Raw genomic sequence first — 144179 nt, 5'->3', positions numbered from 1 at the left:
AGAATATATAACTGACATCTATTCTGGACTTATTTCAAACAAAGATGTTTTGTGTGGATGGTTGGATCTAAAAACAGCCCTCAGGGGCGGCTTGCATGCGAACTTTGGCCCCAATGGTTGTAAACGTATAATATAAAGGCAGGGCTCCCATAGCCTGCACTATCATGCCCACTTCTGCAGCATAATTGCTACTTGTTCTCCATGGTGAGATAGGTCAGCACAGAGTCAGAGCTGAGGCTCTCCCATGGTAGATATTTCATGCCTGTCGATGGATGTCTCTTTATCTCTCTGCTTCCTCTATTAAAAAGACAAGCTTTGCCTCATTCCAGAGACGTCTTCTTCCCAGCTTCTGAGCAGGGCTTAAAGCTGTGTAAAGGGTACAAGGGCCAAGGGTATCAAGGGCCAAGTTCATCCCTGTCGCACTACAGTGTGCACCCAGTGAATGCTTCTTTTTTCCCCTGAACTCATTGCAGATCCACTCTTCTTCATGGCTTCCAAACATCAACATCTCTTTTCTGTTTTCCACACCATCAAAGAGGATGGATAGGAGGAAAATCAAGAAAGCATATGCTTCTCACCACAAGATCCTCCAGCTTAAGCCCTGCGTCACCAAATGCTCGAAAGAAGCGAAGCAACTCTTTTCAGCCACACATTCATCATGACATTTTATGGTCAGGATGTGCTGGTGGCCTTTTGCCTGCGCCCGCCTGCTCCTACGCTTTCGCACTTTCAGTCTGCCATCCAAACCCAACCCTATGCTCAAAACGCTCTTTAATTGCACAAAACTGCTTATTTGGCTAGTGCCGCCCGGCCTCTCCACAGAATGTTCCACCGCTTCTCGGCCACAGCAAAGCCTGGGAGGATACAGCGGGCTGGGGGTACAAGGACGAGGGGCGTGGCTGACTTCACCAGAAGAAAAAAAAAACATGGCCTCTAAAACCAGAGGGTCATATATGAAGCATGCCAGATGAGTTTTTACAGCAGATAGCATTGAACAGCTGAGCTTATTCAATCTTAGGGACTCTAAGAATACCAAAATGTTTTTTTGCCAAACTTAATAACAGCTTGAAATCAAAGCAGCTATCATACACGCAGCTTATTTGTTGTCTCTCACTCCGTTTGTTCAGCAGGAGAATCTCCAAATATTGGCGCAATGTTATTATAGTTGAAGAGTTATTGCAAAGAGTTAATGCAATTGCAAGTAAATAGCTAATGTAATACTATAAATTAACTACATGAGGGGCACATGACTTCCAACAACATCCCTAATCTGAAAGGAGAGATGAACAGCGTTTGAGTTTTATTTTGTCACTTGTAAGCAGCCACTGGTTTTATGATAAATAGAAGCCTCTGACATGAACATCATTTTAAGCCTCTAGCCACAAACCGGTAAAAAAAAGAAAAGAAGTTAAATGACAAGGAAACCGTAAAGTGGTAAAATGCTAACACAAGGCTGTAAACAAACTACATCACTAACGCATGGCTGTGCATCGGCAGTGCTAAGCTAAAGGCGGCTAATGTCTGGCATGATGATGTTTAGTAGTCTGATTTTGTCACTTCTTATCAACTTCCTTTTGTAAGGGCATTCACGAGGTGGGCATTTAGTGATGTTTTATGTTGTGGGCAAACTTGATAAAGTCCAAAGCTTCCATTAACCATAGACCTTATTTTGAGCTCATACCCCTAAACTCACTAAAAAAAACATTGACTTTGAGACATGAAACCTGAATGACCTAAAATACTAACTCCTTTCTGGGTTTAGGACAAAACAACTCAGAAAATTCAAACAAACACTGCACTCAATATGTGTTGAGTATTAAGCAATTGTCTACAGGTAAAGGCAGAATTTTGAGTCGTTTTAAATAATGGGTTTGGACTTAAGAGCCAGATGGAAGTTTGCCAAACTGAAAATCCAGATAGTACAAAATTAATCTCAATTGCTTTTCTGGGATAGTCTAAAGCTTCTTTTCTCTGTATCTGTTTCAGGAAGTCTCCACCCGTCTGTCTCCATTTAATTCGTAGTTACTATTGACCCTTGTCTGGGCCTCATTCCTCACTTACTGGACCATTTACATGTTATATTGACTGAAATTCAACAAGTATTTGAGCAACAGTTTCAGTTTCATTGTACTGTTCAGTGAATCTAAATCCCTTCACTCTACAAAATAGAAACTACAGCAGACAAGGTGTCATCTTAACGCATCCCTCAACAAGTAAGGAATTTTTTGGACAAGTCCACCGTTAAAACAGCTACATACGTTTTACGCATGGCTAAGCAGGACATTTATTCCTCTTACTCCATAACTGCCATGAGGCAATAAAGATGTCAGTTCCCTAGGTTTTTTGGATGTGGCAGAAGAGGGCCTGAATGGGCGCTTTCTTTTTTTTTACGACCAGTAAATGATCACACTTTCTCTGCACTCGCTGACATATCTAACCAAATGGTTACTCACAGACAAGCTCACATTACATATTTTGTAATACTCTACACAGGAAAATGTGTCCTATTTCAGTCCTGCACTCTGTAAGCAAAATCATTAATGAATGCAGAATGTGCCTGAACAGATGGGCGCTGGGTGCGGAGGTCTTTGGACCAACATCATCACCTGATGGTGTCCTGCATGGACATCTGCTGCCCTTGAAGGGCAAACTGTGAAATTTAGGAAAATACATTAAAATGTAGCAACATAATAAGGTTTGATAACAAGGTATAATCAGATAATGCCTTCATTTAAGGTACATTATTGTACACTAATTATAAATGCTTCTTGCTTACAAAAATGCCTTACTATGACTAGATATAGATACTGCATAGATTCCAAGAGAAAAAGTAGAGGAGACAGGTGCGACTGTCACAAGGGATAGCTGTAACAGCTCAAATGACATAAATAGAAAAAATAGGTCAGAAGTATGAAACTAATCTCAAACATTCTCAGTGATGATCCCTCCTTGCCTGCCAAAATAAAAACACATCTCATTCTTGAAGTTTTGTTGTAAAGACATTTTAAAAAGGTAAGTTATTCATGGCTCATGAATAGTAAACAGTTTTATCTATTTTCTGGCAAGTACCACTTGGTATTTTTATAAAAAGGTATAACATGTGTTGTACAATAGTCCCCATTTGTTCCAATAACCCTTGCACATTTACACATATGGGATGGAATATCTATCCATATTGACACACCATTTCATTTTTGTCTATTACTGCTAAACGGATCATCTTGTTAGAGTTAGCAGGAGTTTAGCTAGTTTTATCTCCATCATTATTGGATGTAACTTTCGCCTCATTCAGTGATGTTGAAAGCAAACTATATAACAAAAGTGTTGTTTATCAAAAATGGCCATTAGACAACAACTAGGGAAACTATAGTCAGGAAAACCAAAAGGTTTGACTGCTAGTGCTAGTCATGGAAACCACACCAACTAGCTAACACTAAATATGTTAGCTTTCTCCATTAAGATTTGTGGTCTTTTAGCTAACCTGAGGTTTGTATTAGTTTCGCACTCAAATAAAATTGAATATGCTGTATAAAAGTAAATTACATTAACATTGCTTAGAAATACATATTTTTGTTAAAGGCAACATTTCAGATATTTTGATTTGGACAAATGTAGGCCTATATAACAATAGTATTTGGCTTTGTAAGGCAGTATGTTCCTATGGAGAGCAGGTTACCCCGGTTAAAGTCAAATGACCCTAAAGGATTTCTCATGTTCACACCATACTGTACTCTCCAGGAGGTCTTGGAACAAGATGGATGTAACTTGAAGCGTATTGCCGTAGCCCTCTAACCCCAGGGACGTCTCACCTGTGCTCCGCTGCTTTCTAGTCTGCCTGGCCCTGTTTTGTCACTCTTTCCCTGATTTCCTGGGTTTATTGAGTCATGATTGAACACCCAAGCCCGGTGACAGAGGATGTCAGTTTTCTGTCAGGCATTCAGGAGGCTCCAGCTGAATCAACAGCCGATGCACAGAAAACGTCTCATTCAGACACATGCACAGCATCGCTGGGTCTTTTGTATACATAGAAGAGAAAAGCCATACCAAAATATGGTTACAAAAATAGACAAGGACATATTTACTACCTCTTAGGACATCATGGAAACATAACCTGAGGCAAAGTGTATGTTGTGAAAGACTTCAGATGATGAGAGATCCAGGCTGAGGATACTCCTCTTACTGTCCTCTCTTGTGCTCAGCAGACGGAGCCAATACATCTCAGTGACGCACTGCAGGAGTTAAAAATATTAGCTCTTTTCCTGTTCTCTTTTTCTCCTCATTCCATTCCCTTCCCTTTCACTCCCTCCAGTTCATGACACTGGAAGTGGGCCAAGAACAATGTTGATCCTGATTCCCTGGCGTGAAGTCGGTTCTGCGGGGCCTGGTTTGTAGCCATATGCAGCAGCAAATTCCGATAAGCTGTTTTGAGCCAACAGGTAGCATTCCTACCTTATAGAATTTGCCCATGCATTAGAACAGTTTGCTAGTAGAAAAATAAACGGAAGTCTGAGAACCCATTTTCTTGATTTTACTTTTTGAAAGAGCTTATGCAGTGTCTGTCCCCAAGTCTCCAAGGAGACGGCCCAACAGGATTTATCTTCAAAAAGGCTTGACATGTCTTGTGTGCCTTCTGGTCGGTCACCAAGAGGTCAAGCAATTCTCAGAACCTCCAGCGGAAAAAAAGATCAGAAAAAGCAGAAACATTTTACATAGAAAATTAGCACTTGACCTCTATTCATTCAACAAAATTGACATGAATAACATTCATTAGATGTCAAAAATAAACAGATCCTTTTTTTCAGTCAGAGAAGTACCCAGAGAATCTAAATATGGATTGAAATGAACCATCTGACCCGTTTAATTTCTCTCCGCTGGTTTTGTCAACGGAAGTCTTTACAGAGTCTTCATTTGTGGGTAAAATGGTCACCATTGCACACCAGAAGCCAGCAGGCCTCAGCCCAAGCTGCCTGCAGCCAGGATAGTGGTACGGTGTGAAATCATATCCTGTCATTGTTTTGAGAAAGCAGAGCTGAAGGTGAGCCATTGACATCCAAATCAGGACTCTGACCACCTTAAGCCCCACAAGAAAAACACAGTTTACAATTAGAGGAAACTTAGAAGAAAAACAACAGAATCTAGTCCAGACCTATGAGTCACACGAGATAATAGCGTAGCACCAACCAGTTGGTTTAACAAGATACTTTCAGAAAGTACACTTGGTTTATAGGGACTAGATGTTTGCTTGTCCTGCTACTTACAGTTTTATTTAAATATATACCATAGAATAATTGGTACACTTCCAGACATATGAGTCACAAGGGATTTATCAACAGCCAGTTGCTTCTGTCTGGTGAACACTGAGGAACAGTTTAGAAACTCAACACAACTACATTCAAATACAGCAACTTATTCAGTGGCCCCATATATATGTACTTTCAAAATAAATGTCTTTAACTTGATTAAGTTTAGGCATAAAAAAACGACTTGGTGAATATTACCATTTTCAGAGGTAATATTTGTATTTAGTGTCTCTCCTGTGACATGTCTCCCTGCTTTAATGTTCAAAAAGCTCTTTATTTTTCTCATACTGCCTGTGCTGCAGCACCTCTTTTCTCCCTCTGTCTGAAACCAGAGCCCAGTCTGCTCTGATTGGAAAGCTGGCCGGTTCTGTTGTGATTGGTCAACCGTTTAGCCGATCAGGCACATTGTGGAGCGCTAGACAATCAAAGCACAAGTGTTACCAAGTGATGTCATTATGTTTAGGAAGAAAACAAAGGAGTCAAATGGAAGCGTATTGGGTTTGGCAGCATCACGTGTGACCGTTGGGCTGGTGTGTCTCTTCATAAGACGGGCGACAAGTGTTTTTGGAAGTATTAGGGAATGAGCCTGGTCTTCAACGCTACTCTGCACACAGGAAGTGTTTGAACGCAAATGCAGCACACAGGAGCCCAGGAACAGTTCATAGTGATGTCAAATCTCAGCAGGTAGTGGGCAGGGCAGGCAATAAACACAGGTGATTTGTCCAAGCAGATAAAGCAGCAGGCAGAAGATAGTTCAGTTGATACGGGGATCTAGTAGGTAGGTTAAGAACTTTGTCATATAGGAAAAGCCCAAGCAGCCACAGGCAGACAGGAATCAAGAAGCAGATCTTAAGGAAGGGTAGAAGGCTGCTGAATTACCGGGAATCAGACAAGAAAGGCAGGATCGGCAACAGGAAATCAATCCAGAACAAAGTGCTGGAGAGTCTTGCATTAGTGGTGAAGAACAGTCTGTGTGAGAGCTTGAGAGGCTTTAATACTGGCTTAATTGGAGATGACATGTAGCCGGGAGCCCAGGTGAGCTGATGAGGTGGGAGTGGCTGGCTGGTGAGGTGAGGTGGAGGTGGGGTTGTGCCAATTAGTGGGGTGCATCAGGTAAGGACAAAAGCAGGCTGTGATAAATGGATCTGGCCTTTTCTACAATCAGTAGATGGTCAAACCATTCACTCAAGCACAGCACTGCGCTCTGCATCAGCCAATCGCCTCGCTGCTCCTTCACTGCGAGTTGGACCCAGGTTCCCTCAACTAAGACATGCGTGTTTGCAATCCTGGCTCCAAAATGATGAAACAAATTCCTCATTGATTTCAGGAGAGCGGTCTACACATCTTGCATGGCAGACAGAAAACCCATCTGTTTCTCCTGCGCCTTGGCCATTTAACTGAAATAAAATATAGAATTTCGCACCTACCAGGTTTAGCCCATTTGAAGCCAATTGAAGCCAGCTTAGAATGGATTTGGCTTGCATGAAGCATAAGGACTTGCATGCTATGTTGCTGTCCTTGTATTTTCATGATTTATTGCACAGTTTGCAAAGCTTCAGCAATATGAAACGTAACATAATGTTGCCTGTTTTATTTATTTTTTATTCTTATATCAAGCAGGTTAACCCTGGTTAAAGTCAAAGGATTCATTGTGATTGCACACAGATGCTACAGTGTGGATACGGCAATGAAATATATATATAGGACATAAAACAAATGAAACCAATACAAATAGTGCAATAAATAACAGAATAGAGCAAATAAAAAAAATAGTGCAAGAAGAAGTCTATATACATGTATATGGAATATGATATATATACAATAACAGAATGTAACATTAAATAGTGTACAGTAAAATGAAATGAAATACTGTTATTACAGTTATAAATATTTAAATAAATAATTGGCCGGTGCAGACAATTGTTCTTAGAATGTAACAGAAAACAAATCAACATTGGATTTCAGTTTGACAAAGGACAAGAAGGGGAGACATTTATACAGTATGTGTTTATATTCATATATATACATATATGTATATACATATATATATATATATATATGTGTGTTTTCAGTTGTTCAGTTGTATATTATGCACACGATGGTATCCATTTGTGGACAATTTTTTATATTTTTCTTTCTCGTGAAAAACTGCATAGTTTCACACAGCCAGGCACCTAAAAGAAAACCTCTGTTTAGTTTGGCTTAAGACTTGGATGTTTATAAAGCCATTTATTCTTGCGGCTTCTCATCACAGGTTACATAATGCATAATTATGTTTAGGCTTTCTTAAACACTCCAGAAGCCTATTTTCTGACTCATTTGGATGCACACATTTGTGCTCTAACTCAAAGATGTTGCTTACTTAAATGTGTAAAACAACGTCCTTCTGCACATCTGAATCAACACTGATCTGTAATGTTTGAAAAACTGAGATATACCCTCATTTACTAAATGCATCTGATCTATATGTCACACTCATTCTTAGCTGTATTTGCCACCACTCCTTGTTGTGAATATTATTTATTCTGCTTAAATATTGTTCTGACTTTTGTCAATGGATAGTAGCAGCCGCCAACTACTTACACCCATCCTCACAATCTTGTGAAGGCCAAAGATGTGTGTGTTACACTTCATCTGTCAACTGAAAGTAGGCCAGAGTCTCACTTTATTCTATTTTTATTTTGTTTCATTCATTCCTCACCTGTAACACAACACCTCTACATCTGATGGGATGTCAAATTGAGCTTGACCTTTACTCAGGCTGTCTCTCATTGAAATGTTAATACTATGTCTCAGCCATGCAAGTGCTTTTAGACACCTGTCACATTCAAGCAGATACAGATGACAGTTTTCCAAGTCAGTGGTTGTTGAGGTACTTTATCGCCCATCACGCTCTCTTGTCTCTGGAGGCTATGAGATACTTCACTTCTGAATGTAGCACTCCATCGTGCCTTATAGCAGTGATTTCAAACAGGGGTGCTTCAGTTTTGACAGAGGGAGTGTAGAAAGATTGTGGAGGGTATCAACTATTTGGAAAAAAATGTCAGTTTGATTTAAAAAATATATTTGCATATTGAGTCAGCTATAAAAAAAAAAGCACAATTAAGAATACATTTAAACTATAAAACATGTGTAAGTCTAAATAGTAAGTTTCACGTATTATGGATACATTTGATATCAGTTATCAAGCTTACAAGAGCTAACAGTAAGACATTCATAGCTAAATAAATGTAAAAGCTTACACACCAGTACTACAAATACAAACTCCACCAGTCTTAACTTTCACAATGTCATTGTATGGAACAGATATTTTAACAATATCCACGTTTTAATAGCTTAAACTAAATCTATTAGATAGCGGATCTTCTGGAAGATGTATTGATGTGATTTAATGGCAATAAACAAATTAAAAGGATGCCCAAATAACAATGTAACCTGAATTGATGCTGTGGCAGGTGGGGCCGTTTTAAATTGTCTTTTTTTTCTGAATAGAGATTGAATCCATCAGGCAAGCCTAAGGCATCTGTGTTGTTGTTTGAAAATGTTTATAATTTATTATAGAAATGAAGATTATCTCATGCTGCGTTGGAAACATAGCTCTTTCTGAATGATGAGTTTGAATGGTGCTTGATTTCTCCGCGCCGGGCGGGGATAGCAGCCATGTGTGCCCATCCCCGTTTGACATCCCTGAGTCCAGAGAGGCAGATAAGAGCTCAGTTAATAACAAGTAGCCCCCCCCCCCCTCCCCCGCCCTTCCTTCCCTGCCTAAGGACTGTGGCCCTCTACTTCAGTGACAAGTTAATCTAGAGAGTAAGGACTTATTCCTTCATGTGTGTGTGTGTGTGTGTGTGTGTGTGTGTGTGTGTGTGTGTGTGTGTGTGTGTGTGTGTGTGTGTGTGTGTGTGTGTGTGTGTGTGTGTGTGTGTGTGCGCCGCAGTGGAGACATGTCAGCATCCAGGTGTCTGTGCAGCACACACACTTCACTCTGAAAATAAAATCATAGCCCTCTCTCCCATCCTCACTTGTAAATATTACTGCTTTTACATCCCCCCAGATGCTGCCAATCCATGTATAAATGAAGGAGGAAGTGGGGAGTTTAAATGATTTACACTTTACTGATCAAAACCTTCATATTTCATGTGTGTGAGGATAAAGAGTACCAGGGGAAGCATCTTAACAGGTTCCTGTTGATGTTTACAGACTAAGACTCACTGAGTGTAATTCCTATCTGATATAATGTAATGGAGTGTGTGTATTTTGAATGTGTGTGCATTCTAATAGCAAAACTATCCTACAATTTCGGATTTTCCACTAAAATTAAATCAGTTTTCCACCATGTTTTTTGTTTACACGCAGGAAATCGTGACGATCTCGTGACACGGAGGCTGGCCAACAGAAATTAATTTGGAGAAAGATGTAGCCATCTCACAATGTCATGGGCTGTGCGCATAGCAACCTCTACAGTTACCATGACATTTTAGTATTTACACATTTTCCTGGCAAGACCTGAAATAATCTTTCGTAATATCTATCAAACTATAGATCCTACACATCCACTGGACATTGATCGTGAAATTAAAATATACAGTAAGCAAAAAATGTAGTTTACGCTTTTTCACGCCGGGAAAGTTGACGATCACGTGACATGGACAATGCTCATTAGAAATGAAAAGAAAAATAACGTAGCCATGTCAAAATTTGAGAGGCGTTTTCTTGTGGACCAACGTAGCTACTACACATTTCTTTGTGGGACTGGGTTTTCTGCATCCTCCTGTGTGTGTATGTGAGTCACGTCATATAATGTATGTGTTTTCTAGCCTGTGCTGTGTGAGCTTGTGTTTATATCTACTTGCTCTTAATTAGGGGAAGCAGTGAGCATTGCAGTTCTGGGGGGATTTTACGGCTGTGTAATCATCATACATCATGATTCAGCGAGGTGAGGCAAACGCAGCCCAGCGGCTGCCAAATCTCACTCAGTTTACTGTCTACAGGCAGCCGGAGTGGGAGTGATGAGTGATTTGTTTTCTCCTGGGTCAGAACACATGAGGGTGGATGAGATTTAAACGTGAACATGATACTTGTCTCTATATATCGCACGTCAGAAATGTCACACATGCTTAAAATGTAAGGACATTATTTTATAACATGTGAGTCGTCTGTGTTTCCAACAGCAGGAAAAGATGAGTGTCAAGTTATTGCCAACATTTCAAGTCTCCTGCCTGTATCAGAGAAAATTACAACTGATCAATGCACCATTGTCAAAAGTTATGATGCTTTTATTTAGTAAGTATGATTTTGTCTTGATTTTAAATGTGACACAGTATTTTGGGGAAAAAGAGAATATTTCTGAAGTATTGAACAGAGGAAAAGTAACCTTTTTTAGCAGCATGTGTTGTTGTTATTCAAATGTTTTATTATACATTTGTTATGTTCTATTCAGTATGTTATTATTTTCATTTGTATTATTATCATACCTGGTATATGTATGTATTTGTATTACCTGTCATTTATTTCAATTAAGTGCTTTCAAGTCAGTTGATGTGTTTTGTGTTTCATTATTGAGTTTAGCAACGTTATGTCATTAAGTTGTTTTCTTCTTGTTGTTTCTGTTGCCTGTCAGTGTGGAAAATGAAGAAAGAAATAGTTTTGTTTTTTTAATAAGTATTAAAACTGTGTTCCAGGCAAAGAATGAATGCAGGTACAATCAGGAGTGGTCATTTATTTTGTCATGTATTTTATTATATAAATATTTTTGATTTGATTTTACATATATACTACGAAGCACTGCTACTCCTCCACAAACGCCTAATTATAATCTGTACTGCTCACAGATTATTGACCATAAATTGAATGGGTGTTTTTGCCTGTTTGAATCTGAAAATGGTGTGGATCAGGTTATGTCTGCAGCATACAGTAAGTTGTCATGATGATCTAGCCAGGTTAAAAGGAAGCCACCTTCATGGGATAAAAAACTCTTGCTTTAAGATCACCAAACCTCGCCAACCCACCAAACTAGCTTCATTGTACAGCACACTGTTCTAGCTGAAACCCAAGGAAAATCTAAAAATAGGAAATAATATCCCCTTTACTTACTTTACTCACAGAAAGTAGAATATGTCGATGCCATAGCCTCTATTTTACCCATCATCCCTCTGTTTATATCTTGCCCGAAGAAGATGAAATGTTTTCCCATCAGCATTTCAGTCCTTTCACTATCTGTCAGCGGCACAGTCTCTGAAAGCTTTAGTCGAGTTTCTGTTAGATTATTTTCTACTGTGTTGGCAATCCAACAAATGTGCCACTAAATCTAGCTCTGTGCTGCCAAAAGCCCTGCTGCTTCTCTTGTGGATGTTGTAACAAGCTTTAATGCCACCTGTATTTATAGAAGCAGAAATCAATTCAGTTTACGGTGTACAGTAAAGCTCCCATTTGTTTCCACCAATCCTACAATCTCCACCAGGCAATTGATCAGAGAGACATTTAACCCACTGCAACACATGACGGATGTGTTGTGCATTATCAGGTATTTGTTATATATCAGATTTTTATCTGACTTTACTTTCACACTTTGCCATAAAGGATGACAATCATGTCAAGGGGAAAGTTTGTACTGTATCTCAAAATGCAAAAATACAGAAAAGGTGAAGATTGCGTCATTTTTCAGCCTGCTTTTTCAGAGCAAATAGCTTTTAGAAGTTGGTGAAGTTATCAGTCATTGCGATAAACAACCACTAGTAATGGAAAATGACCCTGAGGGAGCGGTATGCAGCTGCCTCAGAACACTAGGCATCATTAAATGATTGTGTTTTATTTCCAGCAGGATCCCTAATGTGTTTCTATGTTCCTATGTGCTCTGATCAATGTAATCCATGAGACAATTTTGTCGGCATTTTTGTGCATGTAAATGGTCTGCAAAGGCCAAAATAGCCTATTACCCTCCAGAGAGAGTTTCTCTCCCACACACACCAATCCCCCTGCCTTAAACGTGTTAATCGGACTATTTTCAGAACATAATGACATCACTATGCAACACTTTCGCTTCTATTGGCTAGCCCTCCAACACACATTGTATACACTTTGCAAAGGGGAGGACAATTCCCACACGGTTGACCAATCAGAGCAGACTGGGCTCTGGTTTCAGACAGAGGGTGAAAAGAGGTGCTCAGCACAGGCAGTATGAGAACAATAAAGAGCTTTCTGAACATTAAAGCATAGAGACATGTCCCAGGAGAGACACTAAATACAAATTTGAAAATAAACAAATTAGCTTAACAAGATGGTTTGGTTTGTTTGTTAGTCAGCATGAAGACTAACTACTGACTACTGATATTTAAACACTTGGTGTAAAGTTGTAGCATAGACCAAGATATAATCTTCATTTTGGTCTACATCCAAATCTCATGGTGGAGCCAAAAATGATTTTGCACTTTTGGTAAAATTTTAAGTGAGGCGTTTGTGCTTCATTCATATGGTGTCGAAACATTCAATTCACACCCTCAGTCCTGCAAATAAGTAAAGTGAAAACACCTGTGTAATGTAGATGGGCCACAGGTGTGTGTTGTAGTACTTGATGCACACACAATTACATTCATGTTGTTACCATAAACAACCCTAAAAAAAGGGATTTTCCCAAAGATACACATATTGTTTCTAAAAATGCTCATTGGATGAGCTTGTATGTGTCTGCTAAGAATTATAACATTTTTCATTTATATATTATCCAACACAGACAACAGAACACGGTACGCACAAACAGGAAAAATGGGAGTGTCCAAAACATTCATATACTTTTATTATTATTTTGGCTTACTCATGGATTTGCTTTTCCAAGAATTACAAGTGATTTGAACATAGGAATCAACTCCTAAAAAAAGCGCTGCGTAAGCAAAATGCTGCAAGAAGCTCAAAACACTACAGAAACTGGGACACTAAGTGATTCACCCAGCAGGGACAAGAGCCCCCTTTGACATTCAGGGATTATAAAGTTGTGTCCCTGGAAACTCACCTAAAATGTAAGTTTCATCAGGTTATTCTAACAATGTGATTCCATAATTCCTTCTGATATAGCTAGTTGCAGATACGTGGTAAACTAGCTAGCTAATCTAGCTAACCTAGTCATTTCCAATATACTGACACATTATGAAACAGGCTTACTCTGTGATAGTTGGCCAACTTTATAATCCATGGATGTCAACAAGCGCTTCGGACCAGTGTGCATCTCTTTTTAGTGTGCCTGTTTCTGTTGTGTTTCGAGATTCTTACAGTGTTTTTTTATTTGCAGCTTTTTGTTTATGCTGCGCTTTTAAATGTTGCGCATGTTTCCTCAAGTTGGTGAAGATGTTTCGTCCTTTGAATTTGCTTTGGATATTGTTGTATGATGATTACAGACTGTTTTTATATTTGCGAGGTTTAGGCAATTCCACCTGTCGGCCACCGTATAATTCAAACGTTTTTTTTAGGAAATATATAAAAAAAGAATAAAACACCCAAGGTCTGCAAAGAAATGACATGAAAAATTGACACGGACCTAATTCATTTGAACTGAGGAAGTGTTTTCATAATCTGGTGTTGTTATCATGCCCCCTTCAGTTATTCAGTTCGACACAATTAACCAAGACAGTTTTATCAGATGGGGTTCTTTAGCACAAAAATGTGTTCCCCTGCTCATTGTCATGTGCAGCCTCCGAACATGGACATACTCACTGCCTCTTCCACCTACACACACACACACACACACACACCTGCCTCTATCTGCCCCCCACTTTGCCCATCTGCGAGATCACAGCAGAATGGCAGTGTTTAGCCTGTATTGAGAGCCCATGTGCTGGGCGTGTTGGAGTGATCCCTAATCTGCCCTGAGATCTGTGTTTCTCCCGATGGGCTGTGAGCACCGTGTAATTGGGCTCGAATTGGAACCAGGATCTGAGCTTGTTTATGTAACCAGCATTTTGTGTGATAGCGCCACTGTGCTGTCTGTCGCTTTGTATGTCTCTTTTCTCTGCTGACTTGCATCCAAAGCTCCCTGCAGGCTCTGAGGCAGCGGGAGGGGACACATTTTGCACTAACAAACAGTGGCAAGCATAAGTGTGTATGGTCTGGTAGCTTGACCTTGTACTACCCACAATGGACCCTGATAGACCACCCTTGTGCAATATTGGGTGGTGGAAAGTAACTAAAGCACTACATTAAGGGCAATTTTGAGGAATATTTACTTTACCTGATTATTTTAATTTCATGCTACTTTATAATTCAACTACACTACATTTTGGAAGCCAGCATTGAACTTTTTTTTCCACAACAGGTTTTTGAAAACTCAATAATGATTGGTCAATTTGGATATTTCCGAGGTTGTTAAACCTTGCTAACAAACCACTACTCAGCTTAACATGACCGTTGCTAAGGAGGATCAAGGGACTATGTGCTGTCAAATAAATTTGCAAAAATAAGTATGTTCGATATAACGTCAGCAGTTGACCACACATATTAGTTTTCTCCATCAGAAAACACCATGAAGTACTTTTAGAATGTTGTGAATAGCACAAAGTGTTGGATTCATGACGTGTTCAGTAAAGAAAAGAAACACAAGTAGTGGAACAATTTTGTGACAGTTATTTTGACGAAAGAATGATGATGATTTTCAATAATTAAAAAAGCATTACAATTATTTGTAATCAGTATTGTGAGTCAAGTCATCGGTTTACTTAGTATGTGGTCGTCTTACAAGCGGGAAAATGTGCAGCGAGGCGGCGCATCCCTTCAGGGTGTTCTTTGTTCATTAATGACTGCCTCCATGCACCTTACGTAACTAACCTTAAATACATATCATTTTTGGCAAAGGTTATTCCTTGGGGCTACTTTATTTGCACTTCTGAATCCCTTGTTGTAAAATATCTTTGCGCAATCAATACTTTTTACGATTCTTATTACTGACTGCTACTTTGTTATAAGATCACTTTCTTAATACAGCTTCTTATCTTTTCTACCTTGGATTTTTAGTTTATCATACCATTTTATAATCAAAGGATTTTAAATACTCATTTCTGATTCTGATTTGTTGTGTTTCTCCCTTTGTGTCATCTTTCTCTCAAGCAGGTATTTTTTTCTCAGAGGTTATTTGAGTGGAGTGGCTGCAACCTGGCAGCGGATTGCAGTCCCATGTTCTTGCGCTTGTTAAGCCTATTCCTCTCGGTATGTCTCTCTGCTGCTCTGTCTGCCTGTATTCTTTTGTGTCTGACCTCTGAGATTTCACTGAGAGCCCATGATGAGTCATAGCTCGGTCTAGAGCCTCTGCATCGCAGTGGAGGATTCAGGAATACAGAGCTGTTGTAGCGTTTCGCCAACACACCACACACACACACACACACACACACACACACACACGAGCAGAGAGACTGACTGGAGGACAGATACACAAGTAACATGACCATGCATTTGTCTTATTATGCAACAAAACATGGGATTTCTTTGTCTGGGTGTGTGTGTGTTAGTCGTTTTGCATCCTCCTGGGAACTGCAAAAAAGGGCTGCCCACAATTGCAGTATGATTGTTTTCAAAGGTGAACACATGGCATATGTTAAGTGTGTGTGTGTGTGTGTGTGTGTGTGTGTGTGTGTGTGTGTGTGTGTGTGTGTGTGTGTGTGTGTGTGTGTGTGTGTGTGTGTGTGTGTGTGTGTGTGTGTGTGTGTTTTGCATTCACCTGACAACCCCCAAAAAAGGGTTCCCCGCAACAAACTTTAGGGTCATGGTCCACACAATGGTAGCAAAACTATGCGTATTAATTCCATAATGCGTTAAAGACACATTGCGGTACAGACAGTGATTGCAAGGGTGAACACTTGACAGGGTGTTTATGCTGCTTATGAGCAGCACCTAACAAATTATAGAAATGTATATATTCATGGACAGACACACAAACACTCACAGTCATTGTTATTCATAATAATGCCTCATCCCCGGCAGCAGATTATCTTATTGTCTAACCCTGATCCTGTAATATGCAGCACTGTGACGTTCCTGTGATCTTATTCACTTTTGCTGGAATCGTCAAGAGCCCTCCACGTCCCTGATTAATTTCACTTGGCGCTGTGATTGAAATTCACGCTACCACCTAACACGCTGCTGCATTAAGGCAGTTTCCGCTGTTGTATCCCTGCCATCTCTCGCAGTGCACTCTTTGAGTTTCATCTCTCTGTGACTAAAGAGCGTGTTTTTTCCATTCTCCCACCCCTGCACCTCCTGAGACTGCAGTGAGATCTCCAAAGAGAACAGCATGCTGTGATGTATATTTCAGCTACTTCTTTCAGAAAACCCTATCTTAAAAACGCTATTTTTCTTCTCCCACTCTTTCTATTCTCTCACTTTCCTCTTTTGCTGCATGTAGTCGTGAGATCGACCCTAGAAACTGTTAAGTTCAGGAGCTTTTGCTTTGGTGAAGCTCTTTTTTCATCTTAAACAAGGTTTGGCTGCTCCCATGATCAATGACTTAGGTTGAGCTATGTGATACAATGCATCAGAAGTGAATAAAGGGTTGAGAACTTTCTCAAATTTACCCAGGTGAGCCTCACCGGGAGCTTGAATGGATGTGGCCTCCAGCGAATGAAAGTATAACGATGAGTCATCATTCAAACACTTTCTGGCTCAAGGAAATATGTCATATGTCGTTCAGCAAGCCAATACACCCCATGAAAAATGCTAGTGGTCTACTCACAGTCGCATTTGCAGAAAAATAAAAAAGGTGGTGTTTTTGAACATGCTGCACCTGGGTCAGTGTTTCAGAACAGACATTTCCTAGTGAACCCACAGTAACACTGCAAGGAAGTCAAAAAGCATACGCTTAAACCTCCTTGGATTTCAGACTGTAAATGTCTTAGCACCTTAACACGCACGCACGCACGCACGCACGCACGCACGCACGCACGCACGCACGCACGCACGCACACACACACACACACACACACACACACACACACATTCACACCTGCACAGCAAGTTTTAAGTAGCTTATATAGTAATTTTGTATTATACTTGTATGAGGCTAACTAGCAAGGACCACCTCACAACAATGTGTTGGTTCAAGATTTGATTACTGGAGGTATTGGATGTTAGCACAGATAAATGCTGGGGGAAGGAAGGTCTGGAGCATGAATTTAAGTCCACGCTGAGGGGAGCTCAGGGTGGGGGGTCTATCTCAGGTAGGTTGCCCGATCTGAATACAAGCAGTACCTAGAATGACACAAAAAGTATGCATTAGATTAAACAGAAAGAGATAGGAGAAGATAGGAAGAGAGGTTGAAATGATATAGGGATAGACAGATGGAGGGATGCAGGAAGGAGGGGTTGAAGTGATGGAGGGATAAATAGATCTAGGGATGTAGGTGTGGAGAGATGAAGAGTCAAAGGGTGAAGGCCACGATGGATAAATGAGTAAGGGATAAAAGGTTGTAGGTAGGGATGAAGTGATGGAGGAATGAACGGATGAAGGGAACTAGGGAAGGAGGAATGAAGGGTGTAGGTTGGGATGGAAGGGCGGAAGGGATAAAAAAGTTATAGGAAGGGATGTTTGGAGATAGGGAGGAAGTGATTGAGGAATAAAAGGATGAACGGAAGTGGGCAAGATGAAGGGTTGAAGGGATGTAGGGAAGATCCGAGGGATGTAGGGAGGAAGGGATGATGTAATGAAGGGATAAATGGATGAAGAGAAATAGGTAATGATGAAGTGTTTTGGTGGATTGAAGGGATGTAGGGGGGGAGGGATGAAGGGGTGAAGGGATGTGGGTAAGGATGGGGTAGGAAGGGAAGCGGATGAATGGAAGGAAGAAAAATGGAGGTTTGGTTTTTAAATTTGTACTACCAGGTGATTGGGGTGTGAAGCGTTGTCCAGCTCCTAAACATAAGTCCCATTAAGTTCCCAACTGAAATGAGATTGGATCATACTTTTCCCATGATGCAACTCTTGTGTGTTACTGCACAATGTAACGCCCGGGCTCAAAAAGTCAGGCATTAAATTCTGATATATGTTTTTTCATTGAATTAAAAATAAACTAAAGCATTTAATTCAGACTTGAAACGTTTGCTTTGTATGTCGCCACTTTAATCAAACATATAGAGTATGACATGTTGTTATCTGATATTTGGTGACTAGAAAGTACAAGTACTGCTAACTGAATAGGTAACACACTGTATTCAGACCAGCCTGTCTGGCAACAACAACCATGCCATGTTCAAAGTCACTTAAATCACCTTTCTTCCCCGTTCTTCTGCTGTTTGAACTTCACCATGTGTACATGCCTAAATGTTGCTGCCTTGTGATTGGCTAATAGGATATGTGTGTTAACAAGCAGCTGGACACGTGAATGGCCTATGAAGTGGCCAGTGAGTATATGTCTTTACTTATATGTTGTATTCGGGGTGAGACAGTGCATTTTGTAATTTGATAGACATTATCTTTCGATAACTTGGCTCTGACCATTTTACTTCTCACCTCTTTAATCTGCTCCAAAAAGTTGTATTTAAGTCTCATTTAGTGTGGGAAAAAACGTGTCTTTTCTTAATTATTACCTCAGTTAGTCTTTTTCAACACTTTAGTGGTACTGCCCAACTAGGCAGAAGCACTAGTCAGCTGCCAAACTGGCTGTTTTCAATAAAAGGCTCTGCACTCTAACTATGGACATGCAAAAGCATGTAACATGTGAAGGCAGCTTCAGAGTATTGATGATGTTTCAGTGCCTTCTGGGTGTTGTTGTGTATGATTTATAACATCATTTATTTCAATATGTGTGTTTGCAACGGGAAACCTAATTGAAACGTTTTGATCGCCTTAAAATGTTCATTGTTTGATTTACTTTCAACACTCTCCTCTCTTTTCTGTTTCCAAGAAAACCACGATGACGACAGCTAAAAACCACAATGGCGTGACATGCTGTCAACATGGCGTCACTGTGACAACACATCAACACATCCATTATCTAAATACAATGTGCGGTAATTCATGTTGGCTGCACAAAAGAAAAACACCCTGGTTAAGACTTCACAGAGGTCACTTGATATTACCATTTTGGGTCCAGGTGGACTTTAAGTTAGCTTTAAGCATCATTTTTCCACCAATTAGGGTTACATGATTTGCTATTTATCCAAGCATACATTTTCTGCAAAAGCTAATCCACTCTATACAGTCTCCTTAAAGATTGTTCAGGGAAAAAGAAGGCGTTATCATAAATCATTATTAGACGCATACCAGAGCATAGTGAATTGATCAAAAAAATCTTTGAAGAAAATGATAATTGAACTATAACACAATGAGAGATTACAGCACTAGTGCAATTGATCTTTTTTGATCTGGCACGCACACACTTCCAATGAAACATGCAGACATTGGCTTATACTTCCTGCCTCTAAGTGGTATTCCACTTTAGTGATTTATAAGAGGCAATCTGAGTAACAAAAACCTTCTAGAGTCAAACTCCTCCAAACGCAACTGCCTTCAGTCTGAGCAGTGCTGTGGTGACTTCCTGTTGAGTGTTTACCATACATATACTCCTTTGTTGGAACCTCCAGCATAATCAAACGCTTGAAGATGTTTAACTAAGAAGATTATTTTAGATACTTGAGGGAAAATGCTTACAACTCATTGTTGGATTGCTTTGGATCCACCTATTTCTCTAATATTGCACTTTTCCTGCTTTCATTTCATTATCTATAAAAGGTTTCTGAATGAAATAAAAACTGTTGCAGTGAGCCCCGCTGTCATGATGAGAATCAAGATAATGCCTTTAAATTAGTGTTTTTGTTCAATTTTAATCTTGAAAATTCAAACAGTGAGCAGCAGTATCTTTGACGATTACGTAATTTCCTACAAAAAAGAAGAAAATGGCTTCTTTCTGATGAGACACAGGAGATGTGAAATTTCAAGAGACTAAACAAAGAAAAACCCCAACAACACAGAAAGCAATTCCACAACTGTAGAATTGATATACCATCTTTGTCTCTCCACAGATGCTGTGGAAATCAGTCAGTGAACGCAGCACACAAGGGGGTAAGGGCAAAGAGTGGCAGCAGAAGAAAAGAAATCTGTGTTCTTGAAATCCTTCATATCACATTTCATTCGTAGTGTGCTCCATGTGTTGAGCTGGAGAAAATGGAGAAAGTGGGTTTGTATTGCATTCCCCTGTAGAGTAATCAGAAGAAGCGGCTAAGCAGAAGTGACAGCAGCGGTTCGGGATTAGGGTCAGTCACTGCAAACAGCTACTGCTGAGAGAAAGAGGAGGGAGGGGAGGGTGCGCCAGTGTGCAGGGGCCAGCTGGCGGAGGGACAGCCTCGGGGCCTGGGTTGTATCACAAAGTTTCATCCCCCTACCTATCAATAACACATCTGCAGCTAAGGCTGATTAACCACCTACCTGTGTGTGGAGAAGGAGGTGCCGTGGTTTGAGTCTTGTGAGCAGGGCAGCGTTAATAGGCATCTGTCAGAGGAGTTTTTATAAACTGAAGATTATGGCAGGACCCTATCTCACTATGGACTCTGTGTGACTCTTCAGTGGGGGACGCGATCAAATGTTACTGCTCCTCTGGGGTTTTGGATAATGTCATGTGGCCATAAACGCTAATATTTGGCTTTCAGTGACACTTCTGATGGGTTTAAATCCTGCTGCAAATCAGTTTATTTTGGGACGGCATGCAAATGTAATAGAGTAGAAAAACTGAGATTAGAAACCCCACTACTATTATTGCTATAGATGGTTCGACCTCCCTCGACTTCCTCCAAAAGTCTTTATTTTTGTCATGTATTTTTTATTAAATCAGGTTAGAGCACATGGAGTTCCAAAACAAGAAGAATAAACCCTTGCCGTGCAGTGTAATAGACATGATTAGAAATAATGAGGCAGACAAAGAAGGAAACGTATATTACACACTCAGAGGGAACAAAATAAAAACCGTAATACTCTCCGTACAGTCACCCTGTATAACCTCTAACAGGTAGACTAAATTAAGTAAGAGCAGTCTGTTTTGTGACACAGGGGAAGCACATTTTGCTGTGAAAAATAACAGCTGTCATGTATTCAGTCTGGAAAAGACTGTGTGGTGTGATGTGTGCTTTTTCATCAAGAAATCATTAGCATATTAAGAGAACAGAGACATGGTGCAGGGAAACCTTATCCCCGCATGTCTTTTACAGAAGAAGCAATGATTATCCACATGGTGACTTAATTTGCAAACATTAAATCAGCCACTGCCTGAAGACTTTGTGTGTGTGTGTGTGTGTGTGTGTGTGTGTGTGTGTGTGTGTGTGTGTGTGTGTGTGTGTGTGTGTGTGTGTGTGTGTGTGTGTGTGTGTGTGTGTGTTGCATCCTTACGACATTGTTGTATTCATAAACTTCAGGAAGTTACAAAGTAGATGTGTTGCATATTGACATTGATTGCCGTTTGTGAATTGCTTCACTATGGTGAACCTGTGGTGGCCAAACACTTCCATTAGGAAAAACGTGCTGCACTTTCAAAATGATGCAAATATAAAAACACAAATGTGACCCAACACATAAAGAATCATCTTCACAATGTATGAACATTTAGAGAAGTTTCATGGACCTGACGAAACGTGCACAGCGCTCTAAAAGCACTACATAAACAGAATGCTGCAAATAAAAAACACTGCAAGAAGCTCAAAAGACAACGGGAAGCTGGAACCGGAGCGCTTGTTCACGTTCGGTATTAGGAAGTTGGCCAACTGTCACTGTTGTTGGAAAGTCAAATGTAAGTATTATTGGTTTATTTTATGTGAAGATTCCTTCTGATTATATTGCAGATCTGCTTTAAAGTAGCTAGCTAACTAACGTAGCTAACCTATTCACTTCAAATAAACTGGCCGGCTAACTGCAACCGTAACCGTGTGATGATAGTTGGACATATAATCCCAGAACGTCACCAAGCGCTCCGGTCCCAGCTGTGTGAGTCACTTTTTAGTGTCCCCAGAGGTCTGTTTGTTCGACGAAGCAGGATTTGAGGTTAGAGAGGTAATTTGGGTTTTCGGTCCTACGAGGCAGTTTAAAGGGCCGTATGCAGCACAGACGGCCGGCAAAAATCATATCACATCATAATATATATTCCCTTACATCAGCTCCTCGAGCCGCATCAGGTGCAACACTTACAGTGCCGCATACTGTATGCACAGCAACACATTAAATTGCCGAAACACCTCAAGTGTAATTAAAGTCGGATCCATCCGTGTCTTAGAGCGGGCAGTGATATTATAAACCTGTTAGTTTACGCATTCAAATAGTTGGTCGTTTTTGTTTTACCAGCAGTTCTTGCACGTTGCAGAGCTACTACTGGCTTTCATGTTGGATTAAGTGTTTAATTCGTGGATGTTTAAAGTTTAACTCTAATTTGTCTGACATGACAGTTTACTTTTCATACATGAAGTATGACGCTGTGCTGTCAGTGCGCTTCTCCAGGTCTCCATGCGGGATTGTGCGGGAAAGAAAGGATGTGAGAAAACCTCTAACCAACATCCTGATGATTTAATATCCAACTTTGTATGGAGATTTTGAAAGAACCTTGGGTATCCCAAGGACATCCTCACACTGTCGTGCAGGTAATTCTATTTTGAAAGTGGGGAGTCTAACACAGTGAGCTGAACGCCGAGTGATTAAAAAGGTGTTATTGAAATTCAATTTGCAGGGTAATGGTCCCAATGGTCCAAATGTGCAAATTACAAAAAATCTGATTGACACAGAATAGGCCATAACAGTGTGTAATGTTATTTTTAGCTGCAGCTGAAAGTCTGCAGGCACTTGTACTTGAACAGTTTCATAATTGACTTCTTCACAGTTTTATGTTTTAATCTCTATACGAGTCATTTTGGAAAGTTGTATTAATGGGAAGTGGAAAATGTCAGCGTTCTCTCGTACAGCTAGTTCTTGAACCTATATGCCAGTTCATTATTCAAACTATTTGGTCTTATACTGTCAATAAATACATTCAAAATACATTTTTAATTGGATGTTATGCTAAATGTAAAAATGTGAATTTAAGCATATGGGTAAAAAAAATCACAATCACGCTTTAAAACAGCAAGCATTTAAATATTTGTTGAAGGATTTCTGACACAAAATAAGTGTGGATTTGTAAAGCAGTGATGGTGATAAGAATGATTTTGTACATACTTGAGAATTCATTAAATTTAATGTAGTGGCTGAATTGTAATGTGTCTCCACAGACAGCATTTCAGACGCATTCATGTGTCTATTTTAACCAATCCAGCTCTCTGCGCCAACCACATTCCAGCTCATATTTACTTTATTTAGAGTATTATATTTTGTTTCCAGTGTTTGTTCTTGGGTCTCTCTGCGTGCTGCCACAAGACACCCTTTTCATGTGTCCATTATTTTCATTGGCAGCAATAAACCTTTGAAACAATTGAACATAGAGGATATTTCATATATATATATATATATATATATATATATATAGTTCAAGCATACCTTTTTAAATATGCAAATGTATGCATTAAAAGCATGCAGGAACCAGACTAAATATACATGCATTTCTATGTGATCAGTATTCATATTAAAAGAGGATTTAGGTGTAAGAAATACAGCTGGAGTTCAATTTAGATTTTCTACCTTTTGCATTAGAAATGTATATTTTCTGTGAACAATCCCATCACTCATGCTGAACCTCTTTTAAATTAACTTAATTCTGCTTCCTGAGACTGCAGCTCCCTTAAGAGAAAAGTAAACATCAGCTAAACTAGCACATATGTAATCCAATTAAAAACAATAAGCATCCATAGTTCTGATTACAGCTCATGCCGCCTCAGTGCATCAACATGTTTGTAAATCTGTTCCCTCCCATGCGTTGCTGCTCAGTGCAGCTCCTTTGACTGCATTGGATTTAAAGGTGAACTGTGATTCCACAGCGCCATCTTCTGTTCAGTCAGAGCAGTACAGCATGTTCTGGAATTACAGGGTTAAATGGTTTGCTGATTTAAATGTGCAGTGTGATTTATTACATGCTATATGAACACTTCACACCTTTTACTCTGTAATATTACAAGCAGCTGAGTTGAGATAAATATTGGATTTATAATATGCGAAGCTGTAGAAACAAACCAAACAAGTGTGTAGTATGGCAAGAGAAAGTGATGGAAAAAATGCAGGGTATTTCTTTACTATATGTTTTATCAAATATGATGACTGTATTATTTTGTATGTGTTTCTTCAAGTTATATATTTATATTTTATAATTTATATTTATGTACTTCTTTTAAATAATTCTTGTAAGAAATTAAAAATGTTATGTTGAAATATTAAATGTAGAGTAGTTAAATCCCCATTCACTAATAGTGCCTTTCATAAAGCATCTTCAAGCAGCAGCCTATACACCAACACTGAAACACATGAGCACATACTACAGTTTAAAAAAGCAGAAATAAAATCTGAGCTGAGAGAAAATGCTCCATTTTAGTTTAAACACACAGTTAAGCTACACTATTTAATTAGCATATAGGTTCACCTGCTGAATCCAAAAATTAACAAATGAACCAAAGAAAGTAAAAAACCATAAAGCAGATTCGACCCTGTAAAAGCATTTTTGATCAGGTTTCACTTGCTGCTTTTAATGTCAGTAATGCATAAGCATGGACTTTGTTATAAATTGTACTTAGAAAATAATACTGCAAGAACTGAAAGTCTCATCAATACATTTTCAATAATTTCAATACTTAAAGTCATTCATCGTTTTAGTAACATTTTAGTCACACAATGCTACTGTTCCTTTGACAGTTCATATTGCACACGGACTGTGAGGAACAATGATTGCACACTTCACATTTCTACATCTTTCTCACTCATGCCGAGTCTGCAACCCAAAGATCTGTTTTGATGCTGGGACAACTCTCTGTGTCGTGCCGCATCAAACCACATAAGGACTCACAGTCCTGCAGGGGGTAGTAAGGCACTGCCACAATATGACTGTCTGATCAGTTTCTACAGTGATCTAACTGATATTCAAGAGAGCCATGATTCAGACACACTGTGGACGTAAAAGAGCTTCTAATTGTTAGGTCATTCCAGGAAATAGAGTGGTGCAGTGATGACATATTTCTGTATGCCAACCTGGACAAAAAGCAGTAGGAATTTTCCTTTGGATTTCGGTATATTGAAGACATTCTCAAACCAGTGGGAATTTGAACGTCAAACACTTTATTTCCTGTCCCCTAAGATTGTTTACTTATGAACGATATGTGTGTATATTGTGTTTTCCCCCCGTTTTCCATGACTGGCAATCCTATAACTAAAATCATAATCTTATTTCTTACCTGCTTTTCTGCCTCTCTCTGCCTCAATGAGTTTAGTATAGCTGCTGCTAGATTACCTAGCTAGCAAGCATAAAGCAAAATGATCTCAAGATCAGTACGCTAACGAGCATTATTTCAAGATAATAAACCAACTAGCATTATCTCAAGATTAGTAAATTAATTAGCATTATCTCAAGATAGCAAGCAAACTAGCATTATATCAAGATGGAAAGCTAACTAGCATTATATCAAGATGGAAAGCTAACTAGCATTATATCAAGATAGTAAGCTAATTAGCATTATATCAAGATAGTAAGCTAACTAGCATTATATCAAGATAGTAAGCTAACTAGCATTATATCAAGATGGAAAGCTAATTAGCATTATATCAAGATAGTAAGCTAATTAGCATTATATCAAGATAGTAAGCTAACTAGCATTATATCAAGATGGAAAGCTAACTAGCATTATATCAAGATGGAAAGCTAACTAGCATTATATCAAGATGGAAAGCTAACTAGCATTATATCAAGATGGAAAGCTAACTAGCATTATATCAAGATGGAAAGCTAACTAGCATTATATCAAGATGGAAAGCTAACTAGCATTATATCAAGATGGAAAGCTAATTAGCATTATATCAAGATAGTAAGCTAACTAGCATTATATCAAGATAGTAAGCTAACTAGCATTATATCAAGGTTCTCATACGGAGAAGATTTCATTGTTCAGCATTTTACATATAAAAGTATGCGGTATGTATGAAACAAATCTTTGCTCTAATTAAGCATACACTAGCCTACTACAATAAGCTTACTTTTAATACTAAGTTACTATTTTCCTATTTTTATTGGTTGCTGTGTTCAGACATACATAGTTAAATGCATTTCATGAGCTATGTCCAAAGAATCTTTGCTTCCAGAGCTGGAGCCAGCTGCATTTCTTTCATCGTTTTAATAAGAATACATTTAGTTAGTTAAAAGACATACTTCAGCAACTTATAGCCTACTAATGGAATGGAAGCAGGAGTCCTCTCCCCCAAGGTCCTATTGGCTACACAACTCATGAGATTTCTACACATGGAGAACATAAAGTGTACTTAATGTTCCCCGACTACAGTATATAATACATGGCAACCATTTATAACATATATGGAAAGGATACAATGGTGTACTCTTTCGTAACTTGTATATTTCAAATTAAAACATAGATTTGCTTTAGATAATTATGACCTATATGTACCTTTACATGACTGTATGTGCATTTAGTGAAAGATCTATTTTGTTAATTATTGTTTGAAAATATATATTTGAATGGTTTTGTATTGTTTTTAAGCATTTCGTCGGTACTGTTATGTATTACTTACATACATATATATTCATACATATAATTTATTTTAGTTAAATATTATGATATGATATTGTTACTCCTTATTGTATTGATTATTTTCTTAGTTATATTTGTCCTATTACTGTTTTCTACAACAGGTGTTTCTTTTTCAGTAGGGGCAAGGTGGGTTAAATAAAATTGGACTAATGCACACTTCTGTATTATGCAGTAAATGGATTTCAAAGTTGCTAAGGTGTTGATGAAAAAGAAAAAAAGACATACTTTAAGTTAAATGAAAAAATTCAGCCATCTTTGCTCCCTCATCGAACTTCTATAGAGCAAAGTGATAATGTGATATTTGCCCAGGGGGCCAGTAGTCCCTTCTGACATGTTTTAACTTAAAAGTAACATTACACTGTTAAATATCAATTTTCATTGTCCTAATTATCTTTATTTTTCAAATGGCAATGTAACCAAGTGTAAGCCACTTAGGCAGGCATGACCAACTCTAAAAACACCATTCTGCCTTATACTCACATCTGGAAAGCCAGATAACATAGATACCAAGACAAAAATACAGCGTCTTCAAAAGAAAAGGCAAACACAAATACCATTGGTTTAAATTGCCGTCATTAACCTAACATGCCTGAACAGATGCATCAATAAAGTATATCTTTACCAAAAGTTATAATATGTGGGTATATGCACTGCATGATCATCATCCTCTCACTCTGATTCTGCTGACTCAGAGCTAATGGAGCTGCAGGAAATGAATCCTAACATTCTCCAACACTCCCGCTGGGAGATGGCTGCCCTACCATCTGTAACCCACAAATATACATTTGCCTTTCTGTAGGCTAGCTAGTGACCCACTGCACTTCTAATTTAGATGATGTATATTTTGAAAGAGCTCTGTTAAATTATGAGGCCTTCTTTTTGAACAAAAGCAACCAAGTGTTAAACCTCTTTGCTGTCATCCATTTTCATACAACAGCTTAACATGAAAAAAGGGACTGGCCATTTCTCTGTTGCAAAAAATCCCATATTTATATATATATATATCATCAATTATTAATGTTCAATTGAATGTTTTGAGTGATCAATACAGATGATATTATACTGTATAGAGAATATGCAGACCGGGAAAAATTAAGAGACCACTTCAGCATTATTATTTTTTTGAGTTAAATTACTTTTTTTATTATTATTATTGTATTCTATAAACTCCTGACAACATTTATCTGTGTTGGAATTCAACGGACACTGGGATGGCTGCCATACATGTAGAGATAAAGATTTAAGAAAAATATGGAGTGGTCTCTTGATTTTTTTCAGGAGCTGTATATCTTTATTGTTTTTTATTCCAGGTTCAAGATGCAATGAGGCTCAACCAAAACAACATGTCGGCTGCTGCAATGCAGTCACTGCTGTGGCCACCAAGACCTGCACGTTTTGCCAAACACTTCAGGCACGAAAGGAAAGGATGGCAACCCAACAAATCCCCCCTGAAGCAATACAACGTGTCACATTATCATGAAGCCTCTGTTTGGGTATGTGTTTAACATCTCTATTTGTAGTTTTAAAAAGTTTGAAAAATGTCAGGAACATGGTTTTTATTTCAAAACAAGGAAAACAACTGAACTCCTGGAACACTCAGATGTTGCATTTCAAATGGTAGCGGTCGGACCAGGCTGCAAAATGCTTTGACAGATTGAAGGAATTATAGTTTATGTGCTATTAATCAAAGGTAAGTTTGCAACTATATCTGAGGTAATTTCAAATGTAGCTCAGTCCATTATAAAGACTCATCAACAAGTTGTGAAAGAAAGAAAACATAATCATTGAACAATAAAAAAAATTCCCACACAGTTTGCAGCCTCTGCTGTGTACAGTTCTACTTCCTGGATACAGCTTGGATAAATATGTTCATTAAAACACCAGACACCAAACTCATCACTGCTCTTTGGTGATCTAGTTGTACCTGTTACTTATCATTCTTAGTACAGATACACTGCCCGGCCAAAGAAAAGGTCACAAGCCTGGGGGGGCAGTACTATGATCTGGGGTTGCTGCAGTTGGTCTGGTCTAGGTTCAGCAACGTGCCCAAAGAATGAGGTCAGCTGACTCCCTGAATATACTGAAGGACCAGGTTATTCCATCAATGGATCTTTTCTTCCCTGATGGCACGGCATGTTCCAAGATGACAATGCCAGGATCCATCGGGCTCAAATTGTGAAAGAGTGCTTCAGGGAGCATGAGACATCATTTTCACACATGGATTGGCCCCCACAGAGTCCAGACCTGAACCCAATTGAGAATCTTTGGGATGTGCTGGAGAAGACTTTGCGCAGTGGTCCGAATCTCCCGTCATCAAAACAAGATCAAAACCAAATTAATGCAAGACAGAAATAAATGTTGTGACGTTGCAGAAGCTTGTGGAAACGATCAAAGTTAAAGGCGGTCCAACGAATATTTGAGTGTGTGACCTTTTTTTTGGCCAGGGAGTGTGGTTCGGCCCCATCATCAAATTGTCTGTACTCACTAATCAGTGATGAGAAACAGCTGTGCAGAGACTTTCATTTGTACAGTAACCACAGCTGTCAGATAAGTGCAGCACAGTAAAAAGTACAACATGTACCTCCGAGATGAGTACAAGTATCACTTAGCACAACATGGAAGTACTCATAGTTGAGTAAATGTATGAAGTGTTCGACACGTTGGATACAGAGATGTTGATGCTGTCAGTGATGAGGAGCTTCATCTGTTCTCAGCTGTTTCAGAGTCCAGCAGGGAGCGGCTGAGGGTTAATCTTTAACATATGCAATGCTGTCATATGCAGTTTGAACTGAGTGCTGCAGCTTCACAATGCTTTATCAGAGTGTTTTAGACAGAGGACTGATGAAGAAGCAGAGGATTTACTCCTGATTGAGCACAGGGTCAGATAAGCAAGAAACTCTTCTTCTACACAGACCTAGTCCTCACAGCTGATAGAGTTCATGAGAAGAAACTGACTAAGTGGGACTCTGATTCATTCCAGTCTCTAATTTTTCTAACAGCTGTTCTTTGTTGGTTTATGTGTTCACCTCCTGTCTTTATAATGACAGCACAAGCTGTCTTTAAAGTCTACGTGTAGAAACATATTTTATTTCCTGATTACGAACAAATAAAATGACATTAAAGTAATGATGAAGCCATGTGTCTGTATCCATCAGGTGGCTGCGGGTTATTACCAACATGAAAAGGTATCACGCTCAACACTTCACATTACGTTTGATACTGTGTCACCCTTCAACATGTTCACTCTAACTGTTTACTGTCTCTGCTCTGTCTCCTGAATATTGACTCATAATGAACCTGTAAATCTATAAAACACACTCAGATTGAATCCTGATTCTTGACTGCAGTTTGGACTTTGATACTTCTTGGAAATCTTCTTAGGAAGGTTCATATTGTTCACAAATTATTTAGCCCATTAAACAGAGCATGAGTTTAATTTATAGCTATTCTCCTAATTTCAGAATTTACTGCCAGATAGATAGACAATTGCCAGAAAGTTGGATGAGCCTTCACTGCACCTATCAGCAGTTGATAGCCTTAAGGGCCTACACAGTTGTTATGCAATACCACATCGCCCTTCACTGGTTGTATTATCAGCTGCATTAAACTACATTTAAGCATTTAAATCCATACTTATGCAGTTATTTTTGTGAGAGTAACTCAAAAGCAGTGTCATCCATTACAGTTCAAAGACATTAATAATGTAATGTAAGCAATTACTTTAAACAAGTCTTTGGGAGTAGTTGTAGAGCACTCGAGACTACTTGCAGAGAGTTGTTCCCCTGCTGTTTCACTTGAACATTGACTCATTAATAAATAAACCTGTAAATCTATAAAACAGACTCAGGCATATCAGATTGAATCCTGATTCTGGACTGCAGTTTGGACTTTTATGCGTAAATTATCTTATGAAGACTCATATTTCCGATTTATTGAGTCATCTGCGGGTCAAAGGGCTCTCAAAGATAGAATTATAATTCCTGATGTTAATTAATAACTTAAAAAGACGGGAAGTTTTTAGTTTTCTATGACTAAATAAAGTTATTCGGCTAAATAATCTTTGTAGTTATTGTTGATGTAGCTGTATTCATGTGATACGGTTTGATTTTGAAGTCTAAATGTTTGGTGAATGTTGAGATTAATCCAACAGAACTAATCAAGGGTTTTATCTCAGAATAATGTGAGCCGTGTTTAGAGGTTATCATTATATATATTTGTCTTGTATATACTCTGCACATGACATGCTGTGTCTCTGTTCTACTGTCTGAGGCAGCAGACTGAACACATGTGTCTCTTCCAGGCGTTATCTTCCTTGATGCTGTATGCACCTGGCTGATAAAACATTTTTAAAATCTCAGTTCAAGAAAATGTGTTGAGTTATCCTTAGATGATGCATAGCACCAGCTTGTTAAGCCATCATCCTCAACTGTCACGCGCTCGCATACATTCTCTTCTGAAGAAGTCATTCTATTTAAACATGTTGTGCCGGTTTTCTGTGTGTTAGGAAACATCAGAGACCAGACTCCCATGGACCTGGTCCAAAATCTGGGCCACAACCTGGACCTGGACCCAGCAGTGTGTCCCGCAAGGCTGACAAGTCACATACACCTGACTTTGGTTTCAAAAGAAAATACAAATCTGCTGAAAGGTAAGTACATAGCAGGCCACCCCTCCCTATATGCAGAAAACACGCAGTGTGTAGGGCCTCATATTGTGCAGGGGCCTCATCTTCAGCTCAAATGCACCGCAATTATGCGTGCCACTATTTCCGACGTTGAAGGCCCCTGGGGAGGGGGGCCTCATGACAACATTTCGCTGAGAGCCCCAAGTGGGCCAGGGGCAGCCCTGGTACATAATAGATTAAACCTGAATCTGACAGCTTCTCATTATAACCAGTATGATGCTGTTGATATTCAACTTCTTTAGAAAAGAAAAGTGGATAATGGAGGCAGCTGTTATTTTGTCCTGCTTACAACAGGATAAAAATACATGTAAACACACACTTCCCGGATAAAGGTGACTTTGTTAAAGAGTTTAGGCGATAATAAAGAGACAGATGGCATTACAATCCATAGTGCCATCAACAATCAAAGATCTTCAGCTATATTTCATTGATAAACAAAAGTGTGTCCCTAAAATAACCAGCAGGAAGTGTGTTGGAGAGCTAAAGTGGGTCCAAAGCTCGAGGAGGGGTGTAGGGTTGGACCATGGCTTGTGCAGTAGGTCCTCTAGGTATGAAGGACCAGCTCTCTTCTCCTCCAGTAGACCATTACCTAAAGTCTGTGCCGAAACCATAAGGAGACAAGCAAAGAGTGTCCAATCAAACCGGAGACATGAATCGTGTATCCTCAGTAATTGTCTGTCTTTCTCTCAGTTCCCAGCAGAGGAGAAAAAAGTCTCCTGCACCCAGCTGTGTGTCCATGAAGAGTGATGGGTCTATGGGGATTCTAGTTGGGTTCAAAGATGGACACCCTACTAATGACCCAGTGTAAGTATTCAAAACTGCTTGTTCAATAAACTAACTGATCAGATGCTTTAATTATGACCAATCATGACAGAAAGACACATCTTTAACTGTCTGTCTGTCTGTCTGTCAGTGTTTTACATACATTACATAACTACACTGTAATTGTAATAAGCCTTTGAATCTTGGTGATACACTTCTCTGTGTGCTTTGTAAAATAAGGAGCATTGAGCGTTGATAAGTTCGTAACATGTTTTAAAGATCCTCTATGAAAGTGTTCTTTTAATAAAGAAATGAGTCATGTTTAGCTTCAGTGTTACTCACCTTAACTCATGTTTATATCCTTTAATCGGAAAAAAATGTTGAATGTACTCTCAGCAAACAGTTGTAAAGCATAGGGAGGGACACCAGGATTGTCTGGACGTCTACTCCAGATTATGATGATCTCTGCGTTTGCGCCATTGTTCTTCTTCAGTTCAAAGTCAATGTTTCCGTGTGTTTACAGTGGATTTTGCTCATGGTTTCTAAAATGATATTAGTCTTCCCAGGTGCCCTATTAAACTCAACTGTTGAACTGATGAAATGTAATTAGTAAACCTCAAACAAAGATGTCCGTCACAGATTCTTAGCATTTGATAAGTGGAGTTCTGGTGGTATTCATTTAGTTGTTTGTGACAGTCAAGGTTGAGTCTGATTACTATCCTTTAACTTTTGTACTAATTCATGTGTTTATAACTCATCATTTTGGACTGGGCTGAAGGCAAAGCCAACCAGGACATCCAGTTCACCTTTCCATTCACCTTCAGATAGCTGAATATGCTGAGAGAGAAAAAGTACAGCTTGGTGGAACTTGTTCATCACTTCTTCAGTGAAACCAGAGAGGCAGGAATCTGCAGCTTTGATCAGTTCCCGGTTGTGTTCATCTTTGACGGTCTGGATGAGTGTCGACTTTCTCTGGACTTCCACAACAATGAGATCCTGACTGATGTCACAGAGTCCACCTCAGTGGATGTGCTGCTGACAAACCTCATCAGGGGGAAGCTGCTTCCCTCTGCTCTCCTCTGGATAACCACACGACCTGCAGCAGCCAATCGGATCCCTCCTGATTGTGTGGACATGGTGACAGAGGTTCGAGGGTTCACTGACCCACAGAAGGAGGAGTACTTCAGGAAGAGATTCAGAGGTCAGGAGCAGGCCACCACAATCATCTCCCACATCAAGAGATCGAGAAGCCTCTACATCATGTGCCACATCCCAGTCTTCTGCTGGATCTCTGCTACAGTTCTGGAGGAGGTGTTGAAAACCCGAGTGGGAGGAGAGCTGCCCAAGACCCTGACTGAGATGTACATCCACTTCCTGGTGGTTCAGTCCAAAGTGAAGAACGTTAAGTATGATGGAGGAGCTGAGAAAGATCCACACTGGAGTCCAGAGAGCTGGAAGATGATCGAGTCTCTGGGAAGACTAGCTTTTGAGCAGCTACAGAAAGGCAACCTGATCTTCTATGAATCCGACCTGACAGAGTGTGGCCTCAATATCATAGGAACCTCAGTGTACTCAGGAGTGTTCACACAGGTCTTTAGAGAGGAGGGAGGACTGTACCAGAACAAGGTGTTCTGCTTCGTCCATCTGAGCGTTCAGGAGTTTTTGGCTGCTCTTCATGTCCATCTGAACTTTATCAACTCTGGGGTCAACCTGCTGTCAGAATATCAATTAACCTCCTGGCTGCCGAAAGTCTTCAGAGACAAAACTAACCCAACACATCTCCACCACAGAGCTGTGGACCAGGCCTTACAGAGTCCAAACGGACACCTGGACTTGTTCCTCTGCTTCCTCCTGGGTTTTTCACTGCAGACCAATCAGAAACTCCTACGAGGCCTGCTGACACAGACAGGAAGTAGCCCAGAGACTAACCATGAAACAGTCCAGTACATCAAGAAGAAGATAGAAGAGGATCTGTCTGCAGAGAGAAGCATCAACCTGTTCCACTGTCTTAATGAACTGAATGATCGTTCTCTAGTGGAGCAGATCCAACATTCCCTGAGTTCAGGAAGTCTCTCCACAGATAATCTGTCTCCTGCTCAGTGGTCAGCTCTGGTCTTCATCTTACTGTCATCAGAAGAAGACCTTGAGGTGTTTGATCTGAAGAAATACTTTGCTTCAGAGGAGGCTCTTCTGAGGCTGCTGCCAGTGGTCAAAGCCTCCAGGAAGGCTCTGTAAGTACAGCAACATTCATTTATCATGATTTAAATATTCTGGTCAATAATTTTTTATAATATAATTTGACATATTGCTTATCTTTTCTTTATCAGTCTGAGTGGTTGTAACCTCTCAGAGAGAAGCTGTGAAGCTCTGTCCTCAGTACTCAGCTCCCAGTCCTCTAGTCTGAGAGAACTGGACCTGAGGAGCAACGGCCTGCAGGATTTAGGAGTGAAGCTGCTGTCTGCTGGACTGGAGAGTCCCCACTGTACCCTGGAGACTCTCAGGTCAGGATACATCACATGTGGAGCTTCCATTTGTGAAAATATTTATCTTAGTAATTAAACTATTTTTTAAACCAGTTAAATTATTCTCTGCTGTTGTGTTCAGGTGCACATCAACACACCTTTCTCCCTTTCTACTTTTGACACATTTTTTACACTGGCTTTCAATCCCCCACTTATGCAAAATGTGTGCTGTCAGCTCAAATAATGTAGGTTTCCTCGTATTTATGGTTTCATGGTCTTAATGTGTTGTTTTTAAATTTATAAAAAAGAGGAGATGCTGATATGTTCATTTGTATTTGTGTCCCATCAGATTGAGTGGCTGTAAGCTGTCAGAGGGAAGCTGTGAAGCTCTTTCCTCAGTGCTCAGCTCCCATTCCTCTAGTCTGAGAGAGTTGGACCTGGGGAGCAACAACTTGCAGGATTCAGGGGTGAAGCTGCTGTCTGCTGGACTGAAGAGTCCACACTGTACTCTGGAGACTCTCAGGTCAGGATTGATCAACATGTTTAACAGATGGTCTTTGGAATTGTTATTCATACCAATGAATTAATTCCTAATTTTCTCTAAAATAGTTATGTTTAGTCACCTTTTAGATACAGTGAATGACATATTTTACACTAACTTTACTTACAGAATTGAGTTTCCACCTTTAGTTTTTGCCACATTTGCCAAGTGGTCAACACAAAATTGGATCAGATAAGTATCTCATAATTGCGACGGACCTTGGTTCACCCTGTTCAGTCCCATATTTATAGGTTTGTGACTCTGATTTTTGGAACGATAAGTGAAGATTTCTTCTTGTTGATTGTTTCTTCAGACTGAGTGGCTGTAACCTGTTGGAGGGAAGCTGTGAAGCTCTGTCCTCAGTCCTCAGCTCCCAGTCCTCTAGTCTGAGAGAGCTAGACCTGGGGAGCAATGATTTGGAGGATTCACGAGTGAAGCTGCTGTCTGCTGGACTGAAGAGTCCACACTGTACTCTGGAGACTCTCAGGTCAGGATTGATCGACATGTTCAACTGATTGTCACTTAAATTGTGACTTACATTAATGGATGGATTTGTAACTTCAAAAAAGAGATGCCTATATACATTTAAACCAGTAAAGTTTATCTAGCGCTAATATCATTTCTTAAACATATTTGTTTTACTCAATTTTGACAAGTCTTGAGATATCAGAGAAATTTCAGAAAGCTTCAAATAACGTTGACGGATCATTGACAGACATTAGTGATTGGCTTGTTTGGACTGGAGAAAGTAATGATGATAATAATAATAATAATAATAATAATAATAATAATAATAATAATAATAATAATAATAATAATGTAACACTACATTAACCAACAGTATCGCAGTAAAATCGGAGGTCAAACTTAAATCTAAAGTAACAGCTGAAGGCTTGTAGGTATCATTGGATCTGGTTGACTTTTTAGTACATGAGTATATCATACAGAAAACACAGTACAGCCATGGGGTCCAGAATAAGAGGAAGCCACTGTTCTCCAAAATAACACCAATGTGCACCTGGGGTTTGGCAAACAACACTTTAATAATGCACAACGCTATAGTCTAGTCTAGTTGCCAGCTCATAGAGTCCTTTATAAATAAATGTAACATAAATCCACAGATATATTTATTAAAAGTCTTAAATGTTTACCTTCAAAAATGTTGTTACATTTATATGAAAAAAGGGTGTGAATCTCTTGGCATTTGTGTGTGCATTTTTGAGACTCCTCTGACGCCGCTAGAATCACAAATGCATTTTTTAAAGAGGGGAGTGTCTATAGCCAACCAGATGTCTGCTTCATTTTGAGCCAATCACGTGGGTGCATTCCCACAAGGGTTTTGCGTTTGCAATGTAGTGTCAGGTATGCATTTCCAACCCTGTTAAGATTGAACTACGCCCACTTCCGCATAAACTCTGCTGACTGCATCATGTCTGTGCATCAAAGATAACTTTAAATAAACTTCATTTCTTCTCCTCTTCAGATTCCAGGTAAGAAATAAATGCACTGACTGCTAGGAGATGTTGAGGAAACATCGACTAACTGAACTGATACATTCTAACATCTTATTTTCTGATAAATAATATTTGAAAATAATGAGCTTTATTTATCGGTTAATAATACGATGTTCGACTGACCTAAAAGAATATCAGTCGATTAATAACAGGTGCTCTATGTGGACATGTAGGTTCATTTGTGGAGAATAAAAAGCTCTGTGTTTGAGAGTGATGTAATGTCCATGTTTCCATGCTGCTCTAACCCCCTCCCCCACCCCTTTCAGGATGGAGCCTGGTGGAGTCCGTTGGTTGAGACCTGGTCTGAGGAAGTGTGAGTGTGGTTTAATTTGATTAATGAAAACAAAGCAGCCACCATCTTCAAATGTAACCTCCATCATCAAAGTGTCAATAAACGAACAGATGATAGAATAATAATACGCTGTTTCTCTCATCAGATTCCTGTGGACTCACACCTGACACAAACACAGTCAACCGAAACCTCAGACTGTCTGACAACAACAGGACGGTGACATATGTGAGAGAGGAGATACAGCCATATCCTGATCATCCAGACAGATTTGACTCCTACTATCCACAGCTGATGTATGGAGATGCTCTGACTGGTCGCTGTTACTGGGAGGTTGAGTGGAGAGGAAGGGTTTATTTATCAGTGACTTACAGAGGAATCAGCAGGAGAGGAGACAGTGACGACTGTCTGTTTGGATGGAATGATCAATCCTGGAGTCTGAGATGCTCTGAGGTTGGCTTTGATGTCAGGCATAATAAGACAGTAATACACACCTCCTCCTCCTCCTCTGGTAGAGTAGCAGTGTATGTGGATTGTCCTGCTGGCTCTCTGTCCTTCTTCATAGTCTCCTCTGACACACTGATCCCCCTCCACACCTTCAGAACCACATTTACTGACCCTCTTTATGCTGGGTTTGGAGTTTGTCCTGGATCAATGTCTCTGTGTACTCTGTAGGAGGAAGAGTCTCCTCCTTTTCCAGAAACTTCCTCCCAGAGTTATTTCTGGATTGAAATAAGTGTTTTGATGTTTTCCACTCAGGCTTTCGACTGCTCTAGTTAAGATCTTTAACGATATCTACTTTAACTCAGACAGTGGCAAAATCTCAGTGTTAGTATTGTTAGATCTGAGCGCTGCTTTTGACACTGTTGACCACAACATATTACATTACAGACAGATTGGAAAGCTGGTTGGGACTTTCGGCAACAGTTCTAAATTGGTTTGAATCTTACTTAAAGTACAGGAAAAATGTTGTTTCTATAGGCAGCTTCAAATCAGAGTTGACATGTGGTGTTCCTAAAGGCTCCATCCTGGGGCTTTCATGGAGAAGCAGCGTTCAGTTATTATGATCCAAATATCTGGGACAAACAACCAGAAACCTGCAGGTCCGCTGCAACTCTTACTACTTTTAAATCCAGGCTGAAAACTTTTATTTTTGCCGCTGCTTTTATGTGAACTCTTCATATCTTACACTGCACTGTAACCTTTATCATGGACCTGTGTTATTCATGTTTTATGTACACATGTTTTGTTTGTTTTTTCCCTTCTCTCCTTCCTTCATGAAACACACAGTAACACCTGCAACCCCAACAGTCCCCTGTCCTGTTCTGCATTGGGATATGAAGTGGCACGGGCCCCAACCCAGACCATTATTAGGAGCTCCCATGGTGTTTGTTTGTCTGGTGTGGTGAAGAGTTCCATTTGTACCTTCCAAACCCACAACAATTGATTTATGAAATGAAACGTATACATAACAGTTTTTTCTGGCTTTTTTTTTTTTTGTCTACTTGTATCTTGTCATTTGACTTTAATTGTAAATGCACCTTACTGTCTTCTGTGTTTCTGTCACACTGTACTTGTATGCACTTGTCTTGTAACACCTATATCACTAAATAAAAGAATTCACCAACATCACGAGACACTCCTACACCAGAGAAACAATTGTGCGGGTAGAGTAGTAACTCAGTACGCTTATCTACTATTGGTTAAGACGGCTATAGAACAGATTCCACTTTTGTGTGACAGATGTTCTCACATTATTTTCAGTGTATTAGAGTCAAAGATAAAAACATAATAGTCAGTGAAACCTGTGTTCGACAGCAGAGGAATTGTCTTCATCAAGAAATAGTACTTGCATTTTAAAGAAGCATCTGGACCGGCGCCACGCTAACGCTAAGTTAGTCGAGAGAGCTGCAGGCTCGGAGAAAAGAGAACATACAGAAGACACGAGTGCAGGCGAACGAAAACAACAGAAGGTAACTTTCTCTCGGTCTGCTATGCTGCTTGAACACCGAGTGTTGAAGATCTGCAGCCTCTGTCCTCTGTGGAATCGACGGCTTTTAAAAAGCTTGTCAGCCAAATCCCCGTTAACACACCAATGACAAGGTGAGCTAACGTTGCAATATTGTGAATTTTGCTTATTAAAACATAAATGACAGAACAGGTAGAAAATACTATATGCTGACAAAATGAGTTCATTTAGCTTTCCAGCCGCTGAATTAAATACTTTTAGAAAAACTAATATTTTTGTTTTGTGGTTTATAGGGACTTGATGTATCTGTTACGCTAGTAGTCTGCTTTTCCATCTTGGAGAGTCTTCCATGAGGGGTGAAATATAATTTGGCATTGAGTGAGTGAGCAGGAGAGGTTTAAATACTGACTTGATTGGAGATGAGATGCAGCTGGGAGCCCAGGTGAGCTGATGAGGCTGTGGGACGTGGAGGAATAGTACACACTTTTGTGCTCTAACTCAAAGATGTTGCCTACTTAAATGTTTTAGTCAAACAGTTTCCTTCTGCACATCTGAATCATCAATGACCGGAAATAATGTAATTCATAACATGAATCTGATCTATATATCACACTTATTATTAGCTGTATTCACCATCACTCTTTGTTGTAAATATTGTTCTGACTCCAGTCAATGGATGGTAGCAGCAGTCAACTACTAACACATCGATTTTTCTAGATTATTTTATTTTCTCCCAAAATGTTTTCAGTTTCCACGGCTGATGAAGAACGTTATTATATTAGCATGGTATGTTAAAATACTTACATAAGTAAGTACATAAGTAAGGATTCTTAATGGGTGTTGGAACAAGCAGCGATGAAACACACTGAACATTTATTTATGTTGCTATAATTCAAATCTGAATATAAGCACTCAATAAATACTACACAGGAAACGGGAACATGGACAAAGGTGCGGGTCGGCAAAGCTACCACGCACATTAGACCCCTCATCATGACATGAAATCTTGAATTTGTTGTGTTCTGAGGTCAGAATTATTATAAACTATAGGTCTATATTGTTGATACTATGCTACTCTGCTGCCTGAAGAGTCTCAAGTCTGAGAACACACGTTGTCGGGATAATTAAGCTCTGTGTTTTGTTATGAACCGGCATTCAGGAAGCTGCGCTCATTCGCGTCATTCTCTTCGGCTACGCATTTTGCATCTAGCTTTGTTTCATTGACTTGACGTATAATCACACTGCGTGAAACGTAAAACGCACCATTAAAATGAAACAACATTTAAACTATATACATTTCTGCTGAGCAGAGAATCCCAGGGCTGCCACAGTTAGGACCCTGGTGTCCTCTGATGGTGGGCGGGTCATCATTTTGGGTGGTGTTGGCAGGGCTGACGCTAACGACAGCTGCCATGTCACTGAGATGTTTTCAGAAGCAGAGGAAAACAAAGATGTATATAAATATTGCAAAAAGTTATTTTATCTCAACAATTCTATCACATCTCTACAATTGTTTTACATACCTTTTATAAATAATGATGGTCACCAGGAACCTCCTCCAGGGCAGACACCTCCGCAGCCAGTTATTCCCACCAAGGGGCATCAGTAAAGGCCGATATATGGTTCAACGTCGAGGCAACGCAAGGTACCTTACGTACCCGTTGCGTCGTTGCGAGCCCTCCTTGCGTCGTTGCGTGCACCTCCCAAAAATTGTAACCTTGCGTCGAGGCGACACAGCCGTAAGGGCTGTGATTGGTCCGCTAAAACAACAAACGTCATTTCCGTCATTTCGCTTTTCCCCGGTTTTCAATTCCTACAATCCACAAAGACCGGCATTTAAAAAAAAAGCTACAATGGACCAAGCAGAAAAACGTCTGGTGAACCTCTGTTAAACAAATCCAACGAGTGACGACGATAGATGTCAGAGGAATCTTGGTCAGTCTTTAGAAAACACATTGCGCCCCTACCGTTGTGGCGATGAATTGCATCATAAATGTTCACGGCTGCGTCCACGTGTCTGCGAGGTCGTTGCGTTACGTTGACGTTGAACCATAAAGTCGGCCTTAAATCCTCCACGATGCTCTCTTCTGGGGCTATGATGTGGCCGGCCCCAATGCAAAAATTGTGCATGCTGGCACATGCTGTTATGACCTGACATGTTTAAATTGGCAGAAATATATAAGTATATATAAACTTAACACAAAAATTAAGGACATTTGTGGGAGGAGCAGCAGAGCTGAGTATGTGGGTCGCCCATGAAAAATGTGACAAATCCCCTCTGCCAATGCCAAACAGCTTTTTTTGCTGTTGACTCTTGTATGGTTAGGTTTGGTGGATTAGATAATTGAAGTCTGATGAAACAAGACATATTGGCAACAATTTATTTATTATCAATTTATTCATTTGACAAGCAGCCTCAGTAGTGTGTGGAAGAACCATACGCAGTCTCAACAGCCTGGCATCTCCTCCTCATGCTGGTCACCAGCCTGGTCACACACTGCTTTGGGATGGCATCCCATTCTTCAAACAGCATTTGTCAGCCAACGTGGTTGTGTTGGTCACTCTGGCATGGATAGTACACCCAAGCTGATCCCACAAGTGTTCAATGGGGTTGAGGACAGCAGGCCATTCCATCAACTCCACTCCCAAATTCTGGAGGAAGTCACTGATAATCCTGGTGCTGTGGGGGTGAGTGTTGTCATCTTGGAGGATGGAGTTTGGTCCCAAGCTGTTGAGATATGGGATTGCCACTGGTTTCAGAATTTCATCTCGATATCTCTCCGCGTTGAAATGGCCTCAATGACGAGAAGCCTGGCAGTTCCAGTGAGGGAGAGATGGCCCACATCATCACACTGCCTCCGCCAAAACATGTGACTATCGGTGCAGCAATCAGCAGAACGTTCTCCGCTCCTTCTTGACACCGTGACCCGACGATCCAAGTGCCGTAGGCAGAATCTGATCTGATCTCTTAACATAATGCATCTTCACATTTTGAGGTTCCAGTGCAAGTGTGGCCAAAACCAGTGCAAATGGGCCTGACAGTGAAGGGCAGTCATGGCAGGCCTCATGGCAGCCGTACGAGACCGGAGATAGGCTGCTGTTTGGCATTGGCAGAGAAGATTTGTTTGCATTTTTCATGGACGAGACCAACATACTCAGCTCTGCTGCTCCTTTCACAAATGCATGTTCCTCACAAATGTTGCATCATTTGAAAGGGAAAGAAATAGGCTTTCCGACGGTATATGATGTATTGCCAAAAAGCATTGTTAATACAAAGAAATAATCTACCAAACTCACATTTCCTTACCTTTTTGTGTTAAGTTTATATGCTATACTGTCTAAAAAATGACTCATGTTAGATCAACTCTTATTCAGTATTATACAAAATCCTGTTGAGTGATTATTTACTTGAGGAACAAGGATGTGAGAAAAACTCTAACCAACATCTGATGATTTAATCTCTAACTTTGTATGGAGCTTTTGAAAGACCCATGGGTATCCCAAGGACATCCTCGTACAGGTAATTCTCTTTTGAAAGTGGGGAGTCTAACACAGTGAGCTGAACCCCGAGTGATTCAAAAGGTGTTATTGAAACTGAATTTGCAGGGTAATGGTCCCAATGGTCCAAATGTGCAAATTACGAAGAAATCTGATTGACACAGAATAGGCCATAAAAGTGTGTAATGTTATTTTAGCTGCAGCTGAGAGTCTGCAGGCACTTGTACTTGAACAGTTTCATAATTGACTTCTTCTTTCACAGTTTAATCTTTATAGGAGTTGTTGCGGCTTCCAAACACAAACCTTTTAGCCGCTGAGAGTCTATGAGGTTTGGGTCCTCAGGTACGTAGATTTATGACGCGCCACAGTAGACCATGACAAAGACACGCTGAGATCCAAATATGCTTAGGTGCATTTATTGAAAGCACAGAGCTATCACAGCGCAGCAAGGATGGATAAATGAATGAATGAGTAGCGGTAGCGGTCAACAAAAATTACGGCTACTCCCAACCCTGACTCTCTCTCTCTCTCTCTCTCTCATCTGCGTCACCGGTGAGTGCCCACCTTTACGCACACACACTTCCGCACGCACACACGCCCACTCCCAGGTGAACCACCCCCTCTGCAACACACACACACTAACACACCGTGCTGCTCATCTTCAGCCTATATGTCTCTTACACACCAGCCCCTAATTATTAGGTCTCACATAATAATTCACATTTCAAAACACAATAGGAGACATAATAAATCATCATATCAATTTCAACGATAATGCAAAAATCTCTAATAAATTGCTCAAGTCCATGAAAAGTCATTACAACGAATATTCCTTCTTCTGGTCGTCATGACCGATTAGTGCAAAGTCCATCTGACGTCCGAAAACACAAAGTCCATATAGAGGTCAGCAACGTCCTCATGCTGCCTCCTCCTTCTCCAGCAACAAACACACCTTGGATATGGGTCTGTCCAAGCAACTGGTTCTTGTCTTAATCCGAATTTGACGCACAAATCCCTTGCGATCTGGAAAAGTTTGCAAGACACGTCCCATAATCCAAGAATTACGAGGTGCAGTACTGTCCATTAGCAAAACTAGATCTCCTGCGACAAGGTTTCTCTGGACTCCAGTCCATCTCTGTCGTTCCTGTAACAGAGGCAGGTACTCCTTTGTCCAGCGCTTCCAGAACAGATCAGATATGTACTGGACTTGTCTCCATCTTCTCTGTGCGTACAGGTCTGCTGCTTGGAACTCTCCAGGTGGTAATGAAGGCTGGGTTTTAAGCAGTAACAGATGGTTCGGCGTCAGTGCTTCCAGGTCGTTAGGATCTGTGGAGGCCTTGGTGATGGGCCTGCTGTTAATAATGGCTTCCACTTCGCAAAGAACTGTGTGGAGTCCCTCCTCATCCAAGCGTTGTACTTTGATCAGATCAGCATCATCTGGGGGCACTTGCACCTGGTGAAACATAGCTTCTATGTCAGCCATGATGACCACAGGTTCCCTCCTGAACCTGGTCACAACTCCAATCAGTGAGCTGGTTAGATCGGGCCCTTGCAACAGCTCTTCATTCAGAGATTGTCCTTTGTAACTGGCACCACAATCAAAAACAACTCTGAGCTTTCCCTTTGTCGGGTGGTAGACACCATGGTGCGGTATGTACCAGACCCTGCCATCACTTCTTTCCAGCTCTGCATCAGGAACCTTTTCAGCATAACCTTTACCAAGTAGATCGTTAATAAAGGTGTTATACTCCCTGTAAAACACTGGATCCCTCTGGAGCCTCCTCTTCAGATGGTTTTGACGCTGTTCCACCACTTTCCTGTTATTTGGCATGCTGACGTTTGGATTTTTCAAAGGCAGGGCGACCTGGTAGTGACCATTGACATGTTTGGCTGACTTTGTGACCATGTCCATGAACCTCAGGTCTTCCCTGGACAGACCCACTTGTTCCTCCACAGCAGATTCTGGAAAGTCCATCTTAAATTGCTGTTGCCACAGTTCATCCAGATTTACAATGGACACACGGTTCACAGTTACTGGCTGCTCACAGTAATTGGCCTCTCCACCGTTTCCTGTCAGTGGTCCATTTACCGTCCAGCCCAGTGCCGTCCTTATAGCGTAGGGTCCATTGTGCTCACTGCGGATAACTTCCAGCGGTTCCATGGCTCGTGGAACATTCGTTCCAATCAGCAACTCAATTCCAGCCTCAATCTGTGGTAAGGAGATGTGTTTTAAATATGGCCACCTTGTCAGATCCTTATTTGTGGGTATGTTTGCTTTGTGGACTGGCATTGACAACTGAGTATACGCTTTTGGCAACTCAATGAAGCTGTCATCTTCAAGTGCTGCCACCTCCAGCTCTGGCACAATGTAGCTACTGACCACCTTCTCCTGCCCCATGGTCCTGAGAAGAATGTTGGCTCTCTTCCCAGACAAATTGAGCTTCTGCTTCAGACTCTCAGTACAGAACACCGCAGTACTTCCCTGGTCCAAAAAGGCGTATGTGAGAATGATTTTATTGCCCTTCTTCGCCTTCACTTGAATCGGCACGATAGGAAGCTTGCAATCCATCTCACCAGCCCCTGTAAGCCCACTGGAAACCAAGGTGTCGTCCACTGTAACCTGGATGCTTCTCTCAGCTGGTTCTGCCGTTGCCACACTATCCTTATGGAGCACAGTTGGATGTCTTAGGCCACACTTCGAGCAGGAAATCTTCCTTTGGCAATTTTTGCTTATGTGTCCTATACACAGGCAGCGAAAACAAGCACCATTTTCCTTCAGGAAGTCAATTTTCTCTTTGTGTGCCATTTTTTCCAACCGCGCACACACATCCAATGTGTGTCCTCCGGTGCAGCAGGGACAGATCTTCTTGGCTGGTGGTTTTATGTATGTAGCTTTCACAGGTTGAGCTGTTCTCTCCACACGATTCACTGTGGTAGCGAAGCTGGTTCCTCTGATGCTGGAGCGAGGGGGAGGTTTGTGATTCATTTGTTTAGTTGTTATAACAGTGTCCCGAATGTTTCCAAACACAGGGTCTGTCAAGATTTTTACCTGTTTTTCAACAAAGTTGGCAATATCCACAAACCTTGCTCTCCTATTGTACCTTTCCTGCAGGTCACATGCGTCGCACCTCCAGCGGTCTCGGAGTTTGTACGGCAGTTTTTTAATGATTTCCACCATGTTTGTGGGTGTGTCCAGATCACTTAAATACTGCACATCCTCCAAAGCGTTGCAGCATCCACGCAGAAAGAGGCCGTACTCCTGGAGGGCTTTCACATCTTCTGTTTTAATAGTGGGCCATGACAAAGCTCTCTCCATGTATGCTGCTGCCACCTTTTGCTCATTGCCATAGTGCTCTTTCAATAGAGCCTTCGCCTTCACATATCCTCTGCTCGACTCAATGTGCTGACAGCTCCTCACTAGTCCCTTTGCATGCCCTTTGGTGTATTGTTCAAGGAAGTAGAGTCTGTCACAGTTGTTACTGGTGTTTCGCTCAACTCCATTTTCAAATGCTTTAATAAACGAATGGTATTTGAGTGGGTTACCATCGAAAATGGGAATTTCCCTTTTTGGGAGTGCTGAGAGGCATTGTTGTTGCATCAAGAGTGTTGAAATTTCATTTTGTTTTCTCATTATGTCCAGCACACTGTCATTTTGTGATGCATCAGTTTGTGTAACATTGGTCACAGGATCTTCAGGAGTGGTTAGATAACGTTGGAGCAGGTAAGAAGGACCTGGGAGATGTTTTATGTCAGGTAAGTGAGTGACTTTAGGCTTCACAACTGTCTGTGTGGTTTCAATTGCGTTGGATTTTAGTTTAACTGGCAGTGATGGGACAAATTCCATAACATTGATGTTAAGTTGTTGTTTTGAGCATGTCTTTTCATAGTATAAGTTCATCCCATCTGAAACCTTTGACTTTGATTTACTGCCAACACTGCTTTGTGATTTTATAACACTTAGTTTTGCCATTTCCTCAGCGATTTCATTCTCCAGTAAAAGCTGTTCTCTTCTTTTGCGTAGCTTTAACTCCTCTTCATCCAATGCATGTTTTTCCTTTAATGCCTTTTGTTTTGTTGCCAAAATTGCAAGATTTGTTTCCGTTTTTAAGCGAGCAGATGAGCGTGAAGCCAAGGATGAGGAATGATGTGAGCGTGATTTCTTGGTTGCATTTGAGATGCTGTCACAGGGCTGTAGTTCATCCTGAGGATCTTGTCCAGTGGAAACAGGTACTGGAGGGTCAGCAACAGACAAATCCTTACTTTTTTCGACAGGAATTTGTTCTGCATAATTTATTTCCTTTGTTGGTTGCTCAGAAGTATTTGTCTGTAGTGGTAATTCATTTGAGTTTTCATGCGGATTTTCCTTTATCCATTTTTCCACTTGTTCCTTGAATGCATCACTGTAATCCATAATGCTAGAAAACCACTCCTTTTGTTTTTTATGTTCATCATCAGGAAGAAGTTGCAATACTTCGTTGTGCAGGTCAGTGGCCTTTTTACACAGTGCATTCAAGTTATTCAGTTGTGAGGGGATTTCAGTTACATTTTCTTTTGATTTCATGTGCGCTTTTATTTGCGGAATAAGCTCTTTGATTTTATTAACGGCACTTTTGCGCTCATGCTGCAACCGTTCGATTTTATTTTCCATTGCTTTGGCCGTCAGTTTGATTTCCCTCTTTTCACGTTCCATGTTTGAACATTCAGCATCAGCGTTTATTTGACTCATTTTCGTTAGATTGTATTTTTGTATGAAGCAACACAATCACATTTAATTCAAGAGCGTATTCAAATCCATCCATAGACATTGCATTTAAATTTATTGACAGAGCGGATTCGATCCAAGCATTTCAACAAGCAGTAGGTCTTTAGACAACATCAGCCGCCACATGCCACAAAGTCCCGACATCACAATCCATTAAAGCACGGAGAATATGCGCCACCATCAATGCGCCAATGCAACCAGCGTATCCATTTAATACATTGTCCTCATTTGACTCAATGCATTCCAATCGAAGCGGATTCCTTAATCCACAAACATTAACAGGTTCAGGCCTACCTGTTCCCAGGTAAATGTTTGGCGTGGTGTGGCACTTAGCTGTGGCTCCTTTGTTCTCGGGCTAGTCGGTGCGGGACGACTTGGTTCTTTGATGCGGCTTGATGATTTTCATTAAACGCCTGTTTTTTGTTGACAAATGTTGCGGCTTCCAAACACAAACCTTTTAGCCGCTGAGAGTCTATGAGGTTTGGGTCCTCAGGTACGTAGATTTATGACGCGCCACAGTAGACCATGACAAAGACACGCTGAGATCCAAATATGCTTAGGTGCATTTATTGAAAGCACAGAGCTATCACAGCGCAGCAAGGATGGATAAATGAATGAATGAGTAGCGGTAGCGGTCAACAAAAATTACGGCTACTCCCAACCCTGACTCTCTCTCTCTCTCTCTCTCTCATCTGCGTCACCGGTGAGTGCCCACCTTTACGCACACACACTTCCGCACGCACACACGCCCACTCCCAGGTGAACCACCCCCTCTGCAACACACACACACTAACACACCGTGCTGCTCATCTTCAGCCTATATGTCTCTTACAGGAGTCATTTTGGTAGATTGTGTTAATGGGAAGTGGAAAATGTCAGTGTTCTCGCATACGGCTACTTGCTGCCAAAACACACTGTTTCTTGTGTCACTTTTGTTCATTGGCAGCAACAAACCTTTGAAACATATGTAACATAGAGGATATTTAATATATGATGAAATTAAATATGCAAAAAGCATGCAGGAACCAGACTAAATATGTATGCATATCTATGTGATCAGTATGCATATCAAAAAAGGATTTAGGGGTAATGAATACAGCTGGAGTTCAATTTTGATTTTCTACCCCTTCATTAGAAATGTGTATTTTCTGTATAACTTAGAAATTCACGGAACAAGAAACAAACACACATGTTATCCTCTTAAAAACAATAAGCATCCATAGTTCTGATTACAGCTCATGCTGCCTCAGTGCATCAACATGTTTGTAAATCTGTTCCCTCCCATGCGTCGCTGCTCAGTGCAGCTCCTTTGACTGCATTGGATTTAAAGGTGAACTGTGATTCCACAGCGCCATCTTCTGTTCAGTCAGAGCAGTACAGCATGTTCTGGAATTACAGGGTTAAGTGGTTTGCTGATTTAAATGTCTGGTTTAACAGAATACGGTGGCTATGTGAAACACACCTTTTACTCTTTAATATTACAGGCAGCTGAGTTGAGATTAATTATGGATATGATATGCAAAGCTGTAGGCACAAACAAAACGACAGTGGGGAAAAAGTATTTGTTTTATTTGGTTTGTCCCAATCTCAGAGAAGATCTGATCTGATTTGTGTTTGAAAAACACAAGTAGTCACTTTGAGAAACTAGTCCTGCAACAACTGAGAGTCTCATCAATGCATTTTCAATAATCTTAATACCTACAGTAATTCATCGTCTTAGCAACATTGTAGTCACCTCTGCCTTCTGCTACTCTTCCTTTGATTGGACCACACTTGATTGCACACTTCACATGTCTGTGCAGCTTTTCTGATGAGACCCATGCTGCATCGTTCTCACTCATGCTGAGTCTGGAACCCCCAGATCTGTTTTGATGCTGGGATAACTCTGTGTGTCGTGCCGCTTCAAACCACATAAGGACTTGCAGTCCTGTAGTAGGGGGTAAGACGCTGCTGGCTGCTGCAGTATGACTGTCTGATCAGTTTGTACAGTGATCTAACTGATATTCAAGAGTGCCATGATTCAGACACACTGTGGATGTAAAAAAGCTGTTAAAAAGCAGGTTGCCACTCCAGAAACCATAGAGTGGTGCAGTGATGACAAATTTTATAGGCTGACTGGCTAGCATCTCAAAGGATCCCATAACACAAAAAAACCAATGGGATTTTTACATTGGATTCCGGGATATTGAGAGAAATAAGATCTGTGGCACACCTTTCAGCTCGTTTCCATCTTCATTAGCATAACTTCTGTCTATTTGTACATGCACATGCTTTTATGATATGGCACGGTTAATGTTGTTGTTTATGATGTTTATATCATTTTTGTGTAAACTATGTATCATTATCTCAAGATTAGTAATCTAACTATCATTATCTCAAGATAGTAAGCCTACTGCCATTATCTGGAAATGAGTACTCTAACTAACATTATCTCAAGATTAGTAATCTAACTAACATTATCTCAAGATTAGTAATCTAACTAACATTATCTCAAGATTAGTAATCTAACTAACATTATCTCAAGATTAGTAAGCGAACAAGATTTACCCTTGAAGATCACAACTCACACAACTTGGTTTTATGACCTTTTAAAATAAATAATCCCTCTTACTCCTCCAAACCTTGCAATGGTTGTTCTTCTTTCTATTATATAGCAGATTACAACCATTGCCTCTGAGATTGCACACTGCTAGCAAACCATAGGCTTACATGCGCTGTATGTGTCTATGACTCATACAGTATTCTGGTGGTATGTTTTTTTGTCCTACTTTCATGTGACACTCTTTTTAAAGGAATTCCTGACTCAGTTGAGGATCAGGAATCTACAGTATGAGGAGGTAACTGAGGTATTGACTTGAGGTCATTGTCAGGCTGTCTGTTTTTCATAATTAAAGGTCCCCTATTATGCGTTTCCGGTTATAACCCGTCCTTTCGTGTGTTATGTAGCTTTTTCTGCATGTGCAAAGTCACAAACCCTCAAATTACACCCTGTAGCGTGTACTCTAAAGCAGAAAAGACGTGTCTATGCTGCCCTCCAACGCCTCGTAGATTTTTTCCATTTTTGTATTCCGGGTGCTATTGACGTCACTAAATCAGGAGACCAATCGGCAAGTTGGCACACCAATAGGCACACCCTCTGCCAACCGACCATTTACTTTTGGAAGGCTAAAATGTCAAGGAAGTACTGTGCACTGAAATGTGAGGGGAAATGTCATCTGTTTGCCTTACTGAAGGCAGTACCACGAAAAAGTCAGTGGTTGAAATGCATTTTTAACACTGTTCCTTCAACGGTTCGAAGGACTGTACTGTGTGCCCGGTATTTCATGGACGACAGCTGCAGGATCTCCGACAAGGCGTTAGGACAGAGAGTGAATAGAGATACTGTAGAGATGCTGTATGAGGAAAAAACCAATGTGATTTTGGAACATTGAACAATGTAAATCTATTCTAGTACACTTCAACAGTGGAATTATGATCAGTAAAAATGGCCACAATATGGGACCTGTAAAGCCTGAGGTCATACGGAGAAGAACATTTAATTATTCAGCCTTTTATGTACAATTATGCGGTATGTATGAAAATAATCTTCACTCTAATTATGCATACACTACTACTGCAGATCTTGCTAGAAAAAGCTAACTTTTATGTAAGTACTTAGTTTGTATTTGTATATGTTTTATTCCTTTGATTTGTTCAAACATACAACATAGCTTAATGAACGTAAGGAAGTACAAGGCCTGTTTTTAGTTGGAATCACCAAGAACACAAACAACTCCAAAGAATAATTCCTTCCCGAGCTGAAACCAGCTGCATTTCTTTTATCCTCTTAATAAGAATACATTTAGTTAATGGTTTACTTGAATTAAATACTTCACCAACTTATACTAATGAAGTGGAAGAAGGAGTCCTCTCCCCCAAGGTCCTGTGGGTTACAGAACTTTCTACACATGGAGAAAAAAGTGCACTTTGGGTGGTTCCACAGGAACATTATATAATATATGGCAACCATTTCTAACATACAGTATATGTATACATACCTCGAACTTTTACATGACTATTTGAATTTGGTTTATGCTAAGATGAGTATTTGCTAATGTGTGTTTCAAAATATGTACATTCGTATGTTTTTTAATAGTTTTTAACCTCATCTGTCTGTACTGTTATTATTAATTGTACATAGATACTGTAGTTACATAAATATATATTCATACATATTTAGTGATTGTTCTACTCTTTTATTATATATCATCTGCAGATTATATTAGTCCTCTAGGTGCTGTTTTTGTTTACAGTTGGGCGAGGTGGGTTTATTAAAATTGGAAAAATGCAAACTTCTGTATTATGTGCAAAATGGATTGCAAAGTGTCTATGTTTTAAAATACAAACTTTAAGTTAATTAAAAATCAGCCATCTTTGCTTTTAATGTTGAAGATCAAATTCGCCTGGTATATAACTTCTATCTTCACCAAAAGTTATAATATGTGGGTATATGCACTGCATGATGATCATCATCTCACTCTGATTCTGCTGACTCAGAGCTAATGGAGCTGCAGGAAATGAATCCTAACATTCTCCAACACTCCCGCTGGGAGATGGCTGCCCTACCATCTGTAACCCACACACATACATTTGCATTTCTGTAGGCTAGCTAGTGACCCACTGCACTTGTAATTTAGATGATGCATAGAAACAGCTCTGTGAAGAACAAATGCAACCAATACACACGTTAAACCTCTTTTATTGCTATCATTCATATTCATACACCAAATAAACATGCACAGTGTTACTATTTATTTACAACATGTTAAGCAAACTGATGCCTGTATTAGCATAGTATAGAAATACATTTCACATGAAGATTTTCCCAGGAGCTGTGAGGTTGGAAGCCAACATCACCTTGAGGCATTATTAGACACTCCACACAACAGGAAAGTAAGGGCAGTCCAACGGTAGCCATTTTTCTGTTGCATAAAGTCCCATATCCCATAATATTCCATTTCATAGCTTTAATTCTGAAGTACTTCCATCTTCCTAGGGTATTTGTTACCATCTAAATGCTGACCAGTCAGAGCAAAGCAGCACTGATAATACAGTAGCGACCGTGGAGCCATTGGTTCTCTTGAGCTTTGTGTATGGACTTCATCACCGAGTGAGTAAAATGTTCTATGCGGTTGCTCTTGTGATTATTTGGCTCCATATTGGCCTTTACTTCTTGTACCATTCACTGAGAAGATGGCTATAAAAACTACAACTGCAGGCATGTTGTATAAAACCTGACCGTCTTGTTCTAACTATATAAACCTTTTTAGTTGGTCAGTGCTCACTGACATTCCCAGAGCAGACCAAGCTCAAATGCAATGAACACTGTAAGTGACAATTTCTTATCACAGTTTGAACGTCCTGCACTTTGTCACCACTTTTGGCTTTATTACCAATCAGGTCCCGTCAATAGCCTCAACTGAGCATTTTATGATGAGTCTTCTCCATCATATTTCAAAACTGAGCAAAGCAGAAGAAACAAGAAGTTGCACTTGAAAACCATGCAGGAAGAACATAAACCAACATAAATTCTACTGTTCTATTATCATCAGGCAAGGAAAGCAGTCAAATTGTTTGTAAATTGCAGAAGCAATGCAGATAAAAAGGAAAATAAACGATTTAAAAGGCCATGACTATGACGTCAAGATTTAACCAATTCAGCCTATGTTGAATACACATCGAATGTTCCTAAAATTGAAATGGAATGAGTGAGTGTATGTCACAGTAATATTGAATACATCAATAAATAATCATGCATCACTGTTGTTAAACTGAATCCTGTTTCTATCTGAAATACCTATGTGAAAGTGTCATGTTTATCTGCTTATTGACTGCATGCTATTTCAAAGTTATCTTATCAATAACGAACATGAGTAACATTTGAAAATGCACTTCAAGATCTCCTAGTTAAGGAACTAAAGGGAAACAAAGAAGAAATCAAATTGTAATCTTTGGCTCTTTGGTTCACGTCATTGGTAGCAAACATACTGCATCACCTGAACTAAAAGACTCAAAATTCACACAGTGAAATATGATGGCATAAAAAACTGAGCAGAGAAGCAATACTTGAAGCGTAAGCATATCCAGGCCGTTCTCCATTTGGATAATGCTCAGATGATGACATCGTATGGAAATATTTCGGCAATTTCATTCGTATTCAAATCATTCTACAAAGTCTACCACATCTAGGTCTGACTACTGCTTTATGTTTTACAAAAGCACACTGAGACACACTACCAGCAGACCATGAAGAGTGCTACATGAATCTCTATTACCTGTCTTTCTAGGTGTGTATCCACAATTTTGAATAACACCTGGCCAATTAGTATGGAGAGTGTTAGTAGTAAATTCTTAAATAAAACATAACGATATACACAATCATATGAATGAACAACCTTAAACAAAAAATAAACTAACACATTTTACCTTCTAATTGGGCCTTATTTCCCCCAAAATATGTACAGATGTTAACAGCTAGAGAAAAATAAGCTCTCTTTTGAAGGTTTCAGGACATAGCCTACACATGATATTTGTTCATTTTATTTTGTGCATTTTGTTGTTTAACTGTATGTAATGCTACATGACCAAAAGTCGCTTAGTGACATCATAAACTATCACCATCGCTAAAGCTACGATGCCTGTGGGTTTTTACTTGTTCTTTCGCGTCCCCATGCTTTTTTTGTGAATTAAGGTTGCAAGGGGGACGCCTCTCAATTTAAAAAAAGGATTAATAACGAGCCTGCTAACACCGGCTCCATAGTTTTCTAACTACCTAACAACCTTTTTTCTAGTTAGCTTGATAGGTAGGTAACTATCCTATAATATAGCCATGTCAAATCAAATACTAGGTAAGGTTAGCTCCTGTTCTTGGCACTGTTTTTCCAGCAGCAGCAGGAGCAGCAGAAGCTAACTAGATGCTTTAGAATTACTTTAGCAAGTTTGTGTAACAAGCTCGCAGGAGCTAGCAACATTTGGTGATGACAGGTGAACCTTGCCTAGGAAAGCTAAGCGTTTAAAAATTATGAAAAATGAGATGTTTGGTAAATGTTGTTATAAAAAAAGTAGGTTTGAAATCATACAAATAAAGGGTATAATATGAAGTAAAAATATTGAAAAACTGTTTCAGAATGTGTTGAATAAATTCACCATACTTGTCTATTTATTCATATGGTTATTCACTGATTATACCTATTTTGTTTAACATATTGTGGTTTCATTCCCTTCCTTCCTAAGACACGTGTACGAATACTGTTCACGCTTACAGTGGCGAGATTTTAAGAACACAACTGAAGGGATCAAAGGCCACCACATTTATAGTGTCAATGAAAAAAATAAATGCAGGCATAGAGAGACAGCACTGCGTAGTAAACTAAAAATAACTCTTAGATGTATAAAGAACAAAGAGATATTTCAACAGAGAATGGAAGTGTCCGTCCTTGAGAGCCTGGTTTATATTTTCTAACCAATCTGTTGAGTTATTTCTCTAGTATCTCTTTTAATCACTCTTCTCTCATCCATTATTTTAGCTATTTCCATCTAAATTTCACATCTGCAGGCAGAAATGGAAGATGACATTGTAAAAATAATCAATTTATCACAGGAGAAAAAAAGAAAACAGGCCTTTGCTCTCTATCAGCAATGCATATTCTGTCATACAGCCTTAGATTACAGCTCCATCCTCTCTATGTCTGACAGTAACAACCTGCACGGAGATACACTTAAAATCAATGTACCATAGAACAAACGAGGCAGACCGGCCCTGTTTTCCATTGCAAGCAATTTCCTTCTATCTCAAAGTATATCAGCATTGATCAAATCTTACCCTGCCAGTGTTAAATTAACCTATTTTTAACCAACACCAGCCGCATGAAATTTAAAGCAATGGCTCCATCTGAGTTCACATTAATATAAAAAAATGGAGCTGTAATCATAAGCATTTCCCTGAAAATCTGAGAATTTCACGTCGCTCATGAATCCAAATGCAGAAATTGTACACACTCATCTCAAAACACACCTAAATAACGCTTACTGTACATACATACAGTAAAATACACTTCTTGTTTAGATAAACTATCCGTTTCACTCTTTATGACACAGGCTGCACTCAAGCGGATGCTAAAAGTACAAATAATATGTCCAGTAGAGCAGGTTAACCATGACAAAAGAGAGTGGGAAGGAGACTCTGGAGTAGTTGTCTATGTGGTGGGGGTTCTCTATATGACAACATGTAAAGGAGCGGAGCACTTTGCGGACCGTGGCCAGAGCAGTGAGGCACCAGTGGCTGGGCTCCGGGAGCGGCGCCTCGGGCTTTGGCTCACTGCCCGAGGGGCTGGACGGGCTCACAGTGAGTTCTAGGGAGGCGGGAGGTGGGGTCGGAGTTGCGGCAGCCTCCTTGCGTCTCTTGGCCCTGTTGTGGTTGGAGATGGTGGTGATGATGCCGTTCATTTCGTCGTCCAGGTCGTGCATGTGGTGGCCGTAATGCTGGGAGACCAAAAGAGAATAAGTTTGGAACTGAAGTTAAAATATGAAACATTCAGATTTGAGAGAACTTGTTCAACTTACCCCTGAGTGCTCATGATGACATGATGTAGATGACGAAGACGACAATGACCAGCATTATGAAGACAATGACTGTGACCAACAACAGCAATGACCCCAACAATTAACAGTAACACAGGGAGGGCATGCAAATGGTAGGTCTTGAGTTGCCTTCAGTTGAGCAGCTTTTTCGTATGATGAATAAATAAAACCAACATGCATTGTGAAATAAGCAACCAAAATGGGTTTCTTACAAGTGCAGCTGTCATTTCATAAAACATTTGACATGTTTAATTGTTTTGTGGATTAATAAGGTAATATCGATGTTATTACACACAATTTGGCATCCTAGAATCTTAAAAATAGTGACACAAAGCGACTCTGTGACTTTCAAAACTCATTGTATAACAGTTGGGACTTGTGTATCACGTTATATAATATACGTTTATTATGTTGTTTTTATTTCACAGTACACGCAGGAACAAATGGTATTTTTTAATCAACCCAGTTTAGTGTGTGCCTTTTTTTCAGGACAAAACAAAACAAAACCTTAAAATGTTACGTAAACTACGTTATAAAACAGTATATCTAGGTCTCACCATGAGAATGTGTGAGTCCATGTGACTGAGGCTGCAGAAGTGGGCCACGGCATACTCGATGAGTGCTCCGAAGATGAAGCTGAAGCAGATTCCCAGGTAAACATCGATGGCCTTGATGAAGCAGTTGGCATTGGGCAGTGACGTCCGGGCTCCCATCATCAGAGTGGTCATGGTCAGGACCGTGGTCACACCTGGAGCAAAGTAACACAGAAAAAACACCTCTGTTTGATCATTTGTTCTTTTGTTTCAATCTGCCTTTCTCACTATACCTAAAAAAGTCGACATTGAATTACAAGAGGGATTCTGCCATAGCTTATTTTTGGTTTTATTATTTATAAGCAAGCATTGGCATCATCAAAAGGTAGCCCCTTAAATCCAGTGTGCTGTTAAGTTAGATATCTTGTGGTTTGAGAACAGTGGGTTCTCAAAGCCCCCTGCAGTAGTGGCAGATTTAATTCAATGCAACATCTCAGTTTGAATGTTTCCACTTAAAAACACCAGTGTCACAGATGCTCTCTTAAACCCCTCGGCCCTTTAAATCTCCAAACCAACAGCTGTGCTCACGAAAGGCGAGTAAAATGAATCTCATCTTTGTGTAGTAGTGAACATACTTTTGACGAAATAGAAAATATCAGGATTAAAAAACACGTCTCTGTACTCGTACCTATACAAATGCGTGCTGGAACAGAGGACAGAGAGATCCAGAAGGAAACCCATGAGAGGACAACAAGCAGGCTGGAGGGGACGTAGGTTTCTAGGATGAAGTACAGAATGCTCCTCTTCAGCTGAAAGTGGAACACCAGCCTCGGGTAGTTGCCTTGGGACAAAGGGAAAAGAGTGTGTCAAAGTAAAGTACTTTATAACTGAAACATGTGGTATGCATTTGATATGTTACCAGATTATATTACTGATATGGTTTTCATGTTAAACAATTGAACAACTGCTGTTTCCCGGTTTATTTAGAAGATTATCTCCATCTGCATCATGTCTGTTTTTACTTCCTGTCTTTTTGTGTTTTCCCACCTTTTTGACTGTCTGTCCTGGCCTTTTAGTTTCACCTTTTGCCCATCAGCTCTGCAACCACCTGACCTCCTGTACACCTACACTTTATCCCCTTATTAGTTCAGATTTTATTCAACATGTCTTGGTTGAATTCTTGTATTCTGTTTATTTTAGCTTGCCTTGTCTGGATTAAACCGAAAATTAAAGATTTCTTCTGTTAAATCAACCTTTGTCCTGTATTAGGGTCCAACCCCGCTCCACTACATTTGACATTAGGAGCGACACTGAGCAATGGCTTTTAAGGTCATTGTTACCAGTTTCATAGACGGCCTCTGAGACAGAAGTGTAGTGGTCCTCTACGGTGTACTGGGCCAGCTGTAGGGTGTCCAATCCGCTGACAGACTCATTTCCTCTGGTCCAATAGAACATGACATCATTGATGTTGTAACCCCCTGTTGAAGAGAAAAAGAGATGGTAATCACTTTTAGACGAAGATTACGGAAAAATAACTTAAAGCTGCAGTATTCAATGTCTTTTTATTAAAAGCTGATTGAATAAAATGTGATATGTTTCGCTGAGAGTAAAGAACGCACAGAGACCTATCACCCAATCAATGTCTATTGCATGACTTGAACTTGGTTTTTGTTTGATTTTGTTTGGTTTAGACTTGGGATGTTTCTAGCTGCAGCAGACGGCTCTCTCAAGCTCTGATCAACCCACTGTACACTACCTCGTTCATCGTTAGGCATCGTTAGCAACCAGCTGTACACAAGGCTTATTAAAAGCAGATTGAATGGCTGAATTTCAATCCACACCCTAATGGTATGTGTCCACAGGGGCATTTTTGGACGTTGCTTCCAACCATTTAGTGCTTTCATTCTGCTCCCAGATTCCCAATGGCCCAATTACATCGCTCTTTTGGAGACTATTTTCAAGGTTTCAAGGTTTTAAGGTTTCAAGGCTTTATTTGTCATATGCACAGCATATACAACGTATATGTTGGCAATGAAAATCTTATATCCCATGCTCCTCCAACAACTCAACATACATGGTGCAAATAAGATAAATAAAATAGTGCAAAAAGAGAAGAATATTTACAACAACAACAACAAAGATTTGAGGATGTGAAATATATACATATGTGGAATACATTGAGAGTATTTAAACACTTTACACTGTGGAATGAGGAGGTATGGACAGATGCATATATTATGTATAACAGATGTGTATTTAACCTTGTATGATGAAAAAAGTTAACATTTGAGGTGAGACACACTCCAAAGAGTCTCTGAATCCACCTTCATTTGAACCTAAGTTAAAACGTTTTTTTCAGGAGATGCAGCGACGGCCCTTGACTTGCATAAATGTGACACCTGACGGCGAAATGCAACGTGGTAACATCAGAATGAATTTCAAGGCGATGAATTGAGAGTGTTCATCCTGTTGACGCATAACATAAGGACTAAATCCTTAGATCACGTATCTAAGTTGACGTTACTCTGTAAATGACAGTGAGGAGCTGCAAAGGGCGAAATGGTATAACTACGAACACTTTGCTGTGACTTACGGTGTTACTTTGGCAACGCAAAAACATATTATGTACAATTTGCGCTTTCAAGAAATACAAAGCTTTATTTGAAACCTATTTTGAAGCTAAATGAAAAAGATAACTTTCAGCACAGCTCTAGTGGATCCATCCTACCCAATCTGTTTTGACCCCATTAAAAGAGCCTGCTGGATATGAACCCCGAATAATGTTTAGGCACAACTGGACATTTTCGTTGAATTTGACAGAAAGTGTATTGTATTAGAATAAAAAAATTCCACCTTTGGGCAAAAATAAAAGTAATGGTTTGAGTAAAACGTTATGCAATATAGCCTATATGCCTGCATTCCTCTTATCTCAGCTTGTTTTATTTTATTTTACACTACCATTTTAAATCCTTAATGTAAATGCAGTGTCTCAGTGTACATTTCATATGCAAGGCTAAACACCCATGTGCCTGTCCTCCTTGTTTACCATGTTTTCATGATTCCAGGCCTCCCCTGGTAAACCCTTGTTTTCATAATGCTATGTATTGTGAGTCATTCCCTCGGGCTAAGTGTTTATGTATGCAGACTTTACGGAGTGTGCATAAAGGGCTCACAATGTCTGCCAGCGAGCCCTTGTTGCAATGACAATGTGCAGTACGGCAGCCTGGAGCCCTCACACAATAAGCGGGAACTCGCCTTGAAGTCTCTGATTCAACATCTGACTCACATGTGTCAAGTAGCCACAAACACAAGTCCAAGAATTGCTGATGTTGTCAGCTGGATGCACACATAGGCAGCTGTTACATAACATATTCTCTGGAAGTTTAAAAGGTCATAATTTTACAGTAGATAAAACATGTGTTCTTCTCCTGGAGCAGTTGACCTGCTTGTATAGGTGGTAAATGGTCTCCATGAATAGCGCCTTTTCAGTCTTTACGATTCCTCAAAATGCATCTACATAGACAAGTCAGCATTCAACCATTCATACACACTCATACATAGGCAAAGGCTACCATACCAGAGGCCACTTGTTTATCCACACACATTCGCACATGGTTTGCCATGCCCATGGGAGCCTCTGGGGGATAAGTATCTTGCTCAAGAATACAATGACATGTGAACTGCAGGGGAAGGTAATTGAAGCACCAAATTTCTGGAGCCCAGTCGCCACAAAATGATAATACCTATATGGAACGGTACAAAGGATTTGAATGAATTGAAGAAGCCCTTTTCATGTGTCACACACATGTACCAATCGTAGTACTAGAAGCAGTGGGTAGCTACTGTACAGCACCCTGGGTGCCTTGCTCGACTGCAGTGCCCAGGAGGTGAACAACAACCTCTCCAAGTACCAGTCCACAATCCCTACTTCGGTCTGTTCTGGGACTTGAGTCCCAAGCCAAGTTCCTACACACTGAGACTGCCAACCCCGTTTTTCTTATCCTTTTTTATTCTAAAAGAAAACACATTACACATTGGCCTACACTCCCAAAGCTTGGACTTCAGTCTTCTTTCAGTTTGTGTGTTTGTTTGTGTGGAGAGATCGAAATACTGTTTCTTACAATCCCAAGCTATATCCAGTTATCCATGTCAACAATTTCCAAAAACGGATTTGTGTTGGGTATGTTTCAATAACATGATTAATAAGGAAAGAGCTGACTAATGTGCAACCCAGATGGCTGTGTTGGTTACATTCAATGTTGTCTGAGCAGCTTGGATTTAATTCATAGGTAAGTGTTCAGCTGATTATACTGGCCAACATAAATTCAACACAATTGAGTCTCTTTTCATCAACTTATCTGTGGTAATTAATGCCAACATAAAGATATGTTTATATTAACAGTTAGACTTATGTTACTCAACTGTATTTAGCAAAGTCTAAGAAAGAGGCAAAACAAACAAAGCTGCTAAAATGACTGTAATGATGATGATGATGATGATGATGATGATGACCTGATGATGATGTGATGACGGTGACGGTGATGATGATGATGATGATGACGACGATGATGATGACGACGATGATGATGACGATGATGATGATGATGATGATGATGATGGTGATGGTGATGATGCAACATTAGCAGTAAGTAGATCCCAAGGTATGGAGGGAACATCTGCACATGTTAATTGCTGATGCTATGCTAAAGTCTGATGATTTTATGGTTGAGTTGTTTGGGATTGCAACCCTTAGTGGGAGGTAAATTCCCTCGGATGCTAAATATCAGCACGAAAATGAAACACTTGGCAACATCTACTTAAAGAAGCTATTGTACCTCTGGCTTCACCAACACTAAAGTACTGTATGTGTGCCATTAAAACAACACAACACTTTGAAAAAGAATGATCATGTTTCGTTAGAGTCCCAGTGCAGCAGACTATTATCCCATTATTCACTCTGTCCCAGTCTGACGTAGAGGATTTGCTAATGGAAATGCATTTGTGGTGTTCATGTTCACTTCAAAGCAAAAAGTCCTGATGAAGAGCTTAACTCTCGTAACAAGGCAGACTAATCATGCATATTGCACCGGGCCCCAGAGAGCCCCGATACCCCAAATTAGAAGCCATGCAAAATGAATTTGGTCAGCCATCATTGTGCTATCGAAAGCAATTCCCCACTTTGCACAAGAATAATATAAATGAATAAGGACTGGTGATGAGGACAGAAAGGTGTTATTATTATCCTATGTGGTGTATTTTTCTCATTTTTCTGCAGAGGGAGCAAGAGAATAAGAAGAGGAAATGCAGTCTGCTGAATGTTGAATACTGTGATCTGTCTTAGATGGAACACTCATTATTCTGCTATTTCTCTTCCTATTTAAACTCATATGGAGTCATGTATTATTGACAGGGTGAGCCACTGTGCTGAAACTGTTAATGAAGGGCAATGATGACTTTGATGCTGAAAGGTCCTTTAAATTACTCATTATTGTACTCATTATTTCCCTTACCTAAAGCTCTGACATTTCTGGACAAATGCAAACCCAAATGGGGAATGACATGCGTTTTGATTAGATGAAGGAGGGGTATTTTCTACCTTTTAGCATCCCTTAAAAACAAATAGCCATATCCATCAAATTAAAGCATGTATCAGAGCCCCCACTAAAAGTTACATAAAATCACAGATCACAAAAGACTGGGACTATCTTCTGACTGTCAGTAGGCATTAAATATTTTTCCGCAATCCCGATCTAAACGCCCCGCACCCTCCCACAACGACGCTTTCTTTAAACCTCCCTCCTGTGCAGAGGATCCACTTTTGGCACAACATTAAAAGAAATAAATCTGTGCATATACATCTTCATAAAGCAAGGGAGGGTAGGTTATTGAAGGGGAGGAGAGAAAACAGCAGAGAAAGCAGCAGGATGAGGGAGAGATTGCAAGACAGGGGGAGAGAGGGGGAGATAGATGCAGATATTTAGCCTGGAATTATTAAAGAAGCGGAGGAAAGATCCATCATCCTCTCAGCTACCTAACTTTAACCTCCAGATGTCTTTTTGTCTGCTAAGTAGCACTGGAGCTGCCGTTCAATGTTTTCTTTGGTGCACAGCTCCTGGTGGGCTTCTGGAAGGGATCAGACATAGCTTAGCCCGGCTGGCTGTCATTTAATAGCACAGAGCAAAAGTCAGATGAGCACGGAAGGCTGTGGAAGGAATGGTATTTTCCTTCCTACCACTGACAGCCAAATAAAAAAATCTAACTTGCTATGTTATTTAATCTTAATTGCAATTTGCTTTAACTTTAAACCGACTGCCACTGCATTACCACTTGAAACCATTCCGTAATTTGAAAAACATTCCTCAACTTTAAGGATTCTCAACACATTAAGCCTACTGTCAGGTTTGGATAGTTAAGACATTAAAATGTTTAGAGGATTTGTAAATATGCTGGCCAAAGGCTTATGTGAGTAGCTTTAAAAAGGATGGATAAGTAAAGGAACAGTTTTAAAAAAATTTGTTAAAATAGCTTTCATGTAAGATAAGACAAGATGTGCCTTTATTAATAATAATGTGCATTAGTGGTGCCCTGAACTGTCTTGTAAATAAACTCATCTGAAACCAGTTGTTTTTTCACTAAATCACATGTCTGAATATGTGACGTCTAAACAAGTATTAGTAATCTTTCCTTATTCGATAAACACTTGCAAAGCCAGTTGTTTTTTTATGATCCCAAGAGTGCATTGATATCCTTTTTGGTTGACACACGGTTCTTAATGGTATTTTAATGATCAATAATCCCACAGGGAACCTTTACCTAGAGCCCTGAGATCATTACATTAGCGAAAAGGCTGGAGAAAGGCAAAGTGCTTGCCTAGCTCTTTAGCCTATAATGCTAAGCTAAGGGTCTCCTCACTCTAGCTGTAACATGACAAAATGTTGAAACAAATGTAACTACTTGCATTAGCGCACCTCCAAACGGTTGACTTTATCCTCGAAATTTTAACTTTATTTGCTACATTTTTTGGCATTTCAGCTTTAGTCTTGCAACACAAATTGGTGTGTCTTAACAAAAATGTTAGTCTTGTCAAGTTTCTTGTTTGTGTCATCATGCCCCCGGTCTATGGTTGGTCATGTTTTATGTTTTGTTTAGTCATGTTTGTCTTGTCTCCCACCTGTTTTATTTTGGTACTCACTTTCTGTGTCTCGTTCCAGGTCTCTTGACTCCCTGTCACTGCCCTCGTCAGCGTCAGCCCCTCCCCTGATTGTTTCCACCTGTTCCCTGTTACTTCATGTTTAAATAGTCCTGTCTCCCCCCTGTCTTGTCCCAGTTCGTCTTGTCCTGTCTGTGGATCAGTAACCAGCGTACCAGCATTTTGTTTATTAATACTCCATGTGAGCGTCTCGAGTTCTTGGGGTTTTTTTGTGCAGTTTTGTAAATAAAGTATTTTTGAATACTTTAACTCTGTCTCCTGGCGTCATGCATTTGAGTCCTACTGCATTGTGTTTAAAGTTTGTGACACAAATAAGTTCAAGCATATTCCTCCTCATTTTACTCTCCTTCTACCTGGCCCAAATACTCTTCCGTACTTGGAGGAAAGACAGGAGAGCTAATGATCTTCTCATCTTCCTCTAGGCAAGAATTTGGCATATTTCCCTGTTCAAATATTCTAGATGAAGGGTAGAAATTCAGGTTCGTATGACAGTAATTTATGGCTGACTAACCAACACAGGAGAGTACATCATGACTGGAATTGCACCCTGCAGATTTTCGTCTGCTGTGTGACATAACACGTGTTCTCAAACACACACACAAATGTGCATGCACATACGCACAGCAGCAGTTTAGAAGATGAGAGAAAGTGATCTGTTTGATCCTCGGGTTTGATGCGATTCATTTGACATCACGCCCACCCACCGAGTCCCAGCCAAGGCTTGAAGCTGCACAGTGCTGATGTTCTTTATTAAGTATGAAGTGTCCTTACAGCTCTCCAGTTGTAGCGTGCAGGTCTGTTTGTCCATGGGATACTTGGTCAGATCCATGTTGCAGGCCACGGTGGTGGTGATCCTGAAAAACAAAAATGATTTTTTCATTTGAAGGGACAGTCCAAGAATGAAAATATATACCTCAAGCATGGTATTTTATAGATCCAGAACATTGGTTTCAAACATTGGTTGTGCAAATATGTGAATTATTTCTCAGCTTTTCGGTTGAAGTTTTGCTGATGAGAGGAATCTCTGTTATACAAATGAAAGTATGCATGATTTGAACCGTCAGTGGCACAGGACTGAAGATTACTGGTAAAGGAAAATGAAGGTTTCACTCTGCATTGCTGTCGTGCTGGAAATCTGGGTCATGTATGAAAGCCTTTCATGGAATCATTTTGTTCTGAAGTGCATCAAAACTCGAAGAAATATGCATTTTTTATTTAAAAAGTGAGAATAAGTACTGGCTCCTTCCTTAGTGTTTAATTGAGACTTTGGTGTCTTAAGGCGGTTGGAAGTGACAACTGGAGGCTTCGGCTATACCGTCATTTAGTGAATTTGAATAACATACATGTTTGTGAACACCATCAGAATCATTTAAATAAAATGACTATCTATAAAATTTGATATTACCCCTCCTTAATGTTCTATGTGAAATATATTTGCAAGGAATGATGAAGCCGGAACCTAGGTGCCAAACTCAAACTACATGCTGCTGTTAATAAACATTTTAAACATGAGTTGTCTGAACCAAATTAAAATCAGAGAATGTTTTAATTTACACGGTCAATAAGCTGTAGCGCATTGGCTAAAAACAACCAACAATTTTATATCTACCAGGCACCTGGGCTGTAACAGCAATGTAGAAATGTTCTGATTGGCTTCTCTATTCTTTACCATACTGACATTCTCCATTTATTTTCATTTCCAGTTATGTTAAAGGGTTACGTAATCTGAGAAAAAAAAGGAAAACAAGTGTAACTATATTCCCTTACAAATACATAACATGTTTTAATCCTACTAGCAGGATTACACTGTTTCTAAAAACCTCATATAGTGTGTTGTAGAGGATCAGATGTTCTCTCTCCTCTGTCAGCTGTTCTGTTCTGTAGGCTAATACTTTAAGAGTGAATCTATACGCCTACTGCCTGAATCTGCTTTATGGTTTCCCTTTCTTTGGTTCATTTGTTCAGTTTTTAATCCAGCAGGTGAACCTATATGTTCATAAAATAGTGTGTGTGAGTATATATTAAACTGAAATGGATGGGCTCATGTTTTTCATTGTTGATGTACAGTACACCAACAGGACCTTCATAAACCATGAAATAAAAACGTAAATTACAGTAAATCTGATTTAATCTGCCCTATTGACCGCTCAGCCTTGAGTTCTGGTCAGTGCTTTCTCGTGTATTCCCCCTGGCACAGCACTGAAACATTTAACACAGCTGTCCTTTACACAACACCTCACATTACTCACTTCACCCTGACCCTTTTCACAGCTAACTCCCTGACGTGAACATCCCTCTACCGTCCTTTTTATTTATTTACCACTTCAGCATTATTATTTGCTCTTGTTTTATTATCTATAAACATGTCTTTGAGTTAAAGGATGTTTTTCAAATATTATTGTATTCTATAAACTACTGACAATTTGTCTCTGTGTTGGAATTTAACAGACACTGGAATGGCTGCCAAACATGTAGAGATCAAGATTTAAGAAACATGTGGAGAGGTCTCTTAGTTTTTTCCGTAGCTGTATATATTAAAGACATTAAAAAGGGCATTTTGCATAATAAGGGACCTTTAAATAATAGAGGGGAATTGAAATGATTAAACCATCAGGTGGTTTACCAAGATTTAAAACTTGCCTTTTCAAACAGTGTGGAAGTAATGACATAATTTGTAGGCCGATCCAGCATCACAAGGGTTCCCTCGAAGTAAGGATTTTCCCATTGAATTTCGATATATTGCAGAAAACAACCACAAAACGCGTGAAAAAAACCATGGACGCCAACTTGTTTCCGGGTTATAGGACTTCACCAATATAATCACATGTTAATACATTACTCTTGGTTAAAATAAATACTTCTATAAAAATAATGACCATATCAACAAAACTACATGGGGGACTATCTCTTCCATTGACCAACTATCAGTACAATGCTGTCATTGAAAAGAAATAGCTGTTTGTTCAAATGATTATTCCATAACAAAGACATTAATGAAATTCACTCAATGGGTAAATATTGGAAAATGTAACTATCTTTAAAGTTACGACTGAGGATATAAGAGAAAAACATGTATACAACATCAAAAGGTTCCATGAGGACTAGGGCTAAATTACACACTCAGAAATATATATGAACGAATACAGAACAGTATGTCATGCACTTGTTAAAAATAAAAGCATTGGTCAAAGCTGGGAGAAAAGCATGTTCACACACCATTGAGCAATGCAGTCTACTCTTGATGTTTGCAGTGTATGGAGACATGATTAACTGTGAACTCTGAATACCCAACTCAATTCACTGTAACACCACACCCACGTACTGACCCTCATGATAGTAGCAATCTTTCCATCAGCAGAATGTCTCCAATGCCGGTTGTTTTTTTCCTCATTTTGTCTAACCACAACATGTGTAACCATGATAAAACTTTATGCGGGAAAAGAAACTGAGATGCACTGAGGCCCAGAGTGCAGGAAGTCAAATGAGGAGCACGGACTGCTCTTAAACAACTGAAGTTATAGCATGGGACATGGAAGCAGTAGGATGTGTAAATCGCAGGCTTAAAAGAGCTGCACAAATTCACTTGCTGGATCATTTACAACCTTTCTATCTATAACCTGTCTGCTTGGCCTGAAGTCTCATCAGAAAGTCAGAGCCATGCATGTTTCAGGAGCTTACCAAGAGCTTGTCAGGCATTAAGCCCTTAGCACACAGAGCAATCAATGCTGGGAAGATGCTAACGGGACATGATGTTGTTTCAATAGCCCACAGATCTCTTTATTGACAGAACACCTTCTTCAGTATTCATACAATCCAATACCCAAGTAATAGAGTAGACAGTCCCTGCTTTGCAATCACATTATCCCTCAGCCAATTCCTCCTCCGTTCCCTGGCCTCCTTTTCATCATCTGTTAGAGCAGAGAAACAACACAACAACTGATAAGCTTGTTCGTTATCCCACCTCAGAGCGTAAAGGACGGTCCCGTTGGGGAAGATGCGTATCAGCCTGTTCTCCACGGTGATGTCATGGAGGAAAGACTTCTTGGAGTCCACGATAAAGGTGTCAGGGACCCAGAGCAGCTCCACCAGCCGCCCGTCGAGGCTCAGACTCTTGTTGCCTTCAAACACCAAACGCTCGTCGGTCCAGCGCTGGCGGAGAAAGATGGTGGCGGTGTAGTCCTGCAGGATAAGTGATCAAAGGTCACAACAGAACTATTGGACAAGTTCAACAACCGTTCTTAATAATATGCTCCTGTGTATTTCATTCTAAAGTGTGTGTTATTGGGTATTGATGGCATCAGGTCCTTAAGGATATTTTGTGCCGTACATCCATTTTAAAAGTCCTGATGTGACATCATGTTAGGCTACCTATTTATTATCTCCTCTTAGGTTGCAACAGGCTTAAAGTGCGATATACGAGCAACACGAATGGATCAGTCCCAGTGAATACCACAGTTTACTTGAGTTTTTCAATGAGGAAGCTGGAGTATCTTTGTGTCAACTAACGTGTCAAAGCAGAAAGAGCTACCATGCTTGTATATCATCTCTTCTTTTGTGATGTTATTGAGATCCAGGGTTTAGTCTCACTCTTTTGAATTGGGAACTACAGCCACTATGGTATATTCTTCTCAAAGCTTGTTTTCTTGCTTGCTTTGTTTGAAAAGTGTGAGCCTGCCAACTATTTGATTAAGATCACCTTTATTTATCCCCGAGGGAAAATTCAGTTCTTCACTCCTGTTTTATTTTACAATTACACACAAAGGAGTAAAATACAAACAGTGCAATGCACTAATGGAGGTGTTCCAGCACCTGGGAGCAGTGGGGGAACACGTCACCAGTGCCCAGGAGGTGAACTGGCCCCAGAAACCAATCCTCACTCTTTATTTCTGGTCCGATCAGGATTTGAACCCTTCAGTTCCAAAGCCAAGTTCTACAGACTGAGCCAAGCCAATACATATTGCACCATCTGGTGGTAGTATTAGCACTAAATGTCTATGGTTATGAAAGTGCTTCATCCTTTTTGCTGAAAACAGTATGTTCAGCTATATCCCAGTGAAAATAGGTTTAACAATAAATTGATTATCTAACTAAATCCGTGTATCATTCGTTCATTTGTTTTTCCGATTTAGTTGAGGATTGAAAAAATGAAAATAGCATTTGATTTCTCGTTTTTCCCATTTCAAAACCAAAACCAGAAATCGGATTACGGTTCGTTTTCTCGTTTTTTCGATTATGCACCCCCAAACGGAAAATGGAAAATGAAACATTCGGATAACAAATCCTGGGAGTGTTAGTTGTCAGGACAGCTTCTTCCAGCTCTTGGTCTGTGATGTGCCCCTTCCGTCTCAGCCCAACGTCGCCACAGAATCTCCTCACCGACATCTCCGAGGACCCCTTAATTCCCATACTCTTCAATGTCTCAGACATTTCGGCGTGAGTTTTCCCTGACAGAAAGAGTTGATTTATCATCTCGTAGTGAGACCCCAAATTAGCCATGTTTCCTTACAGATCAGTTGTGGCATGAGTCAGTTGTTGGCTCGCGATCGGTTTCCCTGACAACTAACACTCCCAGGATTTGTTATCCGAATGTTTCATTTTCCATTTTCCGTTTGGGGGTGCATAATCGAAAAAACGAGAAAACGAACCGTAATCCGATTTCTGGTTTTGGTTTTGAAATGGGAAAAACGAGAAATCAAATGCTATTTTCATTTTTTCAATCCTCAACTAAATCGGAAAAACAAATGAACGAATGATACACGGATTTAACTAGTTGCCGGTTATGTTTGACTAATCGATTAGTTACACCAAAAACTGATTTCACTCATTGGTTGTATTACTGTTCTAAATGATTGGCACATTTTGATACCTGCAACTATTGAAATGAAATATTTCTAAATGAATATATGAAACTAAACTTTGATAGGCCCTGGGGTTGAAAGGTTTAAGTGAGGATAAACAGGATATAAGGAGACTTCCTGCAAACAAATGGTTTTCCCAGTTTGGGGTTAATAAAGTACCTCTTATCTTATCCTAATTTCTTACGTAGTTTTGTGGTGCTTAAAATATTGTCTTACCATATTGATCTCTGAGATGGTGTCAATGCTGGCAATGTCCAGGCTCATACCCACTGTTACAGGACCATCTAGAAAGAAAAAATAACCAATACAAATCAGTGTCGTACATCATTTACACAGTGCATAATCCCCACGATTTCAATGTTAATACTTTATATAAATGTGTGTGTATAGTGTATACTAAGTGCATACATGTAACTGGGTTTTATGAAAAATGGTATATTGGTGAAGCATAGGCATATATCAGTGTATTATAAAGAAGTGTTTAGAGAAAAGTTTTTGAAGGACATTATATTTTAAACACTTCAGACTTCACGTTGCTGGCTCGTCAACAGTCGCAGTCTGTCAAGTGTGAACCCCTGGAGGGAATGAGTTCTCCCTAATTCAAAGAGGGATAACTTTATCGCTCTTTGATATTATCCTTGCCTCTCTCTTATCAATCTTCATTTTCATTAACCAGGCTCATAATCATACTGCAGATCCTGTGTGAGGCTTAGTGTGTGCCTACTGAACACGTTTGAGTGTAGTGACTACATGTATGTGCATCACAGACAAACTGTAGTCCATGTGATTCAGTCATTCTGATCGCTGACATTTTGTTTTCAGGAACAACAAGTACATCGCTGAAAACAACCATTTCATATTCCAAAATGTTTTAACATTTATGAACTAAATAAAAAACACTGAAAAGTTCCAAGACAAAAACATAAAAAGCAAACACACATGACAATAGTGGTAACCCGTCAATCCAAAAGGAAACTACTCACTTAAGCATACCCGCATTATCATTATGGTGAATAGCCGTAACATACCGAATTGGGTCATTTTCTCATAGACTTCTATGCAATGGAACATCTGCTGTGTTTATTACCAGAGTTTGGCCCCTAATACAATATATTAGGATTTGAAATAGTATTTTCAGCACTTTGGGGAATATATTTACTTGCTTTGTAGGAGGGTTGAATAAGAAGATTAAAGGTCATCTTGATTTTTAATAAACAATAAGTGCATTGCTGAAAACATCTTTCTTCAGTGTTAGTATTAACACTGTTACCCAAAAAGTTCCAAGACAAAAACATCGCCCATACAGGACAACAGAGGTGACCCGTCAATCCAAAGGTAGCCACGCCCTCAATTGTACCCCGGTTTATTTTCTTTTTACAGCTGCAGTCATTCCCACCTTGAAAAAGCCCGGTCTGGACCCTGACGACCCTAACAACTATCGTCCAATCTCCAACCTTCCTTTCCTAAGTAAAATTCTGGAAAGAGCAGTGGCTTCCCAGCTTCAACATCACATGTCACACCATGAGCTCTTTGAACCCCTCCAATCTGGCTTCAGAACTCAACACAGCACCGAGACCGCCCTCATTAAAATCACTAACGACCTGCTCACTGCCGCCGACAATGGCCTCATCTCCATCCTCATCCTCCTCGACCTCTCTGCAGCCTTTGACACAGTGTCCCACTCCATCCTCCTCTCCCGTCTCACTGAGCTCATCGGCCTCAGGGGCTCAGCTCTCTCCTGGTTTCAGTCCTACCTTTCCAACCGCAAACAATATGTCACCCTGAAAGATGCCAACTCCATCCTGGCCCCAGTCAATCATGGCGTACCCCAGGGATCTGTGCTCGGCCCTCTCCTCTTCACCATCTACATGCTCCCCCTCGGCCAAATTATTCGTCACCACGGCCTCAGTTTCCACTGCTACGCCGACGACACTCAACTGTACATCAGCACCAAACCCTCCACTCTGCTCCCACCTGGCCCACTCATCAACTGTCTGCAAGAACTAAAAACCTGGATGACCTCTAACCTCCTCAAACTCAACAGCAATAAAACTGAGCTCATGGTTGTGGCGCCCAAGCCACTGCTCAGGAAGGTTGGGGATCTTCTCCTGGAAGTGGATGGCTGCTACATCACCCCATCACCCGTTGTCCGCAACCTGGGTGTCATTCTCGACCCCACTCTATCATTCCAGTCCCACATTAACAACATCACTAAATCTGCATTCTACCACCTGAAAAACATCTCAAGACTCCGACCCTCACTTTCAGCCTCAGTAACCGAAACCCTCATTCACTGCTTCATCTCCACCCGCCTGGATTATTGCAATGCCATCCTCACAGGTCTCCCCTCAAAAACCCTGGACAGACTGCAATATGTACAGAACTCTGCTGCTAGGGTCTTAACTGGCATTAAGCCCTAGCAGCCCAAATTCCGCATCAAATTCAAAATCCTATTACTCACCTACAAGTCCCTCCACGCCCTTGCCCCCCGTTACCTCTCCGACCTCCTACACCCCTACACCCCCCTGCGGTCCCTCAGGTCCTCTGTCAAGGACCAGCTGGCAGTACCCCGCACCCGACTTAAGACTTTTGGGGACAGGGCCTTTTGTGTGTCTGCCCCTACCATGTGGAACCAACTCCCCCCACACATCCGCTGTGCCCCCTCAGTTGATTCATTTAAAAAGCACCTCAAGGCACACCTTTTCTCTGAGGCCTATGGACTTTAACCCCCTCACAACCCCACCTGGCGCCCTGCGCACTTGCACCCTCACTCACTCTCACACACGCACTCACACACACACACACACACACACACACACACACACTCTTTGTAAAGCGACCTTGAGAGTCCTGAAAGGCGCTATATAAAATTAATTTATTATTATTATTATTATTTTACTTTACATAATTGTAAAGTGAATAGCCCTAACGTAATAAAATAACATCATAATGAACTGATGGAGACCATTACAAATAAATGTTTCACTGAGTAATAAACCAGGCAACAAGTAGGGATATATTTTTTTGTAGACTTCTATACAATAGGACATCTGTTTGCAACCAGTGGAATTATCCCCTAAAAAAAAGGTGTAATAAGCCTTGGAGTTATAGTTCAACACTTAGGGAAATGTGCATCTGCAGTGCTGCTGTGAATGGAAACATGAGAAAACAGCTAGCTTTGCTCTTTCCAAATCGCCCCTGGAGCATTACTTACATTAATATGAAATGTGTTTAATCCATACCAGTATGACTGTGTTCTGGGTATGGTTATTGTTCCAGAGAACACAGCGTTATATAATCTACAAACATATAGATTGGTAATAATCTTTCTCATCCAACACTCGGCAAGACAAGTGAATAAGCGTATGACCCAAAATGTCAAACTAATCCTTAGGGTTACAGTATGAGAAACAATGATTAAATCTTGAGTAATGGGTCAATCGTTCAGACTGCAGTGAGCGAACCTGTCGGCGGTGCCCGGGGCTGTCTGTTGACAAGCCGTGACACCTTGCACCCAAATGTGTGAAATATTTTTATTTGCACTGTAGATGTGGTTAAAGAAACCATGACAACAACGAATTACAGAGCACATGATGAGACGATTGCAGCTGCAGTATATCTAGTAAATATCATTTGTGGTGCTTTTTTCCCTAAAGGGTTAGAGTATGAAAACAAAAATTGCGATTCACATATTGTAAAGCAAATACATGTGTGTGGGTGTGTGTGTTTGCAGTGCATTTCCCATCCCTGTGTGCCAAGCTTGCCTTTCTAATCGGGGTGACTTGTGATTATACTGAAAAGCATTTGCCCCGGTAAAGTCCGAGGTGTTATTACAGATCAATCCGGCGAGTAAACAAACCATAATCACATTGAGACGGATTCCCAGATCCCAGAACAATAATGGTAGCGAGGGATTTGCAGGGGATGACATAACATTGTTCTTCTGGAAAGCGTACACTGAGTTAGCGTCTCTATTGGAAGTAAATTAGTCGCCTGCTGAAAATTGGAATCTCAATCACATGGAGTATTAGCAGCTCTAATCTCGGCGAAGCTACTAACAAAATACATTTTCAGATTTATATAGTATTAAATTGAAGCACACTACCACTGGCCCTATATCAGTGTTATCTTCAGCATGAATTTCCATATTATGGATCAATACATACATTCAGGATGACTTCTGACAACTCATTTCAGCATACATATGCAGCTAAGTTAAGTATATCGGCGGATATTTCTCCAAGCACAGGCAAGAAATTGCAATATGAACCGCTCTGGTTCTCTATCAAACACATTTCCCCTGAGTGTTCAGTCATTCACTTGGCTGCGTGCGTGTGCAGTTTCCTTACTGTCAAAGAAAGGCCTGAGGTACTTGTTGTATCCTTTCATCAGCCTATGAATGGTGGGAGGCAGAATCTCTCCTTCCTTCACTTCTGCGTTGAGCATCGAGCTCTCCAACAACCTGAGAGAAATAGAGAAAGAAGAAGAAAAAAAGAGGAAAGGAAAAACACAAGGAAGAATTATGTTTCAGTTCTTCTCGCCGGGTTCATATACCAAGCGGATCTCTAGAATTCACAGAATCTGCAGGGGGTTGATAGCAATTCTTACATGGCTGACTTTCGGGAAAAGACAGGCGATAATAATGGCAATTTAAATGAAATACAATCACAAAAAAAACTCCTTGTTTAATTGAAATGACAGGGTTCAGAATATGGTAAACCACCCATCTGCCTGTGTTTCCATTGCCTGACGCCTTTAAAAATTAACATTTGCTTTCATGAGAGTTTTATTCCTCCCAGTGTTTCTGAATGCTATCCTTAAAGGCACATTGAAGTGTGGGAAGATGATTATATTGCTGGCAATTGCGGCTGGGTAAAAGAACACTCATTGCGCCTTCCCCAGCGGTATGCGTGTTTGTGTATAAATCAGGCTCTAAATACAGAACGCCTGCTCTGTAGAGAAAGCCCCGGAGCACGTGCCATGATGTAATACGGGCTGAGGCAAGACAGATCAGCCCATGTGCAGAAGCAGAATAACATTCATCTCCAAATGTAGGCAGCATCTCTGACACTGGAACGCTTCAAATAAGTGACAAGAACAAGAGTATAATTGAAGGTGGGATGCTTTCCGTATGTAACACAGCATCATCCAATATCCACGGATGCATTATTAGGGTGCTTATGGCATCAGATTGAGATTGACATATTGATTCATTGTTGTATCTTTATTGCTGTAAACAAGTTAATCGATTTGAGTCAGTATAACTAGTTTCAGCACTTGTTGTTCTATAAACCTTGTGGCTTAGCAATAAAAAGAAAACACAGTGTCACAATTGCTGGACAGGTAACATCATCTTATAGTTTGTAGCTATAAAGCAACCATAAAGCTATATTATCAAGCTATAAAACAACCTTAACCCTAACCTTCTTTTAGGGTGAAGCGATCAAGTCAATTTCCTGCTGTATAATAATGAAGTAAAATAAATTCACATCAGGTCACACGTTAAAACCTTTTAGCACACATGCAGCATAGCAACACACTATAACAGTTTAAGGGACACAGGGGATAAAAGGTATGCTAATAAATAAAACACAATAAAATAAATAGTGATCCCTCTGTATAATGAAGGAAGACAAAACAAATACATTCATTAAAATATAAAAACCTATAAAATAAGTAAATGAACCAAATAAGGTGATAATAACCAAATCTAAATACATTTTATATGTGACTCTGCGGTACCTGTGGTGATGTCATTGTTATGTACATGTAAAAATAGAAACGTCTCAAGATGAATGCTATGAGTTATTGATGATACATTGGGACATGCATGTTTTCTTTTCTGTAGGGAGACACAGCCGTTGCACTTTGGGACAAAACAAGAGTCCCAAAGCAGTTTACAGCCACGCTAGCAACTTTGACAGGCAGAACACAGTCGTTCTCTGAGCTCGATGCTAATGTTAGCATGGCAACATTCTCATAATGACAATACTCCCACATGGGATACACTATCCATGTTCAATGTCTGTGTAGTTAACATTCCTTCAGAGGTGTGAAGTAACTACGGTTGTGGTTAGACACCTGAAATACGGTCTGTGGTTAACACAAGCCTGCCAGATGTTCACGTTTTGTTTAAAATAAAATAAACATAATTTAATAATCCACTTTTGTCCGAAGTATTTACGTATGCTAAAAAAGGAGGTTGCTAACAAGTTACTAAATAATCTGCCTTTATTTTAGCGGTGATGATGCCCAGCCAGGGCTGGACTGAGACAGAAAATCAGCACTGGTATTTTGGCCAAGACCGGCCCACAATCAAAGCTCAAAAGATGCAGAAACAAATCTCTATTCAAAGGCAGAAAGAAGGCTGGTGGGTTCACCGGGGGACACAGGCGAGTTAGGCAGTTTCAGAGGCAGTCAAGGTTGGTGAAACAGAATCAGTCTGGGAAAGTCTTGCAAAAAGAGTAGAACTAAGTGAGAGGGCCAGAAAGGCTTAAATACTGACTTGATTAGCAATAAGATGCAGCTGGGTGCCAACTGCCAAGGCGTGCTAATGAGCTGGGAGTGGCTGGTTGATGGGGTGAGGTGGAGGCGGGTCAGTGGAAAATTACTAAAGTGAAGGAAGCAGATTGCAGACTGTGACAATGTGGAGATTATCCTGCTGAATAAAACATGTAGCAATCATAAACGTGTGTTGGCCACAAAGCTGATTTTCTGCAATAAACTCATTACTATTGTCAATGGAGCCCGTGCAATGTTAGCTTCCTGTTGGACAACAAAAGTGCATCATCACTACACCAAGTACAACTTCATATTGAAATGCCAAAACAACCTGTTCAAACCTTGTGGTATATAGCGTTATGATGACCTCAGGAGAACATGAATGAGACATGTTATAGCATTCCTTTTGACCATTTTTGGGGAATTTCACCCTGAACCAAACAAAGTCACAGAAGCAATAATTAGTAATTATCTTGGAACCAAATTGAATGGAAATCCATTCAGTATGTGTCAAGACATTTCATACAAAATCAAGTGTCAACTTCATGGTGGCGCTAAAAAGTATTGGGATCACGAAAGTCATGGGCATATGTGTTTCTCGGGTCATGAATGTCCAATTATTCCAATCCATCCAATATTTTTGGAGGTATTTCAGTCCGTACAAATTGTTGAACCTACCCACCATCACTACCATCTCCTCCCTTAAATCACAACTAGTTTTTTTTATTCAAATCTGACTGAATCACAGCTTGTGATTAATTACGAGATTCATAACTAGAGAATGGAACAATGGGGAATGTGTGAAATTCATAGCCACTGAAGAAGTACTTTTCATTGCCTTTTTTCTCTCATGAGAGACATGCTGTTCTGCTCTACCAAATCCACCAAATGACCTATGTGCAAACCCTTTAGACCAAAAACTATAAAGAACAGAAAAAGTCTTCCCCCAGAAACTCAGAACTTTCACCTGACTGTGTCGAATGACTTTAGATACTGGGGTAACTCGCTCCCAGAACACTGTTGCTATGCTGCATTGAGTCTCACTCACATGGCTCGCAGTCTGTTGTTTCAGCAGGCAACAGACTCGGATCGGAAAGCCATGTTAGTGACGGTCGCGGCAGCACTCTGCCTCTGGCATACTGCATTATCAATCTGGGTCGCCCTGTGTGACCCTAATTACATTCACAAATGGTTTTGCATCTGTTTAACTGTATAAGTGTGTTCATGTGTGTATTTCAAAGCATGTCTCTGCAGCGGCACAGATGAGGATAGCAGCAAGAAATGTTACAAAAAATCGAACATGGGAGCGGGGAAATGTGATAGAAAATAAGGACTAGAATTCAAAGCAAATAAAGATGCAACTACATGCACCCTACATAATGGAATTGATTTTCTTGCACTTACTGAGAGCAACATCTTTGATGTTTGTCTGTGTTTTTCAAAATGCTTCCTTCAACACAAAGTGTGTTAAATCTTCCAGTTCCTCTCTATCCAGGCTATCCATCACTGTAAATCCCCAGACTCTGACTTCTGGCTGTCTAAACCTTCACCTGTATACGGGGATGAATCCTCTGCTCTCGAACCTGCCAAGCAGTCGCTATCCACTGAGCCCTGACAATGAAAAAAGACAAGGACAGATCCTGGAATCCTCCCAGAATCCCACAGATTACGAATATGTTCAACACGTCTTTTTCGATTATTTGCAAAGCAGCGCGATGATGAAGACAAGAGGATATCTAGGCTGAGGGACTCGCAGATAAACTCACATTCACGTCTTAGTAGACACACACACACACACACACACACACACACACACACACACACACACACACACACACACACACACACACACACACACACACACACAAACAACCACAGCTCATATTTATGTACTGCAGGGTCCTTCTCTCCCCAGATGAAAGCACAATCTGCAGAGTGCACAGTTTCCCAGAATGCACGCTGACACACCTGACACACCTGCCCACCAGGCTGCCCTATCACGAATAACAAGTTTACACCTTCAAAGCTCTCCACTGAGCTGTAGTCTGTCTCTGCCATACTGAGTTACCTATTATAATGAGTTATCTATTGCGTTGGATTGAACAGAAGTGTGTAAACATAAATATAAAAAAATACAAACTGTTTTTTTTGTGTGTCTCTATATCGGGGAAAAGTATACATTAGCTACCATGGGACAACTTCATATGTATTTTTAAAAAGTGACACAAAACGATGCCTCATGACCACTCTAATGGGACCCTATTCTGCTTTTTGGGTTTTTCCTCTTTTGTAGTCTGTTATACTGTATATATTTTTGTGCATGTAAGTGGTGTACAAACGTTAAAATCCCTGTGTTCCTTCAGAAGGAATTTCTCTTCCACACACACCCCACCACTTGCCTGAAATGCCTCCATTGGACTCCTTTGATTACTTACTTATATAGTGACATAACTATGTAACACTCAGGCATATATTGCCTAGCGCTCCAACACATTGTATGTGATAGGCAAAGTGGCGGGTATAATAAGTGGATGACCAATCAAAACAGAGCCTGCCAGCTAACCAATCAGAACAGACTGGGCTCTGGTTTCAGAGAGAGGGTGAAAAAAGACACAACGCTTAATGTGTAGACAGATTGTATTAATGCAGCAGAAAAGTGCATTTGGATATTAACCTAGTTTACTTTGGACATGGACATTACATTCTTTTAAGTGTATTTTATATATACATTGAAAATGGATTTGTTGTTTGTAAATTCACACCATTCAGAGACATTCATTCACTCCTCAAATTCCGGAGTGCACTATTAATAAAGTTTCTTAAGCAGAGTAAATCTTGTTGTATCCTGGGATCATCATATCATGTAAAAGCACCGGCTGGCTTTCCTCGCACAAACAAAGCACAGGCAGGTTATACTTGAATTGCCTGTGGGTGTGAGTGTGTTTTTCTGTCAATGAGGACTGACAGCCTGTTCACCATGTTACACCGCCCCTGACCCATTGCATGTTGAGATGGGCTCCTGCCCCCTCACAACCTTGAACAGGACACACTATATTTAAAATGAATGGATGGGTGGACCACTTGTGGCATTTTCGACATGATAATCAACATGTTTGAATCCCAGTGAACCCAGTGTCTGAAGTGATCTTTAGCAAGTCAAGAAAAACCCTGACAGTGAGGCCAAATAGACGCCAAATGTTATTAATAATAACAAAACTACCTCAACAGGATGTCAACAACAGTTCATGACACCATCGGATTTCTGAGGGCTTGATATTTCATGGCACTTGAAACACCTACTGTATCTGCACAGACACATATGACACTGTGGATGTAAACAACATCTTCTAATGTGCTAATGGACCAGTCCCAAGTGATCGCTTCTTCGCCTTCTGAACTTGGTGGGAAGGAAGTGCCGGCAGGAGGCAACGATCAGTCTGTCTCTTTTTGTAACGATCAAAGTCTTCTGCTACTCTATGTAATGAGCCTTTTGGTTTGCTGATTGTGCTGCGCTTCACTCCTGTTTGGGTCTTGTTCAATTATTATTTCTCTCCTCATCTCATATTTATTTCCCTATCTATATCTCACAGCATTAGCACCATGATTATAATAATTAGACAAGATAGTACACCTGTTGTATGACTAATAAGCATTAAACCTGGTAAAAACTCATTAGTCACCAATGATTGGGTTTCATTGGCACCTGTCTGGGGAGAATCAGGTTAAATGAGGTGCCTACTCAGAGTCACTAGGATATTAAAAGACATCTAAAATGGAAGCATCTTCTTGCCTCACGCAGTAAGACTCTTCATCTGAGCCTTTGCAGTCCAACATAATATTAAAACAGATTTGTTCTGCTTTGTGTTTTCTTATGCAGCACACAGGGACCACAACTTCCATGCAGTTGTGTAACCGTGTGATGCAAATTGACAATAAATTAACCTTGAAATCGGAGGAAATCAGAAATGCACTGCCAATTAATGAACTACAGATACCGTTTTATGTTAAACTGCATTCACAAAATACACGCTGAAACGTCCCCGGCTGGCGCTATGTTTTTGTGGAGATAGCAGTACCGCCCGACTAGGCAGATCTACTACTGTACCTTCAGCGTTGTGCACCACTCAAAATATTGCCTCGTTTTACAGCTGACCTTTCGATGAGCAACATATCAGATGACAGCAAGCGACGCAAGCTAGCTGTGGAGGTAAGCATAGAAACCAAACTAGCTAATCGCAAATCTCTGCCCGACCATCATTTGAATGCAACTTTGCATTGTAGATTAGTTTAATATTTGAAAATATCATAATGATTAGCTTCTTTTTTCAGTAAGATCTTAGGTTTAACATCATTGTCTTGTTTTTACATTATGAAGCTGCAGAAAGGTGGGTAGCTTAGCAAAATAACTGTAAACATTGGGATTCGCGCTAGCCAGCTAGGCAGTGTTTCTCCTACTGTAAGCTCTGAACACCTACCAATATACCAAAATCTGGCCAAATAACATGTTACAATGTACCTAATTTTTACAATAGAGAGACTGTTGGTCGTACCTCAAGGAGATATCGAAGGTATCGCTTTCCCTTTTCAGTGGTTCCCTGTTTGTTTGCAGGTGTGTGTGTTGTTGCCTTTCCTCATTCTCGATTTTACAACCAGCTCTTTTGCTCTATATTTATTCTTCATCATGTTATCCATATCTTAACATGTAGAGAGTTTTGACAGGTATGGAGAATCAATTTAGTGACGGCCGAATGAAGACGTCTTCCAGCCGGTGCACTGACGGAACCATCGTGGTTGGTATTCATCAGACATGGCAGCAGTGGTTGTTTGTAGACACACCTGGCTGAAATCTTCAATCTCAGAAAAATACTAACTAGAGTAGAGAAAAAAAAATACAGAACATCTGGCCTGCTGATGTGGTACAACCGCAGGATGGAGTATACTATGCATCATGTGTTCTATAGGCCATGCTGATGTGACTTGTGTTTTGATGTTGGATGCGTGGGTGGTGGCAAGGATTCAGACAGAGTAATGCAGGATTGACAGGGTGGCTCGGAGTGAAGGACTCAAACCCTGCAGGGAAATTTGCCTTTTCAGATCATATTTCATGACATAGCCTCCCTAGAAACCATGACCCCCCTCACTCATACTCTTTTACCCCATATCTCAAGGCATCAGTCAAGGCAGCACTTGCACATTTCACAACGGATTAATTCAGTTGAACACAACCCCTGCAGAAAACTGAGTAACGCTCTCCCTGGACCCCCTTCTTGCCCTCCCTGCATTCTTCCTCCCACTCTGCAGTATGTTCAACAATTCGTTCTCGCCTCTCACTCTTCTCTTACGGATTCATGTCATTCATTGTTTCCCAAACTCCCTCAGCTGGTCTCCTCTCTGCAGCAGGAATCCCTGCAGCCATTGGCATGCCGTGCCACGACGCTGGAGCCTCACAAAGGAGCGCAGCACATGTGTTCTGTATCCGCGTTGGGAGCAATTTGATTGAATATTCCCCATTCAGGAGCATGTACAAATCAGCTGAGCAGAGTGGGATTTAATAAGGTGGAGAGAGCAGCTCCATCACAGGTTTTATTTCTTCTTTCGGGTTAGACATTTCCCAAACTGGCACAGGTCCCCTCATACATTTTCATGAGAGGAGTTTCCTGATCTTTCTCATGCAAATCATTTATATAGACTTGCTTGTAGGACATGCTATTGCCAGCTCATAGTCCAATTGTGAATTCTGTTGACTACCCTATAGTTTCATATTAGAAATGTACAGAGCGGGTACCTGGCAACACTGGATGCTAGCTTGTATTCGTTGGCCAGTTTGCACAATTTGTATAAATTGCATTAATCAGCATATGCAGACAACAGTAATTGAGGATGTTGAATCAATTCCAAACATTTTCTGGATAAAAAAATTGCAGTTTTAACCAGAAAGTGGCCATATTTGTACTTCTGGTAGGCTGATTCCAATGAATTTGGGGTCGATTTTAAAGATTTAGGGAACAAAAATGTCCAAAATGGATATATGCTTATTAGTGCTAATTATATCAACTTACACTAATTGTGAAAATTGCAAAACACATTTAACTAAGCATCCGGCAGTTTCTATGTGCTGGGTATGCTGCTATACATTTGTAATATAGAACTTTTCGGTTACTCAATATTTCCAGGTTCACAGTGCTGGCAACTAGACTCACATATTACCCAAGAGTTTGGTTAACTTCCTTCTACTATCAATCACATTAAACATAAAAAGCATTTAATCACACTAGTGGAATTTGATGGATTGCTTCCAATGAAGTTGGTCATGGACATTTGATTATTAATTATTCTACATATAAAATTAGGACGGTCCTCAGTTCCCCTTCATGGTCAGGGTGTCAATCTTATTCATATGAGAACTAATGACTTAATGTACAGGAAATGGTTAGCCATAGAAATGAGTTAATTTTCTCTTCGTCCAGGGTTGAATTAACTCTGCTTTACTGCACGAGCTGTATCCTCCTTGGTGCAGTGAAAATATGTCAGTGGAAGCATGCATCGTCTCCTGATAGGCTGCTGGAGAGGAACAGGTAAAACATACGGCATTAGCTCAATCCTCTAGGTGTGTTTGAGGCACCCGCTCCACTCCAGATGCTTCCCCCTGTCAAGTTGCATTAAATGACATCTTTTCTTCTTTTGCGGAGAATATTCATTTTTCGCCGCTGTGAAATGGGATTTGAGGAAAGTCGCTGCTGCTCTCATATACAGAGATTATTCTCTCGCTCATCAGGGACTTTCCAAACTTCCTCAGACCCTTCAGCCACTCCAGGCTGGGAGATGCAGAGGCAGGCAACCAGGCACCATGAACAGAAAAAAAGTCCTCTTGAGTTCATGTCGCAGCCTTTTGTGGATAAAAGCAGCTGTTTCTCCCTTTCATGCTATCCTAGGCAGCTCCCTAAGCCCCTCTGCATAGGAGAATAGAAAAACTACTTCCTGCCAAATACAGAACATTTACCATCTTCATAAGCCTACTGAAGTCTGAATCTCATCAAATATGGGAGGTGTGTCAAAAAGGCATGACTTTATTTCAGACAAATCAGCAAGTATAGATGCTCTGGCTCTGGCTACTATCCCGGCAAGCTGGTTGTAATTAACCAGATAATTACTGTCCTACATTATGTCGTATGCCCAACGATACTTTAATATTAAAATTCCATTTCTTAATAATTGCAGATATGATGTGTAGCCGTTGCTCATTCCATTATATTACACTGAACTCATTTTCTGTAATAGCACATGCAGGCCTGGAAAGACTGCTCGGCTGATTATTGAAGGGGCAGAGTGAGATTTGTCAATGAAGTGCTGTGCTCCATCACCCCCAGCCAATTAAGATGATGTATTGCTCTCTTTGCACCATCAACCTGTCATGCCTTCTTGTAGCCACACAGTGTTTAATTTATTACTGCACCGGTACAATCAGAAATTATCAGTATCATACTTTGAATGGATTATTGATGTGTGAACAGAGGGTCAGGATGAGGTCCATGATAGGAGAGGCTTGTATTTAACTATCATTCTTGTTTTAAACACCACAAAAGCATTTATTAGCAATGTTATGCAACTGTTGACTCACAATAACCCAAAGCACAGGAGCTCAAAATCCACCCCTGCTGGCTAACATGAAACTGCAGGTTATATTGCAAAAGGATATGTTGCATTAAATATGACATTATACAATGTAGAACTAAGTACTCTGAATGTGATTATTATTGATGTTAACAGAACATGTTGGGTGAACTATGTTTAAATAAGACATGGCCAAACTGTGGAACTCAGATTGTCCAGGTTGAAATAAATGTTACTTTAAAGGTCCCCAATTATAATATTATTATTGATGTCTTTTATACATAAATATGTGTCTGTGGTGTGTGAGGAGACTCACAAACTGTCAAAAATACAACCCTCTGTCTCTTTCTCCTTACCCACATCTCTAAAAATGGGGGTACAAACGAGCTGATCCAGATTTGCCGTCCTTATGATGTAATGACAAAATGTGGGCTGGCTTTACAATAAACTTCTAGCAACGTTCCGCCCACGGCCCAACATATCATCAAACGTTGTGCTGTTGTTGGCTGCAACAATCCGGACAAGGTACTGCATGCAATGCCACCTTTGGAAAACGACACCAATCAGTGGCTAGACTTCATCTTCAATGGGAATGTGCCAGAAGACATTGGCAAATGTCTGTGTGTGTGTTCCAAACATTTTACCACGGACATGTTTAGTAACTTAAGTCAAGTCAAAAGTGGATATGGCTCCAAATTAAGGCGGAGAGTCACAAACACTTCCACAGGGGGGCGTGGCAGCTCATTTGCATTAAAGGGAACGTCACAGTATCAGCACTTTCGAAAACAGGGCTAAAACAGAGGGATAAGGGGCATGCTAAAACGCATGATTTGTTTGGTATTTTGTGCAAAACAATTCAGAGACATGTTTTCCTATATATTTGGGACCTATAATATATACCTAAAAAGAGTATAACTGGGGAACTTTAAGTGGGTTCAGGTAAAACGGCCCTTCTCATTCTCGGGAGTTAATGGGGTATGAAGTTACGAATAAGAAAGTGGACAACAGTAAAACTCTCCTCTCACATGATATAAAAACTAACTGATTAAGGTCAAGTTCTGGTCGAGGTAGTGATAACAAGGCTATAGTGATAACGTGACCATGGACACCTGTGGGAAGCATAGGGTTCCAACAAAGAAGATGGGAAGTCGAATACCATCCTTCACAAAGGTCAACCAATGAGTAATAAGGATACTTTAGCTCTATGAAGGATAATACAAGTTCTGTTCAACATTATGATACCTGGCAAAATAAAGTTTGCATCGTACTCTGCCTCCTTCGACTTCTGAACCTGCTCCAAAATCAGTTAAAGTATAAAGGAGGAGGTAAAAACTCTTCAACTGGCCGAGACAGAGATTTCCTCCAACAGTTACCTATTGTTACTTAACAAGCGTTTCAAAACTACCACAATCTAACCATATTCACCAAAGAAAGTATCTGTGGTTTTAACAAAGATAGAAAAAGGATGTTACTGCAGAGCCACCAAACAATACTGTGCAAACATCCTGCAAGCTATAGCCCAAAGCACATGACAGGATTTCAGAAATATACATTGACCTTGCTGCACTAACAGCTCAGGTAACAAGTCGTCGTTTCTCATTGCAGCGCTGTTCATTTTCAAACTTAGCTGCACACACGACATGCTGCTACAGTTTCCAATAGCCTCCTTTCTGCTCATTCTGACAGGATTCAAACAAAGTTAGTGCTCTGATAGTGCTACGTTCTCATGAGATACTGTATTTAATTAAGAAATGTATTCGCTGACTCATATGCGTCATATGGACTTTGGAGAATGGACAAATTTGGTCCCACTCCATTTTAAAAGTATGATTTGTTAAAAAAAATCTGAGAATGTGCCGGTGTACAGCTCACTAGGTAGAGCTGGTGGCACAAAAACTGGGGCCCGGTCCCAGTGCGGTGCCATAAGCCTCCTGTCATCCCCTCTGTCTCCCCCCTTTGAACTCTGTCTCTTCAATACAGTCACTGGGGGCCCAAAAAATATATGTGCTCAAAGAAATGCAATAAATGAGAACACAAGCAGAGCGATTTGGACATGTGACACGTTTAAATAGTAAACCTTTAATAGAAAAGAAAACATTCGTCCCACTCTGCAGCAGCAGGGCACAGACACTGCACTGGTTGTCAAAAAAGATGAACAAATAGTAGGCCTAGTGCATTGCTTGTGGGTGGACGCAAAATAGACTTGTTGACGCTGTATGCTACAGGCGGATATTCAGATTTGCTGGACTTAATATATCATGACCATAGCATGTATATGAGATGCTAAGGGAACATCAGAAAAGAAGGAACCCTTAATGGTCCCACAGAGGGGAAATTTACTTTCTGCATTGTACCCATCCTAGTGTTAGGAGCAGTGGACTGCCATATGCACGGCGCCCGGGGAGCAGTGTATGGAACGGGTCAGACACATAATGTAAATTACCCCTCTGTGGGACCATTAAGGGTTCCTTATACTAACCATGTTGGTATGTTCATCAGCTGTTGCTTTTATAAAAGGCTGAGGGTTTTTCTTGCTCAAGATGCTCCAAAACTGTAAAGGTTTATGTGTGGAAGTGCAGTGAAAGTGCAAACAGTGAACATGTTACTATGCTGATAAACTACTTCTTGAAGAACTACAAAGCACACAGACAAAATGATGAAAAGACACATATGGATGTGTAAACAACCAGCAGTGCATGGTTTGACAAGAGGAATTCAACAGAATGTTCCTTTTCTAGAATGATTAAACACAGCGTCTGTGAGCCCGCTGTGAGAAACAGCAGGCAGCGGAGAGCTCTCAGTCTGATGGGTATAGATCCAAACTCTCGCTCACCTCTCTTTATGCAGCCATAGCAAGACAGCAGTCTGAGAATCACCATGAGTAATTGACTGAATGTGTGTTCACCCCTCTGAGTGGCTCACCTCTGAGTGGTTTCTGGTTGTAATGCAGGCGAGCAGGTCTCGTCTTCTTTCTTTTAATGCTAAACACAATGATGGCCAGTGCTGCCAGGTAATGCAGTTTCCTCTGACTGGAAGACATTGATGCACATTTGAATGCCCCTTAGGAAAGTGGTTTAAGGAATGTAAAGTTAACTGAGTGAGCCGATACCTTAAAGATTGCTTTGGAAGACTGAGTTTTAATGAGAGACAATTACCCCTTTCCCACCAAACCAGTTCAAGTTCAAGCTCCGTGCTAGTGCTCTTCTGGTTCCGAACCAGTTCTTCTTTTTAGCCCCAGTTGTGTTTCCACCACCCAGACAACAACAACAACGATGGATGACTGCTATGGGTCGATGTTCATGTTGCTTTTAGTCATACGAAGACAGATTAAATTAAAGAACTACTTCTCCAACCTTATCCTTTTCTCCAAAGAGCTGCGGTTCATTGTTTTATGAATCTGGTTCAGCGGCATTTACCGCCCGCTGCAGTGCTGCTCATCCACCGACGTTTAGTCTCCCATTAGCTCACGGCAGCGGCCGCTGGAAAGTATTCACTGTCTGATTGTCTCACAATCAACTGATGCATACCCCCTCCCCATTAGTGAAGATGTTTCAGTCTGAATTGACGCTGTTTGGAATTATAAAGCTATTTTTTAAACTTTCTCTGGTATTAGATGGGTGACGTTAGCATAGAAACCGAAGCTAATTTGACTAGCTTGACTACTTGTTGCTATCATATAGTGAAATAAGCCATTTTCTGCAGGCATATTTTACCACCATATTTTCCATTATGATTTTACTTATGATAGTCAGACATGTTTTGATTCCATCCGATAGCTGCTATAATACCAAACAACAAGAAAGTGTCTGCCTGCTCTTCACAATGATCAATAACACTGAACGGATGGTGATTCAATTAAGGTAAAATAAATAGCATCTGAGCCTGTTAGTGTTGCCTGACTTTATAAAGTGTGTTTTTTATAAGTGTGTGCTTCTAGTCACTTTAATCAGCACTACTGCTTGTTACAACTTTTATTTGCCGTACCTGCCATGAACTGTTATTGCTCAGGTTAATCTCTCATGCCGAGAAAAGCGTGACGTATTTGGTTCTTGTTTCTAGGCCGGCAGTTGTTTGGTGCCAGATAAGAACCGGTTTTCGAAGCCTAGAGCCGGTCCCATTGCGTTGGAAACATTTCACAATGTCACACTGGCAGGATGTTTGAAAAGTATTGGAAAAGCGTCTCCAAGCAAACAGAAAACAAGTACCAGAATCTCCTTTTTTTTGTAAAACATTTTAAAAGTCTAAAGTTATACTTGAAAAAAGTGCATCCACAGAAAAATTCTACTAGTCTGGAAAGTAGCATGCTAAGGGCAAACTCTATCTTTCATTTGCAGATTTTGTACAGATATTTCGAAAATCTGCAAATTAGTAGAGATTTCCTTTTCCAACTGTTAAGCAAACATCAGGAGTTGGTTAATTGAGACAAAGAGGTGGCAGTGCTTCAGTTGGCTGCCATTAAACCATTTCGGAGGTAGAGGACACAACGAGGTGATGTAATTAAGCAGCAGTAGACCTTTATGTGATGGGAATATGGCACTATGATTTTTTTAATGAATTACAACGAGCAAGGTTACAGTCTTTTCATCAATCCACACACATCTAATGTTTCTGTCTTTTCAGTGTAAGCTTGATTGGCGTTTAAGTCACATGCTTCCTGCACATAGAATCTGATTTCTTTAGCACTTTTTATCAGAACATTAAACATTTTCAGTCCGGACAGGTACAAACAATGTCTGTTTGCTTTACTTTGAGTATTTTTCAAACTTTTTAGAAATGAACTTGTATTCTGAAGAATCTGTTGCCTCCTGAGGCAGCAGCAAGGAGCTTTTTGTAATAATTTTCAATGAGAGTGAAGAGTTATGCTTACTGCTGTTGCACTTAGTGATTGCCTTTTTCCGTTGTCCAGCTATATGAATAAAACCGAACAAAGTTAGCATGATCAGAACGGTAAAACAACAGATCTGGAGGCAAAGCATTGCGCCATGAGTTGTTTGTATAATATTTAAAAAAATGAAATCTACTGGACTGAAATATTACACTGAAGTTGAATGATATGATGAATTAAACTGAAGACCTTATCATCCAAAGACTGCAATCATCACCAAGCTGGATTTTCATTAAAAACGAGACGCAATTCACGCCTCTGTGGGTAATCTAAGTACTCTTGGCATTTTCTTCATGCCCATTACATGCAGAGTTAAGTCATTACTGAGAAGAAAGCTCATTAGTTATGAAGAAAAATGTAACCATCCACAAAAATCCCATCAGCAGGATAATTAACTGTGTTTTCTTTTCCACGCCAGATGAAACTGAGCAACAAGCATGTTAATGGATGCCTCTTCCAAACTTGTCCACACATAACATGCTAATTAAATTAAAGTCATGATGTGCAGACAACAGTGAGGTGTCATGTGACTGTGGATGTTTAATGCCAGCATCTGGTTGTCTGTTTGGATAATTAAAAAATTGAAGCTAATGTGCTGAAACACCGGCACCGCCTCCAAAACCTAGCCCTGGATTTAAAAAAAGGTATGTATTTTTAAGCTAATGAGGGTAGAACAGTAATAAAATCAGTATTTTCAAGCCAGTAACATTTGAAGATCAACCACACATTGATGTTTAAATATCTTCACAGTTGTCCAGGTGAAAAAACACCAGTCCCGACTCTAATTAAAGGCTATCAGAAGTGAGCGGAGCTGCTGTCAGAAACATAACAGTGTAGTTGGCAGCAGTTTCGTCACATCCATAAAACTGCACATTAAATCAGATCCCCAGGGTATTCAAAGGTTATTCAAGCAGTACTTAATAGAGTCTTTGCCGAGCTGAAACATTAAGGTAGGTATGGAGAATGAGAATAGCTGCAGGGCAAGTATAATGAGAGTCTAATTATATTCTCAAAAGCCAGAAACCTTCTATCAAAACAGTTTTTTTATGGCAGGTATATTAAATATTTTCAACCCTAAGTTTTGATTGCCTCATTATGGAAGAATAACTATCTTTACAGTTCCAGGCTGCACTGAGTGTCCAAACTGAGCTACAACATTCAGCAATATCCTGCAAATGATCTTTGGCTTCAAAGTGTTCCCAAGATCTTGTGTTTTTTTTTCTCGAGTTCTATGTGACCAGGTGTTCTATGTTCCCAAGTTGTGCTCTCTTAGGGTCACAATGTTCCCAGGCACTTGGCGTCTTTGTTCCCAGGGTTTTATATTTCCAGGGTTCTATGTTCCCATGGTTCTTTGTTAACAGTGATGTTTTATGTTCCCAAGTTTCCATGTTTGCAGGGTTACTTTTCCAGTGTTCTATGTTCCAATGTTACTATGTTGCAAGGGTTCAATGTTGTTTTGGTTCTATTATCCCAGTATGTTCCCAAGGCTCTATGTATCCGGTGTTCTATGTCCCATAGATTCTATGTGTTCAGAGTTTTAGGGTCCTGGAGTTCTTATATCCCTGAGTTCTATGTTGCTGTGGTTCTCTTTTCCTGGGGTTTTGTGTTCCCAAAAATCTATGTTCCCATGGTTCTATGATTTGCAATTTTATGTTCCTAAGGTTCTATATTCCCAAGGTTCTATCTTTCTGGGTTCCTGGGTCCGATGTTCACAAGATTATATGTTCACAAGCTTCTATGATCCACTGGTTCCATGTTCTTGGGGTTCTACATTCCCTGGGTTCTATGATTCCAAGCTTCTATGTTCCACTGATTCCATGTTCTTGGGGTTCGCAAGTTTTGATATTCACAAGGTTCTATGTTCTTGAGTTTTTATGTTCCCTGGGTTCTTTGATTCCTAGAGTTCTGGGTTACCTGGGTTTTACGCTCCCTGAGGTCTATATTCCTGAGGTTCTATGTTCTGATGTTGCTATGGCCCAAGAGTTCTATGTTCCCAGAGTTATCATTAACAGGGTTATATGTTCCCAAAGTTCTATGTTCCTGGGGTTCTATTTCCCCAAGGGGCTATGTTCACAGGATTGTATGCACAGGATATTTTTTTCATAATGTTCCCAGGTTCCTATGCTTTTTGTTCAAACTCTTATTGATAAAAATGTGAACTGCGAAGAAAGCCCTCGCCATTTACTTCAATGGTTTACGTTTGATTCAAGAGACAATTGCTGTGGAAACGTAGGAGCCTGGAAACATGGAGACTACGTGACAGTTAGTAACGGGAATTATCCTTCATTCAGAAAAATGCTAAAGGTCTTCCCTGGGTTTGGACCTTTGAATCTGCCACCTTCAATACTTTGCTGCTTTGCCTGGCATCTTCATATCCTATGAGCGCAGTGGGAGTACTAACGATTAGGCATCTAATGCCACAAGCAGGACTGCTGCTGTCAAACTGTTATCAAGCTGTTGTCAAATGTTGTCAAGCTGTGCGACAGCATGAATCCTCAAAATTGCCCAACAAATGATCCTTTCTTGAAACCCGGGTAAACTCTAGAGGCAAACTGCTTGAGAGGCATTAGAATGGCTGGCTTTGTATTGATGCTTCAGAGGAGCTAAAAGTGATGAAAATATTATTGTTACAATGGTTAGTATTGTAGTTACCTAGTAATTATTGAAGTATGATGTACCTTACCCATCAATTAAGCCTAACAACATTCATCCTTGGACTAGCAAGTTAATTGAGAGCATAGTAAGACAACATATTGATAGATTTTTTTCAATATTGAATGAGACTTTAAATTGGTAGTCCAAACTAAAATCTTTAAAAATGCTTTACTTGATCGTTGAGTTCCCTTGGGTTATTAAATTACAATGTAACTCTTGAAACTTATCCTGGGATCAGGAAGTAAAGCCCGAAAAGCTGTAGTGGATGAGACAATCAAACACATTACAGTCAGTTTGCAAGTGGCTTTTGGCCTTGAAAAGAGGCCATATTGGTGAAGGAAATCCAAAGTAAGCCTCTATTATCTTGAGTTAAGAGTCCTTATCTGATGGGGAAAGCTATCAGCTACAGTAAAACCCATCTAAGGCAGCATGTGCTTTCTTTAAATCTTCTTTTACAAAAGCTCTGACATTTCAGGAGCTTAAAGGCCAAAATAAGATATCAGTTAGTAGCATATTAATTAAAATGACACTACAAAGCATTATCATGGTATTAAGAGCCTTATCCCTAGCTCTGGCTTTGTAGTCTTGTAATATGAATTGGGCCTTGGAGCTTTGGGAAGCTCAAACACAGTTACTAAACATACTGTACAGGCTTACTTCTTCATGTTTTTTCCACTGGATAGTGACTCACTTATCTAAATGTACCAAATTAAATCAAGATATTGGTGGGCTGTCATGATCCTTGTTTTCTGTCTGTTTCCTGTTTTATTTTGAAATGTTTTCCCTCTGTTGTGTCATGTGTAGTTTTACTTCCTGTCTTTTGGTTTCCCTTGTGTCTGATTGTTTCATTGTTGTCACCTGTTGCCCTCCTGTTTCTGCCTCCCCTCCCCAGCTGTGTTGTGATTAGTGTCTTTGTATTTCATCATGCTTTCCCTTGTGTTCTCTGTCAGTTCGTTATCGTCTTTCATGTGTTCAAGTCAAGTGTTTTTCATGCCCTGGACTGTTACCTAACTTTGTATTTTTGTAAAACAGCTTTGGAATAAAGCTCACCTTTTGTTTGTACCCATACCTGCCTCCGTTTTGCTGCACTTGGGCCCTATTTCCCCAAACCCTGACATGAGCTTGCAGGCTGTAAGTGAAACTGTACTATTTGTTATTGTTTTTGTTTCCTACACTCTCAAGGACATTTAGAGTTAAAGGTTTTTTGACTAAGCAAATTAGCCTGAACTTTGTAACCTCACTCATATTGGTCTCAAAACTGTTCTTAGTGATATATGTCGACGTTTTCTGTGTAATTACTGTGAGCAGTTCATAGGGGGAGTGATGAGGCAAGAAACAAAACCACAATGAGTGATTTAATGAAGACAATTTGTGTTATTGACCCATCTCAATAACATGAAGAAGCGTTTTAAAAGAGAAAAAACAAAACACTTGTTTGTTGAGGAGCATAATGAAGAGTTGTATTCTAATGAGCAGGTTACAAAAAATAGGGAACCAAATCTGAAATTGAACCCCATGTTTTTAAGAAAAGCTGAGTTGTCCTATTCCAGAGTTTGTATCAGTATATATATCTGAGACCTATACTATATTGTTGAAATACAGTATAATACTTGACCTTTAAATCTTCTCCTTGTAGTCATGCAAGTTTTTGCTCTGGGAAGACGTTTTGTAGTGTCCATCTTTAATGCTGTCTTAAGTGCTCTGGACGCTGCACTGTTAATATACTGATAAACTGTTCTGATAAATATAGTCTCTGTATTTAGTCCTTGAATTCCTTGGATGTGCAGGGTCCTTAAATTGAACAAACTCTCCGTTTTCCAGAGTGCCTTATTTGTACAACCTCAATATGTTGGGTACTCCCTTTCTGCATGTGCTACATTCTTTTACTTACCCTCACTTCATCTATGTGCCAAAGCTTGATGAAAGGAGTTTGTCATAAATACTCTTGTAACACTCCAAGAGATGACAGTATAGAAGGATACGAACCCAAGAAAAATCTAGATCTGATTGTTAGCAACTCTTGACACTGCTGCATTTTTTATGTTATTGTCTGATGGTTCCTGACAGCACAACTACAGCTTTGCTAGATTTTTGTGATTTTAAATTGCCCACAAATGGCAGCCTTATTGGTATTTTCAGGGGCATGGATCATGATTATAATGATGTTTCAGTAACAAGAAAATCCTCATGAACTAGTGGCAATCAACCAGTATAAACAAGCAGTTTAAAAATGTGTCTGGTTAGGAGAGTTGTATTCAAAGGACGCATTACAGTAGGAAGAGGCCCCGTGGAGGCGGGGGGGGGGTCAGACAACAGGGGCGAGAAAATAGGAAGATAAGTAACAGAAATAAGCAAAGGCTGGTCCAACAATGTAGAAGAGAAAGTTAACTGAGGCTAAAGGCCTTGACAATCAGATGTGTTTTGAGTGCTTTTTTGAAAGTGTCCACAGAGTCAACGGTCCTGATATCAAGAAGGAGGGGGTTCCAGAGGGTGGGGGCTGCGAAGCTGAAAGTTCTGTAGCCAAAGGCCTGTAGTTTGAAGCAGGGGATGGAAAGCACAAATATATCAGAGGACGGCAGCTGTCGGGAGGGGCTGTAGGTGTGCAGGAGAATGGTGAGGTGTAAAGGGGCTAGTGCATGGACAGATTTGTAGGTGAGGAGGAAGAGTTTGTAGAGGCCAAGCACCTAGCCTTACGGCACGCCTTGTTTGAGTGGGGCTGGAGAGGAGGTGGTGTTGCCTGTTGGAGAAGTATCAAGTCAAAGTTCACTTTATTGTCAAAGTTTCCACATGTGGTATACTTACAGAAAATTGAAATACCGTTTCTGGCAGTCCCACAGTGCAAATACAAACAAGAACATATAACATAAAAAGATAAGAGAAAAAAAGGGGGGGTAAAAAGGGGGTATACAAACAAAAACAAAAACTAAGTAATATATACATATGTTCGACACAATCAACACAGTTTGACGGTAGTGCAAGTAGTTCTTTAGTGCAAAGAATACTTTGTGCCAAGTACATTTTCAGTAGCAGCGGAGAATGGAAAGTGACTGGTGCTGGGTGAGGGACAGGTTTGTGGGACGGAGGGCGGAGAGATGGATTGGGTGGGCTCCCCCGCAAAGCGGTAGATAAAGTATAGTTGCATCGAACCCGGGCCTCCCGCGTGGCAGGCGAGAATTCTACCACTGAACCACCAATGCATGTATGAGTGGATGCAGGATAGAGCTATACCAGTATGGCCAAGTTAGTTGAGCAGGATGGAGCCTGAAGTTGCTGGTGGATAGAGTCCTCATCTGGACCATGCCTATCCAGCACACCTGTTTGCAATTCAGCTCAGTCAGTTGTAATCAGTTGTCATTTATTAGTTAACTATTCTCTTTCTACTTATTCTCTTTCAGCCTGCTTCTCTGTAATTAGCGTAACTATGTTTTGCTGATAGAACGTTTTACCGGGCTTCTGTGAGTAAAAGGAGGAATCTAGGGGGACAGGACTTCAGAGTTGATTTGGGCAAGTTTAATTAATTGGGAAAAGTTGTATCACGGTTGTCAGCTGCATCGTTAACACTTAACCTTGCCAAATGTGCGCTTGGAGAAAGTAGTGTTCTCTATGTGGCAAGCAGTTTTGGTTGAGGGAAGGAGAAGATCAGGGCCATTGCTGATTTACAGGGAACCATCATCAGTTTTGCAAAAACTTCTGACAAAATCTTCTGTGGCAGGCCTGCTGAGTTTTTTACTTCACCTCCAAGAACATGGGGCGTATGGTTCCTTGGTGTAATGGTAAGCACTCTGGACTTGAATCCTGTGATCAGAGTTCAAATGTTGATTGAACCTTGAGAATCCGGGATGGAAATGTGTAGACTTGGCAATTAAGTATAGATTGATAGGAACAGAAGGGTGCAAAAACCACTGCTGTCTTTGTTAACCAGTCACTTGAAGCCTTTGTTCCAGTGAGTTCCAACAGTATTTTACAAGCTTTAATGGAATTCTGTGTTCCTGTTCTTTCTTCCCTGGACTTTTAAAAACAAGATTTAGAGTCCTTTGAATGCAATTTGTGAGGTGCTGAATTGTCCAAAGAGAAAATAATGATTGGGGATACTGGAATGGTCAGGGCACCAGCAGCCAAAAGGGAGCATCACAAACAGCATTAGCAGAACAAATGCTTGCATGCTCTAAATGTCCTAGTTAGGGTCACATAATTAAAAATGACTTTATCGTTTAAAATGATGTGCCAAACAATGCTACACTTCTAAATGGGGAACATCTGCCACAGTTGTCATCCACAGCAGGGAAAGTTACTCGTCATGCAAATGTACTATCAATAATCTCATGATTTATCAACAAACTCCTTTCACAAAAATAAAGAGGCATTGCAGCTCCCTGAATACGAAAGTTGAACAGACTAGTATAATCATTTGTCTATTGAGAAAAAAGGCTTGCTGAGGGAAAGTGGGAAAGTGACGACGGAACCATGACAAACCGCTGTGAAAATGGAAACGGTTGAGAAACCCAACAGAGGCAAGATATTGTTTCTAGATAGGGGACCTACAGTTAAACCTAATGAACTTGAAAAAGTGCTTTTCAGTTGGCTGTTCAGATGGGAAATTATAAATGATGGATTTCAAATAGGCAAAGCAATGGGATTTCTAACAACTGCTTTAAGAATAATGATTTTGGGAACACTGAGAAATCTCCCTATGAGTTGGGGCTAAGGAAAAGAGGCCTTTGGTTGTATTCACACAAACACATTTTCTTTTGAATATTTCCCTTAAAGGGCTCCTACTCTGCTAATTTTCTGGTTTCATAATTGTATTTTACGCTTCAACTGTGACATATTTGACATGCTTTAATGTTCAAAAAGTGCTTTATCTTTCCTGATACTGCCCTGTTTTGATTGGACAAGCACTTAGAAATGTCCCGCCTCTTAGTCGTCACATACAATTAGTTGGAGAGCTAGCCAATAGAAGCGCGAGGGTTTCATATTAATGTCATTATAACGCAGAAGTAAACAAAGGAGTCCAATGTAGCCATTCTCCCAGGAGTGTGGGAGAGAAAACTCCCTCTTGAGGGAACTGTGGGATTGTAGCCTTTGCGGAACCAGCATGCACCGAAACCTATAACACACTACAGGAAAATGAAAACCCAAAATAGCATTATAGGACGTCATTATTTCTTTTCCTCAACCTGTCTTTTCGTCAGCTATAAGTAACTGTACTGCTAGCACACACACACAAATAATACCAACTTGGAAGCATAGTAAAAAAAAACTGACACACCTCAACAGTAGTAGTGTTTCTATGGCAACAGCTGCTAAAACATCAACTGTGGTTGCAGATTTAAAGCCGCTAACTATAAAAACTGTAGTCTGTCAATTAGGCTTCAAATGGGCTGTAACCTCACCTCTGAAACATCAGTGGTGTTGTATGTTGGTAAGCCTTGACAGCTGACATCTGTGAGCATCCTCAAGCATCAACTTGTCAGAAGAGGTCAAATTTAAGATCACTCTTCAAAATCAATGTGCCAAAGCTCTTGGACTCCTTTGTCAGTTTTGTCTTGTTTTGTTCTGAAATATGATCCCCAGAAAACTCACAACTCTTACAACCTTCAAACTGCATGAAGAGACACCGTCTGATTCGTGAGTGTCAGGGAAAACAATACTCTTTATAACATCCAAAATGTGCTTTAATGGACATCCTTCAAACTCTTTTTATTACATTATCGAAAAAAGTCTTTATTCAATAATGTCAATAATTGACACTAAAGTACAACTGATCTTCTCAGTAAGAAATAAACCATAACATTAAAGGTGATAACTGGTCCACATTGAAATGTTCCCTTTTTATTATGGTTTTAAAAAAGCAGTAAGGTAATAATAATTTAATCTCTCCAATGATGACCGATAAAAAAATCTGAAGGACTGGAAATAGATTTCCATAAAGGATCAGGTCATGTCAAGTAAAACGTACTGTAAGCCTTTAATCTGCCTGTAATAGGCTTCAATAAAATGTTACACATGCATTCTGGAACCAGTGCCGTAAAACCGCCACCATCTGTATGCAGTCAGGAGTTACTTATTAAGCCTCTACTTAGAGAAACGTAATGAGAAATGCAGCCAATGCTACTGCATGGTTTGTAAATGCACTGAAAAATTGAAACGTTGACTTTAATTAAATGTATTGTGTCAACAAATGTCACACAACTGTATTAGGTTAGTTTAAAGCAATGATATTAAATTGAATCTAATATTATTGCTTTCAACTATCCTGAGTTATATCTGTTGACGTAATACATTTAATTTAAGGTCAACGTTTCAATTTTTCAGTGTGTGTGTTGGTTAATGAATGCAAAAGAACGCAGTTATATTTGGTGTACATATACTGTATATATATATATATATACCCCTTCTACCCGGTGGCTGATTAACAAAAATCATTTACAGTAAGCATAATCAGATCATTTTAAATCCACGGCGGGTTTTATGGAATACTTACTTTAGATGATTTCTTGCTGTACAGTTTAGCTATCACCATAACTGCATCACATAAACCTAAGTTTCGTCTCAAACATACTTATATTAATCCAAATCAAGTCATTTTCAGTTTAAAACTATGACTGTTTCACACCATACGCCTGTCGTTGTTAGGCTAACCTCCAACAGTTATTCATTTTGGGAGTCATTCCCAAATAAATATTCTATTGTAATATACAGAGGATGTGTTAGCTTCAAATAGTTATTTAAGAGTGTTTGTCCAAGGTTCATGTTCAGTCAGCTCAACAGAACAAGAGATAGAGACTGCATTTGCATCAAATGCATACAGCTAACCATAGCTTGACTTGCTAACATTTGCAATAACAGTTGTATTTAAACTGACCATATCAAAGATTGTTACTATCAAATGAGCAACCTGCTTCCTGTCTGGAATTAAACATAGTGTCAAAAATGACCGTTAGTTAGAATTTAGTGTGGTAAATGCCACTGTTAGATTTGTAAACTGCATTCAAGGTATACAGGAACAGAAGAAACAAGCTAACAGGCGAAGCAAGAAAAAACGAGGCAAACATTCAATCAGTTATTATTGGGGTTTTTTTCGGAAATATACATATTTCAAGTTGCTGTTTGACTGTATCTCTATTTTCTGAAGTGTTTTTCTCCCTGCACCTTTTCTTTGACTATTGCTGATCCTGAATTGTAGCTGCCTTGCAAAATGTGTGGTCTGCAACACTCCGATGTTTATTGACCAGATAATACTTTATATGGCTGTGACAGCGACATCCTTATTTCAAATAACAAGCTTAGCCGTGAATCCCATCTTTGTTCTTTTAACAAAGCTGTAATGCTGCCAGGGTTTTATACTGCGCCACAGGAACATGAGCAGGAAGTAATCCTAGCCTGAATTAACACATGAGCTAACGTGTCATTATAGTTCTATTTTGGAAGGCATCCGCACACTAAGCAAAACGTCAATCTTTCCAGAGAGTTCAAACAGACCATCTGTGTCCCAGTGATTCTTCATGCATGATACATTTTCGGCTGTCTTAACTCGGAAATTTCTGTTTGCTGTAAAGTGAGGTTGATGGAGGTTTCAGAATCGTCAAGGTCACAGGTTGTCTTCATGAAGCCGTTGGGTCAATAACGCGGCCATGTCTGGTATAAGAAGAGGGTTGTAGCATGTGCAGGGGGTAAGTGGTGTTTCATTATCACTAAACCAACAGAGCTATCTTCATTATATTGAAGACAGGGTCTGCTGATGTGCTCCAAGCCGTATAAAATCTTCCATCTATTTCACAGAAGTCATAAAGAATACACAGTACCATTTGCAATGATTGAATTTCAATAAATAAATTACATGGGTTAAGATTATGTTCATCAAGCTCTAAAATGTTATTTCATCACCTTGGTGCATATTGGCAAAATGTATGGATCTGAAATTGAAAAGAAAAATAGGGGGCAAGATGTTCTACCTAAATACAATGAGCTGTCTAAATACAATGAGCTGTCCATGAAATTCTTCCATGTATCTTTTATGGACAAATGTTAGTCAATGTGTCCCAAATACATTCTTGCATAGGATGCTAAATTATTATAAGTGAAAACAATTACTTGCTATTAGATTTGTGTTGCATACGGCAGAAAGAACATTCCATTTTCCATTTTCTGCCACAAACAGGGACCAAACCTCCTATTGGTATGAAAATATGTCGCCAACGTATTATTGGGAGCCAGTTAACAGTTTAAAATGTTAAAAACATGTGGAGGCTGCCCTGTTGAGAGTTCAGTTGTGTAAACAAAAATATCAGTCTGTCACGACCTATCATGTTAATAGACCTGCTACGGCATTTTAATCCCAGAGCTGTGCACTATGCACAGAATATCGGTTTTGATAAGCAACAGAATGCTATTAATTAGTCCTCTCAATAAAATCTATGCAAAATATTGACAGCTAAAATGAATTTCAGAAATCAGCAAAGATGTTGTCATGGCTTCCTTCCCTAGTTTCCCATCAGCTTAAACAGACATTTCTAAAGCGTTTTCCTTCCTTTATCTTTGTTTTACTCACATTGTTGTTGACTTGCTTGGCCTCCGATGGTGTGATGCTATTGTGACATGCGTTTGCCCAAATTAAAATAACTAACTTTTCACACATTCAACAAAGAAAACACTCCTTTACAATAGTCAAAACAAATCAAACAAAAGAGGAAAACTCAAATAAAATAATAAACTATCCAAAGGCTCGTTTAACTTTCACAGTAACTTAAACGGTAAAAATCTGTACCTCGACGGCGTCTTTCCGACAGGTTGCCGATCTCTGTCTCTCTAGAGGCTGGCGCTGTGGGAATTGTAGTCCTTTATACTGTGTTGACTACAGATGTCCCGATTAGGTGGCTCTAACAGATGTCGTTCATTTTTAAAGCTTTGTCTGGCATAGACCAGTGTGTTGATGTCCACAGTGATAAAGGCTCATTACACATAAAATTGAAGATTATATAACACAATGACCATTGCAAAATAAATCTACATTGAATCTTTGAGAGATCACAGCTTCCTGAAATGAATTCATTTGATTATTGAATGGTCTCAAATTGGCATATTGGGTTTGGACAGAAAAGTGTGCATTTGGCAAAATGCTAGTTTAGCAGACGACCAACTGCAGCACATTAATCCCAGAGCTGATTGTGCAAAGAGGTGCTGCACTATACACAGAATCTCTTACAGCGGGACTCGGCGAGGCCCAGAGGGTTTGCCTTATCGAGAATGTGCAAAGTGCATTCTGTGCTTTGAAAATGAAAGAAGAGGAGAGGCTTCTCTTCACGGTAACAGACCAAAACATCCCATCAGTCTCTCTGTATGACCTCTGAAGGGATTATAACAACAATTGTATGCAATGACTATAACATGTGGTGCCCGATCCTGCTTCATCAGCTCTGCTCAGCAGTGCTTGGAAGAAGTTTTGGAATTTATTTTTCTATCCAATGCATGAGGAGCCACTATTGATGGTTCAAAGAACAATACAGTGAGTAACTTTCTATCTTCTTCTCAGATCCAGAAGTACTTATATCTTGTAAAAGTACAAGTACCAGAGTGTAGGAATACTCTGTCACAGTAAAAGTATTCAAAATGTTCCTCCAGTGAAAGTAGAAAGTACTCTCATCTAAATGTACTTAAAGTAGAGACAGTAACAGTAGTCATTGTTTGATTGGTCCATTTCAGAATAATATCTCTGATATGTTTTATAATTATTGATCATTAAAGTGTTCTCAGAGCTGGTAAAGGTGCAGCTAGTTTGAATGGCTTTGTATACTGCAGGGTAGCTGCTGGATTTACTCCAGGTGAACTAAAGTCTGATTTAAGGGTTCATTATATTTACCATCATTAATCCAAATCTGTAACTACAATAAATGTAGTGGAGTAAAAGTACACGATTTATCTCTGAGATGTAGTAGAGTTGAAGTATAAAGTGGCATAAGCTGAAAGTACTCAGGTACTCAAGTACCTCAAAAATGTATTTAAGTTCAATACCTAAGTAAATATACTTTGTTACTTTACATCACTTCTCAGAAGCCCGCATACCAAGCCTTGTCTTGTTAGAATAGATGGATTAGAATCTAACTTAACTCCCTGCCTGCACATTCCAGCGGTTGTATCTCTGCAAACAGTCTTACCTGCAAACGAGGAGGAAGGTGAACAGGGCCCCTCCGGATACATAGAGAGCCATGGCTGCCAAACGAGTCGAGATGCCAGGTGGAGTTTATCTGCGGTAAATGCACACAAAGGACAACAACATGCAATTTAGAGAGATGCAACAGATGATAGTAGTTACAGAAGATATGGATTTTGCTCCCTTTGAAAGCTTGTTTGCTGCATCTCAGAGAGGATGTCAAATTGTGTTTGTGCTGATCCAGTGAGTCCTACATCAGCTGGAACACATCACAAGATGGCATGTGCAATCTTTTCCTATCTTTAATCTTTCCACACATATTGATGGTATCTCTCAGCCACGGAACAACCATTGCTGCAAGGTGCCATTTGTTTTTGTCACACTCTCTCTCTCAGACACTAACATGTGGCACTGTATTAGTACTAGGCACTACATGATGACATTCTCTCAACATCACAAAGACTTCTATTTACTGGCGACTACCAAAATCCCTCTGTCTGTCTCAAGTCTGGCACTTTAGGCTTAGAACTTGATGAAAAGTAATAGAGCGTATTGAAGTTTACTTCAAAAAGTCAGTATTTTTTTTCTCATATCTCCATGCAGTCTCCCTCTACCTCTCCCTCTCTCCCTCATGCCTCTTTTAAGATGAAAGCAGTCAGAAACCTTCAGAGACCAGAATGACTTAAATACAGAGACCAGACTAATGTAGATGTCAACATAGGCTGCGGACATATTTAATATAAAGTGGAAAGCAAACTTGTGCGGCTGTACTGGTAAAAGTGACTTAACAGTGATGCGGACTTGGAATAACATTAAGACCTGTCTGTTGGTAACGTTACATAATAAACAGTGTGTGGATCTCCAGCAGTAAGGATTAACAACAGCACAGGTGTGGAATTGAGTCCAATGACTTGAAAGCGAGTCAAAAATCATATGACTTTAGACCCAATTTGATCAAATTAAAGTCAACTTCAAAAACAATAACTTGTTATAACTTCCCTTGGACCAAAGCCTTTTGAATTGGACGATACATCATGTGCCCACAGATTAAGAAGTACTTTCTTTAAAAAACTGTGCTATGATGCAATTCTTAATTTCCTGAATTGACTTTTTCCCAGCAATTCAACACTTTAATGCCAAAGATCCCATGAACCAATCAAACAGCATCCGATCAGAGGTCCATTTCCTCGAAATGAGCGCCACTTAAATTGTTAGGGAATATTTTGCTAAGTGTTTAACCTTTGACGTAGTTCATCATTTTCTCCTTCCTCTGTCTCTATTTCCCATGGCATAGTTCTTTGGCCTTCGGGTTGCTGTGCTCCCTTAATGAGGGGCAGTTTGGGTGCTTTGTTGATGCCAGTCTATGACCGAGCACAAGCTGACATGATTCGTTTATTGTTTAGGGACGTCTAGAAGCCCTTCTTATCTGAAACGTAGGTTCCCTGGCATATATTAATTTCTCATGTACGACAGCTTTAGTAACATATTGTCCATTCTTGTTTAGTCTGGCGACTGAAGAATGTTGATTGTCCATTCTGAACTAGTTAAAACCTCGGACTGCAGTAGTGTTGTTTAGAATTAGTCGGGCAACCGCTCTGTCAACTCATGGCTGCAGCAAATGTCTTGTCAGTTCTTGCATATTTAACCCAAAAAATCTAAATAGAAAATGAAGTAGTTGCTTGGTTCCATAAAGATGACCTTCTAAAAAAAAACAAAGTTCACAACTTGGGGGTAGACTCGAATACTTGCGTGTCTTTCCTGAGGTTTTAATTGTGAGACAATGGCTCTGTCCCACCTCAACAATACAACTGAACATGGACTTTACCCATCATGCCTATGCTGTCTTAATATAATCCCGTTATGTAAAAAGACTATGCTGCTTTGCACGAATGCACACCACAGTAACAAACTACAATATGCAAAATACATTTCTTCAGATATGAATTCAGAACAAGATTTCCTGACACTCTTGACAATTAATTCCCACAGCTCCAGCTCTGCACAAGCTGTAATATTTGGAGCCAAGCAAGCACCATGAACCAAAACACACTACACACAGGTACAAGCAGAACTTGTCTCAATGCTGAGCAAATTTCCTCCTCGCTGCCAACTTAGTCCCAGTCTGACTAATAACAATTAACGACAGGAGTGTCCCAGGGAAGTTATATATAAGCTCATTCAATAGCATTGCATAATAACTCATGAGCAACCTTGTTCATGTAATGAATGCATGCAGCTGAAGTTCAGCATACATGTTTTAATTTCCTTTATACATTATCTGACAAAACTGCATGAATCCTACAGTCAGAGGGGACATTGGGGCATTTTGCCTTTGTTAAAGGTTTGCACAAAATACATTTGAAATAGTTGAGAGCTGCCAGGTGAGGATAGGGGGGAAATAATGGTGCAACATATATCTAGATTTGCAAGGGGCTTGAACAACATAACCAGTATATTAAAGGTCCCCTTTTATGCAAAATGCACTTTTAGTAGAGGTGTGCAGTGATGGTATATTTGTTTTAGGTCGACCTGGAAGTTATCATTGCATGTGCTCCCCTCAACTTAAAGCAAGTCGTTTTTTCAGTGTCTAACCAAAAGTAATTTAAACCAAACATTGACGTTGAGATGAAGGAGCCCGGAAGTGCTTAAATGCTGACACATTTCTGGAATTCAGTCAGGCAGGCACCGACTGATTCCTGTTTCATTTGGTTTAATGTTCACCCCATGGACGTAAAAACAGAGATAAAGTGTCGGAGGTGGGGCCCGGTTCATACCAATGAGAGTGTCAGGGTTTGGTAGGAAGTCGGACCCAAGAGCAGTAAAAAAGAAGATGGCAGGTAGATATATAAAGGTATTTTTCTGCTGAACCCTTGTTGTGTTGATTGGTCATTTTGTACTGTACACCTTCAGTTAGTTATCTGTGAGTAGTTGAGTTTTTGAGAGCTTAAAATGAAAACAGAATCCATGTATAACTCCGCTGTCTGCGGTGGTCCAGGCAAGGGAGCTAAATGAGTCAAAATCCTGTATAACCATGATGTAAACTCCCCTAAAATTCAAAGCTGCTGCTGAAGCAATACTTATGAAATGCTGTACAATGGCAGAAAAGGGATTAAATGATTAAAAAGCATAATAAAAAACACATGTAAATGGGGTTCTTTTGCACTGATGCAATGGAGAGTATAAACTCAGAGAGAAGCAGGCTTAGAGGGTAAATCATATTTTTGATAAAAAAACGCATTCCGATTCATTTATTTTCCAACAAGTATTAATTAAGGTGCTATTTCGAAGTTAAAGACTTCAATTACATGCATTAGACATAATTTCCCAGCACTTTATGCTTGGACCCCGACTGTGGACTGCCATTATAAAAGATTATGCACGCAGCCTGGTTATATATTACTAGGAATGAATGACTCCCACTCACATGGAAGCAACTCAGGCAGATCATTACAGAACCTGAAACAATTTAAAGCTTCACTGAATCTATTTTTCTGTCTGTTTTAAAATGAGATTAAAAGAGATTCAATAATGGTTATTTATTCAGAGTCCAAAAGTATTTTTCAAAACCAAACTAAGTGATTGAGAAAAGATGCAATACTTTATGTGTGAATCATATACAGTATGTACTGGAGTCAGTGTAGATTATACAAATCTGCTTCTATAAGAGGGCTTTTTGGAGTGAAAAGCATCCAAAGATAATTTGCATGCTCCGGTGCACACATGGCAGTGTCACCCCTCACATATTGATCCAAATTAGGTTTTTCTCCAGTGCAATGAAAAGGAAAACAAGAGTACATGTGAGACATATTCAAATAAACATATCCATGCTGCATGCTTGTAGAGTCCCTTTGTATCTGCCATTATAAAAATGATGAGATGCACAATTGTTTGTGTCATTGTGTGTACGTGCCCTAGTGAATCGAGGTGATGGACAGTAAAGGAGAAAACAACATGTTTATTTATTTTCTCTCCATGAAACTGAATTCATCTGTCACTGTCAGCAGATATTGTTTGATCTATAAACAAAGTTACCAAAAACACACATTGATTTCAGACAAGCTTTTGTAGCCTATTTCATTTTATTTTTCCTTTGGTATTATGATTCATTAACTACCATCTACGGTGGCCAACAGGTGCAAACGTGGTACAACGCTCAAAAACCCTTCCATCAGGAGAAACACGCTGTACTTCCAAAAATGATGCAAATATAAAGACACAAATGGGCCAAAACACACGCAAAGGAAAAGACATGTTCACCAACATGACGATAGAGGCGCAGCATTTTACTAAAAGCGTTAAAAAGAAACATGGCGAATAGAAAACAATGCAAATGCAAAACGCACAGCTGGGAGCAGAGCACTTGTTGACGTTTGAGTATAAAGTTGGCCAGCTGTCTCTGTTTGAAAACTGTATATTTGAAATGACTTGGTCACGTGTGCTAGATAAATTACAGTAGATCATATAGCAACTATATTGGAAGAAATCATGTGATCAAAACTTTCATTTTGGAACATTTGTATTTCTATATTAACACTGTTTTGAAACTGTCTTGGGCCATTGTAAAGCATTTGCATCTGTCAGCCACCCAAACAGTACAGAAACGGTACAAATTCTAACAGTTAATCAACGTACAGTACAAATTCATCCTGTCACTTTTACAACCTAACAGTTTTCATATGCAGCCTTCAAACAACATCAGTTGAAAGCATTACTTTATACTTTTTACAGAAGTCCCAGTCCGTTCTGTTTCAGTGTATTGAAATCATTATTTTGCAGTCAGTTACTTTTTCCAAATGAATAATTTATATTGCTTCATTGCTACATTCGCTTAGTTGGTGTATTCAAAGCATTTTTTGATGAATGTCATCTTTGTGAGAATACATAACGAGAGAAAGATACTTTTTATTCTTTGAAGATACTCTGCAGTAGTTATGCAAATCTCCCAGTATACATGCAGTGTGGTGAGAGTGGAAGGGCATTATTAGTGCAGACAATCATTTTCTTTGTAGTGCCAAACCAAAGATCTTTCATTTAGTTTCAGTCCCACAGGGAAAACAAAACATACAGTTGCAAAACAGTGCACTTAAAAAAGCTGACTGTTGACAAGTTTCTGCTTTAACACAAAACTTTAAAGTATCACATATTGTATTCGCTGCCAAGCCAAGGCAGAATTTCATTGAGTGGTACAGATATCTCTCCTTCTCAGCGTGTGTTTCCCAGTAAATCTGTTCTGGCATCTGCCCAGGCTCAGTGACCATCATCATTAGGGACACTCCAACATGAAAGGGTGAGTAAAAGCCTTGCAAAATGAAGCCTGTCTTTCAGCTGTGACTCCATCCACTGGCAGCTTTTATTTTAAGCTGACTTGAAAAGGGCAGTAGCTAATATAGAAAAGATGTGTCAGGAAGTACTGAGTCACTTCATTTAATTCTCAGGCTTTTCTCTCCTTTGTCGCTTCCCCAGGTACTTCTTATTCTAGGCATTCTAGAAGAGTCACATCAAAAGCATGCCAACCCTTCCCCAAGTGCCCTCTCATCTCTCTGCCGAATGATGGCAGTGATTTTCAAGATTTGTTAGCAGCCAGACACTATTGCAACAAGATTAGAGTTGTATTCTTTCCTTTGCCTGTTGCAGTGGTTTCAGTGCACACTTGAGGCACCATCACAAAGAATGCATGCAAGGAAAGCTTTTTTTGGTTATCTTCCCATGTTTTGATGAAACACTTGTCAGAACGACGACAAAATGCTTTTTGTGAATACACAATCTTTGCTACATGCCTTAAGTGTACCAAGAAAGAACTAATCCCGCTTCTGCAGTAAAATGAATATCATTATCAGATGTCTGGTTAGCTAGCAACAACTGTTGGTGACATTAAAGCAACGTATTCACATTTACATTTTTCACAAGTTCTTAGCTAGTAAGGCCATGCTACATTAGCATCGTATATTACAACTGTGCTCTTTCTCAGTTCTTGTACAACAGTACTTACAATTTGACGTACTACTTTGAATACACAAGTGCATTTAAGCTGAGAAGCTCACAGCACAATGCACTATGCCATTGTCACATTGTAAACTCAACCATTGAACCATAGACTGGGTTAACTGATGTTGTGAATTGAATTAAGTCAGTTATGATGAAGTATAACAAACTATAACTTTGCGAGCTAGCTAACGGTGGCAAGCGTGTCTTCCAGTACAGCACAGCTGCCATTTATGATTTGAGATAAAATCTCACCCTAAACAATGGCCATCTTGCCTACGTAACAGAAGTGGCGGGACCAGCCCTAATTGTGATTGCTCTGGAAAAACTTATAGATGTTGGGGTTTTTTTCACTATTTAATGAATGTACCCCTATACTATTGTCCACAAGAATCCACCATCAATTATTTGATTGGGTTAATTGAGAAGTCTGTAATGATTTGGTTCAAGAAACTATAACATTGCTAGCCAGCTAGCTAACAGCGCCGATCGTCACCCCTGTTGAGGGTACAGCAGCCTTGTGAGATTTAAGATGACGCTAACTAATCAAATCCACAGTTTGCAGGGCTTTACTTAGGTATCTCAATTATGGCACAGTAAATAACTTAGTCTCAGTAAAGTCATCCATATATTTTAAAAGAAAATATACTTATAGAATATGTGTCGGGGTGATATAGCCGATCACTCAGCTAGCAGCTAGCCTCAATACCCCAATAAATTAAGTTAGCTGAGTCAAGGTTTCAAGGTTTCAAGGTTTTATTGGTCATATGCACAGCATATACAACGTATATGTTGGCAATGAAAATCTTATGTCGCGTGCTCCTCCAATAACTCAACATACATGGTGCAAATAAGATAAATAACATAGTGCAAAAAGAGAGAAGAATATTTACAATAACAACAATAAAGATTTGAGGATGTGAAATATATGTGGAATACATTGAGAGTATTTAAATACTTTACTCTGTTGAATGAGGAGGTATGGACAGATGCATCTATTACGTATAACAGATGTATATGGCAGATATGTATAATATATAGATATGTGTACTATAAACAGATATGTATGGCAGATGTGTATAATATATATATATATATATATGTATGTGTGTGTACTATAAACAGATGTGAGTAGACATTCACAGAGCTCAGGAGTTCAGCAGTCTTATAGCCTGTGGTATAAAACTGTCCCTGAGTTTGGTGGTCTTGGTCCGGATGCAGCAGACAGAACAGATTGTTGCCGTTGACGTCATGTCAGTCTTTCCGTGTCTAAATGGATCAATAACCCAACACAGTGCTGGATTTTGCTTACCCAGAAATCCATACATTTTATTAAATGAATTGAAAGTATCGATACAGTAGGTTGGTTATTTGCAGACAACACTTAGCCTAATTGCTAAGCATTTGACTTGTTTCGGATTTAATTGGAGCCAACAGTCAGCTGCTATACTTACTTGGTGTCTAATTGAGCATCATCCTACTCAAGTTATCCTTCAGGATTAACGGTCACCAGCAACAATTCACCACACTGACAGTGAATATTCATATCAATGTTTTCTATATTTATTTATTTCACAACCTGCTACACAATTATTTTTCTTCACGATGTTCCTGTTCATTCTTATGAGACAGGGTTAGGAAAACATACTTATATGCATGTGTATAAGCCAAATAATTGTAGTGGTTTCAAAAAATAAATAATAGGATATAAATGTTCTACTAAGGGTAGCATTTCATAAAATGGTGGAAAGTAAAGATCTTTCGCTATAAGGATATTATGGTTGTTCCAGGGTTTCATAAAACTCTAGGGATGCAAAACTCTGACCTTTATGATAAAAATGTTCTCATTTGGGTTGTATCTGACTACGCTCTAGCAGGTGATCGATTTGGATACTTTATTATCTTGCCTCCCCTACCACCAACAGTCAGTTATTTATGGCTTTAGTAGCAGTAGACAACCACTAACAGATGTAGCTACTCTGTTTCGATTATTTATTTCACAAGAATGTAGGATACATTGCAAGATAATTCTCAGCTAATCTACCTTCCAGTCAGGAGGATGAAAATGTTTTGAAAAATTGTGCCGTATAAGATTTGATACAACACCGGCTCTTTGTCGTAATCCATGTAGTCTGAGAACATACAGCTACAAAGAGAAAGAGCAGTAGAAGAGTCCACTTAAACCAATATACAAACATGAAAGCATTCCTCCTCAAACATGAGTTCAGTCCTCTGAAGTTAGATGTTTTTTTGGGAATCAACTATTACATTTGGTCGGAAATTGCTCTTAAAGAATCACTTATGTAAGAGGGATGGAATACAGTAATGGATTGTTTCCCTTTGTTGTAGAATGATACTTCTATGGTATAAACGACGATGTAGTAAATTCAGGGCCTTTATGGTTCTTGCAACCTTCTAATAAACATTCTTCATTAAATTCAAGTGACTTTACTTCCCTCACAACCCAATAGAATCAGTTTAACTTTCTTTCTGGCTCAGTTTCATTCCAAACCCTCCAAGGAAATGTTTCACCGAAACATCAGGGCCTGGACTGATTCTATCTAGATGGAAGGCTCTGCTCCCCTGTTTCATCTGTGGGTTTAGAAGTCTCCACTCAGGCTGTGAGTGACTTCTACTTCTCATCATCTCATAAAGGTCTCCATTGTCCATCCCTCTGCCTTATTATTGCGATGATGAGTCAGCAGTGTTGTCGATCAAACCAACTGTATGGGGAGGAAAATCTTCAGGCGTGCAATTACAGCAGTAATGAAAGTGGTCAGAAAGAGGAAGAGACGGAAACCACATGAAAAAGGAAGTTATAATGATGCAGAAGGGTTGGTGTTTAATGGAACAGTTCCAACTTGTTCCAAGCAATACGCTTACCTTTTTTCCGAGAAGTAGATTAGAAGAACGTTATCACTCTTGTTCTTAATAAAGCTAATGCCAGGGGAACGTTAGCTTGGGGAACAGCTAGTATAGCTAAGTCCAAAGGTCAACCATAAAGCTCACTATTGAAGATTTGCTAAATTAGGGAAATTCATGTTTGTGCAGTTGGGTCTGTAAGTGAAACTCACGTGAATTTTCCCATAGACAATATGACATCAAGGTAGAAGCCATTCCACAGCTTTAATGGAATGTGGAAACTTTTCTGAAAACATTATACGTTGGTACATTTTATATGACTCTCTGATTAAAAGTAAAACGTACAATCTGTTTTCCCAAAATGTTATGGTATGCATTTCAGAAGAAAAAATATCAGCTTTCGAGGTGGAGTTTCAGATTACACTGTAAAGACATCTATAACAATCTGCAGATAGAGTTGATTCCCTTTCGGATTATTATTACATTTTGGATGTATTCCCAATTGCAACAACAAAGTGATAGAATGTTTTTTTACAGCTGTGATTTATGCCTCTTAATCTGGATTAAATACATAGAAACAGAGGCTCATGGGTATTGCCCACCACGTCAAAATGATGGTTAAAATAATTGCACATGTTTTTATACACATCTTTATTACTCAAATACGCCATTCTATTGTATACTTTTCTTTATGCAGGCAGTTCAATCTCCAAACACAGTGAGCGCACATTTTTGAAGTGAGAAATAATTAATAAATCAATATTTTGTGTGAAATTGATATTTTTTAGGGTGGCTTTTTTCCTCTCTTCAGGATCAGTTAATCCCCCTCTGCCCGCTTATCATCATTTAGCAAGCTTTTGTAACATCTGCAGGAAAATCCTTTATTCATCAATGTTAGGTAACATTTCAAATCCAATTTTTTTGCTCGATGCCCCAAATATCTAGAATTATTTATCTAATAAATGATGACAAATGAGGATAAACTGGAATCACAATCTACTGAAATGCTGTGTGTAACTATTTGAGAGCTTCTGGACCACCACCTCTGGGCTTTGGCCACATTTCACATGTAATTATGTATATTCTCAGAAAAGAAAAGCCTGTGGGGAAACGACGTCTGAAGACACATCTGTAGACTGTGACAGCCCTAGAGTGGACAAGAAGGACCATCAGATTATATTACCGGTGATACATGACACTCGGCCACCAAGTCAGGGCAACATCCCATGAGACAAAAAACACATGTGACACAACTAATGACATCATGCACCTGCACTGACAACGCCCCTGGTAAATCTTACACGTCACATGTTTGAAATCTGATGGAACTCCAAAAACTCACAAGCTCTGCAACTGACGTAATGGATGAACTCCAAATAAATCACAATCAGTCCACTCCCGTGACAGAGGGCAACAGATCCATTTATCTCGCTAGACCACAGAAAACAGTCAATACGCAGGTTACAAAAAAAACAGGAAAATCAATATGGAAAACAAATGAAAACAATGCTCTCCAAAAAAGCACAGCCATACTCCAATACTTTAATTTGTTCTTTATTTTTTACTCCTCTTCACTGTCCATCAGAGAGAGAATGGAAATACACCCTCAGCTCTGGAGTTTTGGAGATAACAGAGAGCCTTTCCATTATCTTGGCACAACTCTCATTTATGTAAATCCCGTTCCCCTTCCTTCCACTCGCCTGGCCTGCACTCTGAGCGCTCGATCTGAGAGGCAGCTTGCAGTTTGACACACAGAGTGAACAAAAAAAAATCTTCACCAATTAAGTGAGCCTTACAATCTGTGCTTATTTCACTGATTACATCATATGGCAGCTATAGTTTGAGAAACGAGAGGAGGACTCGGGCAAACTCATCACAAGGCTTCCTGGAGCACTGGTGTGATTTTAATTAGTTATTATCACAATGGGATTATAGCACCGCTCCGAGCATTTTCCTGTTGACTTTGACAGCTTTTTATCTGATGCAGAGGGAGAAGATCGGCCAAAGTAGACACCACTGTTGATAAGAACTATCTAATATAATGGCTTGTGAATGTCTACAGGCTGCAGTGTTAGTCCCTGATAAATTGTGCGTTTATCTCTCCCATTAACACACACTTCGCCCCCTAGGGTCTCCATTAAATTAATTCCTGACCTTCACCTTCGTGTCACTTTATTAACTGTCATGCTTTAAAATCTCCCCTGTGCCCAATTAAAGCTTGATGAGCATCCACAGTTGGGATAGTTGAATATTGGTGATTTAAATAGCCAGGGGGGAAAATCAATCAATGATTAAGTGGCTCTTGTGGTTTGGCAAAAACTTGTTAACCTCCTAACCCTCCTTTACTTAGAGAAAAAAGGATCAAGCGCTGGTGCTGCAACAGAATTCATTAAAGCAGAAGAATTTTCAAGGGAAAAGTATCGACAGACAGACTGACACACGCGCGCACACGCACACGCACACACACACACACACACACACACACACACACACACACACACACACACACACACACACTGTTAAGTAACACGGAGAAAGCCTGTAAAATGTGACTACGCACAATTCTTTTTCGATACTTTCATGCTTGAAACTAAATCTTCCCTCCATGCGTTAAAGTTGTAATTCTGAGTAGACTCGTGTTTCCAGTCTGAATGAAACGGCACGCTGCATTCAAAGGCGCACTGGTTAGGAAAAAGGCGCACAAAAAGGAAAAAACACGTCTCCAAAATTTGAAGAGCTGCAAACATGAACAGGCGCCTCCCACCATTAAAGGGAAAATCAGCCGTGGTAATAAAGTTAAAATCGGAACTTTACCTGTTATTGTCGAACGCCGTGGTGAGCGTGTCATAAACGACAGCTCATCCTGGAATTAAGAGTCCGTGCGGTAAGAATTTCCCCTCAGATCGCCGTGGATGCAACCGTGACTTCTATCCAGTTCCAAAGACAGCACCTGCTGATCCGCGCACACAACTGGTTGTGCTCCGTCAGCGGATTCCCATTAACTGCTGTGTACTGGACGCGCTACTGCGCAATGACGCACAGTATGGATGCGCAGCTGATTTGGAGTCTCCAAAGCTGCCCGAGATGAATGACCAGAATATCTCTCATGATGATATCGTTGGTAAATAACCCTTTCATTACAGTATGAAGGAACAAAAGGGAAATGTTGTGCCACATTAAAAAAAGAGAGTGTGCCTCTCATGAGAAAAGGCATTTAGTCCAAATGTGCCATCAACAGAAAATAATAAATCAAAGACCTCTTAGGAGAACAATGAAATCCGTATTGATGTACAACACATGCAGTATGTTATCCTTTCATCTCTATTTTGGTTCTTTGATGAAACTGAGTGGCATTAATCCTGTCAGTGCACGCTTCACCTCACCTACAGATATTATACTTTTTAATCAGCTTCACAGAGAGAGGAAAAATACGTTGGTTTCAAAATTCAGGGAACACCGATCAGTGGCTACAAGGAAGGATGGAGGACCTTGGGCCAAGGTGTTCGCCTCTGATGGATGGAGCTCGACAACCTTCCATATAGGCTGCGCCTCTTGGCCTCTGTGTGGGTGTACTGGGAACTCGTCCATTCAAAAAACCCCAAGGGGCAGTCAGTCATGCAGCAGCTGATCCCATCTAGGCTTACATGTGTGTTATGACTTTTGCAACTCCTGGTAGGGTAGGAGAGCCTAACAGGGATTGTATAAGAAAGGCCAGAGACCACCATCAAGAAGGACAGGGTTCAAGCACGGATGTAAAAGAAAACTGGAGGCAGGGCCTGCTTATTTTTAATAGACATGAAGCCTCTTACAGCCTGAGGCAAGAAGATGCTTCCATTTTAGATGCCTTTTAATATCCTTGTGACTCTGGGAAGGAACCTCATTTAACCGTGTAACTCCCTGTGATTCTCCCTAGACAGGTGCCAATGAAAACCAATCATTGGTGACTAAAAGGGATCCCTCAACAAAAGTAATGAGAGTTTTTAAGTGGGTTTTGGTGAATAATGACAAATATATATTTTTTAATTAAAATATGGATATGACTTAACATTTTTGAAACGTTAATGCAGTCACCATAAGTAAGAAGATAATGTTGTGCTATAAAATCAAACTACATCACAGTCACATGGTTGCGCGTCACCTCAGCTAAACTAAGCTAGAAGCATTTCGTTTTTCAACAGTACAGTATTAACTGAACTATTTTATGTCATGGATCAAAGCAGGGAAACCACTTCAGCTTGTGTGAACCACATAACGTATTTCAGGCGTCAAATCAAACACATATTAAACAAATGTTGAAGATCAGGGAAACAGAAGTTGTAAAATGCTAGCTAATTCCAGAGTTTCAATGACTTAAAGGATTAACATGGGAGTTGTTGTACCCACGGTTTGGCCACTACGGATATTTCATTCAATGCCCAGCTCACGTCCTGGGGGCTTGGGTTGAAGCCAATCAGCGGACACATTCTTAAGTAGAACAGAGAATCCCTTCAACCCATGGAGGGGGTAGCTTTAACCTCCTGGAGGGCTGCTCTCTTGCCACCCTGAACCCTGACCTTACTGTGGAGGAGGAAAGAAACACGTTCCCTATGGGGATAATTAAGACATGTGTATACTCTATTTTAAGAGTCAGAGACTCACTATAAGCATTTATTATCTAAAGTTAAATTAATAAATTGGATGTACAGTATAATAAAAATGTTGTTTGTTTATGCTAAATGACTACAAAGACTTTTGCAGTAAGAGGAACTGACATTTTAGCAGCCTCATTCACACTTTTACGCTTACAGTTGCCAGGGGGTCCTCGAATATCTAAAGGTCAAAGTGATGTGACCTGGCAGCTCATGCTGTGTAAATGTGACGTCTTTAGTCTGAATTTGACCCAGCACCTTAGTAATGTGCCATCCTTTTCTACTTTTATTTGTACTTTTAAATAATGCTGAAATAAGGGAAGGAATTCAGTACTTTTGCCTCTGGTTATAGGGAAAAAAACATTATTTTGACATGAATTTTTCTACTTCATATTTCATTTTTCCCTTAAGGGGGAATTCAGGGCAAGAGAGCATGCAAACAGAAAAACACATAAACAATTCATAAAATACAAATCTAAAAATACTGGTCTGACAAATGTGTTCAAAAGACAAAATCTATCAAAGATTTGTGTGAAAAGTTAAATGTGGTTGTAGTTTCTTATATGTGGTTGTTCACAAGTCTATGGCTTCTGAAATAAAACCAGTAGTCATTGGGGACAAACAGAATGAAGGGTTGTTTTTACTTGGTATAAATAAATATTCTCTGGCACAACAATTTCCTTAATATAAATAATGTCTTATCTTATCTTATGAAGGTGAAACTTATATTAATGAACAAAAATCATTACTTAACAATCAACTAATATGGTGCACTTTTACCCTTTACAGGTATAAAACATTTACCTATTTAGAAAATGTTTCCTAATCCAGGAGTCAGAGGCCCCCCTGAGAAGACATTTTTCAGAATTTGCTCTTTTTTTCTTTTCTAGTGACAAATTACACTACTGTTATGTTTTATTTGAGAGGGTAAAATGACCCTCCACTCATAACTCGTGTAGCATTTTGTTGAAAAAAAGTGGAAAAGGAAGGAATTTGTGCTTTTTGGTTATTGGTAACATTTTCTTAAATTTAATTCAAAGAGGCATTCTAAAGTCTTAAATCGAATGTGCCTTAAGCTTAAGCTGATATAAAGTCACGTGACTAGTGGGATCTACTGTTTGAAAGCCAGTCTCTGTCCATCCATTCTGCCGATCAATAAAGAAATTAAACTCAAACGCACAAATGGATGCCATCTGCCATTTATTGGTGTCCTTGTACTCCTATAGGCTTAATATATTCTGTACATCCTTGACGTTTCACCAGGGGACCCTCCCCCTGTCATTCTTCATGCAGAGAGGAAGGGACAGGTGAAAAGATGAGGCCGATATCTTGAAGGCCATCATGCCTTCAACCTTTTCCTTGCACAGCAGATGATGAATCTTTCCCATATATCTTTCCCTGTCACACTTGAATTTCGGTATGTTGTAACGTCCACCTGAGCCCTCATTTATCTGCTGCTGCTTTCACCAAACCATTCCACCCAGGGTTATATGACCATGTTTTATGTATGAGTCGGTTCTCGAAGTTCCATCACTCAGACCTGGTTCACCATGAGGAGACCAGATTAAAAGGGGCCCCTGAAACCAAAGCTTTCAAGCATTTGTCCAGTGATCTCTTTAACTGTCAAGGGGTCAAGTGTGTGATCAATTATAAATATCTAATGAGTTACAAACTACTGTATATGTAGAGATTAAGATATGTTGTAGGTGTGGTAGTAAGTAAGTCTTTGGCCTCCATCTAATCATGCAACATTTAACCACAAAGCCAGCATACCTTGCTGGTATATCAGCATGGCCATGCATTATGCAACAATTCGACAACCACAACCTTAGGTTGAAACAATTAATGTATTTAAAAAAGGATTTCAATCAATCACAAGGTGACCTTGCCCTCCCAATCTGTGTGATGGATTTCAGGGCAAAGCCTCAGAAATCACTCATGCACAATTTATTTCCCAAGCACAAGAGTGTGGGTTTGGAAGAGCTAGTTTTATGTCATCAACCGTAGAACCTCCTGCCCTTGACTTGGAAAGGTGAAGATCTATATCTATTTGGCAACAATTTATGTAGCAATGAAGCACCAGTACTTCTAAATTGACAATCATTTGTTGACATAACACTTATCTTCACCCTATACATAAAATAATTCTGAACAATGGACCACTTCTCCATTCCAGCCTGAGCAGCAGGGGCTACATCTGTTTGGAACCTTGTGTTGGCAGTGTTAGCTAGCTGCTGTTGGCTTGAGTGATTGTAGAGAAAAACGTTCTGTCTTTTTCTCTTAACAGTGTTGTGTGTCTTTCTACTAACATAAAGTTGAATGTAAATGTGGAGGAACTAATTAACCGGAAGAAACAATGACCTGTTTTCACTGTAATGCAGGACATGAATAAAGTACATGTTACTTTCTGTATACTGAGTTCATTTACAGCTGTAGCTGGATGGTTGATTCAGAAACACTTTAACATTGTTGTCACTCTAGCTAAGTTTATAGCATTTCTAAACCAAGCTAGCTTAATTATTTTTTTCGTATTGTCATAAAAAGTAACTTTAAGAAATAGGCCATTATCAAACAATATTTAGAAAAGGGGCATTTTGAAGTGAATATGTGTATAAAAGAATAGCTGCTATGTATTTCTTGTGAAAGTAAGAAATGACATTGCACATCAACAAGTTGAATTTTAATATGTATTAAGACATGATTATATTTTTTTTCAAATGAATCTTCTTTTACTTTCATTTGACACAATTTAGTAATGTGATTATTACTTGGACTCCTAATAGTTTGAGCTGCATACTGAACACATTTACTCATTTAATAGTAAAAGTGTGCCCCTGGTCATATACAGGCTATAATCACTTTCATTAAAAAAGTATATAATGTGCACCTGGCGTAGCCTATTTAGAGCTGTTGCAATATTGATTATCTTTAATGGAGTAAGGCCACACATTCCCTCATTTAGCTGTCCGTCAAACCTGCTAGTTATTGGTCGGAGCCCATAACTGGCTGCGAGTAAAAAGCACTACATTGAACTTGAACCATGTTCAATTTATTATAAGCCCGCTGCTTGGCTTGCACTGGAAACTAGACAAATAAATATTACTCACAGTCAAGATGTTCTCCAGTACACCGTCGGGTAAGTTTTCATATGAGAAATCATTTTGAAGCATCTCAATATAGATGCTAGAATCACACATTAACCAACGTCTTATACATTTTAGCATTTGAGGTTTTTGATCCTTACTATGTACGTATGTCTTCTTGAAAAGTTAAAAACCTCATGATATCAAAGCGTTGTTACGTCTGGCTTCACACAAGCTCTGTGCACCCTCATTAGACAGATGCTGCTGCCAGAGGGGACTGTGGTATCTGGGGTAAACTGTTAGTGGCATTCCTGCTTTCCTTTCATAGGAACAGATGTCAGAGACTGCCTTGTCATTCCACCTGAGGTTTCCATCCTTTCATTTTTCCCGTGTGTTCATATTAAATTGTTCTTGTGTCGACTATTCCCAGACTCTGGCGCTGTGACTGGAATAACCCTCAGTGCAAAGCAGAATGAAATGTAACAATACAAGTTCAAATAAATTGAAAAGATGCATGTTGCAACAATGTCATTAGCTGAGCAAGTACTCACAGAGCTATTCCTAGTAATGTGACCCTATAATGGTATCATATGCATGTCATTCACTTTGCATAGCTGGAAGGAACATTGGCTCATTAAAATAACTTGGCTTCTTATTCTTTTTTAAAGACAGAAATTTTAATCAGGGACATAAGAAGGTGATCATTATTGTTACCCGAAGACGCAACCCATTAAAGCTTGGTGAAGTAATAGCAATACACAAAGCATAATTGGTTCCCATAACGCATGTTCCCGTTTTTGCTCCCCATACCCCTTCCTGGGACATCCTTTATCTTTATTTCCTTTCCGTAAATATGTTCCTCATTTGATCCCTTGCCTTTTCATCCGCCCTCGTTATATTGTTTTTCCCGCTGTATTTTTTACACTTTGTTTTGTAGTTGCCCACACATACCCAGCAAGATATTGGCATTGCTTATTGGGCAAAAAGAGTATCCAGGCATATTCACACTGGCAAGCGTCAAGCATAAGGACTTCCTCCCAGAAGAGATTATCTATGTGGACAAAGAAAACAACTGATTTTTTTTTAATCAAGAGTGGCATCTGTTTTATCTAATCTTCCTGTCAAAAATACCCTTGAGGTTGCATCACCTGTCAGGCTGCCAGATTGTTAAATTAATAGACTGGATTTTAGCTTAGACCAAAATTGCGACCAATATAAAATCCATCAAGTTAAATACAGTGCTGTAGTTATGACAACCCCAACAATACTTAACCTTGCAGAGTGGTCCATTGGAGACCATACTTTGAGTATGCAGACATTCAGTTTGATTTCCTTTGCTCAATTGTAGAAACATGTATTCCCCCCTTAACTGCTCGGGTACAAACAACACAAATCCGAACGGCTAAAACAGTACTCTGTGACCAAGTCATTTTTATGACTCGCAAGTCTCAAGTCTTTGCACTCATGTCCTTTTTTAAGATGGTCCAGTCCCAAATCAAAAACCAACCATATCAAAATTAACGTGTTGACATCCGCATAGATTTTGTATGCAGCTTGCGTTTGGTGAAGGAACGTAACGTACGTAGCCTAGCATAGCCTGACTTGCAGTTAAGGCAAGGCAAGTTTATTTATACAGCACCTTTGAACACATGGCAATCCAAAGTGCTTTACACACATTAAAAAGATTAAGAGCATTAAGAAATAGTGCAGCAAAAAAAAAACAAAAAAAAAAACAAGCCAATAAATTAAAATCTTATAAAGAGCATTAATTTCATTCATTTAATTAATTTATTTCATTTATTTTATTCATTTCATTCATTTCATTCATTTCATTTATTTTCATTTCATTTATTTTATTTGTTTATCTAAAGTACAGGGCACATTGATCAACAGTGCTGTAAACGTGCCAGCAGGCTAATTTTCAACTGTTGTCCTTTTGGCAAGATGTTAACAATAACCACAAAAACACTAGAGTGATGAAAACCTCACTAAAAAATGCACACAGCAACAGACAACAGCAGTACAACAATACATAGGAACAGACAAACATGCAAACAGATTAAATAATATCATACTATGACAGTTAAAAGTGTTCACATTTTTGATTGCTTAAAAGCCCGTTCATAAGTTAGTGGTTAAATGGATTGTTGTGTGTTGGTATCCACATCTATACCAGATCAAATTTGGCTCCAGTTGATGTTTTTAATTTCCCTGTCAAATTCATCAATGTCAGTCTTGGGTATTCTCCATAGGTAGGATTTTGTGTTGGGTTTCAAATGGAAGCGGGATTTAGTGAGCTTTCTGGCTATGAGAGTTACTCCGGGATTCCACCGGATGCCTCTGCGCCGCGTTCCGTCTGCGCCGCGGTTTTGTTCCGACCTCCGAGCGGCGTCATACCCAGTGGCGATTCTAGAGTCTGTTGGGGCCCCAAGCAAAAATTCCCAGGGGGCCCTTCCGACCGGTGTCTTTTACAAATGCTGCTTACGGGCCTTGGCTTGTGCAAATGCTGACACAATGGCCTCCAGATCCACAGACCTTTGCACACTATGCTCTATTGAAATAAGAGCCAGTCCTGAAAGTCTCTCTTGTGACATGGTTGACCTGAGATAGGTTTTGATTCGTTTTAAAAGCTGAGGAACTTCTCTCTCCAGAGGCAACAGTGACTGGAAGAGTTAATAGCAGACGAAGGCAATGCTGAGATTTCCATAAAGATCCAGAAGCTGTTCCTTGTAAATGTAATCAAGCATCTCTCTTGGGCAGTGGCGGCTGGTGAACATTTTTTTTGGGGGGGCGCAGTTGGGCGGCACGGTTTAAATAGCACTTTTTTAGAGGTTTAGCTTAAGACAGTTGGTTAGGTGGCTGCGGCCACATTCGTGCTTCTTACATTTTTGTGTGAAGTGCTTTAGATCCTTCATCCCGGTTGTAGTCCAAAGTGTTTCAGTCCCAGGACTTTGAAATAACAGACAAGGGAAACAAAAAAAGGCATTGCTCACTGTACAACCAGCTAACCAATTCCGCTTAGCATACAAGTTTGAGGAGAAAGTCCGAGTGTAGGTTCTCCCGCGATCAGTGGTCGTCTGTTGAATGTTTAAATCCGGAAGCTCGGGTCCCAAGTCTTTCAATTTCTTCTTTTCGACATCTGATAGTCGATGAAACGGTGTTTTAAGTAGAGCTTGCACGGAGTTCTCAGCCATTGATGTCGCCATATTCACTCAATCTAAGTTTCAGCTAGCTACGGTGCTGCTCTTTACGCTTGTGGTTAGGGAATGATAACGATGCTGATTCGCCGAAATAGTCCAATCGCGTATCTAAGAATGTCACATTGAACTAAGAAACAATGCCATTGGCTGTGGGCGCAAAGATTTGCGCCCACAGATCTAAGTTTCATCCCCCAATGAAAAGCTATCGTTGCTAAAATGACTGAGAAAAGTATAAGCTCTCCTATAGACTCCCATGTTATCGGCGCCCACGGACGGTAGCCGACCTGCCTATTCTCAGAAAAGGCCAATGGCAATATATTATGTCCGGACACATTTTAGCGGTTCTTGACAGTGGTCTAGCATACACATGTAACCCATAAACACGGTACATTTCTTATTTCAATTATGTTGTATATATAACGTTTTTTAACTCAAAGAGTCAGGGTGGGCGGCGCCCAAGCGCCCACTATTGACGCACCACCACTGCTCTTGGGGAGGCAGATACATGATCAGGAAAGGCATAGACAGCAGCCCTGATCTCCAGAACCAAATCCTCAGAATCAATGTCATGTAGTGTGTTTTCCAGCTTCTGGCAGCTGTCTTCAAGTTTGCCACCCTGAATATTTTTTGACATATTTTCTTTGGAGAAGATAAAACCATAAAGGGCATAAACATCCTCCATTTTTGAAAATCTTTCATCCAAACGAGTGAGGGCTGTGTCCACTAGGGGCAGAAAAAACTCTCTGTTAAAGTGCTCATCTGGAGTGGACTGCGTTTCTTCTCTGCCCTCATACAGGAACTGCCTGGTTGTTTTCCGCTTTCTTTTTTCAGGAAACTTCATATCAATCTCTAGGTTTTCTGCTATCTCTCTAGCATCAGTCTGAGAGGCAGCAAGTCCATTTCCCCTGAAATTCTCCAGATACACTCTCACTGTGCTTGTTTCCCTTTTAAGTGTTTCAAGAGAAACATTTCGTAGTTTTCCTTTGTGAATCTACGTGGATTTTTCTCAGAATTCTGTGGGAAAACCACATCTTTGATCTGCTTAGGCCTATTTGTGACTAATGCACACACTTCAGTATGGCTTAGAACACTTGACCATTCTGCAGGGTCTTCTGATGTGGTCAAAGCTGTTGTAGAAGCAGGTGACGTGTCATGATGAGGGGTAGGAGTTGCAGTCCTGCTGGAGGTGGACGTTGCCGGAACTGAATGACAAAAAAAAACCAAGGTATACATTGTCATAAAGAATCTTTACAGGGCATGGTATATGTTATCAACTAAAGTAAAATGTATTGATTTATTAAACTCACCGTCATCTGTATCATAACCTGGGATGGGCACTCGATGTGCCTCTGGTGTCTCTTCCTGCTCATGACAACCACCAGGCGGAGTGTCCACTATCCCACTGGAGGTAGATGTTGCTGGAACTGATATGACAAAAAACAACAGGGTATATTTTATCTTAAAGAATCTTTTCAGAGCATGTCACATGTTATCAATTGAAGTAAAATGTATTGAACTCACAGTCATCAGCATCATATCTTGGGATGGGCGCTCGATGTGCCTGTGCTCTCTCTTCCTGCTCATGACAACCACCAGGCGGAGTGTCCACTATCCCACTGGAGGTACGTAGATGTTGCTGGAACTGATGTGACAAAAAACTAAATTGTGTAGTTCTATATTGTCATAAATAATCTTTACAATTAACAATTACACAGTTACAGTCAACAGTTAACAATTAAAGTGGAACGCTGGACTTACGGTTTTCATGGTCAGCATTTGGTAGGGGCACTTTATCTGTTTTTTTTGTGGTCATAAATTTAAGTAAAGATCCTGAGGAGAGATATGAAAGAGATTTGTAATTGTTCTCTTTGGGCATAGCTTTCATTATTTATTGCTATCATAGCATTCATAGTAGCTAGCTTAACACTAGCTGCTAGTCTGTCTCCCTGTTAGTTCAACAATAAATAACACTAGTCAGTAGTTCAATAACAGTAGTCATTTACTGTTGATGTTATGCTTAGATCATTATCTGCTCCACTTACCACTGTCTGTCTTTCTTTCTTCATCATCTTTTTTCTTTTCTTCTTCTTCTCACAACCAGATGGATAGCTCCTCTTCATTTTCCTCCAGCTTAGTTTCCAATTTAATGAACGATGGCATCACACGGGTTAACGTGAAGTGGGATAACTGACCTAGAGACGTCACCCATTCACTTACGTTCATTTTCGAAACCGGGCGGGAAGTTGGGTTTTTGACTCGGCAAAGCCAATGTCAATCAACATTCCATCCAATCGGAATATGTGTACGAAAAGACTCCCTTTATTTACGTGACGTTGCCTAGCAACGCTGCGCATGTGCAGTTGGAGAGTAGCACGTTTAAGTTCGCGGCCAAATAGTAATTAACGTAGTTTGTTACTATACAAGTTAAGCGCCTGTAACATCAGTGTTAAATGCGTATGTGCCGGTTGGTGTGCGTACCTAGTAGTTGGCTTAACATGCCAGCTCTTGGGGCCCCCTAGCGGCTCGGGGCCCAGTGGCGTTTTCTCCCGGAGGCCAAGGGAGGCGTGGCCTCCTCATTTATATTCGATAAAAAAATATCCATGAGTTGGGATTCATGACGCACATTTTAGGTTCCAAATATGCCGTGTTTAATTCCCTGATGTCATGTTTTTCTTTGAGCGAGCAAAACAGCGCCCCTATAGGTGAAATACTGCCATCTAAGGAGGCCCGTTTAACTTGGCCTCCACTACTACTAAGGGTTTTAGCCAATCAGATTGAAGCTCGGCTTGTCACCGAACGCTCATCAAGGTCAATCAAACTGTAAAAATTTAAAAAATGAGGAGGCTAGCTTGTACGTGCCTCCTACACTAATACGTAAGTACGTAACCACACACAACCATGCTGTTGCTAACCGTGAAGGAAGGTTAGAAAGTAAGAATGGATGGCGACGGAGACCCGAGTTTTTTCTGAGAAACGATTTCACTAAACTACCGTTTGAAATTCAGTTAAAAATAAAACAGAAGGGTAGGTCCACTCCGAATCTCGACCTTACTCAGGGAAGAGCTAAAGGAAATACCCGGACGTTTTGTGAAGGGAACTATACGAGAACGGACTGGCTAACAGGGAGTGTAATGCTAAATTGTCTTTTCTGCTGGCCATTCCTCTTGTTTGACCGCTCCAGCACCTTGAATAACCCATGGACAACGACAGGATTTGTTGATCTGAAAAACCTCTCGCGGGGAATAGAGAGGCATTCAAAGTCCCGTGGTCATACATCCGAACTCAAACTCAAACTTTTTGGACGAGTGAGGATAGATGAGGCACTAGATCAAGCGGCTGCAATAAGTGTGTCAAGACATAACCAGCAGGTGGGGAAAAATCGTGCCATTTTAAAGAGACTGATTGTGGCTGTGGTGTACCTCGGATGCCAAGAGCAGGCATTCCGGGGTCATGATGAGTCTGCTAGCTCTAGCAATAAGGGGAACTTTGTGGAACTTGTTAATTCTTTTGCTGAGTTTGATATTAACATGATGGAACACCTAGCCACTGCTACGACATTCGTGGGTATGTCAAGTACAATCCAAAATGAAATAATTGAGAGCATTGATCATGTCATTCAGGAGGAAATAAACAAGGAGATAAACACATGCGAATTCATAGCAGTCGAAGTAGATGACACCACGGACATATCTTGCAAGTGCCAGTTGACTGTCATCGTTCGCTACGTTAATGCCAAGGGTGAGATATGCGAGTGCTTTCTTGGTTTCTTTGACGTCAGTGCAAAAAGGGATGCTCAAGCCATAGCCGATGTGACAATGAGGGCAATTGCAAACTACAGTCCTGAGACAAAGCTCATCTGTCAAACGTATGATGGAGCGAGTTGCATGAGTGGACAACGCGGCGGGGTACAGGCCCTGGTCAAGACGAAATGCCCACACGCTTTGTTTATTCACTGCTATGCAGATAAGCTGAATTTAGTTTTGGCTAAGGGGACAAGCAACGTTCAAGAATCAAAGCTCTTTTTCGCCGATCTCGACTGTTTCCACAACTTTTTCAGCCGTTCGAGTAAGCGGACATCTGTACTCGCTGACGTGGATAAAAGTATACGCGTGCCTGGTGGAAGTACGACGCGGTGGAATTTCAAGAGCCGGGCTGTTCATGCAGTACATGAGGGGCGGACATCGTTGATGATCGCGTTTGACCGGATCGCGACTGAGCCTGGTTGGGATAACGATGCAGTCTCACAGAGCTCTTCTCTGAAACAGAAACTTAACGACTTTGATTTCATGTTCATGCTTGCGATTTTCCAAACAATTTTCGGCCTCACTGAACCATTGTTCCAGATACTCCAGAGCAAAACGCTGGACATCAGACAGTGTGATGAACGAGTGACCGGCACTCTGAATGCTTTGAAGGCTCTCCGAAGTACTGAAACATTCAGCCGCCTGTATGAGAACACAGTGCAGACTGTTGGCATACCCAACGAGCGACGCAAGCGAAGCCGCCCGGCCTGGAGGGATTTTGATGTAGGTGCCAGTATGGGTGGGGATCTAGCGGACACTGGCTCCACTGATTCTTATCGCCGCATTTTTTTTCAAATTCTGGATAACATTGTACAGCATATGACACTGAGATTCCAAGATATGATAAATCTGAGTTTCTTCCGTGTGCTGGATAATGCAGTGTTTAAGACTTACTCAGAATCAGGGTTCCCTAGCCGTGACATTTCTCAGTTGATTGAGACCTACCCAGTTTTTGACGAGCAGCGACTAAGAAATGAACTTCAGGTAATCTATGCGGATCCACTCTTTCACAAACCACCTGCTGAGCTGCTAACCATGCTCATAAAAGATGAACTGACCTCTTCTTTATCTGAGGTTTGCAAACTGCTGAGGCTGATGCTCACCATACCCGCTACAAGCACGTCTGCAGAGAGGTCATTTTCCTGCCTGAAAAGGATTAAAACCTTCCTAAGAAACAGTTGTGCACAGGAGAGACTTTCCCACTTGGCAAAGATATCAATGGAATCATCCATAATACGAGCACTGAGGTCCCATGGGGATCTGTATGACCGGGTCACAGATCATTTCGCCACCATTAAGGATAGGAGAATGGCATTTCTCTACAAATAGTGAGTAAGCTTACTTTATTTCTTTACGCAGTGTGACAGCCGAGGCTTTCACTTTAGCATCCTGCGGACAGCGGTGTGAACCCGTCAGAGACTTTTAGAATGTGAGGCCACCTGTAGGCTACAGTTCAGTGTATTATTGAGATTACAAATATGGGTGTAAGGTTTTGTGTTGTGTTGTGTTGTGTTTGTTTAAGCTTGTTGCGATATGGTGTCAATAAATAGCAGCAGCTGCAATCATTTGTCCTGATTTATTTATGCTACTTTTAGTCACATTGTTGACATGGGTATGACGTCATTCAGTAGCTTACGATCTCTCTGGCCTCCTCTGTAAAATTGGCCACGCACCGCTACTGTCGGGGCCCCAAGCAGTTGCCTGCCTCGCCTGTTCACAAGCTGCGCGTCTGGTCATACCCCACCGGGCACGTTTCAGAAGCGGAGCGTCTTGCGTCCACGGCTCGCCGTTATTGTTGATTTGGGCATATTTCCTGTACATTTGTACTTCTACAAGAAAGTAATAGGCTACGTAGTGAAATAGTTTATTTGTGTGCGTGTGTTTGAGTTGTGTTTATTGTTGTTATTTCCTATTTTGTTGTGTTGTAGCCTACAGATGAAGTTAATGATAATTGTAATAGTCCAGTTACAAACGACATGAATCAAAGATATATATATATATATTGACTTGAGAGGCCGCGATTTTATTTATTTATTTATTCAGTTGGTAGGGACAGCGCTCATGATTAACAGACAAATTGCTGTAAATAAGCCAGTGTTAGCTGCTATGCTAATTTCCATCTGCTGTCCCTATTGCTGGATTTAATCCTGTGGCTTTCCGTTAAAGGGCGCCGACTCTTGATCTGAGTGAGTTCTTGATTGGCCCACGCTTACCTGGACCGTCGCAGAGAGTGTAAACAGGACGAATGGAGTTTGTTGGTTTGAGATCGACTGATTGTGCACTGCCCGGGGCCTGGATAATGATCGCCCTTTGTGTGAAGATCCATAGGGTCTCGTCAGTGAAGATTCGGGAGTCCTCCGTGTAATGGAGTTGCTGCCGTGCAACCTTGGGGGTAAGCGAGGATGCACACCGTTTCAGCGACCGCGGCTCTCCCTCTTCCTCCACACTGGTCAGACCAGGACCAGCCCGTGATCTTGGTTGAGCGGTAATTGTAGTCGATACACTCCCAGAGACATCCGAGGAACAGGCATGGAGATTAGATGGGTAATCAGACATTATATGTACAGTGTTTGTGACAGCAGTTTGTATCTGACAGGCGAGATAGATGCTGTAACCGAGTCAGTTGGTAGTTTAGCCGCAACGGTCAGTGTGGATCATTGGGCCAGGGCCTTGATGAACTTCACCGTCTAGAAGCAGACAGAAAGTAATGACAAGTCGTTCCCCTCTTTGATCAGTTTTGGTGAATTGTTTGTTTGGGCCCTGTATTCCCATGCCAGGGCAAGGTGGTAAACAAAACGAGGTGACAAAGTCAAAACTGCTTTTGTGATGTATCACTAACTATCAAAGCTAAGCGTTCACGTTCACGTGAGTGTTTAACTCCCGGAAAATGTGTTATGAGTGCGTAATAGAGAGCCGCTGCCAACACAACTATGCTCGTTGAGTGCTCCAGCCGAAAGCGTTACCAAAACCCTTGATCCAGAAGGTCCTGCCGACTTGGCTGCGGGCTGTGTTTTACTGGTAGCACCTTTTGGTTGGACTTTGGGGTCTGCTGCCACTGGCTTGCCATTGCCTTTTGAAACGGTCCCAGGGGCTACATCAGCGCTTCCTCTGATTGCGATGGGGCTTCCTCGGTTGTGTCGTCCTGCGATGAGCAGGGCTCTACTACTGCTGCAGCTTAAGTGGGCTCTTTTCCCCATCCGGTTTCGTTCCCTCCTCCTAAAATAAAAAGGTGTGGACGCTGATATTGCTGCCTGCTTACGAGTCCAGGGACTGTCTCTTCTACATAAATGTGTCCCTGGTGTGTAAGAAGACTCACAAAGTGTCAGAAAATGCAACCCTCTCTCTTTTCCTCATTACCCACATCTCTAAAAATGGGGGTACAAACAAACTGATCCAGATTTGCTGCCGATATGATGTCATAACCAAAACATGGGCTGGTTTTACATTGAACTCCTGGCAACGTCCCGCCCATGTGACACGTCCCAACCTATCATCCGCAATATACAGTGGTGAGCTGAATCCCCTCGAGCAGCTCTGTTTGTGTGTGTGTGTGTGTGTGTGTGTGTGTGTGTGTGTGTGTGTGTGTGTGTGTGTGTGTGTGTGTGTGTGTGTGTGTGTGTGTGTGTGTGTGTGTGTGTGTGTGTGTGTTTGTGTGTGTGTTCAGATGTCTGCAGGAGGGACTTAGAGTTGTTGTTTATACAATACATATAATATTCTGTTCTATTCTGTTGTGTTGTCCAGCAGTGGCTCAGTCAGTAGGGGCTTGGACTGGGAATCGTAGGGTCGCCGGTTCAAGTCCCCGAACAGACTTGCAAATATGGAAAGTGGACTGCTACTTGGAGAGGTCCCAGTTCACCTCCTAGGTCCTGCTGTGGTGCCCTTGAGCAAGGCACCGGACACCTCCAATCCCCCCTCCCCATTGATCCCCGGGTGCTGCACAATAGCTGCCCACTGCTCCTAGTACTAGGATGGGTTAAATACAGAGGACCAATTTCACTGTGTGTCTCTGCTGTGTGCATGTATGTGACAAATAAGAGGGTTTCATCCTCCGATTCTATCTATCTAGTGGTAAACACTGAAAAGTGTTTCAGTAATAATGCTTGATGTGGTTTGGAGCATAATATGACGTTTAACCACGGCAGCTTTTAGCTGAGTGTCTCTGTTAGAAACTTCTCTCTTCAGACAGAGAGCTGCATGACGCTCCAAAGGGGCGTGGCCAGCTTCAGCTCATTTGCATGAAAAGGAAGGTCACAGAATCAGCACTTTCTGAAACAGAGGTATAGTGGACATGCTGAAATGCATGATCTGTTTGGTATTTTGAGCAAAGACGTCAGAGACATGTTTTTTTGATGAATTTGAGACCTATAATATATGCCATAAAAGAGCATAATTGGAGACCTTTAAGTCAAAAGGCTAATTTAAGTTGCAAGTTTAAAGCCATCAAATATTTGACTCGATTCTGACTCAAGTCCGACTCATGTGACTCGAGACAAGAACTCTCATTTATTCGTCTGGGGTAATTTCACACCAACTAAAATATCAGTTTTCTTGAAAGATATTTTTAGTTTTGGGATGCCTCAAGAAGCCAAATGAATGGGTAAATCCTGCAGAGTTCCTTTAAAGAAATAGTTCTACATTAACTTTATTTCATGCAAAGAGTTAGAGAAGAAGATCAGTACCACTCTCATGTCTTTGTGTTAAGTACAGAACTTCTGCCAGAGGCAATTAGCATAGCTTAGCATAAAGACTGGAGGCAGGGGGTGACCTACTGTAATTATTTTTTTACAAACAACATCCCGACACAGTATATTCCAGGAGTGTTGTCATTATAATGAGGCAGCCATCGAAGAAGCTCAACTTTACTGTAACTTTCCAATCTAATAGCATATTTTTTGGGCAAAACCAGCAGCTACTTTCGACAAAAAAGCTCTTAAATCCCACTTTCAACTTGCTCACCACCAAAAGAAAATAGAGACAAAGATAGCAGCAAGTGAACATAGGAGAGCATTTACCAGCTAAGAGCTGCATATTTCCCTCAGGAACCAATAGGAAGATAGAGTGAATCTTAGTCTCACATTTGGAGGGTGGCTACAAACAAAGCTGCAAATCATATTGGCTGTTAACAAACTTACAAACAAACTACCTTGTTTCTACTGCCCGTAGGTGGTCAAGACAAATCTATCATCACAGGTAACTTTGTAGAAGGGAGAAAAACACCAAACTAATAATTGATAACTGTATTTTTTCAAACTTATCTAGGAAATATGGCAAATGCACACCACTATTGCTCAGAATAATGCTTTTAATAGTTGTATGCTTTCTTCATACACTTTATATCCCCCCAAAAAATATACATCACCAATGTTATATTCACAGTTCAAAGGGGGAAAAAATAATTTACAAAGAATAAAGGAGCATTGATACAAACTTCAAGGCAATCAAGCCTGGCAAAGGGCAAGCTGACTCACACTCCAGTGAAAAACAGGCAAAGGTAAAAAAATACAGGCAGAAGTCAAGTACTGGCAGAGCTATAGCATTAATTGTTGGAAAGCTAAGGCTAATGGCATGAAGACAATCTGGCATTGTGAGACTGGGTTGACTGTGGGAGTGGGCCTCTATACTAGGGAGCTGATTAGGGAATTGGGGAGCAGGTGAGTGGAGAGTATGATAAAATGACAGAATAATAGTTGCAATCCCGTTATATCCAATGCATTTTACTAGATCGTCAATGCAGGAGCTGCTAGAGATGTTGCTCAAGGAAGCCTTGACAGAATGCAACCTCACATATTCAGGTTGTTTTAACTTACGTGTGTAAAAGTTCCTTTACACACCTTATTATGTCTTTATCCACCTGGCTGTAGCAGACAGTATTGATTCTACAGTATGTGCTGTTGTTTGTAAAATGTGCTGAATTCTGCACTCATGTAACAAAGCGCAGGAACATTTCGCATTACGTGTTGGCCTACACACATTAAGCCCCCATCAAGGAATGAAAACGTTATTTTATATATTATATTGAATTCACTTTGTTTATTATATATATTTCCACTCCCACTTGTCCGGCGAAGTGAGCTCATTGTTTTTTGCAATGAAGTCGGCTCTCGGGGACGATGCGCTCCGATGGTGTGGATGTAGAAGGCACATTTTCTTTGAGTTTGAATGTCACCTTCTTGGGCTCGTCCTTAACATGCCCAAGTGATCCCACACTTTGGACTCTCTGCCCGATAAGATTAACGCGAAACCAGAGGGATTTTATCCATCTGGTTTTTCATGCTACAAATGAAATTAAAGCGTAAATTCAGTCAGGAAGCTCCTATAAGCTCATAACGGGCGTCTACTTAACCAATTACATTTTACCACGATCTCCAGCAGCCAAACATCGTGCTGCAGTCAAACTTTGACTGAACTTTGTTCTCCTCTCTCCTGCAGTCAGCTGTGATTTCAGGTGTTTTGAGTGAATCCACAGACCACACCTAATCAAATCCAGATCTTCAGCCTCCTCTTCATCCAGATCTTTGAGCATCATTTTCATCCCATCTCCTCATCAAATCTTAAACATTCAGTGTAGACCACTGGGGGTTTCATTTTCTACTTATGGTTGCACTTCCCCCTTAAGATAGGCTATCAGGATTTGCGTCTAATCACCAAACACTATAAACATTTCTATCATATTTGTCAATAAAAGTTCTTTAAACAAAGAATGAAGTCTTTCCCGATTGAAATGGACAAATAAAAATCGCCAGACAAAGACTTTTGTGACTAACGTTTAGTCGACTCTTATGTGGAAGCACTAATACTCAAAATCCCTATGCTTTCTTGCTGTGAATTAGATGAGAATATCAGTAACATGAACATTCTTCTACAGTTCAATAGAGCATTTGAAACTGAACTTCCGATGTGCTGGTTTGTTTGAAAAACAGACCAATTATACACTAAAACATACTGAGGCAAATGCACAATATACTACTGGTCCATGCAGAGAGTGGTTTTGTTTCCATGGTAACTTCTTGACTATGCTGCATTAGGATGTCTGCAGGGACATCGATGAATACGAAGGCTTTAAAACAAATTACCCCAGCTCTGACGTTATACAGACTGCAGGTTGTATGATTGAAGTCCAAGTATCGTCAGCAAAAAAACAATCACTGCAGGCTGAGCCAGTGTCAGTCACTACTGGGCACCACACGCATCTGAGAGAATGTTGGCACTTAGCTAGCATTTATGCAAAAGAGTAAAACAGTTTGGCATTCTTTGTGTGTATATTCACTTCCTCCCCATCCGTCTCTTTGTTACAATGTTTTTTCTCGCTCCTAAACCCTCTCCCCCCTCCGAATATCTTTAGGACTGACAAAATAAAGTTTGAAATAAACAAAGATGGCGTGGCCACCTACTCTAACAGTACCTACATGTATTATTTCGAGATGTTGCCAATCAATGATATACTCCAGGCGGTTCGACTGAAAGTGAAGTAGTGCCTGTCAGTGAATAATAAGCTTCCGGCAACAATTTCAAAACCCATGCCACCTCCTACTGTATCTGTAAAAAGCAAAAAAAACAAATAGATATTTCATCTCAGAACAAAAGGTATGAGATCGGCCCGTGTGTAAATAAGCTTATTCTTAGTGACTAGAAGTTACAGCTGAATTGAATCCGCAGGAAAGAGCTCCTGTGTTTCCATCATTGCTAGTTGGCACAGAAGAAGTTTGGTGCATTAATAATCTCCTGGGAAAGAGCTAACGTTTTGGATAGCTGGCACATAGCTTGTTTCTGGTGCTTCAGTGTGAGATTGTGGCTGATGGAATACAAGGCATCACGGTACCAAGAGAAATGTTTAACTAGCTGTCGGCTTCGGGGTCGAACACACACACTGGTAATCACACACACCTGAGATATTGTTTTGGTGCCAACATGGAAAGGTCTGATGAGGTCAAAATAACAAGAAACTGCCATGGCACAAATGTGTATGTGTTTGTTTGGTTTGTGTGTAATGACACAACACAATGAAATGCAGTTTAATACAAAGAAATCACATCCTACCATCTCAAAACACCAGTCACAACGAACACGACACAAGAAACAGTTTGTTTGGAGTCATTGTGAAGGATTGCATTATCATAGTTGGATTTTTTTGTTGTCCAAAAACTAAATGTATTATTCAATACCAACCAGAAGGCAGCCTGCAGGTACCAGACCTGTGCAGAATACTCCAGCTTTCTTACCTCAGGGAACGAGTTTAGATAGAAATTGGCCGTTTCTTACATCTTGTTACATATATTGCCTTTTGCTACATAACTCTTTGATATACAATCCTAAAGATTCCGTTTAACCATGCTAGCGGCTCTTTGTATGGTGGTGTTGGCTGGTTTGGATAAATATGTTAACAACTATCAGGTGGAATGGAGTTTTGTACAGACATTCGTAATGACCATAGGATAAAAACTATTGATCTTTTTTTATTGCACTGACTTTCTTTCTAGCTCTGCCATGAGCTGGGCGTTTTTTGAAGTGATATGTCTTCATTATGACGACGTGTTGGATGAGTTTACACAGAATTTGAGTTGGACATTTATATCCACCTCAGTGTGTTTACTTTGCTGACCCCCTGGCTGTCGCCCTAGTAACAGGCAGGTACAACTTCTTATTTGTCAAAGTGTCAAACTAATGGCATTCCCTTAGGATTCAGTGTACAGTGTGTTCTGTTTACACAGATTGTTAAATACTACCAAGGCAAATACAAAGTCATTTAATCCCCTTTTCACGCATTTGATCATCTCTACCATTTTGTCATGCCTAAATTACTTAGTTTGTTGCCAATATACATAAAGTTTCCTTTTGTTGCTCTTCCTTCAGTTCTACTCATATACAGTTTAAGTGTCTTCTCATTTGTTAAATATTGTTATTGCAATATTTGGAATATTTGTGTGTACATTTCCAGTGTTTGAGGTGTGTCTTTGAATCCATCCAGCCAGCCATCCATCTTCAACTGCTTATCCGACTCTGGTCACGGCGTTAGTAGTTCCAGCAGAGAGCCCCAAACTTCCCTTTTCCTGGCCACATCAACCAGCTCTGACTAGGGGATTCGAAGTAATCCCAGGTCAGCATGGATATATAATCCCTCCACCTGGTCCTGGGTCTGTACCTGCTCCCAGCTGCACATGCCTGGAACACCTCCCTAGGTGGCATCCTTACCAGGTGCCCGAACCACCTCAGCTGGCTCCTCTCAACTCAAAAGGGCAGCCATTTACTCCTGAATTTCTCGCCTTATCCCTAAGGGAGATGCCAGTTACCCTCTGGAGAAAACCAATTTCGGCCGTTTGTATCCGCTCTCTAGTTATTTCAGACAGGGCCCATCCTTCATGACCATAGGTGAGGGTAGGAACGAAGATGGACCGGTAGACAGAGAGCTCAGCTCTCTTTTCGTCACAACGGAAAGCGACTGCTAAACCACTCCCGCTGCTCCGATTATCCGGCCCATCTCATGCACTACATTGTTCCCTCACTCAAGAACAAGAGCCCAAGATATTTGAATTCCTTCACTTGGGGTAAGGACTCATTCCCTACTCGGAATGGAAAGACCATCGGTTTCCTGCTGGGAACCCTCTTTGAATCCTTGAAAAGTATATGAGAACAATTGTGTTATGTAATATACTTTATTAATAAATTATTTTCTATACAAACCAGTTTGCATTTGACAGTCAAATGCAGTTGAGAACATCCCAATATATTCTTCAACTACATTATTTTGAATAATTCACCATTACAAAGCTTAGGTAAATACTCGATTCTGATTGGTCAATTTGGGCATTCCATAGGTTGTTTATTTTTGCTAACAGATGATTGCTAGGGAGAACCTTACGTGACTAAGGCGGATCAAGGGATCAATGTAGTAATACACCAATCGGCAGAAAGAAGAAAATATAGTAGAATACCTTTTGAATATTAATTTTATATAAAAAAATACTAAACTGTGGACCTATGATGGCTAACCTGTCCCCACTAAAGCAGAGTGAACAGCAGAAGAAGACAGACAGGAAGTGAACACTAACAGGAACACGGCCTGGGCTCCGGTGTTTAAAGACTGAGCAGAAACCTTGATCGTGCTGCCATCATTTTAAGCTCCATTGCTGTGGCGCAGTTCCAGCCGCTGGTACGCACTGGAACAGACCATTTTTTTCTGAAACAATATGATCATTTTTAAAGCAAGAAAATCCTTTATAATAAATATTGTGAGTGAAGGCGTTGGTTGGCTTAGTATTTAGCTGTGGAAAAAGCTGGATAATGTGCAGCGAGGCGGTCATTGATGAAAAAATAACTCCTTTAGGGTGAGATCCCTCTATGCGTTGGGATCCTGCTCACACTGTCCCTTACATAACACACAATACTGCAACATCACTAACTTTCTGTATTTTATTTTCACATGTGCGACTACTAAGCATTTAGAACAGTTCTCTTGAAGACACAGTGTGAAATCTACATAGTCTATAAATGGATTTACTTGTGAGTCAGGTGAGATTATCTCATGAATGCAGATTGATTGTCTATCTGCATTAGTGCTGTGATGACAGGTGAATCCTCAACGGTCTCCTCATGCCTTCTGCTAAAAGCATGCTGGGATATAACCTGGATCTCATGAGTATTAAAAGACAAAATCCAATAAAGAAAATAAATAAATGATGAACACATAATGTAGTTTCAGGAAATTCTACAACAGCAATACTATTGACACAAAGGGATTAACGTGTGTGTGTGTGTGTGTGTGTGTGTGTGTGTGTGTGTGTGTGTGTGTGTGTGTGTGTGTGTGTGTGTGTGTGTGTGTGTGTGTGTGTGTGTATGTGTGTGTGTATGTGACTGACGGAGAATTGATGATGATGGATGACGGTTGCAGCAAAATTATTTTACGCCTTTTCACAGTCTGCGCCGCCTGCGTTCGGGGACACTCTGCTCCACATTTGTTATGGGCTGTAATTAGGACACCGTCTATATTTATTTATTTATATGCAGGATTCATTAAATGCTGTCCATAAATGCTTCTCAACCATGTTCTGTAATAACTACAGTATGAATAACATACTGAAATGTGCACATGTGAATATTGCCTCACTGAAATGTGAGTACAGATAAACAATAACCTCGTGACTCACAGCATGATGATTTACTTTTTCAGAGTACACCAGAAGAGGTACTCAGAGTTGTTTTTGTCTTGGAGTACACACAAATGTTCAAAGTATACCTAAAATAGTTTATTAAAAAAAAGACATAAATATGTTCAAAACAAATTTGAAAAACTAAAGTGTCATTGCCGAGCCTCTGCTTTAATAAGGTAGCATGGTGTTTGTGTCTCTCTCGGCATGTGTGTACAGTCAGTGCCAAGAAGAGAGTGCAACACACATTTCCAAAGAGCAATTGTCCATATGTCTGGGAAGTATGATTAATAGCCCTAACGTTTATGGAATAAGAGTCTTTTCTAAGGGTACCCAGCGTCGGAAATATTGATGGTGCATTTACAACACTGTCAGCTCCTCATTCTGTAAAAGGATGTGGATTTTTTAATCAACAGGTTCCACATAACCACTTACAATGAGATTATGAAGATGGATGGCCACTGAAATGAAATGACCTCTGATGATACAAGCAATTCAATATAGGTTTAGAGATTGTACAGATTGTCCTTCTCAAGCAAACTGAATCAAGACTTTTATTTTGAAAGAGCTGCATGAGGAAACATGATATACATTTAAATCAGTGGTAATTTCAGATATCATATTACATGACATCTTTTAATCGGTTGGTTAAATCAAGGCTAGTTAAATGTTATATCATGAGATTCAAAGCCCATTGAATAAGGGGAGTGATTAGAATTCTACTTTTGAATGTTGCTCGTAAAGGTCCCGTATTATGCAAACTGTAATATATTGAATACATATACAGTGGGGCAAAAAAGTATTTAGTCAGCCACCAATTGTGCAAGTTCTCCCATTTAAAAAGATGAGAGAGGCCTGTAATTTTTATCATAGGTATACCTCAACTATGAGAGACAAAATGAGAAAAAAAAAATCCAGAAAATCACATTGTAGGATTTTTAATGAATTTGTTTTCAGATTATTGTGGAAAATAAGTATTTGGTCAATAACAAAAGTTCATCTCAATACTTTGTTATATACCCTTTGTTGGCAATGACAGAGGTCAAACGTTTTCTGTAAGTCTTCACAGGTTTTCACACACTGTTACTGGTATTTTGGCCCATTCCTCCATGCAGATCTCCTCTAAAGCAGTGATGCTTTGGGGCTGTCGCTGGGCAACACGGACTTTCAACTCCCTCCAAAGATTTTCTATGGGGTTGAGATCTGGAGACTGGCTAGGCCACTCCAGGACCTTGAAATGCGTCTTACGAAGCCACTCCTTCGTTGCCCTGGCGGTGTGTTTGGGATCATTGTCATGCTGAAAGACCCAGCCACGCTTCATCTTCAGTGCCCTTGCTGATGGAAGGAGGTTTTCACTCAAAATCTCACGATACATGGCCCCATTCATTCTTTCCTTTACACGGATCAGTCGTCCTGGTCCCTTTGCAGAAAAACAGCCCCAAAGCATGATGTTTCCACCCCCATGCTTCACAGTAGGTATGGTGTTCTTTGGATGCAACTCTGCATTCTTTCTCCTCCAAACACGACGAGTTGAATTTTTACCAAAAAGTTCTATTTTGGTTTCATCTGACCATATGACATTCTCCCAATCCTCTTCTGGATCATCCAAATGCCCTCTAGCAAACTTCAGACGGGCCTGGACATGTACTGGCTTAAGCAGGGGGACACGTCTGGAACTGCAGGATTTAAGTCCCTAGCGGCGTAGTGTGTTACTGATGGTAGCCTCTGTTACTTTGGTCCCAGCTCTCTGCAGGTCATTCACTAGGTCCCCCCGTGTGGTTCTGGGTTTTTGCTCACCGTTTTTGTGATCATTTTGACCCCACGGGGTGAGATCTTGCGTGGAGCCCCAGATCGAGGGAGATTAGCAGTGGTCTTGTATGTCTTCCATTTTCTAATAATTGCTCCCACAGTTGATTTCTTCACACCAAGCTGCTTACCTATTGCAGATTCAGTTTTCCCAGCCTGGTGCAGGTCTACAATTTTGTCTCTGGTCTCCTTTGACAGCTCTTTGGTCTTGGCCATAGTGGAGTTTGGAGTATGACTGTTTGAGGTTGTGGACAGGTGTCTTTTATACTGATAACGAGTTCAAAAAGGTGCCATTAATACAGGTAACGAGTGGAGGACAGAGGAGCCTCTTAAAGAAGAAGTTACAGGTCTGTGAGAGCCAGAAATCTTGCTTGTTTGTAGGTGACCAAATACTTATTTTACCGAGGAATTTACCAATTAATTCATTAAAAATCCTACAATGTGATTTCCTGGATTTTATTTCTCATTCTGTCTCTCATAGTTGAGGTATACCTATGATGAAAATTACAGGCCTCTCTCATCTTTTTAAATGGGAGAACTTGCACAATTGGTGGCTGACTAAATACTTTTTTGCCCCACTGTATATGTCTCCCCTGTGTGTTAAGAGACTCAGAAGGTTTTAGCAAAAGAGGTTCTCTCTCTTTCCCTCCTGATCCAAGTATGTGAAAGCTGCTCAAAAAAAATAGGTGAGTTAGGCTAGGGTTGTACGGCATTAGCAATAAACCACGGTAAGGCCCCGCCCACCCTCTTACCTGAATCCACTCTCACAGCAACTCTGTGTGTTTCTGGACACCAGTTTCAGCAGGATGTCTAAGAAGACCAGACGCTGGGCTGTTGCTGTTGCTCTCGGTCGGATTGAGGATCATAAATGAACCTGTTCAGCTCTGAGTTTCTGCAGGTGGACATTGTGAAACGCTTTTCCTCCGCAGTGTCCACTGTTACCATGGAGCTGCTCGGGTCGGGGGCGGCAAGTAACACTTCCATAAAGGGGCGTGGCCAGCAGCAGCTCATTAGCATTTAAAGCCATTTGGAAGAAGACTGAAACAGAGGGGGATTATGGCATCCACAATCTTTGTGGTATTTCAGCCAAACACTTCAGAGGCTTGTTTTATATATAACTGAGACCTAAAAAAAACAGCTCCGGAAAGAATTAAGAGCCCACTCCAAAATTGTTTTAAATCTCAATCTCTACATGTATGTATGGCAGCCATTCCAGTGATTGTTAAATTCCAACACAGAGAAAAAATGTCAGTAGTTTATATAATACAATAAAAACAATTAAAAAATGATTTTAATCAAAGACATGTCTATAAATAATCAAACAAGATAAAACGATAATGCTGAAGTGGTCTCCTATTTTTCCAGCAGCTGTATATTGTTGAAATACTGTTGTGTCTCGGCAAATATGCTGAATTATGGTTATGGTTTTTTGACCTTAGTTTATGTATATGTATTGTCTAGTCTGTGTCCAATAATCATTTTTGTTGTATGCCATTTCCTGTGTGTCATTTCCGGTTTTATTTTATCACTAACATCCCTTCTCATTTCAGGTAGCTTGATTTCCCCTCCTTGGTTGTCCCTCCCCTTGACCTGATTAACTGCCCCGCCCTTATTGTTTACACCTGTGTTCCCCTTGTATATTTAAGCTGTGTTTGTCTCTGTGCCCAGGGCCAGATCGTTTTGGGTTATCACCACACTAGTGTGCGTTGTGTTTAGACTTTTGTGACTATGGAATATTACCTCTAGTAAAAAACCTTTTTTTGGAAACTCTTTTTGTTTCGAGTCGTGCATTTGGGTTTTATCGTTTTATGTACCCCAGACGTAACAAATACAGTATAATACATGACCTTCAAAGCACCCTTAGGGCAGAGGAAAACACAAAATGCATGTTTTACTTTGTGTCAGAAACTCCATATTGCTTTTCTAATTGTCTTACATGAGAGTAACATTGTATTTGCAGCACCACTTTTTCTATAACTCACTGAAGATGGATCAAGAATGTGCTCTGGATTAAATGACTGTGAACTATGAATAATGTATTGTCTTTCATATACTCTGTTTCATGTTTCGTGTGTCAAGCATGATTATGTAGCAATACTACTAAAAGTGCTTCACAGGGAGGTTAAACACATTTCTAAAATAATGTTAGATGCTTCAACCTGGCTGAAACCTATCCAAATATTTGTTGCATGCTCTTTTTATTTCTGCAGGAAAAAAATGCTGTATTTAGCCATCCAAAATATAATGTGGCGTCCTTCGTTTGATTGATGGATTTCATGTATGGATTATCAGACAATTAATCTATAAAGGGCAACACAATAAAGCACGTGAAGAGATAAACATCAGATAAACAAATAATACTACCTTTATTCATAATGTTGGATGTTGTCATATAATTATATTTCTGGATCTCTGTTACATTTATTAAAACCACAAGATACATTTCAGAAACACATCCGTAAAACTCATTTTTAAACAATGTTTTAAACATTTATAGACAACAATAAATATGTATGTGTGCATTGAAACAAGGGCATTTATTCATAAACCCAGAAATACTTCTGTCAATCCTTCTATGTGCAATTACTTATATTGAGGCTGAACCGACCCTAACTGTAACCCTGTTTCAACAAAAAGCTTGAAATTGTATTAGCCCCGCTCAGATTCAAAGTCTTGATGTGAAGCAAAAGTCTGTTACGTGACATGGCAGCTGTTTCAAAAAGCTATTTCGGCTTGATTATTTACTCGAGGCACTCTATATCAATGCACACTGGCACTGGTATTGCAGAGTTGCTAAGTCTGGACCATTAATCATGATGGACTGTTGTTCTTCTCTGAGCTGTGCTGGCTGCTGTCGTACCCTTCTGAATTCATCACTGCCAACATGAGGTCGAAGGAAGGTATCCATAACTACTGTAATTAGCTCAAAGTTTGAAGAAATTCAGATGTTCCTGCTATAAAATACCTTACAGACTGAGTGCCAGATAAAGTCACAAATTCACCAACATTACGGTTCATCCATCCATCCGTTCGTCCGTCCCTCCGTCCGTCCGTCCATCCGTCCCTCCCTCCCCATTAACAGCAGAGAAACCTGGCCCGGTGGTGGCACTGTGTAGGTCCGAGAACCTGAGCCTGAAACAGCTGGTGGATGCCCGAGCCCTGGGCCCTCTGCTTGGTCTGCAGTCTCCGGGTGGCCCAAATGACCCTTCAGCTTTGGAGCCAAAAGCTTTCCAAAGGGGAAAGTGGCCGCCTTTTATAATACGACATGGGAAGGGCTGATCCAGACCCAACAAACCCACTACCAAAGACTTAACTGAGCCTAGGGCTTGAAGAACTGACCAGCCCCCTGCTCAGGGTCATCAACCCTGAAAAACTGACACTGCACAAAGCTGACAAAAAAACACTCTACATGAAAGGAAAGTTTAGGCAGCTCCTAAACTTCCTCTCAGGGAAGGTAAAAATTCCTTTTTATATAAGCAGGAAAAACAGAATGAAGAATAAAGGAGGGTAGGACGCAAGTTTAATTTCTACAAGCAGATTGGTGATCTCAACACTTTTATGTTGGTGCTATGAAAGCATTGTCTGTTCGGTAATTGAGTATACATTGCATTTTCAAATGCTTATTCGATCGTTTTATGTATCTTTAAGTTTTTTCTCCTCAATGAAGCACTTTATTTGAAATATTTGTACATATTATAACTATGTAATTAAAGTGGTTTTGAAAAAGTAAAAGTCTCTTCATCAGAATACCCTCCTGCTGCTGCGATTCTCCGGCCCATCTCCCACTCCATTGACCCCTCACTTTAGAACAAGACCCAGAAATACTCCTTCACTTGGGGCAAAGACTCTTTCAGTGTAATTCATCCAAGTGAGATTGACTGTACTTAATGTAAATGTGGTTAGTTAAAAGTTGCAATATTGCTTTTGTTCTCATCTTAAAATGCCATGTCCCTATGGAGTGTATCGACTTAAAGGTCCCCTATTATGCAAAATGCACTTTTTGCTGTCTTTAATACATAAATATGTGTCCCCGGTGTGTGAAGAGACTCACAAAGTGTCAGAAAATACAACCCTCTCTCTTTTCCTCCTTACCCACATCTCTAAAAACGGGGTCACAAACGAGCTGATCCAGATTTGCTTCGGTTATGACGTCATAACCGAAATGTGGGCTGGCTTTATATTGAACTCCTGGCAACGTCCCGCCCACGTGACATGCCCCAACCTATCGTCCGCAATATACAGTCGCACAGTGGTGGGCCGTCAGGGCCAGCAAGGCCTTCTCTGCTGGCCTAAACATCATCAGAATATAAATTAAATTTTGATATATTTTTTCCACAAATACGTATTAAATTATTCCCCATAGTCTATTCTCTTCATTTTATAGCGTTCGTCTTGGCTGCGCTGCTTCCAGCCTCAGAACGAGATTTGGAGGGCTGGCCTTTATGTTAGAGCTTTTATCCAATCATATTTCAGCCATAATGTGTTGCTAGGGTCAAAGAAATCTGCCCTTAGGCCTTCAGAATCAACAGTGCGGGCGGCTGTAGCTTAAAGTGAACGCAAACAAAATTGTGGCGTTAACCAATCAGATTTCGAGGTGGCGACAACGGGCCAGCTAGCAGGCGTACGCTAACGTTAGCACGTGCACATCTTCTGATTGGATACGCACTATTGAGAGGCAGAGCTAGGCAGTAGGCAGAGCCATACAGTCTATGGGCAAAGCTAGCAAACATAACTAGAACTTGAGCGAGCTAATTTGTGTAGATTTCTACAAGCTATTTTTTTCAACCCACAATGGCTGAAGGAGGAGAAGAGATCAATTTGGTCGAAGATATAATAACAACGCCATTTTCAAAACGAACTTTTCAAGTAAAGCTACACATCTTGAAAAGGGAACGACCAACTCCAACGCTAGCGAGCCTAGCACAGCAGGGAAACTACGAGCGGTACCCCTGGCTCACAGCCTCCGAGAGGCACTGCAAATTGTACTGCCGGGAATGCCTGGTATTTGCAACTGATCGATTTGGTGTTTGGAGCCACACTAAATTTGCAAACTTGAGTTGTCTAACCAAGGCAGCAACGAGACACCAAAGCACGGCTGGGCACTTGGAAGCACTGGTGCTTTTGAAAACCTTTGGGGACACCCGAGTGGATCTACAGCTCAACGAACAAGTGCCCAGGGAAACGGAGCTCCACAACGAAAGGGTGAACAAAAATAGGGAATTATTGAAAGACTGATTGATTGTGTCCTGTTTTTGGGTAAACAGGAACTTTCATTTAGGGGACACGATGAAAGCGCCGAGTCCAGAAACAGAGGAAACTACGTGGAGCTTCTTTCTTTTCTTGCTGAGAACAACACAGATTTGCATTACCACCTGCACACAAACAACATGTTTACTGGGACGTCAGGCAAAATACAAAACGACCTGATTTATGCTATTGCTGAAGTGATGGGAGAAGAGATCAAAATGAAGATTAAAAAAGCACCCTTTGTCGCTGTTATGGTGGACGAGACGTCAGATGTGGGTAATGTAGCACAGCTGGCACTTGTCCTGCGTTATGTGACGGACACAGGTGTCAAGGAGCGGTTTGTCAGATAATCTGATTAATTAAGTTAACTGTAAATGCTGATGTATTGATTATAAATGCTTCGGAAATATTAATATAACTCTGTTGTACTTGACTATGTTAAGGTGATGCAACGCCCGGTTATACTGCGTTTCTGTCTAAATGTATAGTTTCTAGAGCCATGGCGTCATAATGATGGTATTAAGAGGTGGAATAATTCAGGTAGGACTGTGTAGGACATCACTGAAGGCCTAGGTGTGAAATGCACGGCCCGCCACTGCAGTCGCAAGCTGAATCCCCTCTGCAGCACCTCAGTTCAGCAGGATGTCTGCAGGAGGGACTTAGAGTTGTTGTATATTTAATATATACAGCTCCAGAAAAAATAAGAGACCATGCCATACATGTAGTTTAACTTTACATGTATGGCAACCATTCCAGTGTCAGTTGAATTCCAACACAGAAGAAAATTGTCAGTAGTTTATATAATACAAACATTTATTTTAACTCAAAGACATATCTATAAATACTAAAACAAGAGGCAATTATAATGCTGAAGTGGTCTCTTCCATGGCTCTATAATGTCACAGTTCTAGTGGTAAACACTGACAAAATAAGTGTTTCAGAAATA

At 40.2% G+C, this 144179-nt stretch overlaps 2 protein-coding genes and 1 long non-coding RNA gene across 4 annotated transcripts; 2 read left to right on the top strand and 1 right to left on the bottom strand.

The window, feature by feature from the left end:
* Positions 1-21913: 21913 nt before the first annotated feature.
* LOC134858531 (uncharacterized) lies at positions 21914-32462 on the top strand. The gene is made up of 4 exons (XR_010164968.1): positions 21914-22045; positions 28289-28471; positions 31483-31626; positions 32353-32462. It is a non-coding gene; the product is annotated as an uncharacterized LOC134858531 (long non-coding RNA).
* Positions 32463-33237: 775 nt separating this feature from the next.
* Positions 33238-38823, top strand: LOC134858529 (NLR family CARD domain-containing protein 3-like). Its single transcript, XM_063874485.1, has 6 exons — positions 33238-34655; positions 34752-34925; positions 35236-35409; positions 35741-35914; positions 37208-37254; positions 37379-38823. Exons 1-6 carry the CDS (start codon positions 33259-33261, stop codon positions 37903-37905), a joined length of 2493 nt encoding a protein of 830 aa, XP_063730555.1. The 5' UTR covers positions 33238-33258; the 3' UTR covers positions 37906-38823.
* A 13358-nt stretch (positions 38824-52181) lies between these two features.
* Positions 52182-113373, bottom strand: LOC134859248 (gamma-aminobutyric acid receptor subunit pi). 2 transcript variants are annotated; one of them, XM_063875637.1, is made up of 10 exons: positions 113140-113373; positions 101486-101575; positions 74029-74141; positions 69896-69963; positions 67783-68000; positions 64593-64675; positions 57952-58089; positions 57300-57452; positions 56636-56826; positions 52182-55979 (listed from the first exon to the last, which is right to left on the bottom strand). In XM_063875637.1, the coding sequence occupies exons 2-10, from the start codon at positions 101536-101538 to the stop codon at positions 55614-55616; spliced, it is 1383 nt and encodes a 460-aa protein (XP_063731707.1). In that variant the 5' UTR covers positions 101539-101575; positions 113140-113373; the 3' UTR covers positions 52182-55613. The 2 variants fall into 2 exon arrangements, with proteins under 2 accessions (XP_063731707.1, XP_063731708.1); XM_063875638.1 differs by lacking the exon at positions 52182-55979 and adding an exon at positions 56108-56129.
* Positions 113374-144179: the final 30806 nt, after the last annotated feature.

The sequence above is a fragment of the Eleginops maclovinus genome, chromosome 22, assembly GCF_036324505.1.
Source record: "Eleginops maclovinus isolate JMC-PN-2008 ecotype Puerto Natales chromosome 22, JC_Emac_rtc_rv5, whole genome shotgun sequence".
Lineage (NCBI taxonomy): Eukaryota > Metazoa > Chordata > Actinopteri > Perciformes > Eleginopidae > Eleginops > Eleginops maclovinus.
Note: the sequence above shows the minus strand (reverse complement) of the source record. Positions and strands in the feature narration are given on the sequence as shown.

Coding starts and splice junctions, on each gene's coding strand:
- LOC134859248 (XM_063875637.1), bottom strand. CDS start 101,538: ATGGCTCTCTATGTATCCGGAGGGGCCCTGTTCACCTTCCTCCTCGTT. Junction 74,142..101,485: donor ACCTTCCTCCTCGTTTGCAG/GTAAGACTGTTT, acceptor TATTTCTCTCAG/GTTGTTGGAGAGCTCGATGC. Junction 69,964..74,028: donor CCTCAGGCCTTTCTTTGACA/GTAAGGAAACTG, acceptor TTTTCTTTCTAG/ATGGTCCTGTAACAGTGGGT.
- LOC134858529 (XM_063874485.1), top strand. CDS start 33,259: ATGCTGAGAGAGAAAAAGTACAGCTTGGTGGAACTTGTTCATCACTTC. Junction 34,656..34,751: donor AAAGCCTCCAGGAAGGCTCT/GTAAGTACAGCA, acceptor TTTCTTTATCAG/TCTGAGTGGTTGTAACCTCT. Junction 35,410..35,740: donor TGTACTCTGGAGACTCTCAG/GTCAGGATTGAT, acceptor TTGTTTCTTCAG/ACTGAGTGGCTGTAACCTGT.